Source organism: Aulonocara stuartgranti, assembly GCF_965226115.1.
Source record: "Aulonocara stuartgranti genome assembly, chromosome: 14".
Taxonomy (NCBI): domain Eukaryota; kingdom Metazoa; phylum Chordata; class Actinopteri; order Cichliformes; family Cichlidae; genus Aulonocara; species Aulonocara stuartgranti.
Genome location: NC_138950.1, coordinates 26,282,631 through 26,426,809, shown reverse-complemented (window position 1 = coordinate 26,426,809; position 144,179 = coordinate 26,282,631). Strand labels below are relative to the sequence as shown.

The 144,179-nt window shown below is 38.8% G+C and overlaps 3 protein-coding genes across 7 annotated transcripts in view; 2 read left to right on the top strand and 1 right to left on the bottom strand.

Annotated features, from left to right (window-relative positions):
• Positions 1 to 4,673, top strand: part of LOC309687890 (uncharacterized protein) — a 19,581-nt gene extending 14,908 nt beyond the window's left edge. For 2 of the 3 annotated variants that reach the window (XR_014270893.1, XM_082503178.1), the window contains exons 2-3: positions 2,723 to 2,855; positions 4,040 to 4,673. Coding sequence is in view for 1 of the 3 variants with exons in the window: in XM_082503178.1 (XP_082359304.1) it covers positions 2,723 to 2,855; positions 4,040 to 4,117 (211 nt within the window). In the remaining 2 variants the exon portion in view is untranslated. The remainder of the gene's footprint in view (positions 1 to 2,722; positions 2,856 to 4,039) is intronic. The other variant, XR_014270892.1, reaches the window with a different exon arrangement.
• Positions 4,674 to 44,841: 40,168 nt separating this feature from the next.
• On the top strand, positions 44,842 to 73,610 carry LOC309687632 (uncharacterized protein; the record flags this gene model as incomplete). Its single annotated transcript, XM_082502729.1, has 4 exons — positions 44,842 to 44,989; positions 52,557 to 52,617; positions 72,986 to 73,342; positions 73,520 to 73,610. Exons 2-4 carry the CDS (start codon positions 52,604 to 52,606, stop codon positions 73,608 to 73,610), a joined length of 462 nt encoding a protein of 153 aa, XP_082358855.1. The 5' UTR covers positions 44,842 to 44,989; positions 52,557 to 52,603.
• Positions 73,611 to 80,633: 7,023 nt separating this feature from the next.
• LOC309688276 (uncharacterized protein) lies at positions 80,634 to 127,514 on the bottom strand. 3 transcript variants are annotated; one of them, XM_082503875.1, is made up of 5 exons: positions 127,317 to 127,514; positions 88,769 to 88,847; positions 87,514 to 87,621; positions 81,221 to 81,301; positions 80,634 to 81,039 (listed from the first exon to the last, which is right to left on the bottom strand). In XM_082503875.1, the coding sequence occupies exons 1-5, from the start codon at positions 127,326 to 127,328 to the stop codon at positions 80,951 to 80,953; spliced, it is 369 nt and encodes a 122-aa protein (XP_082360001.1). In that variant the 5' UTR covers positions 127,329 to 127,514; the 3' UTR covers positions 80,634 to 80,950. The 3 variants fall into 3 exon arrangements, 2 of the variants coding, with proteins under 2 accessions (XP_082360001.1, XP_082360000.1); XM_082503874.1 differs by having other exon boundaries at positions 80,634 to 81,010; XR_014271031.1 differs by lacking the exons at positions 80,634 to 81,039; positions 81,221 to 81,301 and having other exon boundaries at positions 87,520 to 87,625.
• Between the last annotated feature and the right edge of the window lie 16,665 nt (positions 127,515 to 144,179).

Here is a 144,179-nt window from a genome sequence, read left to right as displayed (position 1 = left end):
TTTTTTTTAACTAGAGCACAATAAAATACAAAACATATATTAGAAAAGATGCAAGCATAAAGCAACAGAATTCAATAAACAGTATACAAGTAAGGTCTGGCCCGGATCTGGTATCAAGCCGGGACTGCTGGTTGACTTCTGGGTGGCTGCACACAACTTACACATGGCCCACATACCGCAAAGAATGATTGCCCTTTGGTGGCCCAGACCAGGTTTGCTAGAGGTAATCCACACATGGGCCAGCACAGGACCACCAGTGTGTCTGCAACTGGCCTTGTGCTGGCCCATGTGTGAGCTGATGTTATCAGGAAATGATCAGACAGGAGAGGGTTTTCAGGAAACACTGTTTCTATGCCATATGTTAAAACAAGATCTAGAGTGTGATTAAAGTGGTGGGTGGGTTCTTTTACATTTTGAGAGAAGCCAATTGAGTCTAATAACAGATTAAATGCCATGTTAAGGCTGTCAATTTTAGCATCTACATGGATGTTAAAATCACCCACGATAATTATTTTATCTGAGATGAGAACTAAATCAGATAAAAAGTCTGAGAAATCAGAGAGAAACTCTGTGTAAGGCCCAGGTGGACGATAGATGATAACAAGTAAGACTGGTTTCTGAGTTTTACAGCTGGGGTGGACAAGGTTAAGCATCAGGCTTTCAAATGAATTAAAACTCTGTCTTGGTCTTTCGTTAATTAATAGGCTGGTGTGAAAAATTGCTGCCACACCGCCCCCTCGGCCTGTGCTTCGAGGTTTCTGGTAGTTAGAATGACTCGGGGGTGTTGATTCATTTACACTAATATAATCATCCTGCTGCAACCAGGTTTCTGTAAGGCAGAGTAAATCGATTTGTTGATCAATTATTAAGTCATGTACTAACAAGACTTGGAGGAGAGAGACCTAATATTTAATAATCCACATTTCACTGTTTTACTCTTTGGTTCAGATGTGGATACTGTATTGTTCTTTTAGTGATAAACTACAAATTTACCCTAAATTACTAAAATATCGATATTTTAATGTGAGAATCGATTCTAGATCGATCAGGATCGATCCGCACATCACTAGTGCGAAGCAGAGTCTCCAATTCAGTAATCCTGGCCTCCAGAGCTGCAAATAAGCTACATTTGTTACAAGTATCATTACTGCTAAAGGAGGCCGAGGAGTAACTAAACATCTGACACAATGAGCAGGAAAGTGCAGGAGGGACAGTTGAGGTAGCCATGGTGCTAACAAGTCGGCTACGAGCTAAGCTAAGCTAGCGAAATAGTACAGACACAGTGAGTGAATACTTTGGCTATAAATTAGGTAGTGAGTACACAGAAAGTGTGCTTCGGATGAAGCACGTGAAGATTATATTATCAAAAAACAATGTATTTAAAAGTTTTTAATTAAATTGCTAAGCAGATAAGCTACTCTGTGTACCACTGTGTATGAGCAGGAACAGGAAGTGATACTCTAACGCAGAGCGACCGAACAACAAGTGACAGCGCCTGTAGTAACATGCAATATGTGCAATGCTGTATACATCAATTCAACCACTATGTAATTGATTTAAAACTGATTTAAAATGAAGTGTTTAAAATGTATCTAAAACAAACAAACTAAAACGTCTTCCTGTTTTGCGTTCCATCACTTGCAGGTTTTCTGTCTAAAAATTAATTTCCGCTGCAGGTCAAAGAAACACATCAAATCACTCCATAAAATTGGATTCTAAGTTAAATTTGTTCTGTAAAATTACTGTTTTCCATCTCAGCTTGGTGGGTTTACTTACATTCCAAAGCTCCACCCACACATATCATATAATATCTCTTGAATGGAATTATTATTTAAAATAACATGTAAGTTAGAATGGCTGATACCAGTACATGCCCATGCCCCCCAAAAAAATACCTGTTCACAGAAAATCAAAATGCAAAGAAGATATAGACTTAGTAGATAATATTGTCTCACAGATAGTATGCCTTTTGCTGCTGATTTAAGCACCAGGAAAACATTTGATTGTCTTCCAAGAAATATCATCTTGCCATGTGTGTGTGTCGGTTCTTTCAGTTCAGCAAGAAGTAATGACTAATAACATCATTTTGCAGCAATATGCATTCAAATGCAATTTGAAATATGAGAAAGAAAGAAATTATATTTAATGTATTAATCATAATGAAGAATGAACTAAATAAAGGCAGAGGAAGGCCTTGAATCACAATGCATGAGGACCTCATTTGTTTTATTTACCCAGCTGTAATTTTCATTGTTCTGTTTGTTTATGGACATTTCATTGATGGTTGTAATTAATTTTGAGGCCATGCATCAAATAAGGGCTTGCTGTCAATAACACCAAATCAATGTTCACTTGGGTATAAATTTGAAGAAGCGAGTTTATTGAAAAGCACTGACACATACAGATGTGTATACATACAGCAATATTCTACAAAGCTGTCAGTGAGCACTCCACTTTTATTTTGAAAAGCATAACTTTGACTTTAAGACACTGCGTTTGACATTAAGTTTCCATGTTTATTTCAGTTATTTTTTGAAGGCAGTCAGGCAGGATTAGTTTTGGAACCAGTTTATTTTATAAGCAAATTTGGGTTGAATCTGTGCCAATGTCAAATAGCTTATTCTGCTACTTACTCTTGTTTGGTGTTGTTTCTTTGATTGGAAGATGAAGTCTGAAGAAATAAGACATACTGGTAATTTAACAATTAATTTATTTAACAAAGGGCCTCGGTAGCATTTGGAAGAACCATACACAGCCACAACAGCCTGGCACCTCCTCCTCCTCATGCTGATAACCAGCTCGGTCACACGCTGCTGTGGGATGGCATCTCCTTCTTCAACCAGCATTTGTCACAAGTAAGCTAATGTGGTTGCTCGGGATTTAAATTGACAGCAATCTACAGGAGGAAAGGAAATTAGGATTCAAATGTAAATATGTATACATCAAGAAATTTATCCCATTTCTGCCACCAAACACTGTTTGATAAATTCCCCATCAGACAGCGGCTTGCTGTTTTTTGGAGTTTTGTGAGAAATCACAATACAACTGTGTTGCTTTTATTTTGATGGTAACAGCTGTTTGTTTCCTTTTGCATACCTGCATGTGTTCAAGCAAATGCAACTTCACTAAACATGTTTGAACTAATGTTCATGAAAGATGTAAGTTGGTTAACCCTAAAAGAATGCCAGCTCACAGTAATAAAAGAAAGAGTCATGCAAAGTGTGAGAGACATAGCTTTCTAAATATTTTTATTGACTTCAGGTGAAGCCATGGGATCAGTTTGAAGAGAGCTGATTGTTGTGTTTAAAGATTACAGTTTGAACTGAAAAATACACGAACTGATGTAACTGAAGTGCAGACTTTCAGCTTTAATTTATCATCATTTTAAATATAAAGGATGTTTTTAATACTTCATCATAATCTTTCACAAACATAACCCCATCAGAAAACATCAACATGGCAATGAATGTGAACACAAAGAAAAGTTCTAAATGCAGTTAAGACAAAATTTTTAAATCTATAACTTACAGAAGGTGCTGAATTTGAACTTACCATCTACAGTACCTGCGGCCTTTCTGTTCCCCCTGTGTCTGCATAGGTTTTGTCTGTTGACTTAGGGTGGCTGTAGCTCAGGTGGCAGAGCAGGTCAGCTACTAATCAGAAGGTTGGTGGTTCGATCCCAGGCTGCCTCCTGGCTGCATGTCAAATATCCTTGGGCAAGATACTAACCCCATGTTTGCCTACTGGTGGTGGTCAGAGGGCCCGGTGGCGCCAGTGTCCGGCAGCCTCGCCTCTGTCAGTGCGCCCCAGGGCAGCTGTGGCTACAATGTAGCTTGCCATTGCCTGTGTGTGAATGGGTGAATGACTGAATGTAGTGTAAAGCGCTTTGGGGTCCTTAAGGACTAGAAAAGCGCCATACAAATGCAGGCCATTTAGGCTTCCTCCATCAGCTCAGAGACATAAAGTTGGTGAAATTAGGTTCATTGGTGATTTGTAAATTGGCCGAAGGTTTGAATGCTTGTCTGTCTCTCTGTGTTAGGTTGCCAGTCTGCTCCAGGGCTCCAGCAACACCCCCAGTACCCAGAATTGGATAAGCAGAAGAGATAACGATAGATAGGTATCGATATACAGTTTTAATATAGTTTTTTAACTATTATTTATTAATGGTATATTTTTAAACTATATTATTAAATGCTTTATATTTAAAAGAAAAGAATTATAGAACATTTTTATCATGTAAAAAAATAAAAATGTTATATTATTAGGAAATACTTTCCAGCAAACAATGCAACAGAATAAAGGTATAGCAGTGATTGTGTTTATTACAGCTGCCAGTCATCACTACAATTACTAGCAATAGGGAACTGCCTGCACACACCATGACACACACACACACACACACACTGTGACACGCTCATAATCAGTCATGTGTAATTATGGTTTAGAAGGAAATATCGAGCAGTCGGTAACGTGTCTGCATTCTGAGAGTCACAGTATGACAGAATAATAACCATCATTAAGGTATAAAGACAGAGGCTTGTACTTCTAACAAATCTCACTTCCTCTGCCCATCATTAACTAACTGTTTGGGTGTGTATGTAAATGTGCATATTTGTATGTGCATTCCATGTTTTATTGCATATAAATTTCAGTGTAAGCCTGCAAATAGCAAGTAACACATTTTAAACCACTATTTCCAATAGACAGACTTAAAAACATAGGGATATAATTTCGCTTTCATTTAAAGGCTTTGCTGAAGTGTTTTCATGAAGTACAATATTAAGCTATGTTCATGTTGAGTTTCCTGGTAATACATATATGAGATGCCAAACATAGCATCGAACTATAAGTGGTTTGCTTGAGTCTACCTAGGATTCATAAGATGTGACCAGACTTCTTAACACAAGGCAATAATTTAGATAGACTCAATGGATATAGAGGCATTAGATAGTGGAGCTATTGTAATGGTCATTTCATGTAGGTGTGTTTAAGGTGTCAAGTGTGCCAGTCTCTGATGGCATAGGTACACATGTACATATAGTCTGGGAGAACTTTCAGAAATTCAACATCAACACACTAAACAGATGAAATCTTAGCATGCATATATACTCAGAAAACATTGAGATCTGTGTAAAATGTAAACAAAAAACAGTGTAATTGTTACCAATCTCATAAATACATGTTTTATTCACAATACAACATGGAAATCATATCCAATGTTTAAGCTGAGAAAATGTACAATTTTTTTTTTTTTTTTTCTTTTTTTTCTAAATGACATCAGAAACAGCAGTATGCGACATTACGTGATGGCAGAGCTTCAGTTCATCCTTTGTCATTTTTTTTTTTTCCATGTAATGATCTCCCTAGCAGATCATTACATGGAGAAACCTTTGGAATGCAAACATGCTGATCCACACAGGTATGCACACATGGGTATTCACAGACGCGGACTAAAGCTTTCTTGGCTGCTGCCTCAAAGCACACTGTGCGCTGTCTATCTTGCGTGCTGCACAATATCGTTTATTACTTAGTAAATACTGATATCTATGACTAGCTAGTTTATTGTGATGGTGCTTTGTTTTCTCTATTATTATGTTGCTCTTTGTTGTTTGCTGTCTCCTCTGTTTGTTTTTGTTTGTTTGTTTGTTTGTTTTTTTTCTCCATACAGGTGACCCAGGAGTTTTTTTTTTTTGTCTCTCTTCCCCCCCCTTCTCACCGTCTCTTCTCCCCTTTGGTTTTCTTTCTTTCTCTCCCCCTCTCTCTCTCATTCATTCCCCCTGTCCTATTTATTAAAAAAAAAAAAAAGAAAAAAAAAAAAAAAAAAGAAAATGTACAATTTTAATGTTTTTGATGGTGATCATCTCTGCTGCTGTATTTCTGTACTATTTCTTACAAATGTAATTTTTCTTTTGATAAAAGTTGTTCTTGGGCTAGTCTGCCTCTTCTTCACAGCATGGTGCTCTCTGGCTGCTCCAATCTATCTCCAACTTAGTGAAGAAAAAAAAAGATTGTGAGGTCAGGGAGGTTGGTTGCATCTTGTTAAACATATCAACCAACACCAATCACACCACTTTCTTTCAAGTCAATTTGTTAAACCCCTTTTAATTCATAATTTAACCTCTATGACATTTAACAAGAACGGGTGAGTTGAGTGCGGCTTAATGCCAGTTTGTTGGCCTTTTGGCTAACAACAAGCTTGCCAACTACTTGTGATCAATCAGGTAATTCCTCACATATTGATAGATACAGTCAGAAAATCTCTGAACTTTATGTCAGATTAGCTGAAATGAGGGGTCAATAATGTATATAACAATAAAGTATTAAATAAACAATTTTGCTGAAGAAAATGACAAGATAATTACTTTATTGTTGTGACGAATTGACAGTCTGGAATAGTTTACAAGAGAGATGTAGCCATAAGCAGACTGGAGAGCACACAACTTATGCTAGTCCAATGAATAAAAGCGGAGATGTGCACACACTGGACCAGAAAAGCATATCAATAACTTATTTGAAAACAAGAACATTGAAATCACAACAATGCAGCAGCCTGTTACACCTAATGCAAAAAGTCAGGAAGACAAAGCTCGTAAAAATAGTGGGGTTTGTGAAGGTAAAGCACAAGACTCAACTACTCAGACAGTCAAAGAACCTGAAGTTTTTTCTAAATAAACATCTAAACAATGTAAACAAAGATAACTCAAAGACTTGGATAAATACAAATAAGGAACCGTAACATCTTGTGTTGACATCATGGAAATGTAAATGTGAAATCTGTCCACTTAAAGGAACATATAATTTAGGATTATTGTAATCAGTTTGAAAATTGTATCTCATGTATCAAGGAAATTCATGTTGCCAGAGTCAAAAATCTATTGAATTGACATGTATTACAAGGTTGTTTGAAATAAAAGAGCTACAGTATGAAGTTAATGGGAAAGTAATGTTCCAAAAAGCCTGGGGCAATGCAAACATCATACAGGATGTATCTGCCAAAGAGCTAAAACTGTGGAGAAATTGTGACAAGGAATTATGAGTATGTAACTGAATAAACTAAGTCTTTTTTTAAAATTGCGCTTATATATTTGTACTTAACTGATTATTTTTTAAATTATTTTTTTATGTGGTGAAATCTAGTTAAAAATGGTATTTGTAATAAGCATTTAAGTTTTTGGCTACACCATTTTAGTCCTGAATTTGTGTTCTTCCCATTTAATAAAATCATTTTTGTCAATATTGTGATAACATTGTGTTGGCTGATGTTATTAAAAAACTGCAAACAATGACCAAAATTTAAAAACAGCAAAAAAAAAAAAAAATCTTATCACTGTCATTTTCTAATTACTAAAATAATTGTGTTCTTTTTTCCCCCACACTGAAATATGATTAAAAATAAATGCATAAGATTCGGTATGTAATGATGCACACAATCAGACACTTTTCTGTGTATGCCACTTATTTGGTTATCTCTGCACATTTGTATGGAGATGTGTATGCAGTGGATAGGTTCTAGGTTCTAGGTTCTAGGTTCTTTTGTGAGTGTGAGTTTCCCTTTGTTGGACATGAAGGGTAATTGCAGCTTTTGTTGACTGTTGGAGGCAGGTGGTGAGCCATCTGGTGATGGCAGGTAAGAGAGAGGGATGGGGGGGCTCTGGGGATACAGGAGTGCTGAATGGTGGAAGAAGGGAGATATGCACCCCTCTATCAATCACACATGGATGCACAGCAGGTACAGGGGCAATGGGAGGGACAGGAGGATGGGGTAAGGACAGAGTAGAGAATGGGGGATATAAATAAAAGAGGTGTTTTGTTACTTTGAGCATTGTTTGATCAGTATATGTAGGCATGCTTGTGTGACAAAAAGAAAAAATATGTAACAAAAATGTAAAAGAAGCGACAACATGAAAAAAAAAACCCCAACAACAAAAGAAAAGAGAAGCGCACACACTATACTGGTAAAATCAAAGGAAACATACTGTAACTACACTTCTGTCACTAATATTTTGTAGAGTTGTAGCAGATATTTGTGAAAGCATTCAATTTTGTTAGCTAGAAACTTATGCCAATAAAATTAAATTATACTGCATGCTGTCAAGGTTACATTCTCTGTCCTGAGTAGGTGCAAAGGGCTTAACCCTTGCTGTGACACCTACATAACATCCCTCATTAAAAGGAAGTCTAATATTCACAACATAAAATGAGGGTTTTCGACCATGACTGATGGAAACTGTCTGTCACCGTGGCAACCAGGAATACAAACTTTAAAAGATGTGTTAAAACTTTATTTCAACCAAAACCATGACATTTTTGTAAACCTAACCCAGTTTTTAATGCCTAAACTCTATCCAGTAGCAACACAGTTTTAATCAACAACTGTAGCATTTTATTTTTCTTAATTAGAAAAAGAAAATTAAAGTGAATGAATTGTGTTATATGATAAGTTGTTTAAAGAAGTGGACCAATTTCATCGCCAATACATTTTAGAAGAAGCTATTAACACCTAATTGCACCTAATTTAAGGTTTTTTAAAAGCTACAGACCTTTTTTTTAAATTGACACCTTGCAATGCAACTGAACATATATGGGTAAATACTGTTCACAATCAGGAAACTGCTTCCAACTGTGAGGATGTGAGAGCAAGTAAAACTAGTGTTTAAATAGAATATAATTAGCCATTGATCTCAGACTACTATGAAATATGCATACAAGACACTGAGCACATGAAAGCTTAAGTTTGCAGATAGTAACAGTTATTTTGATTTTTTTTAAAGAATTTGTTCTGTAGTTATTTGTACAATTAGATCCAAAAATGAGGAAAAGCTCAATTGATATTTTGAATTTTTTGTGAAAATTGGTATATATTTTATGTACATATGGATTTGTGTCTTTTGGAGTTGTCAGAACACTAGAATTTCCAACTCGATTCCAAACTTAAGGCCGTTTTTGATGCCACAAGGAAGATTTTGACCTCATTTTGAAACAACAGAAATAATGCGGAATCTCGTAAAGGTTAACGTTTTAATTTTCAACTAAATGCATTTTGAATTAGATTTAACAAAATAAGTATGATATAAGATTAAATTTAGAGATTTTATTATTTTAGTAAATTATTTAGATTTTTTATTTTTTTTTTTGCAAATCATGAAGGTAAAATATATTTTAGAACCTACCATTAAATCAAGGGTACAAAAAACAACACAATATCTAACATCAAATTATTGTAGAAGAAGACCACCACGACGTACTTACTAGAGATGGACCGATCCGATATTACGTATCGGTATCGGTCCGATACTGACCTAAATGACTGGATCGGATATCGGAGAAAAATAAAAAAATGTAATCCGATCCATTAAATATCACGAAAGCACCTCACAAAACTTGCAACACGCTGTAACTCACCTCAGAACGTTAGCATGTCAGAGCAGTATGCATCACGTGATAGAGCGGCTGTGGCATGCGGGACCTGTGGTCTGGATAGCATTTGGAGCTTCGCTAGCAACCTGGCATTTCATCTCCGACAAAGTTATCCCCGAGAGAAGTAAAGCAAGTGTGTAAGTCCATCTCTGAATGTTTGTAAAGCATTCCTGCGTTAAGCTTAACGAGCGACTGCCTCTCGCTCTCCAGCTGCTACTTCAATCGTGAAACTGCTTAAATGATCAGCTGATCGGCTTTTCTGTCGCGAGTCCGTCTTTGTTTTTGGCCCACTTTGCACCAGAAAGAGGAAACCAGCGGCTGAACAACAGCAGCACGTTTAAGCTTGATAAGCTGTTGTTAGAATTTATTTAATATTACTTTCTACACCAGGATCTTTTTCTACGTAGCTGACGCTGGTAACTGTGCAGGGGCGGATCTAGCAAAGTTTAGCCAGGGGGGCCGATAGGGCATTAACTGGGAAAAGGGGGCACAAAGACATACTTTTCTTTCTTATTCTCATTTAAAATGTCTAGCTTTTAATAAATAATTATCTGACACACAAAGTTTTAATTTGATGTAAAATGAATAGAAGTCAATTACTGTATATAGTGACTATTAAGTCTAATATATATACCCTAGTAAGCTATAGTACTTTTTACTTTGGGAAGGTACCATCTGTGCAGTCTGCAATTTTGTTGAAGAAAGATGTTGAATCTATTTAATATTTCTTGAAAAATAATTGATTTCTGTGCATTTTTTTTCACACTGCATCAAATTAAGGTTGATTACGTCGATTAAGCATCATGAGGTGGCGCGTGAGGGGTGGTTCCCTATTTTTTATTTATTTATTTTTGTTGTTGCTGGGAGTTGGAACCCTATTAGTTAGGTTGCTTAATATTTAAGCTAAGTACTCTTTAAAATACCAGAATAGGGAGGATGGTGTAGGTCTAAGTTTATTAGATTGATCAGTATTGCTGAACTATGAAATATTTTTTTTGTATACAGGTATAACAGAATAGCTTTAGTGTAGTTGTTGTTTTAAACTTGAGTATGAACTTGCAGACTTGCAAAATGCAGCAAGATATTTTAAAAAACAGTTTTGTTGATTAAAAAACACTATATCGGATTCATATCGGTATCGGCAGATATCCAAATTTATGATATCGGTATCGGTATCGGACATAAAAAAGTGGTATCGTGCCATCTCTAGTACTTACAAATGAACTTTGGATAAGGCATGGTATTAGTTGTGCTAAACTAAAGAGGATATTTTTAAAAAGTGGTAATTATGAAAGATTGAACAGGTAATTGCCTTCATTTTAAAGTTGATCACGCACATAGGTACAGCAAAATAAGAAACACGTTTTAATAAACTATTGTAAAGGAAGAAAAGTTCATGTTTTTCACCTCAAATCTGAAACATCTCTGATGTAGCTGCTCTGTTCTAGCTTTCACTTTTTAGAATAGAATAGCTCTTTATTGTTATTGTTAGAAAAACAATGAAAGGCAGTTTGGCATCTCTCCATGTGTGTGAAGTACACGATGGCATAGGTATTTACACAATAACACAGACAAATTTACATTTACACAAGAAAGATATGTACAAGTTATACACACACCTGCATACATACAGACACAGTGGGGCAAAAAAGTATTTAGTCAGCCACCGATTGTGCAAGTTCCCCCACTTAAAATGATGACAGAGGTCAGTAATTTGCACCAGAGGTACACTTCAACTGTGAGAGACAGAATGTGAAAAAAAAATCCATGAATCCACATGGTAGGATTTGTAAAGAATTTATTCGTAAATTAGGGTGGAAAATAAGTATTTGGTCAATAAGAAAAATACAACTCAATACTTTGTAACATAACCTTTGTTGGCAATAACAGAGGTCAAACGTTTACTATAGGTCTTTACCAGGTTTGCACACACAGTAGCTGGTATTTTGGCCCATTCCTCCATGCAGATCTTCTCGAGAGCAGTGATGTCTTGGGGCTGTCACCGAGCAACACGGACTTTCAACTCCCGCCACAGATTTTCTATGGGGTTGAGGTCTGGAGACTGGCTAGGCCACTCCAGGACTTTCAAATGCTTCTTATGGAGCCACTCCTTTGTTGCCCGGGCGGTGTGTTTTGGATCATTGTCATGTTGGAAGACCCAGCCTCGTTTCATCTTCAAAGTTCTCACTGATGGAAGGAGGTTTTGGCTCAAAATCTCACGATACATGGCCCCATTCATTCTGTCCTTAACACGGATCAGTCGTCCTGTCCCCTTGGCAGAAAAACAGCCCCATAGCATGATGTTTCCACCCCCATGCTTCATAGTAGGTATGGTGTTCTTGGGATGCAACTCAGTATTCTTCTTCCAAACACGACGAGTTGAGTTTATACCAAAAAGTTCTACTTTGGTTTCATCTGACCACATGACATTCTCCCAATCCTCTGCTGTATCATCCATGTGCTCTCTGGCAAACTTCAGACGGGCCTGGACATGCACTGGCTTCAGCAGCGGAACACGTCTGGCACTGCGGGATTTGATTCCCTGCCGTTGTAGTGTGTTACTGATGGTGACCTTTGTTACTTTGGTCCCAGCTCTCTGCAGGTCATTCACCAGGTCCCCCCGTGTGGTTCTGGGATCTTTGCTCACCGTTCTCATGATCATTTTGACCCCACGGGATGAGATCTTGCGTGGAGCCCCAGATCGAGGGAGATTATCAGTGGTCTTGTATGTCTTCCATTTTCTGATGATTGCTCCCACAGTTGTTTTTTCACACCAAGCTGCTTGCCTATTGTAGATTCACTCTTCCCAGTCTGGTGCAGGTCTACAATACTTTTCCTGGTGTCCTTCGAAAGCTCTTTGGTCTTGGCCATGGCGGAGTTTGGAGTCTGATTGTTTGAGGCTGTGGACAGGTGTCTTTTATACAGATGATGAGTTCAAACAGGTGCCATTCATACAGGTAACGAGTGGGGGACAGAAAAGCTTCTTACAGAAGACGTTACAGGTCTGTGAGAGCCAGAGATTTTCCTTGTTTGAGGTGACCAAATACTTATTTTCCACCCTGATTTACAAATAAATTCTTTACAAATCCTACCATGTGGATTCATGGATTTTTTTTTCCACATTCTGTCTCTCACAGTTAAAGTGTACCTCTGGTGCAAATTACTGAGCTCTGTCATCATTTTAAGTGGGGGAACTTGCACAATCGGTGGCTGACTAAATACTTTTTTGCCCCACTGTAAACCAATGTATACATACACGCACATACATACATATATGCATGTCCACATACACGCTTACATATATATATACACACACATACATGCCATCTGACGAGCAGGTGCATTGTGAGGTTTTTATTTGCTCAGATTAGTTCTCCACACTCTGGACTCCCTGTGCAGTTCAGCTATGGTTTCTCCGCTCCTTTGCAAAGCCAGGAACCCACCCATAATCCACTCGAAAATGTGCCCGACATCCACTCTGCCACAGGTCAATCTTCCATGCATGACCCATTCAACCTGCATTCATTTTTCATCTTTCATCTAACTGCAGTATACCAGCCACTACATTAATGATAACAGCTGGCTAATGTGGCTATCGGGTAACTGATAAAAGTTATATCCCTAATGTTAACATGTGGACCAGACAGATTAACATTTCTGATAACTATTTAATACTTCGGTTTTGGAACAGGAGCTTTACTAACCTCTTGAAATTCCTCCTAAAATGTTCAGTGTTATGAATCTTAACTACTTGAGCTGTTGGTGAGAAGAGGTGCTGTGTGAACTTATGTGTGAACTGGAGGAGGCAAAGATGACACTGTTTGGTATGAATACTGCTGCAAATGAAAATCTTAAATTGATATCAAATTGATCATTTTTTTGACAACCCCTATGTGCATCCATGTATAAGAATCTTATTTTATAGGTATCTCAACACTGTGCTTTTGTAAAGCAGGGTCGTCTTAAATGGATTTAAAGTGTGTACATTGTAAGAGCCTTCAAAATCCCACATAAAATGAATGTCATTTTCCAAATTGAGTGAGGTGTCACCAGTGAGGCATGTGTTGACACCAGAGATTATTTCTGGCTTTATGCAAATGCAGCCTTGAGATGTTTGGGTATTAGTGGTATTTTACTCCTCCTGAACTTTGCATAGCATGTCTTTGATTGGCAGGACATTTATGAATAAATATGCATACAAATTGTGTCTTTGAACTGATAGACAGGTGATGTAGAGGGAGGGGACAGGTGGATAAATTGAATGTGGGGAAGGAAATAAAGAAATGAAGAATGCTATTAATGCAACTGCCATTGAAGTTTGCAGTACAACACTTACAAGTTGTGGATATATTGTTGCACTGTCAATTTAACATTGGTTGATATTAACAAGCAGTATTTTCATAGTTTATATAACATATATTTTCAGGCTTTAATTGCCTGAAATCGCCACACATGCATCAAGTATATCCAAGTCTTTGAAAAGTTAAGTTAATAAATTCTGTAGCTTTGATCTGTCATGTGGTATCTGTATAACAGACAGCTCCCATATGTATAGCCTGAAAGTTATATACTTGTAGCTTCAATACAGCGGTCCCATGGTACAGATGAGAAAGACAAGACAAGCCCTATGGAAAAAGCTTTGACACAATCATCATTAAGCAGCTGGTCTGCTGCATGAATGCCTCTACATACATATCTGCCTTCCCCTTTTGTCTTCCACTTGGTTTCAGTCATGGAGCTTAGCTGTCTATACAGTATGTATAAGACATTTATAAGAAAACAATGCGTAAGTAAAAACTTGGATTCAGTATTTTTATTTTTGCAGGTTTTAAATGTGCTGTATGTCGGGGGCGGGCTGGGAGAGGGGGGGTAAACCTTTAATGAGTTCATTTCAATATTTCGTCAATGGAGGAGATGTCTTTATTCAAAGAAATATCCTCTGAACCAACAGTGAATGAGGGTCTGGTGTGACATTAATGGTTTCCAGGGTTTTTATTAGTTGTTAGCATTATTTTTTTTAAATCGTTTTTATCATCAACTCGGTTTCCCTGGATCTTTTCCTGTCTGTTATGAATAAATCTTCTTTTTTTGGTACCATTACTGGCTTTATTTTGTTGTATTTATCCATGATACTTTAAAGGCCGGTCCGTGAAAATATTGTCGGACAAAAAACAGTGGCGCAAAAAAGGTTGGGGACCTCTGGCTCCCCAGCTGGGTCTAGACTGGGTCTAGAGAGTATTTTAAATTCAGGGAATTTAAAATAGAAAGTAGCTCGTCCACAGAAGGACTGGTAGCTCCCCTTACGATAAGGGTTCAGATCGCGCGAACAGGTGTGGGATTAGAGCTCTGGGTAGCTCCCCAACTGGGTCTAGACTGGGTCTAGAGAGTATTTTAAATTCAGGGAATTTAAAATAGAAATTAGCTCGTCCACAGAAGGACTGGTAGCTCCCCTTACGATAAGGGTTTAGATCGCGCGAACAGGTGTGAAATGTGTGTGTTTAGTTAGTTTGTTTGTTTGCTTGTTTTAATCAATTTTAAATCATGCTTTTTATTTGTTTTTGTTTCTAATGTCTCTGTAAAGCACTTTGAATCACCTTGTTGTTAAATTGTGCTATACAAATAAATTTGCCTTGCCTTGCCTCTAGACTCAGGCTCCCAGCATTTATGTGGTTAAAATGAAATATGTTTGTACTGACCAGAGATAACCAACTGTTTACAACTATACGGTCTGTGAATGGAAATTATGTAATGACTACCAAGTAGGATGTACTTTCTGCTGCAGCTTGGGAGACTGAAAGTTTACTTTAGAGTTTTGATTTAATTCTTAAACAACATAGAGTTTTAAACCTGTGAAAATGAAATTAAATGTGAAAATTGGTTTGTAACATGTACTTACTTGCAAGGTACACACACTAACATATAACCACATTCAATCCAAAAGAATAGAAATAGAATGAATTGGGGTTGATGGTGGCAGCCTGTGTATATGTAGCTGTCACACAGTGTTAGTGTTAGCACTGGGGTCAAGCGTAGCCAGAATGAGCTCTGACTTCCTCTGAGTTAACACCAGCTCATTAGTCAAGTAGAGCAGGGCAGTCACACCTCAACACACACACTAATTCCCTCTGTCTCTTTCTCTTCCCTCGTCCCCTGTCTGTTTTCTTTAGTCTACTTGTTGGTCTGTCTCTCTCTTACTCTCTCTCTCCCTTGCTGTCACTCTCTGTCTCTCTCTTACCAAGTGGAAGTAATGCACTAAGTACTTAGAATTACTTAAATGAGATGGAAACTGAAAGGACCAGAATTATATGAGTACTCATACAGCACTTAATGTCCATTTAACCCATTCCATGTCTTTCAGAAAAAGCCTTGAGCTATGCAACGGCGCAAATGTGTATTATTTGTATACCATCATTTAGCACTTTTTTTTCCCAGCATGATGCATTTATCCTTGGTTGCTATGGACAATTAATTACTGCAAACGACTTGTAATCATCACAGGTCATAAACTAATGTTTGGCTGTTCCAATTTCTTTAAATATGGGTAAGAAATCCAATTTCTTAAAGGAAATTATAGCCTTGTTATTAAGTTTAAAAACACGGACCCTTTGTGATTATCAGAGCTCTATCATTATGCTTCCATAATGTACCTTCATCAACATGAAGGAGAATGTGTAGTTTTTTTCTTTGCTTGAATATCACATAATTTCTTGCCTTCATTGCTTCATGTCTCACATTCATATTCACTTATACTTATCCTACCCTGTCTTCTTTCTCTCCTATATCTATTTGCTCTCTCTCAGCTGTGTCTTTCTGTCTTTCTCTCCTACATTTTTCTCTCCAACTTTCTATCCATCCTCTCACCCAGTGACTTTGCTCATGCTAATCCCAACAGGTAGTTAATTATAGACTGCAGTCTAATGGCATGGAGTAATTATAGAACCCCAATGAGAATTCACTGGTCACCCTTACCTTCTCTCTCTACCTCTATAAAATATCTCTATTCTTGTTTTCCCCTTATTGCCATGGAAATCTTGTAAAACCTGATTTACTCAAGCAGGAAAAAACATTTAGGAGACTCATCTCTTGCAGCAGCTCGAATTAAAGGGGAACAAACATGTACACAAGTGTTTACAAGATGTATTTTCTCATATTCGTCCTGCCTAACAGCAGTATGCAAAATTAGCATGTCACCTTTTCTGTCTAGAAATTCCTAATATAACTATTCCTAATATAACTGGTACATCCATGAGATGAGTTAGAAAAGACATAATTTTGGTACAGATTAAAAGAAACTGATCTTTCAAGTCACTGAGTCCTTACGACCTTTGAGGCTTTACCAAATGGAGATGTCTGCTTTAAGAAAGAAAGTAAAACTTTTCGGCAGTATTCTGTATTCCTCCATGATTTCCCCAATGATACATATTGTGTTCAGTGTCTACCCCATCAAGAGAAATGAGGTGTGAATCACTGTCCTTGGACTGTACTACCAGTGCCATGTCACAGATCATCCTTCAGGATGTACTGATGTGTTCAACAACAATTGAATTTCACCAGACTATACAATAAGTGGAAATTCTTTCAGCTAATAGTATTACAAAAAAGGTCACTAGGCCCTGAAGAAATGTTGATATATTATTTCTTTGGGGACAGTTAATACTGCTGTGAAATTCACTGAAGCAGCGAGAGCATGGTCCCGAACAAAGTGCTGGTTTAAATATAATTTAAATGTATAATGTAATAGAATATAATATAAATATTAATATAATTAAATATATATTGCAACATCCTAAAGATTTGGGATATAATCAAATATCAAGTTAGGAATAATGTGGACGTGACGATTACGATTATATAGTATCTTCTCTAGCCAGAGCTGGGTTCTGCAACTGAGAATTTATGGTTTGGATGTACTTCTGTCACTGCTAAAGCTAATGGCATATGGCACTATATTCATGTTTCCTGTGGCATCATAACCACAATAATGAAGGAAAATATAACACAAAAAAGTGTAACTTGGAAAGGTTCAGTGTCAACATCTTCTTTACAGTTGTGATAATTTGTCATTTTTATGAGATCACTTTTGATGCTTATTTTTTATTTGTAGGTAGACATAGTATGCGACCCCAGCTCAGCTGCTCCAGTCTTTTAGGAGACAGCAAATGACCAATCCAGGCATATTCTTGGTAAAAGTATGTTTAAGTTTGCCATAGACTTCTTTTAAGCATGTGAAAGCTTTGTCTTATTTTCAGAGGAAGAAAAATCATTTTCACGTAATTCACCTCTTATACTCATAAGAAGTTCAGAATGGTTTGTTTTTGAATAAATAGTTAGAACAATAATGTTGCATGAACCCAGTTCTGTAAAGGCTTTTATAACGTGACACCTGCAGACACATTTACAAAACGTTTGATTTTGCCCATACTGTATGTCTGGCTTTACACTATAAGCTGTTAGTTTGGATAATTATACGCCCAGGGGAACTTGGAGCCAATGCCAACAGGTGGATGATAGGTTTCAGGTTGATGAAATGTTAAGTGAGCATCAGCAATTCAACAGTGTTTTTTAATCATGAATGGCAGAGCGGAAGCAATAAATTCATGTCAAAGCCTTAAAATGGACTGTAGGATATATTAGTATTTCGAGTCAATATTATATTGTGTGAATACAGCATCCTACCTTAAATTGATAGCTACCTGATTTACATTAGAACGCAAAAACAATCAAAAATATAATTTATTCCAACAGCAAGGTATTATAAACAACATTGAGAATGCTATAAGCTATAAAGTTATCCTTTAATAAACAGCAGCACTGATTTTTGTCTCCAAGTGTACTGTAGACTGAGATATGAAAAGACTTCTGGCGCGTCTCCTTCTTTTCTCTATAGGAATGTTCAGTATAAAATGCTCAACTATGAAAACAGTTGGTATTTAGAAAGTGTTTATGTCTGTGTGAATGCATATAATAGATCAGTCAGCTGGAAAACAGTTTAAATAGTTCTGACATGACACACAATAAGACTCAATTTTGTGGTCAGTTTAACTAAAGAACGTAAAGAGTGCACATCTATGTGGGTGCTAAAAATGAAAAGGATAACATATACCAAAAAATTCAGAAGCAGAGTATTTCATTATGGTGTGTTAAAACTGCATAACGATCATCATAATATCTCTCATTTTTTATCTGGATCCTAACTGCAGAAGAAGTGTTCATCTGCAGATAAAAAACAATTCTCTTAAATGTCACCTTCTCAAAGAGTTCCCATCAATTAATCAATCCTAGGAGTTTTATTCCGCTGACCTTTACAGTTAAGGGCAATTTAAATTATTAAGGTGTAATACATGTGCCTGTACCTCATACAGCAGTGCTCTGATCCATCATTTATCTTTCTTTGACACTTCCCGTTGAAACAGATGTGAAATTTGGCTAACTACTTCAGCATGCTGTGCTCCGGAACATGACAGATATGTGTATCTAGGTACCTCCTGCAATTGCATCACTTTGTAAATCTTGGTTGAGTTGATTCCAAACAAATTCTGCTGGCTTGGGATGTGAAGAATAGCAACACCAAAACCAATTAAATCTGCTTCATGCCCCAGCTTGTCATGTGTCTGGAAATATTAATTCCTTAAGCATAGACTGCAAAGTAACTAGCCAAAAGCAACTTGCAATACCAGCAGCTTCACCTTCTTGCCCTCTAGCTACAGGATATCACACACATTACTGCAGCATTCTTCAGGTTGCCTCTTGGAACTGAAAATTTGTTTTCTTATTCAATTAAAATGCTGGAGTTCATTTCCTATACATATGGTCAGTAGGAACTGCTTTATAGCAAAATCCCTGACGGTCTTTCTCCAACTGTGTAGAAAATTTTGTGAAATTATGTATTTAAACCTGAAACTTTTTTTTTGTTTGCCTAAATAGCTTTGGTTACTAAAATAACGCCAATAGTGAAAAACACAAGTCTAGTTAATATAAGCAGAAAGTCAAATAAATATCCAGTATAAAAGAATGATATCAAAAAATAAAAATGAAATTTTTGCTCGAGCATACTTTAACTGCTGTTTTAAAGTGTTAATGCTCTTCCAATTATTTCTGTTCTGTAAGACAGCATGAAGCCCTTTAAATTAGGTAATAAAAGCCTACTGAGCCTGCTAGCTGGTGGAGAATGCAGCTTACTGGCTAGAGCAATATCAACTGACAACAGCCACTGAGTGCGCTCATAACATCTGAGACAGGTACATTATGCACTTCAGTCTCAGTTTGCTAAAGAAAATGGGAAGAAAGGAAAAGAGAATTAGAAAAATACCGTTTCAAACACACCTTTTCCTGATCACACACACACATTTTATTTAGATTCTATACAAAAATACGCACATACACTTTCTTAGTGCTGTTTATCTAAGTCCAGATTTGTGTGGTATCCCTCCATAACTTCTATTATAGTGGTGCCAGGTTTGGTTTGTAGCATCTGAGTGGCTTAGCTGTCTTAGCGGCAGAATTCCTGTTTTATATGGACTGACTTGTACACGGCGGGTGTATCAGCCGCTATCTAACAAGCTATCTGTTACACTAACTAAATAAGTTTGGTTTGGTTTAGTTTGGCAATACATTTACAGATCAATACTTAGATTGGAACATGGTTATAGTTTTAGCCAAAAGAAATATGTTTACTTTCAGGATTTAGTGATTTCTGAATTTATATAATACACAAAGGAAATTTATTGCATTATTCCGTAGGCTCTAATGACTGAAAGCTCACTCATTCCTTAACCTGCGACCACAATAGAAACGATTTGCTAGTTGCACACTGCTTTGAACCTGATCCAGGTTCCAGGTGCCTAGGTAATTATAATATATGTCACACCATTACTCTCATTAGTATTCATTTCAGTTTCTTGCTTGGTAGTAGAGAACAGGTTATCTTATGTCCCATCCAGTTCCAATCACCTGTGGGAACTTTGCCCATAGTTGCTTGAATGGAATATAATTTATTTTCTATGGTTGTTTCTTCGCTTCCACAGCTTTATGCCCCATAAGAAGTTATTTTTGAGTTTTAAATTATGTCATACATTAATATTCTGCTGACTGTCCACCACAAATGCTCCAAAACAACTAAGCAGGAGACCTAGACTTAAGATTGCCTTAAACACTGCTGTTTCCAAGATGAAGGAAAGACTTTAAGCTTAAAGTTTATTGCAGCATGAGGGACAACATGGTGGCTTTGTCAGTATACTTTTACATTATATTTTTGTATTTGGAGGACTGATTACCAGACAGAGTTAAATTTATAATCAACAAATGTATAAATATATAGAAAATTCCAACAAAATTGTCCAGAGTGTCACTTTTCCTCATCTGCTTATGTAAGCCCTCTTGTGAGATGTAGGTTACTCCATCTTATTTGTTGTGGCTAAAAATAATATTTTTTCCCACCCTTATCTGCTAAGACATAGCTGAGGCAACACCTCAGACGGATGTTCTACACTTTACACCATTTTCTGTCGTCAATCAAGGCAAGAGCTGAGATTTTTGACAGTAACTTATCTTAACATTTGGCCCTGTGTACTGCAATATTCAGGACAAGGTGGTCTTGTTGGGGGGGATAGCTCAGTAGGTAGAGTGGTGATTGGAAGGTCAGTGGTTCAAATCCACTGAACGCCTACCCTGTGATACCCCTGAGCAAGGTACTGTCCCAACACACTGCTGCACAGGTGCCCAATGGCTGCCCACTGAGTGAATGGGTTAAATGCAGAGAGGAATTTCCCCATGGGGATCAATAAAGTATACTTTCTTTCTTGTAGTAGCTGACCTGTATGGCTATTATGTCTTTTTTTTTTTGAGCTTGCATGTAGGATTGGTTGAAAATATGTTTGAAAAAGGTTCCGAATTGATAAATCACAGATGGGTCATTCATTTACTAGCTTACCTGTTTTACATGTTGACTCCGTTTCCCCACAACTGATCTCAAAGCAGTTAAAGCAGAGTCAGTGGCAGCTTCCCTAGCATGCTATCCTTCCATAAGTCTCTCCTCAGTGAGGTTTACCCACAATGCACATGCACAAATGACCAGAAAAAGCTTCTGGTCTCTTAGCTTGCCCAACTTAAGCCATTGTTAAAGGGACACAGACATACCATGAAAACGCTAACCCCATATTTAGTCCATTGGACTGCTTCCAGAGACAGCTAGCTAACTTCAGCCAAAATATGGCAGTAATTGCAGTAATTAAAAGGATGGATGTAAACCGGGGAAACACTTTATGGTAGAACGCCTCTGAGATAAAAGGAGAGCTTTCAATCTGTTTGGTAAATTTTAATTGATGTATGCTTTTATAATTCACTTGACAAGCATATCCTGATAGAACACCACTGTCAGAAAGGAGATTATGTGGGGGTATACTCATTTGTTAATGATTTGTGACTGAGAAATCATCAGCCAGTGAGCATGAGGTTTCACTGCCACACCCACCTCCGTTCATCACATCTGGCCAAAATAATAGAAACAAATATCCCACTTCTTTCTACTGCTTATTTCCTTCACTTTGAAATGGATCAGTCGTTACTCCTTAAAGTAGGGGTAAAAGGTAGACATGAATGGCATCAAAGTATAGTGAACTGAATTTTGGGGGGCTGTATTAAATTTGAACTACTGTTGTTCACTTTTAGCTATTGTGCATGTCTGTTTCCCAGCCCCTACCTCCCGCTCTCTAACCCTCCTCTAAGTTCAAATAGGCATGAATGGTAAAGTAATTTTACAGTTTACAGACTATGTGGCTAAAATTTACGTGATCGTTATGGTAATCATTACTTTGACCCTGTAATGAAAAAAAGGATTTCTCTAATTAGCTAACTAGTGTTTGCCAGAAAGAGATAGAGAGACGGGGACAGTGATATACAGACACGCAGACAGACAGACATGAATGGAGTTTCTGCAATAAATTCTTAAGTTAAATGTCACACCTGTCTGCCACAAAACACACCTGCTCTCATTGACACTGTCAATGTCAGCCTGCTCTGACAGGCTGACATTTACACACCTGATCAGACTATTACACACGCGTATTACCACATGAGAACACATGCACAGACATGCACAAACATACATGAAGCTTTGAAAGCAAGTCTACAAGATGAAACACCTACTGCAACTCCAAAATTCAAATACTGTGATAGAGTTTTTGTTTTTCATAATTTATCTCAAAAAGGCAAATGCTTATACATTTCACATTAATCACACATGAAGCCTTTTTGAAGACATTTTTATGAAATTAATCTCATGAAAAAGTCCGATTTCTAGTATCTCATTTTAGAATATTTCCCAAAAACAATGAAAACTGCAAAGACCCAGATCATTTTGATCTCTAAGGTCTCAGACACACAGGGCTACAGATCAGTTGGTAACCCATTCGCAACCTCTCATCTCGAGGGAAAAATGTGTATTCAGTTTCTTGGCAAATTGTTGCTGGCTGTCGAAATCAGTTGCAAAAAAGGGTGCTACATCAAAAACCTTGTCACTTGTGATTTCTTTGGTTGCTAGTAGATTATCACACTCACTTGTAGTTCGCATGGAAGACACCCACTTGTCTGGAAACATGTGCTAACTAACCACCATGTGGAAGTCAAACTTGGAAGAACTAGAAGCAAGAAATATTCAGATTCAAAGTAAAAATTGTCCCTGAATCCAGTGGATTAAAAAGGTGAGGGCAAATGGGCTCCATTTCTAGTGTGTGTGCATAGGTGTGTGTGTGCATAGATAGATAGAAGAATCTAATAACTAATTGTGCCACCCTTGGCAGCAAGAACTGCAATCAAGCATTTGCGAGAACTGGCAATGACTCTTTCACATCTCTGTGGAGGAATTTTGGCCCACTTTTATTTGCAGAATTGCTTTAATTCAGCCACATTGCAATGTTTTCGAGCATGAACACCCTATTTAACCCTCCGTACCCCACAGCTGCCTTGTATTTTCCCTTAACAGCCGTGGCCGGCAGGCATGTTTCTACTACTGTTTGTGTATGAAAATGTTCTTGTACACACTACATTTTAACTTTTTTAATAAAATCAATGCTTAGCAGTGAATCAGCAATAAAAAAGATAGATATGTGACAAATATGTTTTTCAATTTACGTGTTTATTCCACAATCACCTCAAATACTCTGACTGGCATTTATGCAGTGAGTGTAGGCTGTCGGATAAGTGTTTGCATAATAATATTGGTTTTGGAGTGTCCACAATTATTTATTCCAGATGAGGCCATAAAACTGTGTAAAAGAAGCCTGATTAAAGTCGATTGGTCAGTGACCCACACACCTGTCCAATGACAGTAATAGTGAGGGGAGCTATTTGAGTCATTTGCCAAAAAAGGCAAATGTGAGATGAGCCTTGTCAGTTTATATCAAAATTTGACTCAAAACAGAGATCAAGACTATCCAAATTGCAGTGAGTCTGTGTGAATTGTAACGTAAGTTTCGTGACAGCGTGGTCTTCTGCTGCTTGATTTATGCTTGTTTTATGACTCAATATGTCAACATTCTTTCATGCATATTGTGGAGCTATACTGTGGACCTTCTATATGTATGTATAGTTGTAGGTGTGTGTGTGCATGTGTGTATATACACAGTATGTACGCTGGCAATCAAAAGTTTGGACACACCTTCTCATTTAATGTTTTTTCTTTATTTTTACTACTGTGTACATTGTAGGTAGGTAGGTACATACTGAAGACATCAAATATCACCAGCCTCAGAAATCGCAAGTTTAAAGCACATCAGATTAGTATGGAAGCCCGTTTCCGCCACACACAAAAAGTATCCATAACTTGGCATTTCGACTTATTAACTCAAAATTTTGAGAAAAGTAACTCGAAATTTCAAGTTGGCTCTTCCAGTCAATAATCTGCATGGAATGGTCACTCAAAACTGGATCACAACAAATTGGCACTTTCGAGAGTACGTTTGCTGATAGTAAAGCCATGTGATTCAGCTAATAACACAAGAATTTCATCATTTGTGAAGCCGCACTGAAAATAATCAGCAATTTGTGCATTCATGACTGGTTATAATACTGGTAGCTTAGCTGTAGCATTTGTAGCTGAACGCATCAGCTTCCAGGTAACAAGGAAATGACGTCATTCACGTAGATTACTGTTTGGCAGTGCTAACTCAAAATTTCAAGTCATTAACTCACAATTTTTTAGAAAAGTAAGTCAACATTTCGAGCTGCTTTTCTCAAAATTTAGAGTTAATAAGTCAAAATTTTGAGTTATGGATACTTTTTTCTTTTTTTTAGTGGCGGAAACGGGCTTCCACAGTTTAGAGCCCAAATAAATGCCACACAGAGTTCCATTAGCAGACAAATCTCTACATCAGCTGTTCAGAGGAGACTGTGCAAATCAGGCCTTTATGGTCAAAAAGCTGCTTAGAAACCAAATTTGAGTTCTTTGTCTTTGTGCAACATAGAAGAGGTAAATGGATGGTCTCTAGAGCAGCAGTCCCCAACCTTTTTTGCGCCACGGACCGGTTTATGCCCGACAATATTTTCACGGACCGGCCTTTAAGGTGTCGCGGATAAATACAAGAGAGTTATCTGTACCAGATGGCCTGGCCTCTGCAGTCACCTGACCTGGCCTCCACAGTCACCTGACCTAAATCCAATCTAGATGGTCTGGGATGAGATGGACCGCAGAGTGAAGGCAAAATGGCCAGCAACTGCTCAAGATCTGTGCAAACTCCTTCAACACTTTTGGAAAACCATTTCAGCTGACTACCTCATGGAGCTCATTGGGAGAATGCCAAGAGTGTACAAAGCAGTAATCAAAGAAAAAGGGTGGCTGATTCAATTAATTTAAAATATAAAACACGCTGTTAGTTATTTCACACTTTTTTGTTTACTACATAATTCCATATGTGTTCATTTATAGTTTTGATGCCTTCTGTGAGAATCTACAATGTACACTGGTACAAAGATAAGTGGTGAACTGGCACAGGTTAAAAAAAGGTAAGGTTACCCAAAACTGAAAAATAATGTACTTTTCAGAAATATAGAATGAGGATTTTTTTCAGGGAACACACAAGGGGTTAACAATTTAAAGCTGTTCTGCAGCAATGAGGTTGATTGGGCCTTGAAAGCTGGTGCTACTAATTCCTACAGGTGTTCCAACTTTTTTGAATTACTTACAACCCCCTCGATCTGCATTAGTGATGTGTCGGTCGCAAACGAAACGGCTCTTAAAGCTGACTCTTTGAAGTGAACGACATGAGCCGGCTCCCTATTGGAAGCCGTGGGTTGTTTTCTTTTTTTCCTTTCTCTCACCCTCTCTCTCGCACTTTTTTCGCTTCACTCCGCAAACGAGCCTTGTACTTGTGCTGGGAAGAAGGGGGAGGGGCAGTAATTACACTCGCAGTAGCACAGGAACAGAGCCAGAGGGAAAGAGAAAGAGAGCCAGGGACAACAACGTCACATTAGAAAGGTATAGTAATCATCTACAACTATTTTCAGTTGCGGATGATAAAGTATTCCGAAAGTTAATTCATGCAGGCCCATGTGACAGAGAATGTGCATCTTCTTTTTGTTTTCATATTTTAATTTATATTTAATTGTTTTGTGTTTGCAGTGTTTTGTGCTGTTTCACTTTAAATTTGTTTAAAAGGAAAAAGCTGAAAATTTAAACAGTTAAAAGTTGAAATGTGAATACTTGGTTTTTGCATTATGTATTTATCACATTTTATGTGGAGTGAATAAATAAAAGTATATTTACGGTGGCCCCTAGAGAAAAAGCACGTACAAACCCCGAAGCGTGTACAAACTCCAAAACACGTACAAAACACAACAGAAGTGCTCCAGGATGCTAGGGGCAGTGTTGAGCTTTTGTTACCTAGTGGCTACACAAGCCAGGAAGTACAAACGACCGGATTTGGTGTGTGGTAGTAACAGGTAAATGAACATTTTTTTAAATTATTTGAATATATATGAGTGCTTGTGTATACATACACAAACAATACACATATGCTTTCAATTGTGTAATTTAAGTAATCTAGGTAGCTCTGTTTTGGAAGTTAAGTTAATGCTAGAAATGTGCTTTGGAGTTTGTACGTGATTTTGAGTTTGTACATGTTTTGTCTCTAGGGGCCACCGCATATATTTATATATAAATATAGCTCTGTGGTCGGCATGAAGCTGGACACTCTGGTGACAGTGGCAGAGAAAAGGACACTAAAAAAAACTGCTGGACATTATGAACAATGCTGGGCATCCTCTGCACACGGCCATTAACAACCAGAAGAGTCTGTTCAGTGACAGGTTGCTTCTCCCCAAGACAAGAACTAACAGACTTAAAAACTCCTTTGTCCCACATGCCATCAAACTGTTTAACTCCTCTCTGGAGGGGAGAGGGAGGGGAAACAGGTGGACAAAGGAGGGGGGAACAACTAAGCTGTAGTGCCTCTTCACCTCACTGTGCAATACCTTTTGTGCAATACTTTTGTTAATAGTCAACGGTGCAATAGACTCCATACTTGAAATTAGGGCTGCCACGATTAGTCGACTAGTCACGATTATGTCGACTATTAAAATCGTCGACGACTAATTTAATAGTCGACGCATCGTTTGAAGCTTTGTAAGATCACAAAGGATGCAGGAATGAGTAGTAGGATTTAAGAGTGTAATAACGGACTGAAACAGAAGATGGCAGCACTGCATGTACAAGGATGCCAGCTGCCGTTAAACCCCGAAGAAGAAGAAGCTGTGTCCCAGAATTCATAGCGCAGCCCAGCTGTCAACAATGGCGGCAGCTAGTTAGTTTTAACTTTACTCTTATTATTCTTTCTGGGTCACAAAATAAACGTTTAACATATTTTCAGGCGAGAATGTAGCTGTGTAAACCTCAAATATCTGCTCAGTTTATCAAGACACCACATATTTTCAAAAGCGCTCCGACGTTTTCGGAGACGTCTGTTACCCACTAGCTCGTTAGCTAGGCGGGGGCAAGGCTCACTAGAGCCGTGAGAACACCGGACTCCCGGCAAATCGTTTTCAAACCCACCGCCGTCTTTCGCTAGTCAGGTTAAACATATATATATAAGTCACTTAGATAACTTAAAAATGTTATTGTTTGGCTTTCTTTAGTATTTTATTTGTTCCTGAGTAAATCAGTTTGGCTGAGATTAAAGTTATAGTTTTTGCACAGCTAAAACTGTCAAGCAGACAGCTGATTATCAGAAGTGTGAGACGCTGGAGAATATACTCCGGTGTCCTGTTATATTTTAGAAAGCAAGGAGTTTATTAAACTTCACCGAAACAATCTGCAAATTTCATTAAAAATTAATAAACTACCATCTTGTCTTTATTTTTAGTTAGCACAAACACTTCAAGCTGTAAGCTAATGATAGTTATATAAGACCAGATGCTGCTGGTGCAATAAGCTATACGCTGTACGTCCAATGGATGATGATCTGATTAGTCGACTAATCGCAAAAATAATCGGTGACTAGTCGACTATCAAAATAATCGTTTGTGGCAGCCCTACTTAAAATGTGCAATTCACTTGTATTTTTATTTTTATTCCTATTTATTCTATTTATCCCCTTCGTATATTTTATTTATATATGTCTCTGTATTTATATATGTGTGTGTGTATATATATATATATAATATTCTGTAACTGTAACTTCTGTCGGTGCTGTGCTTTTGGAAACCGAATTTCCCGAGGGATTAATAAAGTTTTATCTTATCTTATCTTATCTTATCTTATAAACATAAATAAATAAAACCACGTTTTTTTTACCTTAGTAATTCCTTTTGTGCATAATTTTATATTGTTGTTAATAATAAATCAATTAAAGCAACAAAACAACCCGAAGAGCTGGTTGGGAGCCGAAAGAGCCGGCTCTTCTTAGTGAGCCGAGCCGAAAGAGCCGGTTCTCTAAAAAGAGCCGGAATTCCCATCACTAGTCTGCATAAAGCAGTGTTGGAACACACTGTGGTACCATACCCTCGTGAGCAACAGTTGAACAGTGTTGTGTTGCAGAAAGTAGTGTGTTGCTACAAAAATGGTGAGAAAAAGGCAATTAACAACGGAAGAGAGACATCATAACACAATGTGGGTCTTTTGTACACTGGAACTGCAAAGAAAGTCAAGGTGTCAGTGAGTACAGTTTCCTTCACCATCAAAAGGCACTATGAGTGAAAGCAAAGCAACCTAGCGCCACACATTTTTGGGAATTTCTGTTACAGATTTGGGAAGAATTTTCTGAAGAATATTGGATTTCTATTGTAGAAAGAATGCCATGGGTGTGTTCAGGCTGTTATATCTGCCAAAGATGGCCACTTTGATGTGTCAAAAATTTAGAATACATTTTGGTCTATAAATTGATTCCGTGATTTCTTTTTTAACTCCAATTGCTTATTTGTGCTATGTTCTCATTTCAGAGTGCAATGAGACATTAAATTGCATAATTTTAAATAAAAAACTGGAAAAATTGGGGTGTTATAAAAGTTTTGACCGGACACATATGCAAATTAAGACACTAAAATTTGAGTGACACCATCAGCAATTTCAAAAATAAATTATTTAAGCGAAAAATATGTTGTTCAGTGGCAATATACGATGGATAGACATTACCCACACGCAGTAGTGTTCATTAGAGGGTTGCAGTAGGGCAGATGCTGCAGCCTGTTGGCTGGATCCCATTGCTCTCAGGTGTATGTCTGGCTCAACAGCTGTGTCTCTGGCAGCATGGTGAACAGTGGGCACAGGCTGGAGTTGGCTTCACAGAGGTCTAAGCTGGCACTAAGCTGCTAAACCAATGCTGAGGGAAGTTCCCTCTTGGGATTGAAATTTTGTTTTACTATCAAATGAATTTGCTGTGGAGCTCTTGTCTTTTGTACTTCGGTTGGCTAATGCTTATTAAGCAGAAGTTCTGTGTTTTATACATACATTTGCATATATATAATATATTTTGTGTGTGTGTGTCTGTGACCTTATTCTTCTATATTGAAATTATTGTAAATATATAAGTATTATTATAAATTTCTGTTCATTAAAAAATCATATGAGATGTCATCTTTCATTTCATATGTTCTTACGTTCTCCCAATGAGAAAGACAAAGAAAACAAAAAATAAAATCTGCTTTCTTTGTCATACTGTGATAATCAAAGGTTAAATTATTTGGTCCAAATTATCTCTCAAAGAGTACCTTCATTTTCTTCATGGAATTATTCTTTATTGGTAAAACTAATTACATTTCATATTAAAATGCATGGCACATTTGCAGAATACCATAGGGTTCATCTTTATATAGTACATATACCGAATATGCTATAGATTCCATTTCACTGTAAAAACAAACAGAAAGGCATTTGTTATGCACGAAGAATGATGCAATTTCAGTAGCATATTGCTTTTCTTAATGACTGCTAGCCTTTCACTGTCTCCCAGCGACTCTCTGCAATAACAATGTACCCTCAACCGCCATGTTTTGCTATATACAGACTATGTGTGTATGTGTGACAACCACAGAAGAACAGGTTCATAAGTGTAAACCATATGAATATATAAACAGCACAGCTATCTGCCTTCTATTAGAGGACATCAAGGTTTAAAATCTTCCAACTACACAGGGTCTCAGGTCAACCTGGGACTGCATTACACAGTTTAAAGTTCAATTATGCACTCATCACCTTGGTATTTATCATATTCTTTCTTTAACAAAAATCTTGTTTTAAAATGCTAGCAATGAAAAAAAGTGTTTTGTTTATAGCAGGCACTCCACTAACATAAGTTGTTTTTTTTAATAAATTATATAAATTAAATCATAAATTATAAATAAGCTGAATTACATTGTAGAGGGCAATGTTGTCATTTCTGTTTTTGATTGTTTTTAGTAACAGTGCTGTCTTACTGCCTGTGTTACTAATATACAGTCTGTATACAGTATGTCCAAAACTTTTCTATTCTATTTCAGTCGATTCACTCTGTACAACACATATATTATGGGATATCACACCCCTGTGTGTCCTGGCTGAAGACACCTCTATTCACGCATATGGCCTGTGATGATATATGTGCAACCCAACTTGCCTATAAACCCCTGTTATCGCAGCCATCCCTCAGTTCTTAGGTTCTTAACTTTGCTAAGAACACCTCTGAGAGTTGGGCTAGCTAAATACTGCTTGTTAGCTTTGTTGTCAGCCAATTTGAAGTTAGCTTAACTGCTTTTCTTGGTGTTTGCCTGAAGTCTAGGTGTTTTATAAACAGCTCTGGCGCTCGACCCTGGAAAGTAGTGACTTTTGTGGAGAAAGTGATGGGACAGATGGCTGTGTTATGATGTGACCCTCTCCACTCTAAGCGTTGATTAATGTGAACACCATGGCTGACCTCCACTTTCTATAACATGGTTTAACTTGATCTGCCTCCTCAGATTGACTTAACAATCCCAGTCTGATGCTGGTATGACCACCTAGCTTCTTCCCTGTGCAATTGTTGAAGTTACTCCTCCTAACTCCATGTTTGCTCTTGAACATAGCTTTGGAGATAATATCAGCAAGGAAACACTAGCACCTGGTCATGTTGCCAGTAGTGAGGCCTATTAGGAAATTTCCTCTAGGGAGCCTCTTCCAGAGCACAGAAATCACACTTACTTTAACCGTAAACCCTGGTGCCACATGGTCACCGATCTTTTTGGCCTTCATTCCCAGACACTAGATTGGGCCTTTTCTTGCAAGGGCTACCATAGGGTACTTCCATCTTTATATAGTATATTGAATATGCTCTCTTCCAGTGTATTTTTTTCCCTCTCTTCTTCTCAAAGTACTCCTTCCAACTTCTCACACTCCTCGTCATTACCATCTCTATCCTTAAGCACCCTGACCTGCTGTACATCCTTTCCAGGTCAATCGTCCTGGGTACCCAATGGATTCAAGTCCATTTCTTCTTCCTTAGTATCCACCCTTACATACAACTATAAGCCTTTTCCTTTGCCACCTCTCTAGGCTGCACACTTAGTCAGAGAGATGAAAAATGTAGACAGGAGTACCAGGAGGCTAGCTCCACTTTTTCTTTACTAATTTTGAATACCTTCCTGTACTTCCTTACTCCACTACCAAGTCTCCTTGTCCTATTTCCTTTTTGATGTATGGGTATTTTCAGCTGATTCACTCAGATGTACAGTGGGGCAAAAAAGTATTTAGTCAGCCACCGATTGTGCAAGTTCGCCTACTTAAAATGATGACAGAGGTCAGTAATTTGCACCAGAGGTACACTTCAACTGTGAGAGACAGAATGTGAAAAAAAAATCCATGAATCCACATGGTAGGATTTGTAAAGAATTTATTCGTAAATCAGGGTGGAAAATAAGTATTTGGTCACCTCAAACAAGGAAAATCTCTGGCTCTCACAGACCTGTAACATCTTCTGTAAGAAGCTTTTCTGTCCCCCACTCGTTACCTGTATGAATGGCACCTGTTTGAACTCATCATCTGTATAAAAGACACCTGTCCACAGCCTCAAACAGTCAGACTCCAAACTCCGCCATGGCCAAGACCAAAGAGCTTTCGAAGGACACCAGGAAAAGTATTGTAGACCTGCACCAGACTGGGAAGAGTGAATCTACAATAGGCAAGCAGCTTGGTGTGAAAAAATCAACTGTGGGAGCAATCATCAGAAAATGGAAGACATACAAGACCACTGATAATCTCCCTCGATCTGGGGCTCCACGCAAGATCTCATCCCGTGGGGTCAAAATGATCATGAGAACGGTGAGCAAAGATCCCAGAACCACACGGGGGGACCTGGTGAATGACCTGCATAGAGCTGGGACCAAAGTAACAAAGGTCACCATCAGTAACACACTACAACGGCAGGGAATCAAATCCCGCAGTGCCAGACGTGTTCCGCTGCTGAAGCCAGTGCATGTCCAGGCCCGTCTGAAGTTTGCCAGAGATCACATGGATGATACAGCAGAGGATTGGGAGAATGTCATGTGGTCAGATGAAACCAAAGTAGAACTTTTTGGTATAAACTCAACTCGTCGTGTTTGGAGGAAGAAGAATACTGAGTTGCATCCCAAGAACATCATACCTACTGTGAAGCATGGGGCTGGAAACATCATGCTATGGGGCTGTTTTTCTGCCAAGGGGACAGGACGACTGATCCGTGTTAAGGACAGAATGAATGGGGCCATGTATCGTGAGATTTTGAGCCAAAACCTCCTTCCATCAGTGAGAACTTTGAAGATGAAACGAGGCTGGGTCTTCCAACATGACAATGATCCAAAACACACCGCCCGGGCAACAAAGGAGTGGCTCCGTAAGAAGCATTTGAAAGTCCTGGAGTGGCCTAGCCAGTCTCCAGACCTCAACCCCATAGAAAATCTGTGGCGGGAGTTGAAAGTCCGTGTTGCTCGGCGACAGCCCCAAAACATCACTGCTCTCGAGAAGATCTGCATGGAGGAATGGGCCAAAATACCAGCTACTATGTGTGAAAACCTGGTAAAGACCTATAGTAAACGTTTGACCTCTGTTATTGCCAACAAAGGTTATGTTACAAAGTATTGAGTTGTATTTTTGTTATTGACCAAATACTTATTTTCCACCCAGATTTACGAATAAATTCTTTACAAATCCTACCATGTGGATTCATGGATTTTTTTTTCACATTCTGTCTCTCACAGTTGAAGTGTACCTCTGGTGCAAATTACTGACCTCTGTCATCATTTTAGGTGGGGGAACTTGCACAATCGGTGGCTGACTAAATACTTTTTTGCCCCACTGTAATCTCAGATGAAGCTATCATAAACCAGCTCAACTGGTGATAATTAGTCCAGATAAGATTTTCTAGAGGATTGCAACGAGAATCTGTCCGCAAAGAGAGAATTTCGGGTGCTTATCATGTCTGACGGGAAAAAATTCTCAGAGGTCAATGAGGTCCACTGGTCTGTGTTACCATGGAGAAAGGAGCCATTAGAGGATAAGCAGGCAGGTCGATGAGGTGAGTAACCAAAGAGTATTTGACCAGCTCTAATAAAAGCAGGTGAAGAATTGAGGTACAGGAATCCACTTCTTGCAGCCAAGGGAAGAATCCACACTTGGAACACCAGTAGAGATGACATTACAGTTTTTCTCAGTCGCTTTGGTGCATTTCTCACAACAGAATTAAACATTGCACAACAGTTAGTTCAACCACCACAACATGTAGTCGTTTTGGCACAACCCTGTGGCGGTTTCACGTTCACTGCGTCCAAAGGCAAATGCCTTTGGACATGAAGCAGTTGAGTGAGTACAAATATCTAAAGAATGGTCACGTTTGACTTCCTATTCATCACTATCTCCTTTCTTTCATCATGAATGTCACAATTATTCATACTTGTACCGGCTGAATAGTCATTGTCCTTACAACTAATAGTCTTCATTGCATTGCTTGTGTCAGTGCACTCAAAATTGCTGAACAGCTTGTCAAACGATTCATACACCCATTTTGAAAACCCTATTTTGGAGGAGTTCCCATGAAAATCTCCATAAACTACATGTCTCAGGTGAACCTTATCTCACACTAATGAAAATTGGTGTGTGTCACTCCTACTTGCAACCAATGAAAAGCCTCTCCTACCCAGTCACAGGTGAACCGCGGCACAGCATCCCCCACTCCACAAGTACATATATACTGCAATGTAAACCAACAGACAGGATTGGCATGAGGTGCATACTGAATCTACAAAACAGCAGAACATGGAACGTCAGCCTCGTGGAAGAGGAGTGAGGATCGGTGGAGGACGAGGACAAAACCGGGTGAGAAGAGGCCAACCACATAGACACGTTCCTGACGAAATCAGGGCAACACTTGTGGATCATGTGATAAACCATGGCCTCACAATGGCCGAGGCTGGTCGAAGGGTGCAGCCAAATGTTGGGAGAACTACTGTAAGTTCTATCATCCAGACATTTCGTCGGGAAAACAGGTGAGCACACCGTAATCTAGTTACAGTATGCAGCACAAACTAATTTGCTCTGCACTTTCATAGTCATACAGGAGACTTGCATTAGGACATGACCTTACAGATCCTTACACATAGACGTACTGTAACTGAAGCGCAGACTTGGCCCAGGTGTGGCATAGTGTGCTGTGGTACAATACAGTAATGCTGTAAAGAAAGGAGTTTTGAATGATAGTCCTGTGACAATCACTGTAAGCATGTTTGCGCTTACATGTGTGTGTTTTCCCATCTGCATCTCAAAAAGGACTGCCAGACAACCTAGAGGAGGTGGAAGAGGTCGACTTATGACTCCGCAGCAAGAGGAAAGAATTTGTGCAATGGTGGCTGCAAACAACGCTTTGAGACTGAGAGAAATACAAGAAACTGTCGTAAACGATGACACCATCTTCGGAAATATTCAGTCAATATCAATTTCCACCATAGACAGAGTCCTCAGACGGAATGAAATGTCCATGAAGCAATTGTACAGAGTGCCATTTGAACGGAACAGTGATCGAGTGAAGGAGCTCCGTCACCAGTATGTACAGGTAACACATGTTCGCATATGTACCTCTGTTCACTGTAACAGTTTAGGCCATGTACTCAACCTACATTTATGCATGTTACTGTAATCCTATGTACAATTCCAACTGTACAATCTGTTCTGCCAAATGCACCATTACAGACCTGTCTGATTCTCATCCTTTGTAAAGCATATCCTGGAGTTGGAGGCCAGGGAACACCTGCACACGTTTGTATATCTTGACGAAGCGGGATTCAATCTCGCAAAAGGCAGACGGCGTGGACGGAATCACATTGGTGAAAGAGCCACCATTGATGTCCCAGGCCAACGAGGAGGGAATATTACAATGTGTGCCGCAATCTCAGAGAATGGTGTTCACACCCATATTCCTCGTATTGGTGCATACAATTCACAACACCTGTTGGCTTTTCTGGATGCTCTTCATAGGGACCTGATCCCACAAAATGGAAGGGATGATCCTGGTGACAATCGGACAATGTATGTAGTGGTTTGGGATAATGTAAGCTTCCATCACTCTGCTGTAGTCAGGCAGTGGTTTGCAGCACACGACAGGATGCTTATGGAGTTTCTTCCTCCTTACAGTCCATTCCTGAATCCAATTGAGGAGTTTTTCTCTTCCTGGAGGTGGAAGGTATATGACAGGCATCCACATACCCAAATGACCCTGCTAGCAGCTATGGATGCAGCTTGTGATGACATCACAGCAGAGTCCTGCAGAGGGTGGATTCGACACTCCAGAAGATACTTTCCCCGATGCATCGATAGAGCTGACATACGCTGTGATGTTGATGCAAATATGTGGGCAGACAGACGGGAGCGTCTAGATATCAATGATTGATATGCAGCAGTGTCTGTTTTTCAGTTTGTTTTTTTTGAGTCGTAACTACTGCAGTGAGGTTTACTGTCTAGGTGAGTTTGTTTGCTGTAAAATGTTTGATTTACTGTATTTCCCCAGTTTGCACAATGCTGTGAACAGTTTCAATTAAATATTATCAAGAGTGCATATGGAGTGTCTTGATTGTCCTTTACAATTTATGGTTTTCAACATGCCATGCATGCGGTCCGGACTTGACATGTCATTGGGAAGCACCTACAAAGACATCCGTCACAATGGGAACATGTTCAGACCATGTGATTTTGTGACCAAAGGTGCTGGTCTAATGACTTGTAATTGTGACAGCCCTGACACTTTGTTTGGTATCAGTACTTGCTTTTGATGAATGTATTGTCTGTTTTGCTCAAGGGATTTGTTGTTGATGCATTGACAACTTATTTTGGACACCTGACTTTTCTTTTTGATGGAGTGACTCACTTTTGCAAGTTATCCACCATGTTTTGCAGTTTGCACTAATTGTTTTGAGAAGTGCCTTAGTAGTGGTGGAGAGTTCAATTCTGTTGTGAGAAATGCACCAAAGCGACTGAGAAAAACTGTAATACACAAGGGAATCAAGGAGCACGAGCAACTAAACTGAGCCTGGTTACCACTCTATAGAGGCAGGTAATCTGGCAGAGCCTAGATGGCAGAGCTGCTCTATTTATATTGCTAATGATGAGATTGACAAGACACAGGTGATATGGCCTGGAATGAGGAAAGGCTTCAAGCCCCACCCAGAGGGGTGGAGAAGACCTACTTAACCCATCTTGGCTGAGGGGAAAACACACAGACAGTGGGAGACTATGATAGAAGCTAAACTTGCTTACATAGTTATGTTATTTAGAAGCAAAGACAATTATACACTATACAAGGCTAAGGTCACCACTCTCTGAATTATGAGAATGCTTCTAAAAGACTTGTAGCATGAACACTTTTTGATTACATTTTTAACATTTATATTGTGGATTTTGCTGTGATTATGCATTCCACTTGCTTTTACTCTCTCTCTCTCTGTGCCGAGTGTAAGTGACGGAAAACTTGGCTTTAGTTTATGCCAGTGTGTGCATATTTGGTGTATCTGTTTGTTGTGTTAGAGTGTGTTTTAGAAGTAAGAAAGAGTGGCTATCCCACACCCCACCTGCCTTTAGCTATGTTCTGGATCAAACATTCCATCTGCTCACTACCATCCTGCTGTGTCCTGCAGCAGGTACACTTATACACACTCTCTCTCTCACACAGACGCAGTTTCTACTCTTCCCCCTCCCACCCACCATGACATGCACACACTCTAAGTGATCCCCCCCCAAAAAACAATGTTTATACACACATACTCACACACTTGTGGTTGTCAGTCACAATCCCACTCCATGGAGAGTGACAGTTGCAGATTGCCAGCCAAAGCTAGCCAAAGAACCAAAGCCTAGGCATGGGAGGATATACGCATACATACTGTATATAAATGCACACAAACATTCGACCAGTACTGGTCCAGCTCTTGATGAGCAATGACTCAAATGCAACTAGCCTATCTCAAAGTTCTCGAGGTGAATATCACAATCTCCACACAAAGCAGAAATCTAAGCTCAACAAATCCACAGCATCAAGCTTGTTCCCCTATCTGTGCTCTGACAGAAAGATGGACAGTTCCACTATCCAAGTGGAAATGAGGATAAACAAATGATGCCATTCACTTAGTCTAATATTAGCTACTTTCAAGTACATGCCAGCGTCAACAGCCTGCATTATTCATATAATATAATGATGCCATAATATCAGGTGGATAATGTGTGAGACAAAACAGAATTATCTAGTCTGATCACCGAATGAATCCCACAACTAAAATGATGAATAAATGTCTCTGTAATGTGTGAATAATTGCCTATTAGAGTTAGGTAGAGAGTAAGCTAAAAGTAAGTGAACAGAGTGTGCCAATGTATCCCTATTATATATTCTGTATTTATATATGTGTATATATGTATATATGGTATATTTATGCTCATATCTTTACTCTCGTTCACCTTTATTGTATCTGTAACATGCAACTTCTGTCAGTTCTGTGCTACTGGAAACTGAATTTCCCGAAGGAATCCACCCGAGGGATTATTAAAGTTTCAATACGTTTACTATTCTTCTCTAAAAACAGAGCACATTTAAAGTTCTCAGAGTATATATTTCAGATTTAACCTTGGAACTGGACGTCTCCCATTTAGTGACCAAACACTATGAAATTGTTAATTGTCTCAATTTTGTCAAATTACCTTTTAAATATGCTGAAGTAATTTTGGCCCTTATTTTCTTGCAACAATTTTTTTTGCATACTATATCTATATAAACACGTGTAGCAGTGGGGTTTTTTTTTTAAATAGTGCTTATAGTCTTTAAAATGCATTTGCATAGTTGTCGTGTACAAACCCTTGTCCTAGTGCATTGCTCCCTATATAAGATAACATTTATGTTAACTGAAACATAACATTTTTATGGTTTTTGCTTATGAAAACTCGATGATAAGGCTGATTTAGTTGAGAAATTGACTGGAGGGATTAATGGGGACAATGTTCATGAGGAATGGTTAAATTACTGGATGGATGGATAGATAGGAAGGGTGGTTTGGATTAAGGATGGGGAAAAGGGAGAAACTGAGGGGCAAATTGAAAGAGAAGATTAGTCCCTGATGGGAACCACTGTGGATTTCCCATCTGCTGTGCATCTTTTAACCTTGCATGCCCCATCCTAAAATAGATTAGTTTGCAATGTTTAATGCATGTAGATGTGCAGTATGAAGACGGAAAAAGCAACAGAATGGGGGGGGGGGGGGACAGAGAGAAAGGCGATGCTTATTTTGTTCATTTGCATACATTTGCAAAAGAATGTATTTGCACAGAGAGATACGTACATATGCATTCAAATGCATCAATATTGGCATAGCAGTGATGTGTTAGTGAACCTGTGCATGCACAGTTTTGTTCTGGTTAGTCAGTTGTTGCCTGCACACTGCCCTTGCCTCATGGCGAGGTTAAGCGCAGAACATTAGAACCAGGCAGTCTCATTACATTATAAGATGAGTAATGCTTGGCAGTGGCTGCCGCAATTCAACTTTACTGTTAGTGCTGTGTGCCCTCATTATCTCTGCCGTCGTTACGGCTCTCATTGCCACTGAAAGCGTCATCATTTTCATAAGTGCAATCACATGTAGATGCTTTTCTCCCCATAGTATGAAATATAATCATTTCTACAAGTTACTTCTTGTAATTACTAGTCATAATTGTAGTCATCCTCTTTTATGCTAGTCATCTTTTTTCTCCCTGTCACCTTCATAACATTATGCACCCCCTCCTAAACCACTCCCTGTAACATTTAAGCTTTTGTAATACAAATCTCAGGCAGTGTTTGTAAGTTCAGTTTCATTCTGTTTCAGACATAGTAAACTAGACCTCTAATTAAAACTAAATGACTTTCACGGTTCATATCTTCAACTTTCAACTGAATGTAACTGTGATCTCTGCTTGACCTATGCCATCTATATTAGCTCAGTTAAATTAGAGTTAGCACATCGCAGCTAAATTCCTCTGCAAACCAATCAAGTTCAGATCACATCAATGTTTGTCAAGATTTAACTTTTAAAGTAAAATCTTACAACTTTAGGCTATTAGACATGTGTGTGAAAGTGTATCCTATTGTGTCTTGAATATTGGATTGATTGAGTGCCCAAGACATACAGTATTCCTTCTGAAAGGTGCCCTTATAAATAAAATCAGCAGTCAACCAATATACACAGTGAATACACCAATATTTTTGTAGCACAAAATGTGTGCTCCGGGTTCATATTTAATTACTTTCACACTGACTGTTTTCTCAAAAACTAACCTCTTTGCTGAAAAATTTCCTGTGGCCATGTCTACCATTTCCACTCTGCTTGTCTTGTAATTTACAAATGCTGCTTTGGTCGCTTGGAGAATTTAGCAACATGACGTGACAATTTTCCCAAAAACATGAAAAGCCACTAAGTTTCACAGAGAGTGTTATCCCCTATTAAAGATGTACAATTTTAGAGGGGAGCAGAAGGCTTTTGCATATCTGATCATCTCCCTGCAGAAAAATGGTAATGTTTTTATGAATGTGATGAATATTTTAACTTTTGAGGCAATTACATGACTCTAAATGAGAAGTGTACTTCAGCTAAAATAAAATATGCACGAGCAGTGAAAGACATGATGAGCAGTGCCAAAGAAGTGACATGACTGACGTAATTGCCTCTAATGTGCCCTTTGTTAATTGTCCTTACATTGTGTCTCACTGTTGCCTTGTCTGTACTTTATACAAGAACAAATTTTAACTTTTGGCAATTTCTTTTTTTTCAATGTTTCTTGCTCTGTTACCCCTGTTGGAGAATCAAACGTTAACAGGGAAAAAAGTCAAGTGCAAATCACAAAAGAAAAACCTACTCAGAATTAATTGCAATTTAGAATTCTTGCACATTCAAATAATGAACTCAAACTTATCACCTCCAATTATTCTCTTTCAGTAACTGGTACTGATTAGACATACACTGTAGAATGTATACGCAATGGACAGTAGTGAGGAAGAAGAAATATCACTGAAGATCAATGCCCTTTACGGTTCTCTCATTGGCAGATAGAGAAAGTGGCTAGCATAATTAAATCCTACAAGTGGCAAGAAATGCCAGGCTAGAAGGACAGCACAGAGACTCTGATTATGGAAGCACAAGAATAGGCCCTAAACACTAGATCCACAGAGGCAGGAGTCTACTACAGCTGACGGGACCCAAGTTGCAGGCTGTCCAAAGGTGCCCTGGGGACAGCCCAGCACATAGCAGTAGAATGTAAGTTACAAGCTGGGATAGCATACACTGAGAACCATAACAAAGTGGCTGGCATAGTGTATAGAAACATCTGTGCTGTTTATGGATTAGAAATTTCCCAGTCCAGATGGAATATACGCTATGGTTGAGAACATCAGACCTAAGATCCTGTGGGACTTCAAGTTCTACAATGACAAGCAGTTGTTGGCTATCCCACCAGACATAGCGGGGGCTGACAAGGATCAGAACAAGGCAATTGTGATAGATGCGGCAATTCCAGCTAACAGTAACATCACAAAAATGGAGCACAAGAAGACCTAACCGAGGGTGAAGAAACAATTTCGACGGATATGTTCTAGATTAAGTCCAGTATGGTTCCACTGGTAATAGAATATTAGAGGCTGTAACCTAGTGACTCCAGCAATAAATAGATAGATAGATAGATAGATAGATAGATAGATAGATAGATAGATAGATAGATAGATAGATAGATAGATAGATAGATGCCATCTTTTTTTCTTCAAGAAGTCTAGCACACACACAAACTCACTACAGAAGCAATATCATTTCACTCTTTCTGGGTCTGTGACCCATGGGGTTCTTTGCTAACCCACCTGTCACTCAAATCTGCAGCAAACAAAAAAAAAACCTCAACAAAGTATTGAATAAGCAGTTTTCTATTCTGCTGACCACAATGCCCCTGCACTAAGACCAATAAGATTGGGATAAGATACTGGATGGATGCTCACAAGTATGCCCCACCCTATGTATGCCTGTGGAAATGTGTGTGTGTGTGCAAAAGACACTTGGTCTTTCAGACAAAAAAAAAAGAGATGGAGCGTATTGTTTGCGAGGACACAGACACACATAGTAAAACATACGCCTCCTCACTGTATTGTGAAGTCATGATATTTGTTTTGTAGGTGGTTATAGTGGATTTATTTTCTTGAGTTTGCAGGGCTGAGGTATTATCATAATCTGGGTCAAAGCCTGTGAATGAGGATGTGGATGCATGTTTTACTGTTCTCCCCAAAGACTACAGCACAGCCCAGTTCATAAATAATTCACTTGACAACAAGTGTCTTTTCACAAAGCTGTAGTGAGAGAGGCATTTGCAGACAGATGACAAAAGCTCACAAAAAAAGGCTCTCTTCAAGGCAGATAAAAAGGGCAGAGGTCTTGCTAACAGTGGGTCCTAAAAATGACTACATAATTCCCATACAGAAGGAAACAAGAGTGTTTTAATTTCTAAATTACACTGTCAAATATAGGGCCATGAAGTTGACATTACAAGATAGTTCTTCACCTCATCATAAGTTTAAAAAAAGTGGCCAAAAAACACCAAAAGGTCATTCATAACCTAAAAAATTACATTATTTTTGTTATTTTTGTTATTTATAGCTCATAAGATGAAGTGGTGTTTTGGGCGTTTGGAGGAATGACATTAAAGGTATTTGAAATGTACTTGCAAAGCAATGGCATCAAACTCAGGCCAGTTTTGCACACTGTGTCTCAGTCTCTGTTCTGTCACAGAGATAAGAGATATGTTGTGTTGAGGCTGAAATAAATGAGGGACCTGATGAAGTATGTCATCTATACACAGAATCAATATTGTTTTTGGTGTCAATAAAACTATATCATTACATTACGTGGGTTTTATTTGAGTGTGGGGTCCAGCTGTTGTGTGTGTTGTGTTTATGATTATGTGAAGGTATAAAAAATAGTGCCTATTACAGAAAAAGCAAGCATTATTTTACTCTTTTTTTAACTGCACCAAGCTGCACGTCGTAGTTTTTTTTTATATATAACCATTAGATCTTTGCCCACATTAAAATAATAAATAAATAATAAATAAAGGAGAGATTTTTCCGAGCCTTCTCTTTACAGTGTAGAATTTTATTCTAGCTACAATACATTATTTTTAAATTTAAGCTGTGAAGAGAATGAAACTGTCTAGAACAAGATGTACAGTAGAAAAAAATAGATATTTCTTGTTATTTTGTAGATATAACAAGGCCTTCCTGCAAACATGTAGCACTGAATTTTCTTAGTCTCTGTAAGTGCATGCTTGTGTGCAGTGAAATTAAGGTAATAAACTCCACACTTCTAAATCATGTCTTGGAAACGACAGCAAGTCATCACAAATAAATGTCCTTAATGGAAGAGGAGGCAAGGTCATGACACCTGCAAATTCACATTTGATCAAAGCACACTGAATGTACACACACACACACACACACACACACACACACACACACACACACGCACACACACACACACACAACTGTCTAAAAGATTTATAGATCATTGAGGGCAGCCCACTGCATGCAGGTCCTTGATCTATCCATGTTTGTTTCTGGTTCATGATGGCCTGGACAATCTTGAAACTAATATGTTTTAGTTAGAATGTCTTGTATTTGCACCATGTCTTTTGGGGTTTTTTTTTTTTTTTCAGAGGAGTTGTGACCCACGTGACTCATGTAACAACATATAGGGTGTCTTGTTTTGATAAAGTGTCTCACATCCACATGATATTCAGTAGTTAAAAGAAAGTAAAAGTTAAAAGAAAAGTAGCCCACAAGTCAAAATGCAACTCAAATCACAGGTACATTAGGTGTAAGAGGAATGGATGTAAAATTATTTGTGTCAGTTAGAGTATGAATGGTGGGGCTGCATTAATGCCCAATGTAAGATAAATAAGGACTGTTTTTTTCAAAATATGCAAAATACCACTTAAATAGTAATAATGCATTTTTATGTGACGTTGTTTTGCCTGACAGGTTTATATACCCTGACCATGCGACCATATGATAGACTGGAAACCTATCCAATGTGTTCCCTCCCTTTTGCCCTATGACACCTGGGAGTCATATGGATGGATGAATGTTCCATAACAATCCATCTCCTTCTGCTTCAAGTCAAACAGGACATTCTTCAGGACTGCTTCAGTTAACAAAATGTATTGAAACCAGGCCTACAAAGAATAAGACCCGCTGAATTCTAGGATCTGAATGCATGAAAATGGTCAAACTAAATAAATTGGGGCGATATATGATGAGTAATGTGGTATTAGACTAATATCTTCTTTTGGGTGGAGTATTTCATGCTATTTAATCTGAAAAATTTAACAGAACTTCATAGGTTGTTCCGTTATATCTATTCTAGAATAGATATAACACAATTGTTAAGACAGAATCATGAAACTCTCTAAAATGATGACTGTCCAACAGGATCTAACAACACTCGAAAGAAGAAGCCCGAAACACAACAGTACATAGGCACACATTAAGAGATGGAAGTTTCCATCTGAAATGCACTTGCAGATTACAGAGTTAGTAGGGAAATGCCAGTCAATACTGCGTGCATGAGTGGAAAACACTTCAGGTAGGAATATAAATGTGTGTACATGTACATACGTTTGTCTTTGCTTGTGTTTGCATGCACCATAGTGTTTAGGTGAACCCCATCTCTCATGCCTGGAGGCCTCTGTCATTGTCACTTCGGTCCATTCCATATTTCTCCTGCCTATGCACCTGGGACGTTTTATTTTATTTGCCTGCCATAGACCAAGGTCTGGATGATTGATGGACCCACATCAGCCACTCTCTGCCCATTTATCAAGTAGCTGGTGTTCAGGGCAGGTAAAAACCTTTCTCTCTCCCCCTCTCTCTCTCTCTCTCACACACACACACACACACACACACACACACACACACACACACACACACACACACACACACGTGATACTTAATATTTACAAGTTCAGCCTAAACCAAATGAAGATTTAAATCGAATACTGAGGGTAACACTGAATGTATTTCTGGTTAAATCAGAATTAATCTTTTAACAGCTGAGCTAAAATACCATTTATTTGTTTGTGAGTATGCGTACTCATACACAACATTAACATTTCTTACGGTAGAATTCAGGTTCACTTGTGTATGAGCAGTCTGTCTGTCAGTGGCTGGCAGGGCTTGATTGGACAGGTAATCTGGCATCCCGGGCATTTTCCCGGTGGGCTGACTCACTTTTGGGCTGATGGGCCGGCCTGAAAGGCTGCTGTGCACTGACTGTACAAGCACTGACAGCAGCCCATTCGATAATTCTCATTACTGAGACTGGATTGTCCAATCAAATCTCTTAATGCGACCGGCCCCTCCCCTACCTTTGCTGTGTGCTCATGCAGCTCATAGAAAAAGCTTAATGTGGAAGAAGTGGAGAGAAGGTGGAGCTGAAAAGCCAAGAGAAAACTATGAACAGCTGTACCAGCAACAACTAGTAACCAGGCCTCACAGTCACAGGAGACAGCTGCTGCTAGCACCAGCTGTGGAGAAGTGAGTAAGAGACAGAGGACAATGAAATTAACCTGGTAAGAAAATAGATCAAGGAGTATAATTACAAGAGGAGAGATTCAAGTAAAACGAATGGCTACTTTGACAATGCGCTACTGCTAATAGCTAAAGTAAAATAGCTAAACCTTTTAACTGTCACATGCTGCAGTGTAACTAACCCAACAACAACTGTACTAACCTGATTAAAACCAGTTTCAATATCCAATACCAAGCAAAATGAAATATGTGTATGCATATGTATATATATATAATTTTTTTATTTTATTTTATTTTCCTTTTTGTCAAGGTAAATTATTATTATGCTGTGTGGGCCTAAATCTTGATTAGGGTTAGTCAAGTAGTAACCTGGTTATGGTTAACGTTAAAGTAATTAGCCAGCAATTGAATCTAAATTAGTGTAATGCTTCTTGGAGACACTGGAATACCTCCTGTGCATGTTCATGTAAACTGGACAGACTGAATTTTACTGTGCTAGTGCCAAAATATGCTGCTTAATTTGGAGTCTTGCAGAGCTGGAATAGATAATAGCATCACTATTCTAAATGCCAAGTGTTTATCAGCCATTTATGCCTAATAACCTTGAGTTCATCACTATTAAATCTAAACTGAAAATCAAAGTGAGAGTGATAGTCGAATGGAAAATTCTTCCAAAAATTCTTCCCGTCATTTATTTATTCACTGATAAATAATAAATGGCCATTATCATCTAAGGTAAATTTAAGGAATGGAAAACCACACAAAATTTTAAAGAAAGCTACAGTGTGATATTTGTGAAGGAGATGAGGAGATGACAGTGTAGAATAAGGATACTGCTTCTCACCATCATGCCTCATCAACACTTTAGTATAGTGCTGTTAATGGAATTTGGTTTGTCCTGCAGGTTAAATGATATGATGCTTGTCATGTTCCATGAGTGTGTTTTGACATAAGAGGTGCAGATAAGGTGCCATGAAACAAATAGGAGTCAACGAAAACAGGGAAACAGACAGTGTTCGAGCAGCCACTTAGTGTGAAGAGTCATTAATAGGCAATGACAAGTCTGTGTGGAGTGGATCTCTCTGCCAGTGTCACTGGCCTGAAGGAACATCAAGCTGAGCATTTCAAATTACTTTTTACAGTGAGACAGGGAGACAGGAAGATTCTGCTTGGTGTTATTATGGTTTTGTCAATGTCAGAGTTCTCATAAGATGAAGTCTTTTACTTCAATAGAACTGCGTTTCACTATATAAGTTACACCGGAAGGAAAATTGCATAAAAGTATGTTCGGGTTTGGAAATCTGATTTTTGAAGATCGGTGACTTCAGTAGTCATTTTTGCATATTGCCATCTGTTCTAAGAGATTGCAAGGAAGTTTGGTCATAAAATCATAATGTCAATGATTTTGTCAGTGTATTTTCTGAAATTTTATGATTCACTCTTTTTCATGTAGTCCCTCTTTTATGGTATCCTCTGCTCCACTACTAAGATGTCCTGCTCTGCAGAACTGGTCTAGTTAACTTTTATGTTTATGTAATTTCATACAAAATTCAATAAAAAATGGTTTAAAGAAGCAGAATTACAAAAAATAGTAAGTAAAAGTATATTTTAAGAATCTTAAATTGGCAAAATTTGGAAGGTAAGCTTCAATAAACTTAAGACATTTGACATTTGTGAACCACAGATGTTTAAGTGGCGTAAGCATCATTGTTTATATTCTGCATACTATGGTTATAAGTTTCGGCTATTTATATATTTGTTATTAGTTTGGGTTTTTTAAAATAAATTAAACCCCACTAAACAAAGTTACAGTGGTAACTCGGGCAACATTTGCACCCACAAATTATGAAAGGGCCTTCAATGAGCTTACCATGAGAATGCATGGTAGTGGGAGTGGGAGTTAGTCAAAATGTCAGTTTAATCCGAGTACCCAGGAGACATTGGTATATTTTGTTCACCTGGATGTACCCTTGAAAACCCAGCTGGCTACAAAGGATTCACAGGCAATCAATAGGCAGGTGGGCAGAGATTACTCTGGATAATGATGGCAATAAAAGGATTGAGGAAATAAAGACACGACAGAGAAAGCGAGGGAGTAAGAGAAATGGGATAAGACAGAAGGGGCAGGATGGGGGCACAAGATGCTTATACATTAACAGTCTGAAGCCAAAGTCACCTTCATTACAATATTGCATTCATAATATCGTTCTTGTATAAGTAAATTCTACCTTGCTCTATCTAGGGAGATCATGAGGACATTTTTGCCAAAACACCCTGAGTAGAGTTTTTTGCTAAAGAGTGAATGCACTATTAAAATCCGTGTCGATGTTAGAGATTTGTGACCTTTGCAAGCTCACAAGTGTGTCTATCCTTGTTAGAGGTCAACTGTGCTAGGAGCGGATAAGTTTCACAGTGGATTTTGGGGGATTTTCTGATGCCAGATACTTCTTAAACCTATTGCTTTACTACACATGATATTTGGACATGTATATGTAGGTGCTAATGTTATGCAACAAGTGTGTGCAGATGGTATATCAGTAACATGCACTTTACCCCAAGTGTGCACAACACAGTAATTACATCACAATAATTACATCACCTGTTATTGCTAGTAATTAGTTGGCAGTATTTTTCTATCAGCAAAATGGAAAAATCTAAAACATACAAAATCTACAGGATTTTGGTCATTTTACCTAGTTCTTATCAGTTCATAAGATTAGGTAAATGTGAGATGAACAACAACACATGTCATATTACAAAAGCCTCACATTTGACTCTAGAGAGGTAGGTAGTACCTAGGGCATCCAGTACAGGGAAGATCAGTAACTCTTGAATGTTTTCAACTTGTGAATGATTTTTCTCAGAACGACAGACTTCATGTTATTTGACAATTGCCTTTGTGAAATGCCCCAGACTGGCAGTCAGCAATACCACTTTTTTAAGATCATTGCTGATGTCTTTTCTCCTTGATATTGCATTAACACCTATCTGAATGCTCCAGAGCACCAAATTCACCAAACATTTGCTTTTATAGTGGTGGTCACACTTGGTGATTATCAATTAAACAATTGCATTTGATTAGCAACACCTTGCTACACCTAATTTTTAAGAGCTACTATTGATCATATTATATTATTTTTATTATATTATGATATATAAAATTTTGGACTGGAAAAAGGGTGTACTTTCTTTTTACCATGATTATATAGTGCCCACACGGTGGGATAATTTGCGCTTTAATTTCTCCATGTCATCCCTTACACCTTTGTAGAGGTCTTGTGTGGTTAAGGAACAGTATAAGCTTCAACTCCGACATAACAAGCAAACGCTTGCTAACTTCTAAATGCTGGCTATATAAATAAAATTGACTTTAACTGAACTGAATTGCCTACTGTCTTGTGACTGCATCATGTGGTTGGGGATAAAAAATATGGTTTGTATACTGTATGGGACTAATTGCCATCTAGGTTTACAAGATGTTGAGGATGTTGAAGATGATAGGATTTAGATGGGAGCGACCAGGAGGGACAGGATTCAAATTTGAGCAGTTTGGAGAGAATGTTAGAGAGGCACATCCAAGTTAGTTTCAGTGTTTGCAGAGGAAGGACAGTGGATATAATGGGTGATCAATGATGAATATGGAGCTGCTAGGTAAGAGGAAAAGAGGAAGGCCACAGCAAAGGTTTGTGGATGCAGTGCGTAAGGACATGCAGAGAGTTGGTTTGACTAGAAGACTAGTCAGCTCATGCAGAGGGCAACAAGTCAAGCATGAAATGTGTGTGAAATAAAACAAAGTTTAAGCTGTAGTTCCTTGATGACTAGCAAATTGCTTAGACTTGGTCACTCTGATATTGCTGATATTGTCGAAGACAACTTTGAAGGTAATAGCGATTTATATGTAACTTATAAAAGCCGAGTTTTGTGTTTTACTTGGTAGAAGGAAGGCTGAAAAGCTTGTTAGAGGGCTAACTATGCTAATAAAACAAGTGCTGTAAGCAACACAACCATGTCATGAAGTACAGTGGAAAGAAATGAAGTGATAACAAATGTACCATTAAATATATTCTCGGGGGTGTCTTCCCCATCTCTCCTTCCTGTATTTTGCTTCTCTTTTTTTTTTTACTTTTTACCTCTCAGTGGCTCTGCAGTGGGACCAATCAGTGTACATTTGCTGACGTGCAAGACTCTGTATATTAGAGTTTGTATAGTTGACACTCCAACACAGAGTTGTTTCAGGTATCAGAGGCGGGAGTGTTCTGAGCCAAATCCTTTGAAGTAACTCATCTCAGTGTCAGAGGACACCATTAGATGTGTGTGTAAGATGTGTGTGTGTGTGTGTGTGTGTGTGGGGGGGGGGGGGGGGGGGGGGGGGGGTTGTATACTGCACATACATCACTAGTATACACATTTTTTGTCAGTGTGTTTACCTACATGTTTATGGGTCCTTGCTTAAATATGTAGAATGCATGCAAGAGGTGTTTCTTAAATGTCTGAAACACTGCAAACACAACGTACTTTGACAGTCCGCGTGATGTCAGTATATGTGTCTATGCACCCGCTCTATGGGCAGTTTTCCTGACCAAAGTAGCTTTTGAAGTTTCAGTAATTAATTAACGACTTTGTAACGCCTCTGTCAGTGCGCCCCAGGGTGGCTGTGGCTACAATGTAGCTTGCCATCACCAGTGTGTGAATGTGTGTGTGAATGGGTGGATGACTGGATATGTAAAGCGCTTTGAGGTCCTTAGGGACTAGTAAAGCGCTATATAAATACAGGCCATTTACCATTTACCATTTACTTCTCTGATCTCATACTAATTCTATCAGTAAAGGCCATTCTTTCATCCTTCTAAAAAAAATGAACAAAAAAACATCATTGATATTATTTGCATTGCAACATTACAAAGAAACATACTAATAAAGATGTTAAAGATGACCCATTCATGCTGGAAGAGTACTCTGCCATAGACTGCTTAAGAGTAAAACATTTGTCACTAAGTCCTGGACTACTTGCCATAGTTGATGGAACCATGAATAGTGCAGAAGGAGAATGTCCTGCCATCAGTGCATCCCCTGAAGCTCAAGCACACTTGGGTTATGCAGCAGGAAAATAATCTGAGAGCAAGTCCACCTCTGGATGGCTCAAAAAGTTGAAATAAAAATTAAATGTTAATGAGGTTTTGGAGTAGCCTAGGCAAAGTCTATCCATCCATTCGCTTCCACTTATCCTTCTCAGGGTCGCAGGGGGCACTGGAGTCTATCCCAACTGTTATAAGGCGAGAGGCGGGGTACACCCTAGAGGTCGCCAGTCTGTCGCAGGGCTAACACACAGAGACAGAAAACCATTCACGCTCACATTCACACCTATGGGCAATTTGGATTAATCAATTAACCCATCCCCACAAACTGCATGTCTTTGGACTGTGGGAGGAAGCCAGAGTACCTGGTGGGAACCCACGCAAACACAGGGAGAACATACAAACTCCACACAGAAAGACCCCGGCCTGATGGTGGAATTGAACCTATCCGAACCAAAATGCCAGGTTGGTTTGGATAGGTTTCCCCCCTTAATAAATGGAATCATAGTTTAAAAAATTTATTTGTATTTACTATGGTTCTCTTTGTCTAATAATTTTTGCTAATAACATCCTATATTGAGAGACTGAGTTACAGTAGGGTTTTGTGTAACATTATATAATGGTAGAGGCATTAAGTCAGACAACAGCAACTGTTTTCCATTTGTGCCCATATTGGATTCTTCATCCACCTGGGTCCAGAAGACAGGGTAACCCCATTATTTTAACCTTTATAGCTAATCTTAGCCAAACCACAGAGGGACACACATTTCCAAATGATTTAGATCTAATATACACAGATTATGAACTGTCATCTTCCTGGTGTTAAATATCTAGTTGAGTGCCAGTCAAAAGTTTGGAAACACCTTCTCATTTAATGGTTTTTTTTTTATGACTATTTACATTGTTGATTCTCACTGAAGGCATCAAAACTATGAATGAACACATATGGAGTTATGTAGTAAACAAAAAAGTGTGAAATAACTCAAAATGTGTTTTATATTTTACATTATTCCAAATAGCCACGCCTTGCTTTGATTACTGCTTTTGCACACTCTTGGAGGCCAGGCCATCTGGCACAGCACTCCCTCACTCTCCTTCTTGGTCAAATAGCCCTTACAGAGCCTGAAGGTGTGCTTGGGGCCATTGTCATGTTGAAAAATAAATGATAGTACAACTAAAAACAAACCGGATGGGATGGCATGTCACTCTAGGATGCTTTTGTAGCAATGCTGTTTCAGTGTGCCTTCAATTTTGAGTAAATCCCCAACAGTGTCACCAGCAAAGCACCATCACACCACCTCCATACTTCATGATAGAAACCATGCATGTAGAGACCATTCATTCTCTGCGTTTTCTCCGTTGCAGAAAAACATGGCGAGTGAAACCAAAGATGGACAAATCAGACCAATGCACAGATTTCCACTCATCTAATGTCCATTCCTTGTGTTTCTTGGCCCTAACAAATCTCTTCTGCTCATTGCTTTTCCTTAGTAGTCGTTTCTTAGCAGCATTAAGGTCCGATTCACACAGTCTGCTCTGAACAGTTCATGTAGAGATGTGTCTGCTACTGGAACTCTGTGTGGCTCTAATCTGAGGTGCCGTTAACTTGGAATGTCTGAGGCTGGTGACTTAGATGAATTTATCCTCAGTAGCAGAGGTGACTCTTGGTCCTCCTTTCCTGGGACGGTCCTCATGTGAGCCAGTTTCGTTGTAGCACTTGATCATTTTTGTGACTTTACTTGGGGACACATTCAAAGTTTTAGCAATTTTCCGGACTCACTGACCTTCCATTCTTAAAGTAATGATGAACTGATGTATTTCTTTACTTAGTTGATTGGTTCCTGCCGTAATATGAATTCTAACAGGTGTCAAATAGGGCTTGTTATTGTTATATAATATTAGATTGTTTTAAGTTTGCAATTACCCCACCTTGATTTTTCATAAATAATCATTCTGCTTTAGATTTTAATAGTTAACAATTTGAAACAAAACTATTTTGCTCTAAACTTACATTTAGCAGTAGAGTGCGGTGGATGAAGTAGAAATGCTTTCAGGGCTGTGTTGAAATCACAAACAGTAAGCAGAAATGTAAATGTCAAGCATTATCATGGCAATTGTGTAATTTTCCATTCACAAACTTTTAGTTATTTAAATACTAATTTTGGAACCTATTTGGTAGCTAAATGTAGATGTTATAAATGGCTGATGTCTCACATAATCGTTGGATTTCCTTCTGCTTTAACTTGCAACGTTTTGGTTGTTTATAATCGAACTACTTATTTTCACCTTTCTTATTGTCATGACCACAAAAATTGGTTGGAGTCAAACGCAAGACTCCGAAGAAAAGGTTAACAAGTTAATTTACAACAGTAAAGTTCACAGGTGTTGCTAAGGCAAAAGGTTTGTGGTTAGTGGAGTCCAGGTTCCAAATAGCCAGGGAGCTCCACAACTTCTTTTTTCATTGAATCTCAAGGGTTTATGCACAGTGGAAACCAGCTTTACTAACTGTTTTCTGTTCTACTGTCCAATGAAGACTGAAGCCATTCTACAATTCTACAACAAGTACTGGCAGGAGAAGAGATGATCGCAAACAGGTGAGTTTGTTATCTCCAAGTGCCCTGAGTCAAACGGCAGGAGCCCAGGACAAGTCCCACCCCTCAAATACACAAAATACATTAACACGGACAGAGGAGAGCGAGGGAAAGAGCAATGAGAGAGAGCGAGTGGTGGTCCAGCACAGGAGAACTCAGGGACCATGACAGTTATGGTCTTTTGCTCTGAGTATACATTTGATAGATTTTTTTTCTTCTTCTCAGATCAAAATATGTTTCTTTTTCTTAACTTCACCACTATGTTGTAGTTTAATATTTTGTTATTTTATTTTGATTTATTGGACATTACATTTTTTTATTGAAATGTCCAAAAAGCTAAGATGCAAAAGGCAGTTTTCTATGCAAGATGTGAGTGAAGTTTCAGAAGAATTACACACATAGTAGTTTTTAAATGTGAGTGATAGAGATTTTCTGCTTTTGTGACTGCACTTAATTTCAGTTCTGAGTTCAAACACACTATTATGCAGCAGGCCCCACATCATAAAGATAGTTAAGAAACAAGAGGGGCTGAGAGATATGTATCCAGAAGTCAAATGGGTTTTTTAAATGTAGGGAAGCAAGAAATTGGGCATTTCATCAAGTAGTACAGAGATCTAGAAAAAATAGAGACATAAAAAAAGAATAATTGTATAAATGTGAGGAACGTGTACTTTACAAGATACAGAAACTTTGGGGCAGATAAACAAACATGTGTAAAAGCACATTTGCAACATGAGCTGAATTGTGAACCTAGAGTGGTCATGTGCAGTCTACTGATCACTCTGAAAGCATCGTAAGGCTGAATTACATTTGAATAGAACCTATAGCCACTATAATTACTAACCAAATCCCATGGGGAAATTGGTTGAAGAGCACAGGAGAAGGGCAGGAGAAGAGATACTGTATTTGTGAGAGGGGACAATAGATGATAGAGGTTCTTAATAGCTTATATGCTATATAAGTAAAAGCTTAAGACTGAAATTAATAGTGATATGGTGATATGGTCGGGGTGACTTTAAAAGATTGACTACATAATTGACACTTTAACTGGTTAATTACTGCACTGAAAAAGATGATACATTTATATTATGTTTTATCAGTTTTAAAACTCACTTGATACTTTAATCAATATATATACTGGATTGTGAAAAATGGTAAACTTAAAAAGTGAACTGCAATTGTCTTTTTGACCAAGTTGGCACACACATATTTTTGCATGTTTTTGTTTTTTAGCAATTATAACCATGTATAATAATAATAATAATGAAATAATCTTGCTATGTTATGACATTGTTCTTATTAAGTTTTGAAATTTGATCTGTGTTTAATGTCCTCTTTATGTTAAACTAGAGATTGTTATTTGTCACGTTTGCAGTTACACCTTGTTTTTTATTATTTCCTATCCTTTCTAATCCTTGAAAATATTGTCTTCGTCAAAGTTTCGATCGTCAAAATCCTTTCCATACAAATTAAGCCAAACTTTATCATCTTTCACAAAGGGAACTGATCCTAATCCTAATTTAAGGACATCATATTATTGTGACATATCTATTCTGTCACTTTTTGAATCAACTTACTTTTTACTTTTTTATTCTTCATGTTTGCAAACTAATTTTAAAAAAAAATCACATTCAGATTTCAAAAATATAAGGTCTTGGGCCTTGTTTGCCTCACATATCCAACATCCTATATCACATTGCTCTGCTCTGACTGATCATGGTCTCAAACAAAGTGACAAACAAGACTGCTAGACCAGATCTGTGGCTTGTAAACTGTCAGTTCTCAGAGCGGTGTATCCTGGACAACTGTTTAACTCAGCTTGCACTATAGTATTACTATTTCATAAATACATAAATAATTCATTGTGACTTTGTGTTCATTTCAGGTTAGAAATATTTGATTAGCTTTCGTCTTGCCTTTTATCCACCACACTTGATATTTTTGAATCCAAGTCTTTTGTTGCACTGTTACATAAATAATTTACTTGTTAATATTACTTGTTTTTATTATTAAAGGATTCATTCTTTAATTATTTCCTTATATTATATCCTTTTTTAATGCACCCTTGTTTCAGTTGTATCTAAATCAACCTGAAATTAAACTGCCAAATAAGTAGGTCTTGGATCCAGAGAACTCTGTCCAACTCAAGCTTTCTGAATTGTGCTTGAATTTTTAAACCTTGAGCAAAGAAAACTGCTAATAAAAACTAGAAAGCTGCCTAAAAGAGCAATGGTGGACTGGCATTCAACCCAGACAATGTGTGAAAGGAAATAAAAAACAAAGGGAATCACAGACAAAAAAGATGTTCTGAAAAAAAAAAGTTGGTATGAAAGCCTGAGAGAGTCACAGGGAAGACGAAAGAAATGTCTTATCCTATTACACATCCTTCAGTAGTAAGTTCCTGAGGTTTGGCCTGTGAATTATGAATAGAAATGCATTAAATATGGATGGATCACTCCTTACTTCTCAGCAGGAATGTCTCTTGCTCGTATGTGTCCATACACAAACAAATTACTACATACATGCAAACACAGAAAATCAAGCACAAAAACATGCCAAGTCACTATAATAGATACAGTCTCAATCTGTATCTTTTATCCCAGTCACTTGAAAAATGGCAAAAAAAAAAAAAAAAATCATGTTTTGCATGGTTGGATCTTAACAATTCAATTCAATTCAATTTTATTTATATAGCGCCAAATTACAACAAATGTCGCCTCAAGGCGCTTCATAGATACAGAGAAAAACCCAACAATCATATGATTGAAGGTTCCAACATGCAACAAGAAGAAATGGGAGTGAGACAAAACACTTTTTGAGCATGCAAAACAATGCTTAAACTGAAACAGGCTGATCAGAAGTTTAGGACCACACCTCCCAAAAAAACCTGTACCTGTTCAATCTTTTTGGGTCTTCCACTTGAGTTTTTTGTTCCATAAACCTCAGGAAATTCAAAATGAATGTCTTACTGCATCCCACCTCAGCAGCGATGGCAGACCCTGCTTATACAGTTCAACAACTCAACCACGTTGAAAAAGGGAATTGTTTTATGCTTTTGCCATCAGAACGTCATGACAGTGAGACTACCTGACAGAAAATGACAATGAATCCACATTTTTGCACAGATTTGGCCTTTTAAAGGCATGTGGTCTTAAACTTTTAATCAGCTGTAAAAAAGCCAGTTTCAGTTTAAACATTGTTTGTAATAAATTGCATGCTCAAAAAATTGTTTTGACTGTATGTTTATGTATGCCACTCTGAACAACACAACACGCAGTTTTTTTGGAAAAAAGCCCTTCACAAGACACATTAATATAACACAAAAATACAGCCAAGAGGGGTTTTCTTTAAGGTAAAAGGGAAATATTCAAATAGTCAAAACTCTAGAAACATTTAGTGGGTACAGTATAACTGTATTGTTAGGCCAATGTGTTTTGAATAAAACAAAACAAAATGCGTAGGGAATATTTGTACCACACATCACATGATGAATTAAATATTAAAAAACACTCAAAGTTGAAATTGCTCAAGTGTTCCCTTAATTCAAACACTGTATATGCAAGAATAGAGAAAGCAAGAGAGACTTGAGACTAACCACCATACTGAAAAGCGCTGCTGATGTACCATATTGCTTCATGCAAACAAAGATTAACAATCCAAATGTACACTGAGGCATATGTTATCGGAAATCTAAAGCAGAAAGCAATAACTGGAATAAGCCAGCCGTGAATGGTTTGTATTCATTGTAACAACTGCAAATGTTTCTGACTGGTATATAACTTATCCTATCCAAAATCAGAAGCACAAACTGTCACATGAAACTGAACACTTAACAAGAAAAAATTGCTTTGGTTTTCTAGGTATATGAGCAGTGATTATGGAATATTAAAAAAATGTTGAATAGATAATACAAAAAAATCTTCTTATTTAATTTTCTTCTTATTTAAATGTTATATTTAGATATTATAGCTGCCATCTTACCTCAGTTCTCAGTGATTCCTGAGATTATGGACAAAACAGGTTTTAATTTTCTAAAATATATTTTTTTATTTTTCAAAAACATATTTACATATAAAAAGTTTTGGCTGTCTCACCATGTTTTGGTACAATCTCCCACGTGTAACATTTTTTAATAATTTATGTTTTTGCTGGAGAAGTGCAAGGTTTTTGTCAACACCATCAGACAAAAGAAATACAAAAATATCTATTTTAAATGAAGTTGTTTCACCTATTTTGACTATTAGCAGCTTCCCTGTTCTACTGTTTATGCACATATGTTTTCAAACTAATTATACCACGTTTAAAAGTAAGATTGTTTTGGCTTTTTATTATTAGAGTTACAGTCATACATATTTAATCTCTATAAGAAACAATCATATTTAGCAGCATGCAAATGAAACATTTATTGAGAAAATTACGTATTTTTATTGGAAGATCATATATGGTTCTTCAAATGAAAACAATTAACAAAAAAATCCATATTATGGAGTTGACAAATCTCACAGTGGTGACACACTAGTAGAAGACAAGATATTATTTCTTTCAAAATGACCATTAAACCTTAACAACCTTAACAACTTATGTTTTTGCACATGTCAAGTTCTACATCTTAATAGTTCACCAGCAAGTAGCTGCCTACTACTTCTTGATTCCTAAAGTACTCTGTGGTTGTGTGTTTAGACCCTGCTGGACTTTCTCTCCTTTTGTCTCTGTGCTTCTTTCCAAAACCTTCTCTTCTGCCTTTTTTCTCTTCAGTGATCTCTTCAGATCACTGATGTTCTTTATTTTTCCCTCTTTCACTCTATTTATAGATCTTTCCCTTTCCTTTATGAGAAACTCTTTTTTCAACTCAGGCTGGCTGTTAATTTTTTCTCTCCTTCCCTGTTCCTTCTCTTTCCTTCCTCTGACAGGTTCCCCTTTGCCATTCTAGCCTGAAATGTACCATTTTGTAATTACTATAATCTTTCTGAACCATATGCATTTATACAGATTAAGGATGAATATTCACAACACAGTTATGTATTAAGCAATAGAGATGCTATCTGGTCTTTAAGTCTGACATCATTAGCCGTTTCCAGGTCCAAACTCCCATCCCAAAGTCAAAGGAACTCTGCAGCATCAATGAGAGTTACAAACTGTCTAAATTCTTTCATCTTTAATAAAATGATCAGTGTGGCTCAGTTAGAAGTTAGCTAGCTGGTTTAACCTACATTCCAACATAAATGAAGACAGAAAACTAAACAGCAGTGACTTTTGTCGGGTTACTGAAGTTGGACTAGCTGGTATATAATGATGTGTGTAGAATTATGATATTATTTTATGCCATGTTATACCCCTAATTAAAGATTGTGAATTATTATGTAGTTTTAGTTTGCATTATTCTCCTGAATTAGAAGAAGCTGATAACTATTGCATTAGTTAAACTGATTTGCATTACATTAAATTGCTGACTTGTTGTGAATGAATGATATTGTTTTATGATGCATTATACTGCTGAGTTATAAGAAATACTGTTCGCAGAAGGTTATTGTCTAATTTGTCTGAGTAGAAGAGAACAGAGTGTGCTGGAGTTTTCTGCCCCATTTCAGCAGGAGCAGATAAACAGGGAGCCAAGGTCGTAGCTTAGGCGCTGTGTGAGAGAGAGCATGTGAATGTTTAGGCTTTTTATGATAAGGTGGAGGCACCAGAGGTTATAAAAGTTTGAGCAATGCTCCACCATTTTGAGATTTTGAGGCTGTCTGCATCAGTGTCCATCTCCCACGTGTGTGATCATTAAATCATCGTTTGACTCAACCCGGCCGGACCAGTGTTGTTATTGTGGTTTTTTCTCTTGTCTCCATCCCCAATATTTTGAACCATAACATGTGCTAGGCGATCGCTAGCGACACAGCTATGTTAGCATAACATAAACACAGTAAAGCTGGAGGATGAGGATGAACTTTTTTCAACTCGATAAAAGTTAATGCAAGGGTTTCTGATGGTTAGGCCAACAGTGATCACTCACTGTTTTTAGGGGCTTGTTCAGATTAAATAGAACAAGATAAAAAGCATTAAAACATTTTAACAGCACAACAGGCTTAATAAGCACAGAGTAGTTTGGGCCCGGAAGCAGGATTCATACATCATCACTGCTGGCTCTCGGGGCAGAGATAGCTCAGTAGATGCCACATGATCGGAAGGTTGGGCGTTCAAATCCAACAAACAGCGGCTATCCTGGATTTGTAGCGGCCCACTGCATCACTGAGTGAATGGGTTAAATGCAGAGGACTAAGCAGAACACCATTAGAAAACAGGTCAACACCGTCAGACAAAAATCCTGATGGTGTTGACATCTGATGGTGTTGACAAAATACCCTACTTTCTTTCATAACACATCTTTTTCTGACAGAAGCCATTTTGTTTTTCATCAGTTGCTTATGGCCTCTACAGTCTACTTAAATGAAGCTCTTTTTACAAAAAGAATAAAATTAAATCTTGTATTTCATCGACTTTGGTGATGAAGCACTGTGGTTGTGAACACAGAGTTTTATCAGAAAGGTATGTCATAAATGAAATAAAAAAAAAAAAAAAATTATCACAGCAGTGACCTCATGGCCTGTGTATCAAACAGGAAGTGGTAAAGGGGTCCTCAGAGTGTAAGCTACCCACAATAATTCCTGATTTTTTTGTACTTTTAAAAAAATCTGATGGTGTTGACAAAAAATCTGGACACGATTTTGATGACTTAAAAATATGTAAAAATAAAATTTCAATTGCATATTTTGATATTATATAAGTTATTGACTTAAATACTTAGTGACGAGAACCATGATGTTTAATTTTACATTAGTTTAAATCTTTTTTTTCTGTATTTTAATATTATCACACCTGTTTCTGGACAATGGATTTTTAAGGTACTGGTAATGTATTGTACCATTTAAAATAAATATATATGTATAAAAAATGCAAAATCATACTTTTGTTGTATAAACATTGCCTTGGTTTGTCTTTTAGTCACTTGGGTTAACACTTGTATTCATATGTTTAACCCCAAAATTGGGTTTTATCTGGTGGACATGTTTTGTCCCTTTTGTCAAGAATCACTGCTCTACTATGTGTACAAAAATAAAAAACATTTTAATTTTTTTTTTCAGTTGGAGTATCTATTCCACTCTTTCTTGATGATTTTGCTAGATCTTGGGGATGTTAACATGATTCACACATATTCCAAACATCATTCACAGTATTATTCTGTCAGTACTACAGCTGTATGGCCTTTATCTGTAGCACCTTAAATCATTTTTTTTCAATACTCCTGGATGCTCTGCAATGGTATCTGCAAGCACTGCAAAGATCACTGAACAGTGGAATCTCTATGGATTACCTGTTGGTTTCGCATAAAATCTTCTTACACTTGGCTTGTTCTGTTCATATCGTGCACAGATGTACAGGTACTGTAACTTTCAGCTTTAAAGAAGTACACATACACATGCACACAAACTTATTTTTTCTTTATCAAATACAAAGAAAACAGAAAGGCAGAATACATGTACCTAAATGTATGTACTTAACCTATGTTTGCAATGATTTCTGGCTCTATTGTTGCAAGGTATTGTCCATTAGCTGCAAGCATTTGCATGTTATCAGAATTCTGTGCACCATCGCTGTCTTGGTTACACTCAGGATATGATATTTTGGTCTATATCAGAAACACAGTGGGATGTGGAAGATCATCTGGAAACCTGATGCTCATGCCACTGAATAAATAAATGAGGAAACAGAGTTCATTAATCTGCCCTGATTCTCACAATAATTAAATGGGAATTGGTGTGCATAGTTACCATTTCCATGGGATGAGATACAACCTACACTATATTGCAAAACGTTTTCGCTCACCCATTCAAATCATTGAATTCAGGTGTTCACTTCAATGGCCACAGGTGTATAAAATCAAACACCTAAGCATACAGACTACTTCTACAAAGATTTGTTAAAGAACGGGTCACTCTCACATGAAATCACACAACGGGGTCTGTGGATGCTGAGGAGCAAAGTACACAGAGGTTGCCAACTTTCGCTACAGACCTCCAAACTTCATGTGGCCTTTACATTTGCTCAGAAACAGTGCATCAAGACTTCCATGATATGTAACCCTTCGATTCTCCCACTGGTCCAAAAGTGCTTCAGCCACCCTTCACCCACAACCCCAGACAGTAGACGGCTACCCATTCCTTATTCTGCTGGAGGTTTCTTCCTGGTAAAAGGAAGTTTTTCCTTGCCGCTGTTGCCTCTGTGGTCTGCTTGAAAAAATTTTTTTGATTTTTTTGTATTCTTTTATTTTTCCATTTTTGATGTGTTAACAGTGGTGTTTATGGTTTTTCAAAATATCCAGGCATCATGTGTCTTGCAGATGTGAAACTGCAAAAACAGATTCTAAACAGATTTTATCAACTATTTCAAACTTCTCACCTTTCAGTGCTATTACTAAAAAAATGTATGTGTTGCCTAGATTACACATTAAGTATATGCTTTGACGTGGGTAAGCCTTTATATATAAGGTAACCGACTGGTTTTCAGGAACTTTGTGGTACCATAGCTGGAACAGCAGTGAGAGAAACAACTGCTCTTCTTTTAACATTAAAGGAATATTCTTAAGGTAAATTATTGCTAACAATTTTCCATAGGTTATGTATTAATTTTCTCAGCCCTGGCACTGAATGTGAAATATCCATCAAAGTTAACGAAGGAAGAGTTGCCATCTGTGCTTATTGTCTGCTGTCAAAGGCATGCACGCTTCAGCTACCAATGGCAAGCTGTTGCTCACACCTCATCTGTTTCTACCTTCTTTTCTTCTCTCTTAGTAACATGCTACCTGTCTCCTCTCTCTTTGTTGCTCTTCAGCCCCTTTTCTTTCTGCTTCTGCCAGGTAATCATTTCTCTCCTTTTGGAAAGAAATTATTACAAAATTATTGCTGGGCAGATGATTGAACGGCACAGCTGATATTTTTCTGCCACTGCTATACTGTAAAAGGAGAACAGCACAAAGGCCTTCAGTTTTGAAATGCTATATTTTGTGCGATGCTTGGGTAGGAATGTTTTGTAGACTCATTAAAGTTGATTTCAGTTCTTGCTGGGTGCACCTGGTTGTGGATTGGTGTAGTGTATGTGGAGTTATATACATTAACAGGGGGAGGTACAACCTTTGGTGGGTAATATTGTGTAGTGTAAAAAGAAAGCACTGAGATTAAATTGCATGTTTAAAAAGGTCTTTGAGCAACTGCAGTTTAACCTATTCTTCTTAGCACATACTCTCAAAGTTCATTAGATTGGAGAGATTGTTTTATTTATATTCATTCATTTATTTGTATTCAGTCTTGGTTTTTACCAGTTTTCTCTGCCACTGAGAAGCACCATCAGAACATAATGGTGCCACTACCATATTTCACTATAAGTAGAGATAATATTATCCATACCATCTTATTTTTGACTTGTTTTTGACAACAGTTTTTGACCCCATAGTTTACTTTAGCTTTTACACATAATTTAATAACATTTCCACTAGCAGGCTAGATTTAGGCACCATAGTTGCGTAACAAGCCAAAGATCCATCCAGTATAAAACATTCTGCCAAATCAAACATATAGAGTTGCCTGCTGTGGTGACCTCTTGCAAAAAAGGGAGCAGTCAAAAGTAGCTTCTTCATATATACCTATATGAGCAAAGACAGTTTTGAATGATCTCTATGCAGTCCTGTGAAAATCAAAATATACCCTTCGAAAGCTTGTGGAACAACTTTTGGGAGCAATAAAAGAGGTAATTTTTTTCTTCTGCATGACTTTACCAATCTCTCACATCTTTGTAGAATAATTGTAGCCACTCTTCTTTACAATATTGCTTCAGATTATTGAAGTTTGCAAGCAATTATTTGTACACAGCTCTCTTAATGTCCCTCCACAACATTTCTTTTAGGATGAGGTCCTGACTTTTACTCAGCTATTACGACACTTTTTTTTTTCATCCATTCTGTTGTAGATTTGCTGCTGTGCTTAGGACTATTTGGACTGTTATCCTGTTGGATGACCCAATTTCATCTTCAGCTGTTGGACAGATTTCTTCACATTTCATTCCAGAAGGATTTGGTATACAGAATAGTACATGGTTAACGAAATGACTACAAGGTGCCCAGGTCCTGTGGCTTCAAAAAAGCCCAACTCATCAGCCCTCCACCACTGTTCTTGGAGATGTTGATATACCACTGTTATAAGTTGCTGATATTCTGTATTTAGTTTTAAGTAAATGTGACCATCAAGGTCTGACATTTCCACTTTGGTTTGGTTGTTCCAGAATTAATTTGAATGGCTCAAATAGAAATCAAACCCATTTGAAGAAGCTTTCACCTGGGTTTTGAATTGTACTACCATTAACTTTAAAATTTAACCTGCAGAGGCCTGAGATATTGGTCTTTAATTCTTGTCATTTCTCAGAGAATACAGTGTATTGTTAATATACTGTTAACATCTCAACACTGTCACATAAATGTTCTTTGTCCCCTAACCAAAGTGGATTAGAAATGGCCATGAATAGAATTGTCCTTCTTTGCTTCATTTTATTTACACACTGGAGGCCAAGATGTTAAATTTATTTTTCAAGTTTAAAGGACAGAAAGTTCTGTGACCATTGTGATAAACAGACTTTTAAACTGTAGAGAAGTTCTTATTGTACTTTCAAGGTACTATGGGAGAGTTATTCTATTGCAGATTGTGTGGTTTGTATGTACAAGACAAATCCCAGCCAGTGATTGTTCCAACCCTGAAACAAAATCCAAGGTTATTTATTTTCCTTATGCTAGGTGAAATAAAAGCAAAGATATACTGCAAACAAAGCGCGATAAAAACACAAAAGAAAAACATTTATAGCTTTGAATGAAATGTCTGCATGATAATCACTTGTTTACTCAAAAAGTCTATACAGCACATCAAAGAGTTTTTCTGTCATCTTCTTTAAATATTTTCAGTAATGTACGCTAATTGTGAAATCCTACCACTCTAACGCTCTAACCTGTGCAGTGCTCTCTCAACTTCAGATATTCGTTAATTTCTAGTCAATTTAAATCATCCAGTCTGAGGCAAAGTCTAAGTCTCTGTCTACTCTGGAAAAAAGACAGACAGCTATTTTCTTAATTTTGATAAACATACATTTCTAACTTTTCTTAAAATGCACCTCACTTCACAAAAATGTAAACTTTTCTTAGCTGTGGGATGTTTTATTGTTCAATTCATCTCCTCTCCACAAAATATGGGAAACTATGTATATTAATTGCAGTTTGTAAATAAAGCTGTAATCTATCTCTTAAATGAGCAGCTGGAATGCGTCCAAGTGAATTTGCTTTTTGTCTCCTACTGCTAGCAGTAATACTCCACCGCTTGCCGCTACTACTTGATGGCAGCAGTGGCTGCTATGCTTACTGGCGTGAGAATGTTGTCTGATATTAAACCGGTCAGTGGCACAAAAAAGGGTTGGGGAACTGCTGGTCTACGGGACTAACAGGTAATCAGTAAGGTGGGGGTTCTGTGTATTACAATTCATGAGACTTATTTGACCAAATACCAGTGCATATTTTGAAGTATTCTTACTGTACCAAGAGTTTGTTTGTGTGCATACATATTTTATGTTTTGATGTTTGGTGTTTTCATCTGTCTGACAGGATTTCTATATATCTTTCTGTCATTTAGTATTCTAGCTTGAGTATGTCTTCTCCCTTCCTTTTGTTTCCTTCCCAGCACTGCCATATTTATTGTATCTGAGGAAGTTAGCAGCCAATTCTCCAGCTTTATAAATCTACTCCAAAGAAATCCTGACACCTTGCCATCATATATAGCATGCAGACCAGCTATAGCCCATAGTATAGTGTCCATAATATCTAGGAGCAGACCACAAAATACTGAGAGAAAGTAGGATGAAAATGAGGGATGCAGAATTGAGTTATGCCAATAAGAAAGAGGGAAGGAGAGAGATAGAAAAGGAAAGAGTGTGCTGTTTCACACTTCCATTTAGGGATACACATTTAGCCTTCACACGGTGCCCTGGAGGGATTTCAATGCCTGGCTTTTGTCTCCACTGCCTGTGTGTTTGCCAGCATCTTGGCTTTCTTCTTTGTCTTTTGTCTTTTTTTCCATTTCCAAACTAACCTTCACAGTTTCTCTTGTTTTTTTCTCCTTTAATTTCTGTAATCTTTGGACACACGATTTAAGGGCTATCTAGCTACAGTATTTTTTTCACAAGTAAATGCAACAGATTATTCTATTTCAAACTGCCCTTATACTTGGTTATAATGAATTAAATTCTATGTAAATAGCCAGCTTGAGTTTGCAGACTCAAGTATTTTTTGTGTCTGCAAAAAAATACTTGCTGTTATTTTTTTCCATCATACTGCATAATTTTTCTAAATTTGTCCTACTTTATCTTTGTAATGCATGTGCTGCTTTCTTTATGGTCCAATTTGGTGACCATCTGTCTTTTTGTGAGGAGGCTATATTGGCTGTTCACATTGATTATGATTGAATGATACCAGATCAGTTTTCAGTCATCTTATCTGTCATTGGAATCCAGAACATCATTGGAGGGAAAAATGCTCTTCTACTATTGCAATCTCTGATTTTACCAATACATCTGACAAAATATCACAGTCACCACATACAACTCCTCATCTGCTTGACTCTCCAGAGAAGTGTGTCATTTTCGCAACAACAGTGTTTTTGATTGCATGTTTTTCACCTTTCATTACTCAGTAAATGAGAGGGAGAGTTTTATTATTATTATTAGTATTATTATTATTATTATTATTACATAGTTACTAATTCTACCACTAGATATCCAATTGTGTACTCAGCCTACATTTAACCCTCCCCCATTATACATCAACTAAACAACCTATTTACCAATATTTTAAGGCCAATTAAACGTTCTTAAACATGAGAAGTGCCACTAGTGGACCCATCTTTAAAAATAAAGCCCCGATTAAAGTCATACAAGAAGGAAGGCTCTCTACAAATGCAGGGGTGTAAAACATAAGGGGAAAAGACCCGAGAAAAATATTAGCCAAATATGAGGATAACTGCACCACCTCCATGTGTGATTTTCTTTGCTTCTGGTCACTTAAGACTCGTGTTAGGCCTGGTGTTTCTGTAAACCACTGCTATAGTCCCTGCTACTGCAGCAAAGAGAGCTGAAAAAAAGAGAAAAAACAGAAAAGAGAAACAGAGGCTGTAGTATTGTAACAATTAAAGAAAGAGGTAGTACTACACAAGGAAAAGACAGTGAGAGACGGTTATATAGTAAATGAAGAGAGGAAGGGCATCCCCATTTAGTGACAAAGCAGAATGCTACAGATACAAACATAAGTACTGCTTCCATCCCCTGACTGTCAGCTTTTTTTACCACCTCAAACTCTTTTTACAGTCACTGTCATTGCTTTTGTTTCACCCTGCTTTCATGTCAGTTCTCTTCATTTCATTTCTGGTGGAAGTAAGCGCCTCTCCCTGTCTACCAACTACAAAAGCTGCTCGAAACAATCTCCTCATTCTTTCTACACTCTTGTGCCGTCTTTGGTTTTGTGTGTCTCTTTTAATGGGGTTAATCAGTAAAACTCAAAGTAATATCCCAGCTAGAAGTAATTAAGTTGTCAAAACAGGGTTCTTTAAACTTCTCTCCACGTCTGATGGTGGAACACTCATTGTCTACCTCCTGCTGGCCCATTAGCATATTTTTTATTATCCATCATTAACTCAGCGTTGACACATTGTTCTCAAAATCGTACGTGTGTCCTCAGGCCTGAAACCTGATGTCGTCAGTGAAAAACAATCAAAATCTCACAAACAGATGCATGTGTAACACTAGAGCACATAGCTAATGAACAGAAAGTCCAAAGATGAGAAGAGAAGGAAGGAACTAAAGAGACAGAGGGATGAGAAAAGGAGCTAGAGCTGGTATAGCACAGGAAAATTGAGCTGTATTAAACCGTAATCCGGTTAGCAACGGCTGGTTGTAATCTCGCTCATTAATAACATACTCCCGGTCTAATCTACAAACCATCAAAAGAGAGAAAAATGTCCATAGATGAGCGGCTTTTAGCAATTTTATGAGGACTCTTGATGCTTCATTTTTACAGATGTCAAACGTCAGATGAGTTGACAGTCTGGCAGGCAGAGAAGAAAAAATTCACATTGGAATTACAAATACCTCCAAATCCTGAATCTCAGTAATTAGTGGGGATAAACAACGTGATAAACAGCACCAAATAAATCACCAAAAAGGGAAGGACTGTGAATGAGCATACACTGTAAAAATGTTGGTCTAATAATGTCGTGTTATTTTGTTTGACCCAGAGGAAGGGGTAGCGGAATTAAATGTAAATTGTGTAGTTCAAAGGCATTCCGAGTTTTGAAATGTGAAAATTGACATTAAAATTAAATTAAGCTATAAAGTTAAACCAAACAGACACATTTGTTCTTTCCAACTTTCCAAATGTTTTAAAAAGTATTATAAAATTACTACACACACACACATGTATGTGTTTTTCAGTTAGTAATTTATAGCAATTTTAACAAGGGTAAAGTCTGGCAAAAAAAAAACAGTGACATTTTCTTTCCCTCTTACGCAAGCAGGTATGCAGACACATACAAACACAAATTGGACTTGTCTGTAACGAAAGCAGTAAAGATGCAAGCAGCATAAGACATTTGGTTGGCTGTAGGCATTAGGAAATCCAATATGGATGCATTAAATGAACGTGGCCAGAGACCGCACAAGCAAGCAGGCATCGGTTCAGAGAGGAGACAGAAAGCGAGGGACACAGACAGGAAGGCAGGCAGCTTGTTGATTACTCTGGTGTTTAACATTAGGAAATGCCAGAATGAAAATGGTGCTCATATTGCCCTGTCAATTGCCTTGTTAGCTGCAGCCAGAGAGAGTGAGAACAGGCAACGGGGTAGAAAAATCAGCTTTCTGAAGTGGTTGGTCTAAATTTCCATTTGTCTCAGCGGGGTTTGGGAGGCAGGGGGTTTAAATGTGGTTATAATATGAAAAACCGTTTGCATAGCCTTCACTTCACACAAACTCTGACACACATCCATCAGCATTTCACACTTTGCAACATACACGTAAGCCCACACATATAGACCTCTAGAAACACCACAAGCATATACACCACCCCCACTGGGTACGCTTTGACACTATTTGTATCCACACTCACACAGCTGCAGTCCTTCCATCTCTGTCCCACCAATCTCTGGACTCAATTCCCTGCAGTTCATTGTGATGTGACACCTGTTGGTGAGGAGAGGTGAATTGAGCATCAGAACATTCCACAATAAGAAGAGAGGAAAGAGATAACTGCCGATTGTGAGCAGAAGAGGAAACGTCTGAGCGTCTGCGGTCACGATGAGGTCAGTGAATAGTTGCCGAAGCAAATCTAGTAGACTCAATGTACCAGGGGAAGAATGGCAGAATCAGAATCAGAATACTTTATTGATCCCTGGGGGAAATAATTTTTTGTTACAGTGCTCCATTATAAACCAACATAAACCAACATTAACAAGACAGACAATACGCTAACTAAGAATAGTACAATATATATATACACATACATATATATATATATATATATATATATATATATATATACACACACACACACATATAAGTCACTCATTAATAAATAGCTGGAAAAGAAACGTGTGTAGTTGTAGCAGTAACCAGTGTGTTAAGTGGATGCGTTGTACAGGGAGATGGCCACAGGCAGGAAAGATTTCCTGTGTCGTTCAGTGGTGCTTTTCGGTAATCTCAGTCTCTCGCTGAACGTGCTCCTGTGACTGACCAGCATGTCATGGAGTGGGTGGGAGGTGTTATCCAACATTGTCTTTATCTTGGACAGCGTCCGCCTCTCCGACACCACCTTGAGGGAGTCCAGCTCCATCCCCACAACATTGCTGGCCTTACGGATTAGTTTATTGAGTCTGTTGGCATCTGCTACCCTCAGCCTGCTCCCCCAGCATGCAACAGCATATAGAATCGCACTGGCCACAACAGACTCGTAGAAAATCCTGAGCATTTTCTGGCAGATGTTGAAGGACCTCAGTCGCCTCAAAAAATAGAGACGACTCTGGCCCTTCCTGTAAAGTGCTGTGGTGTTTTTAGCCCAGTCCAGTTTATTGTCAAAGTCTGTGGTGTAGAGGGTGAAGAGGAAGGGGGAGAGGACAGTCCCCTGTGGTGCCCTTGTGTTGCTGATCACCTTGTCAGACACACACTGTGGGAGACGTACATATTGTGGTTTTCCTGTCAGGTAATCAACAATCCAGGACACCAGAGAAGCATCCACCTGCATTGCTGCTAACTTATCACCCAGGAGGGTCGGCCTGATGGTATTGAAAGCACTAGAAAAGTCAAAAAACATGACCCTCACAGTGCTCGCCGGCTGGTCCAGATGGGTGTAGACACGATTGAGCAGGTAGATGATGGCATCCTCAGTTCCGAGACGAGGCTGATAAGTGAACTGAAGGGGATTCAGATGTGGTCTTACTATGGGTCGCAGCTGGTCCAGGATGAGCCTTTCCAGGGTCTTCATGATGTGGGAGGTCAGTGCCACAGGCCTGTAATCGTGGGGGCCACTGGGACGTGGCGTCTTTGGTACAGGGACGAGGCATGATGTCTTCCACATCACTGGTACCCTCTGCAGACTCAGACTCAGCATAAACAGCTTATGAAAGACTCCACACAGCTGGGGGGCACAGGTCTTGAGGACGAGGGGACTCACTCCGTCTGGTCCAGCAAACTTGCCTGAGTGAAGTCTCCTCATTTGCATCTCAACCTGGTATTGAGTGAAGGTGATGGGTGGGGGAGGGGTGTCAGGAATCTCACAGGAGGCAACATGTGAAGAGAGAGGCTGGCACAGTGGTGTGGCTCTGGATTCCAGGCTGACTACAGGTGAGGTTGTGGGGGTGTGAGCAGACACTGTGGTGTCGAATCTATTGAAAAACAGATTCAACTCGTCGGCTCTATTCTCACCTCCCTCAGCTCCCCTGCTGTTGGTTGGCCTGAATCCAGTGATGGTCTTCATGCCCCTCCACACCTCTCTCATGCTGTTCTGCTGGAGTTTCCACTCCAGCTTCCTCCTGTAATTGTCCTTAGCCTCTCTGATCTTGTCCTTTAGTAACACCTGGACCTTCCTCACCTCCTCTTTATTGCCCCCTCTGAAAGCCCTCTTCTTGTTGTTGAGGAGGGCTTTGATGCCCTTAGTCATCCACGGCTTGTTATTTGGGTAGCAATGAACAGTCTGAGCTGGAACAATGGAGTCGGTGCAGAAAGTTATGTAATCTGTGATACACTCAGTAAGCCCATTGATGTCCTCGGCGTGAGGCTCACAGAGTGTTTCCCAGTTGGTCACCTTGAAACAGCCCTGCAGTTCCGCTAAGGCCTCCTCTGACCACCTCCTAACAGTCCTCGTGGTCACAGGTTCCCTCCTCACAATTGGCACATAGCGGGGGGTGAGGTGAATCAGGTTATGATCTGACCTACCAAGTGGGGGGAGGGAGGAGGAGCTGTATGCATCCTTGACATTAGCATACAGTAGGTCTAGAATTTTTTCTCCCCTGGTGGGACAGTCCACATATGAATGTTGTTAGTGTACTGTCCAGTGATACATGGTTGAAGTCACCCGAGATCACAATAAAGGCACTCGGGTGCTGAGTCTGTAACCGAGCTATGGCAGAGTGGATAGTGTCACATGCAGCTGTGGGGTTAGCAGAGGGAGGAACATAAACAACCACCAAGATGACGTGAGAGAATTCCCTGGGTATAATATGGCCTGAGTCCAACAGCACACAGTTCAATGTCCGGGCAACATATCCTTTCTTTGATTGTTAAGTTGGCAGGGTTACACCACCGGTTGTTAACTAAAACAGCAAGCCCACCTCCTTTCCGGTTACCGCTAGCGATGCTGTCCCTGTCCGCCCAAACAGTGTGGAAACCTTCCACGGAAGCATTCTCATCGGGAATGTCCTGGTGCATCCATGATTCGGTGAAACACATCAGGCTACACTCTCGGTATTCCCTCTGACTCCGTACCAGTGCTGAGAGCTCGTCGATTTTATTCGATAACGATCGCACATTTCCCATTACGATAGACGGCAGACACGGTTTATACCTCCTCCTCGCTTCGAGCCTCCGCTGTCTCCCCGTCTTCTTCTTTCTTCTCTTCTGTCCTTGACCTCTGCATCCCCGATGTGTTTTACTCCAAATTTCAGCTGGTACTTCTGCGGGCCTGGCCAGCGAGCCGGCCGGCATCAGGGCGATCAGCTGATCTCTGGAGTAAACAGTCCGTGAGTGTAGGAGATGTGCTGCGGTCCCGTTCCTTGATAAAAGTAACAGTTCCACGGCCACCAGAAGAACAAAAACTCTCTCAATCCACATGATTGAGTAAAAGATAATGAACGGATGAAAATACAAGTCAGAAAAAAAGAATACGTAAGAAAAAAGAGCTAAACTAAGAGAAAAAGCAGGAGCGACTGTAACAGGCTGCACGCTGGTTGGCGCATACGCACTGGATGTGTAAAAATGGCAGAGTGAGGTAAGAATATGTTTCTTTTATTTTAAAGCAGGCGTTGATATTTTAAATAAATCCTTGGCAAACTGGTAACATTGTTCTATGCATATACCCAATTAAATATAAAATGTGAAGATAATGTTTCAGAAGAAATGGATGTAAAGACTGCTATCCCTTAATAATAACTTATATAGTATTCTACATATTAATTTCAACTCTCTCAGAAGAGCAGGTTTTCTATTACCTGAATGCATTATGAACTTTATGTAGTGAGATACTTCATCAGTGGCCTCAGGGGACAAGTATTAACAAAAACCACAAGGACAACGGTCTATAATAATGATAACGTAGTAGGCGCAATCTACCCCAAGGACCATCTTTCCATGACAAACTTTAGCCACTAATTATACTCTGGAGATAAAATCATAGCCTGGAGCAACGTCTAAATATTTCCCTGGCATTGCTGCCTGTGACTGGGATGCTAATAGCCCCTTAAGTAATAATCATAGCAACACGATTAGACCTCCAAACATCAAGGGGGCAGTAATCTTGTTGGCTTAGCGCTAGAACTGCCAAAATGTCCAACCCCCTAGAACCACCAGAAGACGTGGCACCATCCTGTAACTGTAGCATCAGGGGGAATGATATTAATTCTTGTGAAGTGGTTGTTTTCTTGTGGGGTTTTTTCTAAATATGAGTACTAATGAATAAAATAACTATTTAACATTCAGTTTTAGTTTTATGAAGGATTTAGACTATTTCAACATAGATCTTAAAGGTAGGATATTTTTTAGAATCCACCAAAAAAACAACACAATTAATAACACATCTTAATTTAATACAGCATTTTGGTCGTCCAGTCCATACCTCCCCTAGTGTCAAAGTCTTGGAATTATCTTGCCTTTTAATGATCACACGAACAGTGTCTCATGTTCAGCCTACTTCCATCTACGTAATATTTTAAGACTATGTCCTTTTCTTACTCAACGCAGCATCCAAGTTCTGGTTCATGCCCTGGTCTTGACACTTCATGTTTAGATTACTGTAATGCCATTCTCTCTGGTTTCCCAAAAGATCTTCTTAATCGGCTCTGAATTTTACAGATCTCTGCAGCACGGATCATCACCCGCTCTAAGTCTACCGATCATATTACACCTCTTGTCATCCAGTATCACTGACTTTCCATTCTCCTGTGCATCCAGTACAAGCTTCTGCTTCTCACTATCTCTCAAGTCTCCTTCGTTCTCACACCCTTTCCTATGCTCTGCTTTCCACAAGGACAGCTACTCTCCTGACTGCTCCTCATTTCAGAGGGTGCCAGAGACTTCAACCGCTGTACACCTCATCTCTGAGACTTCTGACCACTTTAGCTGTGTTAACTAGACACCGTTTAAATCTCAGCTCAAAGCCGAGCTGTTCACATCAGCATATCAACCATAACCATCTTGTTTTGTACAGCATGTCTAGAGTTAAAATCTTTCTTACTATTATGTTGAATTCCTTGTTCATTTTGTGGGTTTTTTCCCCTTGAGTGTGTTCAAAGATTCCAATTTTTTATTTATTTTTTTTTAAATTATACTTATTTATTATCATTGCAGAGGTGAAACATGAAGGATAATGTTTTGTTTTGGCTGTGCTGAGGTGTAACAAAAAGAAAAGTGTGCTCACTACAACAGATCAGTAACCATGAGGATTTAAACGCAAACCCAGAAGCAAGCCAAAGTTTAAGGTAATTTATTTCACACAAAGAATTTGCTGAGTTACATACAAAACACTCTAGGCTTCTTTTTACAGGGAGCTGGTGAGTAACAATAATGGAAAATATGGTGGCGAGGGGGGAGGCAGGCGAGCTCTCTTTCCAAAGCATGAATCTGAGAGTGAAAACAAGCAGAGAGAATCCAATGCATCCAAATGGGAGTCCAGAGATGCACCACAAGGAAACAAGGAGTCGGAGACAGAGAGGCAAGATAATTATGACAGGAAACACACTAAGGTTAAGGCTGCCATTATCAGTTGCAAGAACTTGGCAAATGATCAGCAGGTGCGTGCAGGTGGAGCAAACAGCAGCTGGTTGGAAAGCCCACAGCAAGGCGGACCTCACCGGATAAGGGAGTTTTGTTCACCTAAGAGAAGGCAGGAGAAAGGGAGAGGGTAAGAGAAGAATGGAGTCTAAAGAAAGGAAGATGAAGGCAACCACTGCCAGGCCATGACATGAACATGTTATTTTCTAAATTTTGAAACCGATCACACAGTTGGCTACAACAACATAAGGAACACATTTTAAGAAAAGAAAAGTGAAAGTCATTAACCTCTGCCTTTTCATTACAGGACCTGCAGCCTGTCTTTTATCCAGTGTCCAGGGGCAGAGCAGATCATACTTTTAATACTTTTTTGTGCACCTACAGATCACTTTCTGTGAATCTGCTGCACTTGCCCCCTGGAAGTTCCATTCAGATCACTTACACGTGTGTGTCTATAAACCTGAGACTTGCACACAAAAAACAAACAAAAAATAACTTCTCTTTGAAACTGATAAAGTTTTATGTTGAACATAATCAGTGGTGATGAGAGCTGGGTTTCCAATTACAACCAAGTCATTGCCATCGTGTGCTGGAACGCAGCGCATTCAAAACGCGCATTTTGTTTTTTTGGCCACATCAACACAATTGTTCCTTTACCATCAGCCCTGCTTGGCAGATTTGGCTCTTACAACTTTGCCCTCTTCTCCAAATTGAAATTCAAGTTGAACGCTCGCTGTTCTGACACACTGGAAGTGATCCAGCACACAGTGCAGATGCTGAAGTGCTCGGGTCAGAACAGGACTTCCAGGGAGTATCATAAAAATGTCAGTGGTGCTACTGGAATGAGCTGCAATATATAGTTTGATGTTAGCGACAGTCATTCCTCAGATAGACTTATGGGTCTTTTAATTAGAGTAGAAGCTCTGTGTTTGCATTGGTTGTTTTAAGTGAAAAAAAAAAGTATTCCTATGTTTGTGTTTAGATGTGTTTTCTTCTCAGTTCTGTCTTGCAAACAGATGTTTATCTAAATGAGTTTTCATACAAAATAAAAAATAAAAAAAATCTGACAACTAACTTTTGCATACTCACTGTTTCCTTTCACATACAGAAACTTACACACACAGCCACAAACACAGTAAATGATACACAGAGTCAGTCACTTGGCACCCATTGCCAAAGTGGTAAACACAGTCCACTAATTATGGATGTGGTTTGCTGTGGATGTGACACCTGTGTCCCGCCTCTTGTGTCTCTTTGGATTGGACAGCTGTGCTAACACTGACTACTGTGCCAGAGTTCACACACACACACACACACACACACACACACACACACACACACACACACACACACACACACACAAATGCACTGGCCAAGAAAAAGCATGCATACATACAGATTGAAATAAACAGTTGAACGTGAACAGAGATACTTAGAAAAAAAAAAACCTGGAATATTCAGAATTTCATTTCCTTTATTATGTGCTGGAAAAAGACACAAGTTGAATGGAAGTATTCATGTTAGCTGAATAATAATTTAGACACACAAGCACACATGTGCACTTTTCTCCCTTACCAAGTTTATTGCAGATTAAACTTCTCCAGAACCTTTAGTTATCCATTATTTTGTTTGAAGGCCTTATTGGTTTTGAGCTACAAGTGGGATAACATGCATCTAATCAGCACCACAGTCAAAATAACTTGCTGATCTAGATAAATCCTCTGTGGATTAATTCGGGAGTTCAACAGAACAGTTATAGGTAATATTTCACTTTCTTTCTGTCACTGTACTTGGAACATATTCTAAAGATATTTATTTGTTTGCATAATGCTGAGTGTCTTTCCATTTAATGCTATATTTTACTGGGTATAGCTGTCTGTTTTTGTTGAAAATCATTTGCTTCCACAGAAAATGACAGATGTGAAAATAAAATGTCAAATAAAATGTAGCATAGAGTATATTGTCTCTTAAATTTGAAGTGTTTGACATATAGTTTCCTGTTGCTAGATCCCCACATGCCTATTTAGACAAGAAAAGAATTGCTTTTTGAATTGAATTTGCAAGAGCATTTTTTGTGCCAAGTTACGCTATAATTTCTTATACCAGATGTCTAACTATTCAACAGTACAGTGTTCCCATTGCCTAGGCATGTTGAATCACATTCAAGATGTCACAGGTTTTCATTTGACTGACTGGCATAGCTTTTTCTAACTGCGGGACTGGAGTTACGCTGAGTTATCTATAGCATTTTCAGGGCCACACAAGCATGGGGGGAAAGGAGAGATACGAAAGAAAAAGAAAGCCATGCACTTATTGAATCCCTGCATGCTCCAGTGGTGCTGTTTTCTGTAACTGAATCTGACCTTTGATGGAGGATATTCATTCATTTCATTGGACAAGAAAGAAAAAAGTGTCAGCGCTATATTTGTTAAATGTCAAAACTACCAATGTGTCCATTACTCACTATGTTTAATTTTCACTTGGGGCAATTACAAGTTTCAAATTATGCACATATTTTAGGCGCCTAAATGAGTATGAGCTGAAAATGTCATTATCTATTTATCAGAGCAACAGAGCAACTCCAGTCATCAAAAAGTGGGGTTATTACATTTTGGATTGATATCTGACATAATGAAATCTTTCCATGTGGTGCAAAGTGAGGTTAGACAAGATTAACTGAAGTAAAGTTTTCTCAAACTGCAGTACTTTTTTCTAGAATAATTTAATTATTATATATTTTTCTGTATCTCAAGTCTTTTTTCTGTATCTCAGAAAAACTGTTGGTCAGCTTTCCACACCCATGACCTGCATATATTCCTTTAAATGAAGAAACAAGAAGAGGCCCAAAGCAGTGAGACAGCAATTAAAGAGTTAAAGGTTACATCACCACCATCATACAGTACACTCAGCAAAACCACACAATGTGCTAAGTTGAACCCGTGTAACGCTCCCATTGAGCATCTTATTCACTTTACAGTGTTTCTGATGAGACCCTTACAAAGTCAGTCTTGAGAGTTAAAGTAAGTGAATGTAATGAAAGATGAATCACATATAAATCTTAAAGGCCTTGAAGCAATCTTCTATTTGATGGCTTTGGTAACTAAAACTTTATTTGCGATTTAGCATGATTTCTCCTTCAGAATAAGGTCAAAGTGGATTCAGAGACCACTGAGGAATATAAACATAAAGAGAAAGTAAATTTCCATTTGAAAAAGTAAACCTGAAGAGGGTGAGAAAACAAAGAAGCAGGCTCAAAATCTGAAAAACAGCACAGGCTAGAAAGTAGTTATTAAAGATAAAAACAAGATTTTTTTTTTAAGAGAGACTGAAGAAAAGGGAACAACTACCTTGAGAATCCAGCAAGTACTTTAACAGTTTGGTCAAAGAGAAGTTTGAATATATATTATAGTATAGTACAGGCGTACTAGACAAGTAAAAAAAAATCCCTGTTTGGCACAGTGTTTGGCAACATAAGTTAACTAAAAGAGCATGCACCTGCACCAGTTTGTGTCCTCACACTCACCTGAAGACATATTTAATCCCTCAAGAGATATAAATCTTTGGCAAAGTCGGGTAGCTATCCCCAAAGTTTTAAAACAGCAACAATGATAAATGATTTAGGAGGCAACACTTCTCTTTTAGGACTACAATAAAGTCCAAGTGTTATTTCCATCAAGCAGTCTGGCTGTAGATTGACAGTCTCCCAACTCCATTTAGCATTATAAAGTACATCACTCTAACGCACACTTTTCCTGACTCAGTCCTTCCATCTGTGTTTTTGTCTCCTCGTCAGGCCTCCTACAGCCTTTACGTCTGCCTTTGCATCTGAACACTTGTCATTTAAAAGATTTTACTAACAGATAAAATGGTAATAAACCAATTAGCAAGTTGTATAGATTTTGCAAGACGGTTGTCTAGAGATTGTGATATTCTGCTGTTGACATCAATAATATTGATTCAATGACACACTGTGCTTTGAGTATAAAAAATTACAGCAGGGCAATCAAAAGTAGACAGACAAAAAAAAGATTGAATGTTCTACTGAAAATGTTATTATCGGTGGTAATCATCAACTGCGCATTAACTGCTTGATGGGGTCAGACAAAAGCAATTGACTGTTCATTTTAAAAACCCTGTCATACAGTCTACATATAGCAGCAGGCCACGTAGGCATATTGAACTCTTCAAAACAATATCTTCATGCTCTACAGGGAGGATGCACATTATTAAGAATCTATTTTATGTACTGGTCTTCCTTATTGAAGCCAGGGACTAACATTTTTTGTTATTGGATTGTCACGGAGGTAGAATATCACATGCTGTTTTTCTACCATGAAGTGCAATGTTCATAAACAGACCATGACAAAGTTAAGCAGTTCCCTATTTCTGATCATTAATTATATTTGGATAAATTTTTTGATTCTATATGAAGGCAAAAAGCTGCTGTTTTCTTAATCTTAACCACTATGTTTTAGTGTTGTTCATACTTTTGATTCAGCTTCTGGGGGTGGCAAAATGACTCAGTGACAGCTTGACTTTCCACATATTTGACTATATAAAGGTCTGCTAGGTCATACTAATGTGAATTAACTATAAAGCTTTGCACCCTGCAGTTTCAGGTAAGCACAGGGACTTGTTCACCAAGCCACTGGGTTAGAACTGTGTGTAGGTTCTCCATGTGGGCTCTACTGTATGGCACAGATACTAGTCATAGATAACTAGTATCACGGTCACGATGGGTTTCTTTATAAACCCAGGCCTTATGCTTAAGGCCCTGTGTGCACTCACATAAAAGGGGGTGTTTGATGCGTGATTTGACCCGCCTACTCTAATCAGAGACATTATCAGAAAAACAGGTGATAAGAGATCTGTAAGGATGATAAAAATTAAATGGTAAATGCACTGCTGGTCCTGCAAATAAGACGAGAGTAATTCTACAGACGTTTGCGAATCTTGTGAATCCACGATCATCACATAGGCACACAGAGTGGAAAGAAGAATATTTTCCCAATTTATATTTATTTTACTGTTCAGTGCACTCTTGCTGCTGCTGTTTATTTCTGCTATGACAGCTGCACAGTAGAGCTCTTAGACTACAGATACATTTAAAACATGAAGTGTTATTCAGTGTCTTCTGGTTTATTGTAGGATGTTAATGTACACATATAACTGAAACCTTGTGCATTCTTAGCAAGTTTATGTCTCATCAATACTGGAATGAAGATTAAAATAATTTAGAACAATGGCATTGGTGTTCTGTTTCAATAAGATATACCCCAATAACCACCATCATGCTTATAATATTACCCATTTACAGTGCCTCTAAATCCCTTACACACACACTCCCTTTTGGTCTGTGGCTAGACTCCAAATTATTTCTCTGACAGTGACAGCAGGGACAATGGGAGCAGTATGTGGTTTTGTCTAATTTTGGGCCATCCTCCAAAGATGGAGAGCTATTAATTAAAGTGGATCACACTCCCTGGCTGCCTTGGTTTTTACTCATATCTGTACAAATAGCCTGATGCTCTCTTTACGCCTCTTAGCAAACCTGACAAGTTATTACTTTTTTATTTCACTTTGATATTTCAAACAAGGCTGTCATATGCTGGAAAATGGCATTCACTATTCTAGCAACTAAGAAGTAGCTTTCGTATAAATAAGTACTCATAGTGCTTTATTTAGTGCTACCGTGCCCTGAATAATTCTAATCTGATGCAATTAAGAAGAGAGAAAGAAGGGAAAAAACACTGCTAAAAAATATGCCTGTAAAACACCTCATACTTATTTATCATTTTATGCACAATCTAATTATATTTGGTATCGCAGTGCATTTCACCATCTCATTCCCTTTAGCTCCCCTTCTTGAATGAAGTGGATCTGATACTGCGCTCATCCTGCTGTAGGAGAAATCTTGATCAGACGCTAGGCTGTGATTGTCAGCCCAGATTATCTGGCGATGTGGACATTTTGTAAACTGAGCCATCCTGATTACATCACTGTTCAATTTCAGTTTAGATACCCCACTGTCACAATTCACCAATTTGCCCCATGGGGCTTTATAATCCAAATAGCATAGCAACATATGGATGATATTTATAGAATGACATTTACAATGGTTGTGTAGTTTATGATGATTTACACCAAGACAGTAAAGGGAGATTGGAGGGATGATGATTCTGCTACAGGCTGAAGGGTGATTCAGACTCTCAAATCGATGGTGAGTTTAGACATTTATTAACAAGCTGAACTCATGACGACTGATTCCCAGTAGAAATGACAAGGCAAGAATGGCAAATATGTGAAAGAATGTGAAACTCCTCATATGTCTTGAGCTAACATTTCCTTCATCTCTTTTTCATTCTTTGGACAAAGACCTTGAAGGGAGAGTTTACTCTAAAATCAGGGAAATAGTTTCCTACGTGGAACTGCTTATGGCAAAGAATAAGTGAATAATTTCTAGAAGGAGTTGCTAGAAGAATGTGCAGATATTTCTGCAAAACATATCCCCATAATACCTTATTTTATTGTAAAAATATTTCTTTAATATTCTTATATTTACATTTGTTTTACCCAACATTGTAAAAACATCACCATATTGGAGATCCCCCTATTAATGAAACTTCCAGATGCTTCCAGAAATTATTTTTCCCCACAAAAATGTCTTCTCTAATATAGAACCTATATCACTATATATACGCACACACAACTACCATGAAATAATATAGAATGATTTCAGTCAGTCATCATTGCATGCATTGTTACTTGAGTGTGTTTTGCTGATTTTCTTTTTTTTTTTTTTTGGTGTTTACATTTATTTTCACACGTTATTTGGGAGCCAAACTCTTTCTTGCCAAAGGGTTAACCAGCTGTAATAAGGGAGAAACATCTATTGTGGACATGGATCACAAACTTAGGTCTTCTAATTTGTATCCAAGATTACACCTGTGTTTACTTGCTTTGTCTTTATCAGAGAAAGAACAGCTGCTGTAAATGTTTGCCCACACCTCCTCTATTTCTCAGCAAACACAGGATAAGTAAACTGTTTGGCAGATGGCTACATCAAAATTCAGAGCAATGATGTTTCTCTTTTATCAATAGACTTTCACAGCAGCATTCCAAACTTTTTATGCTACGTTTTGTTTTAAAATGGCTGTAAATTTAAAATTGACTTTGAGTCTGACTGGCATATTTGCTTGCTATGCATGTCGCATGCTTAAATACATGAGTATGGCATTAAAGTTGAATATTGGAGCCTACTTACATACAAAAGAGATGTGAAGAGAAAAAAATTATTCCTCAGACATGAAATAGATAGATAGATCTTTTTTGATACATGTCTTCTTTGCAAACCAATTTCCTCAAAAGTCAAAGTGATACCAGAGAAAACAGAAAACATTTCCCCTTCAAGTGGTCTTGCATGGATTTATGAGAGGCACAGAGCAATTTACAGCACCACATGACAAAAGGAGAAATGTGTATATATAACCACACAGCTTTACCTGTTTGATGGAGGTGAATGTAAACAGCTTGGATTGTGCATATTCATTCAAGGGACACACACACACACAGAGCAAAGTATTTATCTGTCTGGCAGACCACTGAGTAGATATCAACTCCCCTTGTTTTATCATCTGTGGTACATCTTGTCTTGAGGCAGTCTCTCCCTCCCTCTCTCTCTCTTTAAAGTTCTGTCGTCATTCCAAGCCGGAATTGTCTGTGGCCGATGGAAGTGCCTCTATCTGATCCAGATCATCGGAATGAGTTTTCTCACTGCAAGTGTTCCTGAGACAATTCCCTGGCCAAAGAATGGAAATAAACCATTGGCTGAAACATCAGATAAGAGAAGAACAATCAGTCATTGTATGTGTGTACACATGCATTTGTGTGTATTTGCGTGCATGCATTTGTTTGCGCCTGCTTGTTCATGCAGCGTTACGTGCAAGTGTCAGTGTGTGTGTAGTTGTTTGTGTGTGATGGAAGACTACAGATCCTATCGGGCTAATACCTCTGTTGGGCCTTTGGCTAGGCATGCATGCTCCATGGTAATTCTGCCCTCCGTATGTTTGTCCTCCCAATAACTGAGGGACTGAAAAAATAACAGGGATAAGAGAAAGCACACACACACAAACACACACTTGGGGGAAGGGAAAGAATATTGACTGGGTGTTATTATTATCGGATGTTGTTGAGTGCAGGTGATCAAGCCCAGAGGTGTCAGTGGGAGTCCAAGCAGATTGTGTTGTGGTTATCTGTGTGTGCTTGTGTTTTATCAGTGCCATAGCAGTGAGGATGTGGATTACACAATCATTATATTCAACTTCTGCCCCTGGACACATGTTTCAAAAACATACACTCAAAGTGCAGATATTTAAACAGATTTCACAGTTGTAAAGTAACAGAATAATTTGATATTGCCATAAGTATTCACTCATCTATGGAAATGATTGAATACAAATATTCTGAAAGAAAACCAAGCACCTAGGCATGCAGACTGCTTCTACAAACTTGTGTGAAAGAATGCGTCGCTCGCAGGTGCTAAGTGAATTCTAGTGAATTCAGTGAATCCTCACTACTAAATATTTCACAGTCAATGTGTTTCAGAACAAAGGGGAAGTGACTGAGAATGACAGCACCTCAGCTATGAAATCTATATATCTATATATATAGATCTATCTCTATAGATATATATCCATATCTCTATAGATATATATCCATATCTCTATAGATATATATCCATATCTCTATAGATATATATCCATATCTCTATACAGATAGATAGATAGATAGATAGATAGATAGATAGATAGATAGATAGATAGATAGATAGATAGATAGATCTAGGTGTGTGTGTGTGTGTGTGTGTGTGTGTGTGTGTGTGTGTGTGTGTGTGTGTGTGTGTGTGTGTGTGTGTGTGCGCGTGTGTGTGTGTGTTTGTTTGTTAACAGAACAAAGGCATTGACAAACCAAAGTGATCCATAACAATTCTTTGCTGTCTGTGTGTAATGTAGGTAAAACTGACTGAACTGATCATTTCTCACAATAAAATAAAGGCTGTGTTCTCTGAACCAGAGGTACCTATTTCAGTCACCCCAGATTGTCACTACAACAGTGCTGTTGTGCTTTTATTAAATGGCAAAGTGGTGGGCATCTTTGTTGGCAAGAAAGATGTAAAAGCAACAGCATATCATTGCATTCTGTTTCCATTTACCCTTTTACTAGACCATCCGTTCTCAACTGGTTCTCCTATTTGGGGATATTTTTGCAAGTGTACCTGATTTTTGTATCTGTAGAATTACCACAAGAGGCTTTTGGATGTGCTGCCTCTTCTCCCATCCAGATTGTTCAGAGCTGAATGGATAATGTGTGACTGACATTGCAAATTATGAAATTTGAATTGGAACAGTCATTGCCACCAAGCTCTTATCATGCAGACACAAGAGCAGAGCTACTCCTGAAAAGTGACTCTTAAACAGAAGAGCTCTCAATCTACCCGAAAGCACGTGCAGACATAATATAGGTGCAATTTAGAGAAGCATATCATCGATGTAATTTACTAATCTTACAGCTCCCATTTAACCATTTTCTAAGTGAAAGGAGATCAAGCCCACACAATTGTCATGGAAAATATCAGGTCAAGCACTTTTGCTATATTTCAGTTACAAATTTAAACTTCCAAACACCTATTTTTCATCAATTTTCATGACTGTCTATCAAATAAGGGTTAAAGGGGGATGAGGGGCAGAAAAGAAATACATTAATTTTCATTTGTTCAGCCGTCTATCCAACTGCTGTTCAGAAATTTTGTACTTACTCTGTACATCTACATTTCACAAAAGTTTTTGGATAAAGACACTTTTTTGTTTTTGTAGTTTTGCCTCTATACACATCCACAAATGGATTTTAAATGAGACAATCGGGATGTTATTAAAGTGCGCAATTTAGTTTTAGTTCAAAGGGTTTAACAAACTTCTCCCATCAAGTGTTTAGGAAATACATAAAGCATGGACACATTTCCAACTTATAACAACAATACATCCCTTGATAATAGAATGCAGTCATGAAACACAATATTCCAAGTGTGCTTGAGAATACTGTCAAGGGTCAGTTGGACTTTTAATTGCAGAAGCTTGCAGTCAGTATTTGTGGTGATAGGCGCTGCATCTTAACATATCACATACAGGCATTCTGTATCAGGAGACAGATACAAGATTTGTTGGCTGAAGAAATGAACTATACTGGCAAAAGTATTGGGCCACAATTCTTAATCTTTGAATAGAGGCGTTTTTAATACAGTTGCCACAGGTGGATAAAAATCAAGCATCTGCCTTTAGAAACATCTGTGAAAGAGCCTAAAGAGCCGACTGAAGCATGGCGCTGTAATAGGATGGCACCATTGCAACAAGTCAGTTTATGATGGTTTTTTTCCCTCCTAGATATTTGACAATCAACTCTAAGTAGTATTATTGTTAAGTTGAAGCATTTACTAATCAACTCAGCCAAATAGACCTTGTAAAATTACAGAGCGGGTTGGCCAAGTGATGAGGCGCATAGTGTAAGAAAGTTGCTAATACTCTGCGAGACCTTCAGAAAGACTGGAGAACTACTACTCAAGACACCCTTTTAAAAAAATTACAATGAAATCTGGTTCCTGGGAAGCCAGATTTGAAGAAAACAAAAGGGATGGCTCAAGACTTTTGCAGAGTACTGTATCCCCCAGTTTCAGAAGCTCAAAAGTATCTGGACAAAGTTTTCTACTTGGATGAAAGTCCTTTAGCTGTACATTGACTTGCATTGGGTATGGAGGAGGAATGAGTTATGTTTTGCTGTTTGCACAATGTTCAAATTGCTACCCAAATTAGACAAAGGTTAGTTGGTGACAGTTAGGTGACAGTAACTTGACATATTGGTGGAAAGAGATACAGTTCCATCTATTTTATTGGCTGCTGAAATTGCATTCTTACATTTCCAGTGATGTTTGTGGCCACAAGTCAATGAAGAAGAAAGAAGAACAGTAGTACAAAGTAAACTACTGTGTAAACCAAGTTTTATTCAATTCATCTAACAATGATTTATTTATCAGTGCGGACATTTAAAAAAATGCTAAGTTTTATTGAGATGATCATTTTGTGTTTGGTGCTCAAGCAATTCATAGTTCCATCACTCAAAGTGTCAGGAAAGCAGAATTTGATTCACCAGAAGTCCCGTAATTAGAACTTGTGGCAATAGAGGCCAAACAAATAATAAATAGAGTAGCTCTCTAGATTTATGTATAATGTTTTCTGTCACAGATCAATGCTTTGATTCAAGTGTTCTTTTTAGGGGTCGCCTAAATCATCTGCCTCCATCTCACTCTATCCCCAGCATCCTCCTTTGTCACACCAACGCTTCGCATGTCGTCCTTTACTCCTCTGTGCGGTCTATCTCTTTTTCATCTATCACATTAAATTACCGTCAAATGAAGGCAAAGCTGTCATTTAAATCCGGTATTCATTAGAGCTGTTAAGGCATAATCCAGCGAGTCACCATTCCAATCCAAGAAGCCATGGATTACTGTGGCTAAAAATCAGACAGCTGCTATATCAGGCTACTAGACACAGAGTGTTTTGACAAAACAAAAAATAAAGAAATAAATTCCATTGCATAGTATGTCATTTTACAATGCATTTTTCTAGTCAGCTGTGGCCAGCTACAGATACAGATGTTGAGATTACCTGCCGTTTGACAAATACAGATGTGTGCGCACAGTAATTCAGACATCAAACTGACAGCTTGACGGTTGAGGTGCTCAACCAACTGTGCTGCTGTCATGGGTTCAGGCCTGGCTGCCTCTATGCAGCATATATGGCTGATGTTTTAAAAAAATGAGGGGGGGGGGGGAATCACAAAGCTGTTGCAATTGAAAAGATCTGATCTGTCTCCAGACATGTCTCCCAGAATTGCAGGTTCAATTATCAGAATGTAAGCAACTGTGAAAGACACCTCAAGATGTTCCATGTCAAGGATTTAATTGCTTATATGTTACACTCAATGATCTCTCTCTTTGTGTGTGTGTGTGTGTGTGTGTGTGTGTGTGTGTGTGTGTGTCAGTTTTTGTACATTTACAAATAAGACAGTTAAATATGCAAAAGACGTGACAGGATTTAATTGTTCACTGTGATGCTCTCATCTTCAAGCTGATTTGATTCCACTTCAGCAGTGAATGTGCTTTGATGGAAATTCTGTATGACAGACATGAAAATTAATTTTGTTTCTTTAAAGGTTGGAACAGGTTAGTTTAAGTTAATGTACCAAATGTTGCTGAGTCCATTTGAAGTAAACTGTTATTGTATGAAATAATTTTCTTGAGGTGAAAAATGCAATTGAATTGACAGTTGTCCTCTCAAGCAACAAAAAAGGTATTTCTGCCTTGATGATGTCTAGAATGATACGTACTGACAGATTTTATATAATAGGTGCATTCACACTTTAGTAGAATAGTTAAACTCAAGAAAGGTAAACAGCGAAAAGTTCTTTTTTCCTGTGTTGGGATAGTTCATTTTAGCTCAATGTTGGTTGCCTTGTGACTACAGCTGACTTTAGCATTTATAAAAAGCATGTAAACATGGAATTAATAGTTTACCATGAATACCTGATAATCAATAAGTTTATATTAACAAACATAATATAGATAAAAAAAAATTCACCTTTAGTCTGTAGATACTAAATAGTTGACACAGGCAAATGTCAGGTCATGCACCTCCTGTTTCTGGCCATCTCAGATATTACATCGTTATATTTTTGTGCCTACTGTATTGCTAATTTAACATTATTTATGCAATGCTACAACCTACATGTTTTGGAGAAGCTACTTTGGTCTCTCTCATATGTTGTAAGCCAGAAATCCATCAATAGGAAATGGGCTCAAACTCCTAATAAAGACATGCTGCACTGAAGCATTAATACAGTAGTTGAAGTCAAGCTAGCAGTCCTTTACACCAACACACTAAGTTTTTAATATTTATACAAACTATTTATATTTTGAATGTATTTATTGCTTATACAGTCCAAATTTGGAATAGGAAGAAGGTCATTGGTTTAAGTTAGTTGCCATTTTCTCTTTGTGTCTGCATGGGTTCTTTCCAGGTACTCGAGCTTCATCCCACAGTGGAAAGACATACAGCTAGTGAGGTTAGATTAACTGGTCATTCTACATTTCTCACAGGTGTGAATGTGAGTGTGAACTGTTGTTTCTCTGTGTCCTGTGACACAATTACGATCTGTTCGGGGTGTACCCCACCTTTTGCCCTGTGGCAGCTGGGAGAGGCTCCAGCTGTCATGGTGGGGAATGCTGGGGTATTTATGAAACGGACCCAGCTGATATTGCAGCTGATACAAAAAACAGATAAACAAGGCGAGGCAAACAAGGGTGAAACTAAATTGAAACCTAAACTCGAAAAACTATGACTAACTATGAAAACTAAGGCTTGGAAAACTATGGAACTGAACAGGAACATGCAACAACGTAACTATGAAATAAACCAAAAATGAACATGAACCTGAACAGTGGGAAGCAAAACCTCTGACTTGGCGTGACTTGAAATGAACACAAACAGACAACCCAACAAGAAAAAAGGAAAGAGACAGAGGACTTAAATACATAAGAGGGTAATGAGGGAAGTGGAAACACCTGGGGAGACGCAGCTGACACAAATGAACACGACGCTACAGGGAAAGCAAAACTGAATACATTAAACATGGAGACACGACTTTCAAAATAAAACAGGAAGCATGGAGAGACATAGACATGACACCTGAGCTTGACAACGTGGAGACAACACAGACATGAAACACGTGACATATTGGACAGGAAACATGACACAAACCAGGGGGCTTGAATGAAAATAATGGCTAAACTAAAACTCAATTAGACCCTAAATAAGAATAACACAAAAACTTACAATCACAAACTTAACATAAGAAACTCAAAAATACAAAATAACTCAAAACGCTGGGTCATAGACCCAGCCCCTGACACCAGCACCACATGCAGATGAATTAAAAAGAAAAACATATATATATATATATATATATATATATATATATATATATATATATATATATATATATATATATATATATATATATATATATATTGAATATATAATCTATTTAAAGTTTGAAAACATGCCAAAATTCTAGATCCACCAAGTAAACATAAAAGTGTCCCTGTTATGTAAGTCCGTCCCTCTCTCTTGGTCTTTTACCATTTCCTCTGCCCCCCCCCCCCCCCCACACACACACACACACACACATTCCTACCTTGAGGGTGTGTGATGCATGCAGTCAGGCCTGATAAATGGAAGTGTCTAGGAAGAGGAATGAGTTGGTGCCTTGACCTCCCTCCTGGCATGGGCATCCTTCTCCAGACTGCCTTATCACGAGACGAATGGTCACAATGGTACACACATCACTCCCTTAAAAAAGTGCATTTCTAAAGTAGCCCCTCCAAGTATTTAAGTCGTCAACCTAAAAAAAACGTCCAAGATCATACACGAAGGACGTGCAGCTTTCAATGAAAACAACTTTTTCTTTCTTAGCACAGCTGAAAGGTACATTATTAAGTATTCCACTGAATTGCACGTGACTACAAGAGAGTTTTCAGTTACTGCAGCTGAATTGGTTTATACAAATATGATTGACCATTTATGTGCAATAAGACAGTAAAATGTTCATGATCACTGTGGCAGAAACATACTATTTCAATCAAAAACCATTCAACTTTTGAATCTTAAACCAATTACGTGTTAACAACGTCCATATCTGCAGCTTTTGAATGTTATAGTTTCTCATTAATACCAAAAAAATATGTTATATCAAAGAACATTTTATATTCATTTAAAAACCAAGAGACACCAAAATATGCAAAAACAAAAAACAAAAACGTTGTAATTTCTAGAGTGACAGCCGGCTTATGTGTTAAACAGAGGGATGGCAGTGATAGCAGTAGGGTCACTTCTCACAATAATTCATCATTCCAATAGATAAATAAAAAGATGAGTTCACTGAGATGCTGTTCTCGGTTCTGCACGTTGTTAGAGCCACATTTATATGCTCTACACGTACTAAAGTGCGGTCATCTTAAATGAATCAAAATGCCTCGCAACACATTAAAATGACTAAACTGTATGACTTGTTTGTCTTTCATGTGTGTGTACTGAATATCTATCCCCCCCTACCCTCGATTTGAGGACTCGTCCATCTTTGTCAGAATGCTCAGTATGGCACATTAAAAATGTTCCCCCTGGCTAAAACTCAAATTTGGAAAGGTTTCTGTTCTTCTCTGGCCTCATCAGTAAATTGAAGGGGGCCATATGAGACACCATTACGTAAATACTTTGTGTGTCTGTGTGTGTGCGTGTGTGTGTGTGGCTTGTATGGAAGTCTGTAGAATGCTTTACAGACAGAAATGATAAGAGAATGCATTTTGGATTATTGGAAGGAAAACAACAATTATTTTTTCTAATAGTTTTAAGAAGCCTGTCTGATACAACACAAAATTAAATGTAAGTGTTACCTGATTTTTTTTCTTTGAAGATGGGTGTCATCAGCTGGACTGGATACTTTGCCGGAGACAGAAAAAGAAAGAGCAGGGGCTGAAGGGCAGAAAAGGTCCAGTTTAATCTTAGCATCTGATTATGACTGGATAAACATGTAATTAAGGAGAGCTACAATATTATATGTTGTTAGACCTCTGGACCAGTAACTTTTGAAGGAGTCAGATCCTTCTTGCAGTATCAAATCAAATTGCATATCATCTTGCCAAACTTCAAACCATGCGCTTGCATCAGAGCTAGAGTTCTACGAGACCATTCAGCATCCTATGAGAAACTCATATCTGACCACATGAAAATGATATAGGTAGCTACAGTGACTGTGTGCAAGCATGCTGTAAAAATGATAGCTTGACAGGCTGACAGAGGCACACAAATATGAGTTGGAAACTGTATCATTTTACATGACAAATGGCAAAAAGAATTAAAAACAAAAAATAAAGACATGCAGCTGTTGATCATGACTCATACTTACACAACATGAATTGATTTGAAAAATTGAAAAGAATAGTTTTTTCTTTTTATCTATATATTATTTGACAGGAGTATAAAGGGCAACCAAGGGGAACATTAAAAAGAGCGGAGATAAGTTTTGACATGTATTGCCGACATTAAAACAATGCTATGACTGGATTGCATCCACTGTATACACCTCCGAACATACTTTTGCAATTCACTTATCTCTCTTATCCACTCTCTTGGAAACTTTATCTTTTTCTGACTGTTTTTTTTTCTTGCGATAGCTCAAGGCATGAATTTTTAAGAGCCAAAAAGGCCTTACAGAAATATTCTGTAAAAATCCAATTTCTTTTTGTATTTAAACCAAGCAATGGAAAATGATTGTCAGTAAACAAACATGTTCGATAATTTAATAATTTAAACAAGTTCATTATAACTGTGCTAATACGAGATAGAATTCTTCTGAATGCAGTTTGAGAAAAAAATAGAGGGTTTATTTCTTTTTTAATTTCCTTCGTGCAAAAATAATCTATGAACCGCAGTGCTGCTATGCTGCTGAACTAATGTAGCATTTTAAATCATTTAACATGCCATAATTAAATCCTCCTTCCATTTCATGTTATTTGTCCAGCTGTACCATTAAACCTCAATATTTAATTTGAAATAATGAAAATTTTTCAATTTAAAAGTCAGTTTAAAAATTTAAATTAAAAAACAGTCTACTTTTCCCCTACGTTTTCCATTATCTCTTCTTCCATAGTGGATGGTTCTTGGCAGTGTTGGGATTGAAGTGTTGGTGAAGAATGTGTACGTGTGTACATGCATCCATATAAATAATAATAATACTTTAAAAAATGAGGGGACTAAAAAGAAATCAGAATAGAACAAAGTACTTTCCTGAAACCCTCCCAAATGAAAAACAATTAAGAAAAGAAAACAGTCTACTTTACAGGGTTAGAGGGTGGTTGGTAAGTGATTTTTTGTGTCTGGTGAAAGTTTGCAAGTAGCTGCAGCGAGCAACTTTTGGTCGTGAGGCAATTGCACAAATCTCCCGGTGGGTGGAAACCTTAGTCCAACTCAGACTGACAACATCCCTTCTCAAACAGATTGATAAGGTTCAAAATTAATCACCAGCTAATTTACAAATGGAGACAGGCTGCTAGCACATTGCAATCAGTCAGTCTGTGCCAATGAGAGTAACTTGCCTGCGCCATCAAATGAAGCACATATAACAGTTTGTAGAGACTATTTACTACAATTTCCACTAAATATGAGACTGAAAGGCATTTCTTATTCTAAGCCCATTATGTCTTTGATAGTTGTTGCTAGGAGTGTTTATTATTTGGAATGAGAGGGGGAAATGTTAACAGAACAAGTGCGTAATTGGCTCAGCTGGACAGCTCAAAGCTGTGAGTGCAGTGCCAAAACTTTGGCTCTGTCCTCTCACTCTTTACTTTCTGTGGTATTTTATTTAAACTGAGCAGAACTCAGCTGACGTATCACAGCAAAACGTGTAATAGACACCGTGTCCATTTCAGTGTTGCCAACTCCTCAGTAAGGAAAATCACTATTGGTTGTCCTAAAAGTCGTTAGAAGTCGCTAAATGATATCATCGCCTAATTTGCATAATTGGTCATACTTGTGTAATTGTAACCTACGTTGTAGGAGAGAGAAATAACATTGTGGAAGAGACATAAAGTGTAAAAAAACACCCTAAATGCATTTAGAATATGTTTAGAACTACAAATTCCTGGCTGCCCCTGATTGGATCCGGGGCAGGCGTGGGGGTTTGGGGTTCGGGGGTGCTTCGCCTCGTGCTGGGGCTCTGGCTGGGCCTTGGGGGCTTCGGTCCTCGTCGGTGTGTCGCCGAGGTTGTGGGCGGGTGGGTGCACGGGGCCTAACTGGGGGACTCTTGAACTGGCAGGGATGTTGTTCCATCCTTGCAGGAGTCCACTCTGCAGGTGGGGGAGAGACATAGGAGAGGTGGAGAATAAACTTAACTGGGTGTCTGTTGTTTTGTGTAGTCTGGGAGATGATTGAATGTTGGGGTGGGTACACTTTCCTCTGCGGTGGGGTCGGGTGGGTTGACCCGGGTCCTGTGGGGCCTGGCAGTGCTGTGCTGCCGTAGGCCCCAGTCTGGATGGGCCTGGGCTCCCTTGCCTTGGTGGGTACCAGAGGACGGGGGTGCCTACTGGGGTCAGCGGGGGAGCTGGCCCTAGGATCCTCAGCCCTTCCCATGAGGGTGGCATGGATGCCCCTTCAGTGGTCCTCCTTGGGCTCTCGCACTCTGGGGCCTCTGGATGTCTGGGGCCTGGATCTCCTCCATGCCTGCTTCATGCCCTGGGGGACAGGGCTATGGCTCTCTACATCCTCTTGCAGACCATTACATGTGGAAACCATTTGAATACAAGCGCGCTGATCCACACAGGTGTGCACACGGGTGTTCACTGTTCGTAGACTTAAATTACACCCTTCTTGGCTGCTACTTCAAAGCACATTGTGCGCTGTCTGTCCTGCGTGCTGCACAACAACACTGAATATTTAGTATTTACTGCTGTTTACACTTAGCTAGATTAATGCGATGGTGTTGTGTTTAGTATGTTGCTTTGGGGTTTTTTTTTTGCTTGTTTTCTATTCTTTCTCTCTCAACAGGTGATCCAGGAGATTTTTTTTTTCCCTTTCTCACTGTCCGTCTCCCCTTCTGTTTTTCTTTTCCTTCCTCTTTCTTTCTCCCTTTCCTATCCCTCACTCATGTCTGTCCCGTCTGTAACAACTGAAAATAAAATAAAATAAATAATAAAAACAAAGATCAAATGGACCAATACGGCAATGCCACGAGGATCCATTTGGCAAAATAAATCCATTGGGTATCCTTGTTGGTCTTCAGACAACAATTCTGACGGCTAAAGAACCAAATGGGACAGGCAAGAAAAAGAAAAGAAGAAGAACTACAAATTCCTTTAGCAATTATTGTTTTTTTTTAATGTCACAATTCCAACCCTCCTCCTTTATCTAGGCTTGGTACTGGCAAAAGTGACCCAAAACAGGCACTCTGGACGATCCGCTGCCTGTGAACACTTTGGCATGGACGAGGTGCCCACAGCAGCACCTGCTGCTTGTTGAGCATAAGAGCTTTATGTGCTTTCACGTCAAAAAGTGGTCATAAGTCTTCCTAATAACACCAGCAAAAGTCATCAGATTTGTCGCTTTTTAGGGAAAAAGTCGCTAAGGGGGTCTGAAAACTTGCTAACTATAGCGACAAAGTCGCTAAGTTGTCAACACTGGTCCATTTCACGCTTTGCCTCTCCAAAACGTGAAATGTGCACACATGGACAAGCTGCATTACCAGCAGATGGAGATAATGGATTTAAACCTACGAAGTAGTGTGCAAAAAATGTATTAAGTACATTCCAGGGTCCCTAATTGTCGGAAACGATTAAGCTAGGTGGCATGTAAATGTGTTAATAAGGTCTGTTTAAACGATTTTGGGCAGTGTTGGGAAGGTTACTTTTAAAATGTATTCCATTACAGAATACAGAATACATGCCCCAAAATGTATTCTGTAACGTGTTCCGTTACATTACTCAATGACAGTAACGTATTCTGAATACTTTGGATTACTTAATATATTATCATGCTTTTTACAACAACGTGAATGTACTATTGCTGTGTGATTTATTACTATTACTGAAGGTCCGCGACTCCGAACTGTAGTAAAGGGACCTCTGGCTAATACGGCGGGGTCCCTGTCGGCTCGTAGCCGAAAAATAGCTTTACTTTGTTGTGTGGGTCAATTTTTCTTGCGAGAGACAGAGAGAGGCGTTGAAAGGCTGCTCCAACGGAACTTACTGTTTTCGGAGGAAAACACGAGTCCTAATAGCTTACTTACAACTGGGCTCGTCAGGCACTCTTCTTGGCTGCAGTGGTTATTATTATATTTACATGCTTCCAGCTCTCGTTTCTGCTCGATGACAACTCGTACCTTTCCACTCGCCTTTTTCTCCCTCCTCGCTCACAGACACATAACGTGTATGGCAGTCCATTCTCCCTGCAACACGGACTATACTGCCCATGAGGTTACATTCTTTAGAGCTATGCTTGTAGCATTCTGCCTGTTAGCTTAGCACAACAACAACAACGAAAAAGGCGCTCTCTCACCCAGGAAACACACAGTCGCAGAGAGAGAGAGAGCGTCGCCCTGTAACCATGGCAACCGTAACGCTGCCGCCTGGAACAACAGAACGTAGCTGTCAAACAAAACCCAAACAGTCCTGACCCGCGACAATATGAAACAGGAAAGTACCACAGTGTAATCCATTTATTTCAACAAAGTAACTGTATTCTGAATACCACCTTTTTAAACGGTAACTGTAACGGAATACAGTTACTCATATTTTGTATTTTAAATACGTAACGGCGGTACATGTATTCCGTTACTCCCCAACACTGATTTTGGGTGATTAATTTCTCCTAAATTTACTACATGAGTGTACACAGAAAACATACTGATACCCTTATATCACATTGCTGCCCATGAGACAAACCAATTTCTGGTGAGGAGAGGTCAAATTTGTTGATTGATATATCAACAGGGGCCCGAGCTGTCAAACAGAAGTGTAAAATATTTTATTCTCAAAAAAAGAAAAAAAAAATCATGCTATTGAGGGTTTAAGGGCACATTAGAGAGAAGGACAAAGTGAATCCTGTCGTGAACTTCCTCAAGAGGTGCTATAAAAATAGCATTAATTTCGGAATGTTACAGCTTGTTAGGACTATTTAAATCAATATATGCAATATTCTCAGTCACACACTTTCCTCTTCAGACACTTGCAATCAAAAACAACAATACAAACATTGTAACGTGCCAAGAATAAATATCCAGTTCACTTAGTTCAATTTGACCTGCTGTGGCACGTCAGTATTTAATGTCAAAAGAATCTGGAAAGAGTTAAAAGTAGCCAGTTAGTTGTGAGTATGAAATATAGAGTAATGATTAAAGGGGACTCATGGATCAGAACATCAAAATGTTAAAGAGCATAACTGCTAGCGTAATACCATCTCTTTTGCTAAAATGTTGGAGAAATCTGAGGATAGCCAAGGCATCAGAACACGCTCAAAAGATGTCACAATCTGGCTGAGAGCAGACTGTGTGGAGTGAGGAGGTGGACCCAAGAGCAGACACACGAAGAGGCAAAACAAAACTTGAGCGTGACAAAAACGAGCCATTTATTAAGGCTGGCAAAATAAATGCAAACAAAAGGCAAGTGCAAAACTAAACAATAATCTAAACTGGGTGAACTAAGATTAAAACATGAAAAAAATTTGAACATGAAAAACATGAAAATATGACGTGAACATAGCAGACGACCAGATGAGGAATGAATGAAAACACACAGACTAAATACACACAGGAAAGTGGAAACACACAGGGAAACAGCTGACACAAATGAACATAATGATGTCACAAGGGAAGGGTAAAGCTAAATACACTGAAACACAAGACCTTTTCAAATTAAAGAGGTCAATTTCCAATTTAAAACAGGAAACATAATGAGACGCAGGCATGACAACACGAACTTGATAACATAAGACACGAAGACATGAAACACAAGAGGGGCGAGAGAGACTTAAACACAGGGGTTGAAGACACAAGGGGAATCTCATAAACACTAAACTATAACGGCAACCTAGGCAAAATAGAAATGAACTTAGACAACCTAGAGAACTTAAACATAAGCCATATACATCAAAATATATTAAAACTCAAAACGCTGGGTCAAAAGACCCAGGGTCGTGAAAAAAAACACCTCCCTGGTCGGTCCAACTTCCCAGTAATTCATCTCTGAGGCCATTTTATAAATCTATTCATAGAAAGTGTTTAAAGTTTGGTTAGTTTTCTGATCATTCATTCCATCTTTTAAAAATCAAAATATACACTTTTTTGTGCATTTCAGAACCAGGATATTCAACTAAAGTTATATATACAGAAAAAAATGTAAGCAGAATATCCACAGATTTTGTGCTTAATATTCAACTCGGAGCAATGCATGTTAGTAGAACTCCCTGATTAGTTTTGTGCCAATTAAATTATCAACTACTTTACAAATAACTACAGAATAACTACACATAGCATATTCCAAAGGTAGCAATACAGCACGTCGGCCCATTTAACAGTTATAGAAATACATGGAGAGCAGAATTGTTAGGCAAGTTGTATTTTTGAGGAATAATGTTATTATTGAACAACAACCATGTTCTCAATGAACCCAAAAAACTCATTAATATCAAAGCTGAATGTTTTTGGAAGTAGTTTTTAGTTTGTTTTTAGTTTTAGCTATTTTAGGGGGATATCTGTGTGTGCAGGTGACTATTACTGTGCATAATTATTAGGCAACTTAACAAAAAACAAATATATACCCATTTCAATTATTTATTTTCACCAGTGACACCAATATAACATCTCCACATTCACAAATATACATTTCTGACATTCAAAAACAAAACAAAAACAAATCAGCGACCAATATAGCCACCTTTCTTTGCAAGGACACTCAAAAGCCTGCCATCCATGGATTCTGTCAGTGTTTTGATCTGTTCACCATCAACATTGCGTGCAGCAGCAACCACAGCCTCCCAGACACTGTTCAGAGAGGTGTACTGTTTTCCTTCCTTGTAAATCTCACATTTGATGATGGACCACAGGTTCTCAATGGGGTTCAGATCAGGTGAACAAGGAGGCCATGTCATTAGTTTTTCTTCTTTTTTACCCTTTCTTGCCAGCCACGCTGTGGAGTACTTGGACGCGTGTGATGGAGCATTGTCCTGCATGAAAATCATGTTTTTCTTGAAGGATGCAGACTTCTTCCTGTACCACTGCTTGAAGAAGGTGTCTTCCAGAAACTGGCAGTAGGACTGGGAGTTGAGCTTGACTCCATCCTCAACCCGAAAAGGCCCCACAAGCGCATCTTTGATGATACCAGCCCAAACCAGTACTCCACCTCCACCTTGCTGGCGTCTGAGTCGGACTGGAGCTCTCTGCCCTTTACCAATCCAGCCACGGGCCCATCCATCTGGCCCATCAAGACTCACTCTCATTTCATCAGTCCATAAAACCTTAGAAAAATCAGTCTTGAGATATTTCTTGGCCCAGTCTTGACGTTTCAGCTTATGTGTCTTGTTCAGTGGTGGTCGTGTTTCAGCCTTTCTTACCTTGGCCATGTCTCTGAGTTTTGCACACCTTGTGCTTTTGGGCACTCCAGTGATGTTGCAGCTCTGAAATATGGCCAAACTGGTGGCAAGTGGCATCTTGGCAGCTGCACGCTTGACTTTTCTCAGTTCATGGGCAGTTATTTTGCGCCTTGGTTTTTCCACACGCTTCTTGCGACCCTGTTGACTATTTTGAATGAAACGCTTCATTGTCCGATGATCACGCTTCAGAAGCTTTGCAATTTTGAGACTGCTGCATCCCTCTGCAAGATATCTCACTATTTTTGACTTTTCTGAGCCTGTCAAGTCCTTCTTTTGACCCATTTTGCCAAAGGAAAGGAAGTTGCCTAATAATTATGCACACCTGATATAGGGTGTTGATGTCATTAGACCACACCCCTTCTCATTACAGAGATGCACATCACCTAATATGCTTAATTGGTAGTAGGCTTTTGAGCTTATACAGCTTGGAGTAAGACAACATGCATGAAGAGGATGATGTGGACAAAATACTCATTTGCCTAATAATTCTGCACTCCCTGTATTCATTTTCAGCTTAGCTGTTAACTAGAAAATGTCACAGTTTTCTCTCAATTATTGGTCAAGGAATAGGTTTGGTTTTGCAGTACAATGCAACATACCAAGGCCATTTAAAAATATATATTCATTTAGCTTTGCCCATCTCCAGCTTCTTCAACAAAAATAGATGAAAAGCAGCAGGTGGTGACCAGGAAAAATGGACGGAAACAAATTTTGCCTTGTCACAACAAGCCTCAGTCACACAGCGTTGACAAAGATCCAATGACAAATCCATACTCATGACATTTTCTTAACACAAAGAGTCTGCCAGAAACGCTCTGCATTCACAGACAGAAACACACATGTACAAATTCCAGACGAAATTCTAAATAGATCCAAAAACTAAATAAAATCCCCACTTATTACTCTGTCTAAAAGCTGAGAGGCTACATAGTGACTGGTATACACACATAGAAGCACAGACATACTCTTATAACTCCACACACACTCATGATTGCACACACAACACACACACACACACACACACACACACACACACACACACACACACACACACACACACACACACAAAGTGGATGACAGATTGGCCTGGAGCCGTCATGGGAGAATGGGTTGTCATTTGAAGAGGTGAACGAGAGGACTAGAAGACAGGGATGGTGGGATAAAGAAAGAAATAGCTAAGAAATATAATAGTAATCAAATAGGAAACAACATAGGATTATCCTAAACAATGTCAAAAGTAGAATATTGAAATATAAATAATGTAAATAATAATTGCACACAGCTGGATAGTGTAGTGTTACCACTACTCCCCTGTGGAACTTGTTGGGGTTCAACTTCCTGGAACAAGAAGGCATAAGTGGACAAGGGATGAGAAGGTCAGGCTGATGGAATGCAACCAGGCAAGTAATCCTAGCAGAAAGGGTTAAGGGGTTACAACATCTAGACTAACAGCAAAACAACTAGTAGCTCAGTGTTTCAACATCGAGAAGAAGCAACTGCTATCACAACTATAGATTGATGAGATACAATACAAATGCTATGACAAGGGGAAACCAGGATGTCAGGTCAGGGTTGAGATATCACCCCCACCCTCTGAGATCGGGTACCAAGAACCAATAACAACTGGTGCTGAGTGAGACAGTTGTTGACCTAAGAGATAGAATCATGGCTAAGCGAAATGGAAACCTGGACCCTACATGGCTGAAAACCAAGGCAATTTGAAGTACCCTCGGAAGGTGAATGCAGCATTATGGACAATTTCCACTGCGACTTTGACCTAAAAAACAACCAGCTGATCTACACCATGCCATCAGTCATCACTGAGATACTTGGATACAAAAGGAGCAGTTCCCTGGATGGATAAGGAGAATAGAGGCCAAGATCAAGGCAACATGGAGGGAAGTTAGTTAACTTTTAGAGCTACAGAAAAGTATGATGAAGAAAGGGTTGCCAAAAAGTACAACAAGTCATCCATACCTGACACATTAAAAAATGCTAAGCAAAGACTCAGAGCCTTGGCCAGCCGCTTGAAGAGGTATACCATAGAGATAGAAGCCACTGAATACTGTATTGTCAGTGGCCCCACCTAGAATGCAACCTAGAACAACAATGCACATTGGCTAAAGAACCTAAGTGCACTCCACCCAGAAGGGACCTGTCCCATCTAACTACCAGCCAATAACTGGCTCAGCACAACATGGAAGCTTCTATCAGGCATCATAGTGGTTTAGATAAGCAGGCACATTGCTCAGTAAATGAGCGGGGAACAGAATATTTATTTTTTTGTTCACATTAAGTCACATATGGCAAACAGAGTGAACTTCAGGCCTTCATTACAAGTAATAAAAATATTCATCTTCATAATTATAAAATCAAAAGTGCAAACAAAGTTTTGAATGTCCCGTTTCTCTTCATATTTTCTTCTTTCCTTTCCTAATCCAGTTAACACAACTGTTAACTGGATTAGGAATACTTTAGCTAATTTTCAATCAGCTAAAGAGGAATTTGAGGCCAACCATTCAAGAAACAAATCACATCATGTGCAACTGGAAGCTTAATTCCAAGTAACATTAGAGTGAAACTTTTATACAACATAAAACAAAAATGGTCCTCTTTAAAACAAGTGCCCACTAACCCATTAACATATTTTTTTACATTCTTTTGTAACATTACATTTCTTTTTCCTCAGTGAGAGAAATGCCCATGTGATCTGGGTTTGAACGTGGTTAGTGCCATTTTCATGCACATATGAAGGTGTGCGTTGGTGAGCCTGGAACGGTGCTTGTTTTTTATATTGTTCATAACACAAAATGCTGCCTCACAGCACCCATTGTTTTACAGCTTACTGATAAAATGGTGTTCTGGGTTTATGTATTACGGGGAATTTCTTTGTGGCTCTGATTACTGGTCCGGACAGAACCAACACTTGGTCCGGATCCACAGAGGGGTAACAAAGATAGGAACGGTAGTCAGAACCGAGGGGACTGCACAACCAGAAGGCAATATTACAGACACTGAGAGGCTAGTGAAGAAGTCACTAGGAAAGCCGTAACCACCAAATACCTGCAGAAAGTAAGGCAAGTCCTGAGGACCCCAATGAATGGGAAGGAACAGCAAATATACTGTGCAGAACCCTCAAGCTTTTAGGTCCTCTGGCAGAGGACCTAGAAGCTGCAAGGACAGAAACCAAAATTGTATTCCAGTTCCTCACACACTAAGAAAATGTAATGTGTTACCAATGAATTTAAGCTGGAAATGTGCCCTAATGCATCATCTCAGCCATGGAGACAGTTTCAGGTAATTAAATAAGCTCGAAATGAACTGTGTGTTTAACACTTAATGTTGACTTAGGAAAAATAACACTGTGGGTCATCATGCCATCAATGCCAAAGTTAACAGAACTTTTATTAAGATGTGGCTCTAAATCTCCATTTAGGCTCTTCACATTGCATGAGGCTCTGTTTAACACATTATTTTTGCTTATTGCCGTTGGTCAAAGTTGTGCTGAAATTATTAATAAAGATAAAGCATAGTTTGGGGCTATGCAAGCTCTAATACAAAAAGGGGGGGGAAGCAATTTCTTTGAGAGAGCAGTGTGCATGCAGTCTTATTTGCAGTGTCAATAAGAGTTTTGTTACAAAAAAATAGTAATAATGGACCATTTCAAAGTATTTATTTCAGGTCATTGTGTCATGGGTAAGGTTAAAGTGAAAGTAATAAAGAAACCAAGCTTTATTTGAATCTAACTGAGAATAATGCATGCCTTTACAGCATCTCTCACAAGCATGAAGTGTGCAGTATCATGGAATGTGCATCTCTTGAACTTGAAAGCGGTTACACATTGACAATTTTCACTGTCTTCTGTGGTAGTAAAAGTAACAATTATCAGAGATTGAATTGGTGTCATACCTCTAAGAGAGCGTTAAGTTGCTTTTCATCAGTGTGACTGATATGACATTTAGCCATGAAAGTGGATGCCAATTTTAAAGATTACAAATGGGAAACTTCAAACTGACATTAAGAGGCTCTGATGTGACACCAGCTATGGGAATTTATTTGTTTCATATCTGTTGGCTTGCTTGTGTGTATACAGCTGTTTCTCTCTTTTTTTTTTTTTTACATGTGCAGGTAGTGTGCACAGCATCTAATCTATTGCGTGTCTAGAGCTTAAATCTAGAATGACCTTTCATTTGTAAAAGCTGGGGCTCTTGTGGATTTTTTTTTACTTCAAATGATGGGTTGCACACAAAGCCTTGAGCAACTTGAGTCCCCAGTTAACTCCATTTACCCACACAGTGAGTAAATACTCTGAGATTTTATGCAGTTTTACTCACTTCTTGTATGTGTATCAATGAGTTTCTAAGGCATCTTGGAGAGTCAAAATGACAAATCTTGTTTTTCTATGCAAATGCTGTGCAAAAACCTACAACAAATACAGAAAGACAAAATATACAAATCCACAAAGACAAAGATAAAATAAATTGCAGTGTTAGATTAAAAGGGAAAGGGAGGACATCAAAGAGAAGATAAAAGAGATGGACCTATCTGACTGAGTGTATCTAATCCCTCTGTTTTGGTTATGTAGAATCATTGCTCATAGGTCAAATAAAATATCTTCTTTTCTGACTTGTTTTGTGCTCCTGTATACACCTTTAAACATCAACCCTATTTGAACCTAAATGGAGAGGGAAAATAGCACATAAAAGATGAAAAAGTCAACAGTTATATAATCTATGGATCATTTATAGCTTGGTAGTCATGGGTTAAAGTCAGTGGGAACAATTGGGAATAACGTTTTTGGTGCAGGTGTTAATAAGCTATAGTTGCTTACGTCAGTATATAGCTAGCACTACAGTAGAGCAGCGAGTATAAAGGGAGTAACATTGTAACATGTCATTCAGGTCATTTCAAATGCAACATTTCTAACAGATCACCAAATATTAGTCAACACACAAACTGCTTCGGTGCAATTTGTCACACAATGTGCCTGCTAGCTAAAAGCACAGTGGCTGTTATTTCCCAGGAATAGAAAAGACTAAGATAACTTCAAAGATGTAAGAAAGACAAACCAGAAGAAAAAAGATTATTTTTAAAACTTTAAGTATGTAAAGTTTAAATATGTTAAATGTATTCATTTTAGAGTTTTTTGAACAGGTATTGAAGATATGTGATGTAGTGCTAAAGTATATTTTTCTGTGTACAGTACTTATTTTTGTACTGGAGAAAGTGTGCATTAAAATACCAGGCAGTTTGTTTACAGTACTGTGGTAAAGTTGGACAGGTGTCGAGCAGGCTGCGGTGTTCCACAGCATTCCATCATTTCGCTAGTTTTATATTGCTTTATATTGCTATAGCTGGAAATAAGCTATGATAGCTTATACGACATCTTATTTCTTATTGAATTCAGTTGTGGAAATCCACAAAAGCAACACAGGTCAACTGATCACAGCCTGCACACAGAAAATCCACTGAAGCACACCATAGAAATTATGTGACTTATTTCTACATGATTTTGTTATACTGGTATAATGGTTTTCTATTTAGGCAAAGAGTAACATTTGTGTTCTAAATGACATAATGTATGTTCAAGCTCTACATTCATTAGAGTTAAAATTTAAGTTGAAAGAAAGATATAAATATTCCCATAATATTCCATAACTTGCCACTCAGTTGACCCAAACAACTAAAAACAAATAAGCCTAAAATCTCTCTAGGGAAGAAGTATAAAAGTGTCAGTGTTCATTTCTAGCATAAATAATCAAAAGTGTGGGCACTGGTGGTCAAACCCAAGGGTCAGCCGAGGAATTATTTGATCAAGAAGACCTATTTCTACGGCTGACAAGCCTGAAGCTGCTCAACCAGCTGAAGCCTTGATGCAGCACATAGTTGTATTGATGCGGTATCACTGCAGAGATAATGCTGGGAACAAGTGTGCAGGGAGGTGAAGGGAAGAGCAAAAGATCCAGTGACTGTAAGGTTAAAAAATGTGACATGGCTGCTGAGAAGGAAAGATTGTCTGAGTAATAATTGGAGTGAGGGGAAAAAGGAAAGGCAGAGACTGACGATGGGCAGACAAGATCAAACTGGAATACAAAACATATAGGGCAAAAGACAGCAGTGTATCTAAATAAGTGTTCCTTCCGGCCAGTAGTTTGTTGAAATCATTGTTAACTCCTTAGCCTTGGCTGTCTTTGTGTCCCATTTTATCTTCTGCCACTCATCCCCTCTTCCTCTCCTTTCTTGTCAGGCTCACTTGTTTCCTTTTGCCCTCATTTTTCCCCAGCATGCCGTCCTCTCATCTTCTCTCATTTTTGAAGGTTTCAGGATGACATTGGTGCAGTTTATTCATTGGTGGCATCCTTCAGTGAACTCTATATATGACCTGACAGCCATTTGAATACACACGAGCCCATGTGATTCAGATGCACATTAACATACAAGGGCAGACAGACACACACACGCGCACACAGCCAGAAGGAATGAATAAAATGAATGGCAAGTGACATACAGGGTTAGGAGAGGGGCTGTCCCACATATCAGAAGACCTTATGAACAGGCCAGAGTAACCCCTCCTTTAGCATTGTTTCTCTTAATCTAGCAGTCATCACTGATATTGAGCTTCTCAACACATGTGTGGCTCATGATTAAAAGGTAGCATCTAACTGTGTTTAGATGCATATATTAGTTTATCATGCTGTGATGGCAATCAGACTAGTAAATGGAGACACAGATTAAAATCTAGACTGAGCAATCTCGGAGGACAGTCAAAATCCTCTCTCACGGAAAAATACACACATAGTGACTTTTGTCTTTACTATTCATCAGTGGTAAATCACAGTGCTGATTTTGTTTTGCTTTATTTATATGTGCATAATACTGCAAGGACAAATCAAACTAAAATCAAAGGTCACAATTATTGTCAGTGTAGATTTGATTTTAATGATACATCATAAATAATTTCACTTGTTTCTTGATATGACACGTTTTTATGCAATAGACAGGCTTCCTCTGGGAATCGGTGCTTGATTATGGGACAAACAGAAGACACAAGGGGTAAACTTGAGTTCAATTGACAGTAATCCACCTTCAAGGAAAGGCAGTGTTCATCAATCATTTGCAGACATTTGTAGCAAAAATATAAAGCTAATTAGGAAAAAGCATTTTGATTGGCAAAATGATTGATCTGACTTTACTGTTAATTTTTTGAAACACATAATAATAGAAGGAAGCAGAGAAGGCGATGCATTAAGAGACAGGAGACAGGCTTTGTAGCAAAAGGGAAATTAGTCAAGCCTGTATCTTAATGCTAAATCATTTATTGATTTTTTTTTTTCCAGGCTTACGTTAGGCCGTCTGGTTCCTGTCTAGTGCCTGTACTTGCATCTTTTCATCTCTTTCACTAGCAGCATGGTAATAATTTTGGTTGGCTTGTAAGAGTGCTTCATTACAATCATGCAGCAGTACTTAAGAACCGTAATTTGGACAAGCAGCCTTTGCATGACCTGAAATACCGAGGGAACAATTGCAACCCTGTAGAGAATAAAGTGGTTTCAACTCATTCGTATCATATGGTTTGTTGCCTGCAATACTTTCAATTATTTTGTCTGCTGAAAATGCAAAGATTATCAAATGGATAAAGTGTGCTGTGTGCTGTTCAGTTCCATCAATCAGTTATTGATATGAAAATGTCTGACAGCCTTTTGACAGTGACTCATAAACATGAATGCATTGTGGCATTGTGACTCTATTCCCTTGTGTGCTGTATTAATAACACACACACCGCACACACAAACACGAGCTGGCATTCTGACTCCGTCCCTGGGCACAGCACATAAATCTTTCCTAATAACAGTGGTGGCATTTCAGCAACAATAGGGATTACACACAACCTCTATCGAACGCCACACCAGCCAGAACACACACGGACCCTCCCATCACACATATACACATGCTCTCACTTTCTCTCTCACACACTTTAGAGACACAATAAGGTGCGAGTTCTTTAAGTTCCTCAAGAGAAAGAGAGAAGAGAAAAAAAGCTAAAAGGAAAACAGAGCAAGTGAGGCAAGGGAAAGAAAAAACACTTGCCCTGAATTTTTCTTGTTTCCACTTGTAAGAGTGTTTTGAAATGGTGCAGCTTCATATTAGAAAGAGATGACATGATCACAAGGATTTACATAAATCATAGCAAAAATATTCAGAGGATTTAAACCACTTTATTTAAAGGTTAAAGAATATATTGAGCAAATCCTTGTTGTTGCTTAAAATACTTCATGGCACATAAAAGAGACAGTCTGGCCCTAAACTATGAATGATGGCACCAGGATAAGAGGGATGCTTTTGCAGTTGTTGTTGTTGTTGTTGCTAGGGTTTTTTTAGACACTCTATCTATGCGCAATAATCTCTACAAAGTTCCAGACTTGTTTAAAACCTCCAGAATTGCATCACTACTTATTAAATGTATTGCCATGCCATGTTGGATCGAAGTTATTAGAACTTCCAACATGTTCCAAAGAGTAATGGGATTATTTCTCCTAAAATGCCTCAGCACAAATGCATAATTGACAAGGGGCCCTTCTCCAGAAAAAAAAAATAGATGAATAAAAGCAGTTAAAGTTTTAGGCTGTATTGCACATTTTCTGCTACAAAGTTGAAATTAGAGTTCCAACAAGAAACTCTAACCACACACAAAGGCATGTTTGTTGGCTTCTAACTGTTCCTTAAGGTCCTCAGACAGATGGGTGCTCTTGATTTAACAGCCCATGGGAAACTTTTACTCACAAACAGTTGTGCTTGTGGGTAACAGCACTCCAGTGAACACACAGGAGCAGACGGAAGTTCATCTTGAATATGAGCTGCCGGTAATTCAGCTGAAGTAGTACTTTAACATCAGATGATGTCCATAGATTGAGCAAGAAGCCAGTTTCAGTTCAGTTTAGAAAAGGCCATCTCTGTGTATAATGAAAAAATGTAAACCTACTTTTCTGTAACACGCCATCTATCGCCCCTCAAATCTGAACACTCTACAAGTCCCTCACATGACTAAAGGAAACAGAAAACACTGAACGCCCTGTGGTCATTTGTAAATATTACAAATGCTAAGAAATGACAGCACAAACATATAGATTCAATTGCTTTTATCAGTTATTTACTATTTTATTTGACGTTGTGCGCTTTGTTTTGATTTGTGCTTTGGTTGGCTGTTTGCTGTTCTGTGAAAGAAGCACACAGTGGTTTGGCATGTTTATGGGTTTAACCTTTTTCAGGTTCAATTTCTGCATAATTAGAATTTTTAAATGTTAACTTTTAGTTGCAGCATGTCTGTGAAGGTTCTCAGTCATCCAGGTCATCGTAGTCAAAGGAGCTTGCAAAGAAAAGCGTCTGGACTTCTTTAAGTTGCTTGAAGACGTTTCACCTCTCATCCGAGAAGCTTCTTCAGTTCTAAGGTCAAATGGTGGAGAGTCCCAGATAGGTCCCACTAGGTTTATATCTGGGACTCTCCACCATTTGACCTTAGAACTGAAGAAGCTTCTCGGATGAGAAGTGAAACGTCTTCAAGCAACTTAAAGAAGTCCAGACGCTTTTCTTTGCAAGCTCCTTTGACTTTTAGTTGCAGCTTTTTTGTCATCTTGATAAGTCCAGTGTGCTGCAGTGTCTCTAAAACAGATTTAAAAATTCGAGCCAGCACTATGTGTTTGATTAAGAAGGGCTTGAAGCATGCATTAAAATTAAGGTAAGATTTAAAAGAGAGAAAAGTTTTCAATTGAGAATAATAAATATAAATTTAAATAAGCATATGTAATCTGCTTATAGTTTTTTGAAGGGTTTTTAGGACAGGTTGTACCATGGGAGGGCTTAAGGACTATTCTGTGGCTGACTTTAAGGAGCTCATCCCACCTCTGGTCAACACGTTTTATTTTGTCTCTTGCATTTTTGCTGTCAATTAACTTCTGGCTGAATAAACACCTGCTTGGTCTACAGTATCATCCATCTCTCTCCTCAGCCTCCTGCTTTAATCCAGTTCCTACTGGTCATTCTAACACCTTGTTCTGCTTTGACAACCCACACTAAAACTAATGAAGAATGGTGAATGAGGTTTCTGAAGCGTCACAGTGAACAATGAAAACTTGTCAGGTAATTTGTGAGACTAGTCACACGATTCATCACTGTCAGCCTATCTCAATCTCCATCTGGTGTGGCTAGGATATAAATACAAACCACTCAGCTGAAGCAGGAATAGTAACTTCCCTTTTATCCAGTGTATTGATTTCTATGTTGCAGTGCAAACTGCTGATGGCACATTTTAGATTAGATAATTAAAACACAAAGCATGCTGTGGTGCTATTTAAAAAAAAAGCTCAAACCACTGACATTAATTAACGGTTTTGAATCTGACTCGGCATTATTTCAAGCACTTTAAGAATTCAGCGTTATATCAAATATCACGAGAAGTCACAAAGCCTGCACATAACTAAGTATGTGTGTCTGCACTGTCGGCAATTCTAATATCTTGACAGGAAAGAACCGTTGCTTCTTTCCTGGTTAAGAACTTTGGCCAGAAGTGAGATCAAACAGCAATTAAAGTGTAATGTGTTTATTAGCTTTTTATCTACTGTCCCTATTTGCAGTAACACTAATGATTTGTCTTTCAGACAGCAATTTAGATAACTGCATACTATGCTCTGGTGGATAGTTGGCACAGTAAAGTAATAATTATAGCGTCTACTAATTTCAGTGTCACTGCATTAAATTTATAGAAAACAAACAGGTGTCTAAATCAAAAACCACACATCCCACAGCCAAGCCAGATCGTTTTTTCAACAACTGTTCCTAATGTTTCCATCGCTGTGGGATGATTAGACGCTTCAACAATCAAACCTGTGAGAATGAGAGTTGCTGTGAAATGTATGAGCACTCATAAGAGATGTTGGTTATGCATAAAAGTGCCGCTGCTTTCCAGAAAAATTAAAGCAAATCCAGACTGTCTCTAAATTGTTATATTTTATTGATAAAGGCAGCAAGCACTTAGAAATGCTTTGATATGTAGCAACTGGTGACCTGACAATGCCAGATTTTCGGACTGGTTCTTGTGTAACTCTCACAAGACAACTGACACAATCCTACTTATCAACGTTTCAGTCTGTGTGCAGATCGGACAAGCAACACTGGGTGTCGGGGTGCACAAGTCAGTGAACTCCTAGTGTCACTCCCAAGCCTGGCTGTATTAGCAGGATTGTGTAAGGAAGTGAATCTGGAGTAAGATCTTTACCAAATAGAAAATGTGGATTATCAGGAATAGGAAAGTTACTCTCAGGTCCTTTGGGGGCTCGTCTTTTCTGTGGTTCTTTTGGTGTGTTCTTTTGGTTTGTTCTTTTTGTTTGTTCTTTGTTCGTGGCTGTTGTCGCGGGTCAGCTGTCTGTGTTCTTGGTTGACTCTACTTTTCTGGTTGGCAGTTTTTTCTTGTGTGGGTGGGTGTGTGTTAAAATGGAATTTAAGTTGGAGGATTTCACTTTAGGCCCAACTGAAGAAAAGTTGGACAGGTGTAAAAAGGCTGACCTCATTCTTATTGCCAATTTCTTTGATGTGACTGTGCCATTGAATGCAAAGAAAAAAGAGCTTAAAGAGCTCCTGTGTCTTAAACTGAATGAAAGGGGGTTGTTTGGTGAGCCGGGTCCTGCAGAAGGCGTCGAGCTGGGGGCTGTTGCTGGTATTCCTGCCCCACTGAAAAATCTCCCTTCTCAACCTAGCCTTTCTGCGGAAGAGCTGCAGTTAACGCTGCGCATAAAGGAAGTGGAGTTAAAAAAGCAGCAGGTGGAGGTGGAAGCTATGCACTTAAGGGTGAGGGCTCTGGGGATAGAGAGGGGAGCCTCTGTATCTGCCAGTCCTCCTACACCTCGGTCAGCTCCGCAGTCACCATCCCCGCAGTCACCGTCCCCTAAGCCGGAAGACAGCTTTGATGTAAGTAGACACATCAAATTAGTGCCAGCATTTAGAGAAACTGAGGTAGACTCTTATTTCACAGTGTTTGAGCACATTGCAGGTGCACTACACTGGCCAAAGAATGTATGGTCTCTTTTACTTCAATGCAAATTGGTGGGGAAAGTTCAAGAGGTATGCACCGCTCTTTCACTGGAGGACAGTTTGGACTATGACATTGTGAAAGCTGCTGTCCTGCGTGCATACGAGCTTGTGCCAGAGGCTTACAGGCAAAGATTTAGGAATGGAAAAAAATCTGCCAACCAGACTTATGTGGAGTTTGCCAGAGAAAAGAAAACTCTATTTGATAAGTGGTGTCATGCTACAAAAGTAAAAACATTAGATGACTTGCGTGAGTTGGTGATGTTAGAAGAGTTTAAAAGTCAACTCCCAGACAAAGTGGTAACCTACTTAAATGAACAGAAGGTTACGACTCTCGCCGCTGCTGCTGTACAGGCTGATGAGTTTGTGTTGACACACAAAGCGGTGTTTTCATTCCCTGTTCACAGCCCACAGACCTCCGTTAGCCCACATATCTGGTCTCCAAAGAGCACCCGCCGTACCACCACCTCATTCATTGACAATAGAGAGTGTTATTTTTGCCATAAGCAGGGACACCTCATTGCTGCTTGTCCCGTTCTGAAAAGAAAAGAACAGATCAGGAAGGGTACATCTCCTTCCCCAATAAACCTCCTACAGACCAAACCTCATGCATTAGAAGATGTGACTGTAATTCAGAAGGATAAAGTAGATGAAGAGTTCAAGCCTTTTGTGTCAAACGGTTTTGTTTCATTGATGGGAGAAGAAAAGAGGGTTCCTGTTAGTATTTTGCGGGACACTGGTGCAAAACAGTCGCTCATTCGTGAGGGGGTCTTACCGTTCTCAGCTCAATCCTATTGTGGTGCTGATGTGTTAGCCTGGGGAGTTAGGATGTGTGTAATACGTGTGCCTTTACACTTTGTGCAGCTTTCGTCTCAGTTTGTGTCGGGTGAGGTTAAACTTGGGGTGCGACCCCAGTTACCGGTTGCAGGCATTGACATCATCCTGGGAAACGATCTAGCCGGCTGCAACGTTTTCCCGTTGCCTGAGGTAGTTGAAGCACCACTTACAGACAATGGGGGTTTTGATCTCGCCACCCCAAACGCTGCTCCGTTGTTTCCTGTGTGTGCTGTGACACGTGCGCAGGCACGCAAACATGGAGACTTGGTGGATCTTAGCGACTCCTTCTTAAGTGATTCAGATCCAACAAGCTTGCGACCCGACTGTGAAAGTGCCCCCGTTTCTGTAGAGCTTCAGGCTGATGAGGAAGCTATGACACTGTCAGTAGATAAAGAAACGCTCATAGAAGCCCAGAAAAATGATGAGAGCTTGTCATCTTGTTGGGCTTATGTGACAGAGCCTAAGAGTGGGAAATCTGCGTCTTACCTCATTGAGGATGGGGTGCTGATGCGCTACTGGACTCCCAGTTCTGGCTGCACACATGAGGGAGTGCAGCAGATCGTTGTTCCGCAGTCATTCCGTCCCCAGGTCCTAAGCTTAGCACATGACCACATCATGTCCGGTCACTTGGGAATCACAAAAACATACAACCGTGTCCTCCGTTACTTCTTCTGGCCTGGTCTCAAATCTGATGTTGTAAGATTCTGCCGCTCGTGCCACACATGTCAGCTTGCCGGTAAACCAAATCAGGTGATTCCAGCTGCGCCGTTAAAACCCATCCCAGTCGTTGGGGAACCTTTTGAACATGTTATCGTTGATTGCGTTGGTCCTCTTCCAAAAACAAAGTCCGGAAACCAATACCTACTCACCATGATGTGTACTGCCACCCGTTATCCTGAGGCCATCCCGTTGCGCTCGTTAAAAACCCGTGGGATTGTGAAAGCACTAGTTAAGTTCTTCTCTACCTTTGGACTGCCTAAACGTATCCAAACGGATCAGGGCACAAACTTTATGTCTAAAATCTTTGCCCAGGTCATGACAGAGCTCGGTGTCACCCATCACACTTCCAGCGCGTATCACCCGGAGAGTCAGGGTGCATTAGAAAGGTTCCACCAAACTCTGAAAAACATGCTTCGCAAATTTTGCACTGAGTCTGGCCGTGAGTGGGATGAGGGGTTGCCACTGCTATTGTTCGCCGTCAGGGAGACATGCCAGGAGTCTTTGGGGTTCAGTCCAGCTGATTTAGTTTTTGGCCACACGGTGCGCGGTCCGCTACGTCTTTTGAAAGAGAGATTTCTCTCAGATAGACATCGTCCGAAAGAAAACATTCTGGACTATGTTAGTTTGTTTAAAGAGAGGCTGCATAATGCCTGTGACTTTGCTCGTGGCGCGCTAGCATGAAAACCCACTTTGATAGAAAGTCTGTAGCACGGATGTTTCGGTCAGGTGATCGCGTGTTGGTTTTCTTGCCTGTCGTTGGTTCACCCCTGCAGGCAAAGTTTTCCGGTCCGTATGTCATTGAGCGCAAACTAAGTGAAACTGACTATGTTGTGTTAACCCCTGATCGTAAGAAGAAAAGTCGCGTCTGTCACATCAACATGTTGAAGGAATACATTGATCGCGAACGCTCTAGTCTGTCACCTGCTGTGTTACCTATTGTGTCGGTGTCCGTCTCTCAACCCTTATATAGTCCCTGCGATGATGGGTTGGAGGATAGGCACAGCTCTGTCTCTGGTGTGTGTCTTAGGAACTCTGAAATCTTGGCTGACTTGGATGCCTATTTAGCACATCTGTCTGATCCCGAAAAATCCGATGTCCGTGAGCTCATTAAAAATTACTCAACTCTTTTCGGTGATATCCCCACTCAAACGCATGTGCTAAGTCACGATATTGATGTGGGTGATCACAAGCCCATCAAGCAACATGCCTACAGAGTAAATCCCACTAAGCGCGCCATAATGCAGCAGGAAGTCCAGTATCTTCTCGACCATGGTTTTGCTCTTCCCAGTAATAGCTCTTGGAGCTCACCATCACTTCTCGTCCCAAAACCCGATCAAACCTCCCGTTTCTGTAATGACTTCCGAAAAGTAAATGCTGTTACAAAACCAGACTCTTTCCCACTCCCACGCATGGATGACTTGGTCGACCGTGTTGGATCAGCAACCTTCGTGACCAAGCTTGACCTCCTAAAGGGATACTGGCAGGTTCCGTTAACGGACCGTGCATCCGAAATCAGTGCCTTTGTTACGCCTGACCATTTTTTGCAGTATACCGTCATGCCGTTCGGGCTACGGAATGCCCCAGCCACCTTCCAGCGGCTGAGGAACACTGTGCTACATGGAGTCAGAAATTGTGAAGTGTATCTGGATGATATAGTTGCCTATTCATCCACTTGGACTGAACACCTCAAAACCCTTAGCGAAATATTTGACCGTCTGCGTGATGCCTCTCTGACACTAAACCTGGCTAAATGTGAGTTTGGAAAGGCTGTTGTAACCTACCTGGGGAAACAAGTCGGACAGGGTCAGGTCCTCCCTGTTGCTGTGAAAGTGCAGGCAATATTAGATTTCCCAGCTCCGCAGACCCGTCGGGAGCTGCGGCGTTTTCTAGGCATGGCAGGTTATTATCGTGGATTCTGCAAGAACTTCTCTGAGGTAGTAGCCCCGTTAACCAGTCTTGCCAGTCCAAAATCACCATTTATATGGTCTGAGACATGTCAGTTTGCTTTCGAAGCTGTCAAAGCTCTCCTTTGTAGTGCTCCTGTGCTGGCCGCCCCTGATTTCGCACGTCCATTCAAGCTTGAGGTGGACGCCAGTGCCTTGGGGGCTGGGGCAGTGCTTTTGCAGGAGGATGAAAATGGCATTGACCATCCAGTCTGTTTCTTTTCCAAAAAAATCCTAAAACACCAATTGCATTACAGCAAGATCGAAAAGGAAGCCTTAGCCTTATTGCTGGCCTTGCAGCACTTTGAAGTGTACCTTGGATCCAGTCCTGTTCCAACCGTCGTGTTCTCTGACCACAACCCTCTCCAGTTCCTAACTCGGATGCAGAACAGCAACCAGCGCCTTATGCGCTGGTCCTTACTCCTCCAGGACTTCAACATTGAAGTCCGATACAAAAAGGGCTTAGAGAATGTCATGGCTGATGCCCTCTCTAGGTCTTGAATCAAACATTTTTGTGTGGGGTTAAATGTTTGATTTTTTTTGGGTGGGGGGAAATGTTATGATCCAGTGATGTGTTTGTTTTGTGTTACTCCTCCCACCAGAGGATGGCTGTGGGTATCTTTCCCCTTTTCTCTCCTAGGAGGTGGACACCTGGGCGTGGCTGCTAGGTATCTGGGTGGAATCTCTGCCTATCCTCGGATTGGATAATTGATGGATCACCTCCAGTACTTAACTACCGGATGACAGCCACCTGGCCCCTCTCCCCGAACCTCCACCACTTAACCAAGAACCTGTGTGTTGATTTACTGCAGTGTAGAGTTTTCGTGTGTATGTCTGGCGTTATTATGTCCATTTTGTAAATAGCTGTAAATAGATTTGTCAAGTAGCGATCGTACGCTTTGTTCACTTTGTATATATCCTTCACTGCAGCAGCGTAGTAGGCGTGAGAAGCCATTTTTGTTGAATAAGTTTTCTCCTGTTTTTTCATTAGAAAGCTAGGTAAGTGAATTGTCTTTTGTTTGGTTTTTTTTTTCATTTTTGTGTAGGGAAGCGTAGGGACCACGAGGGAGTTTTGTTTGTTATTTTTGGCATTGCTCACTGCCGAAGTAAATAAATGGCTGCTTAGCACTTTAAAAGGTATCATTGTTGGTGTTCTTGCTTGGGTGGGGTGTGAATGGGCAAACTTCTTGTTGCGTTTAATTACTTGCCTAGACTAAAAACGTAACACTATTCACCACAGCTGGTAGCTTCACAAGAATTTTACACAAAATTCCCTTACTGACACAAACCCAAAAGAATGTGTCTCTCTTCCAGCAACATATTACTTGATATACAAAGCTGAAAACTACTTTACTATAGAGCCAACAAATGGATCTCCAGATCAGTAGATGCCCAGGTTAACAACAACCACCTCCAGTGTTGTTGGCCTACAGAGCACTGTGCTACATTTGGCCAAAGACAAAGGAAGCTCAGAAGAGCAAGGTATGTTTCGAGGCAACAAGAGAGAGGAAAGGGTAGGAGTGTGGAGGTGAGAGTAGGAGCTTTAAATGTAGGGATTACTATGGTAAGCGGAGTGAGTTCAGTAATACAGTATGATTGAGAACAATAGGTAGCTATATTGGGCCTCATTTACAAATATGTTCATGCAAATGTTCTTTTCCTGCACAAAAATGTGTTTCGGACTCATTATCAATCCAAGGGCACATACTCATTGACTAAATATGGATACTATGTACAGACAGCTGATCTGTTTATACAGTGGCTTGCAAAAGTATTTGGCCCCCTTGAACTTTCCCACATTTTGTCACATTACAGCCACAAACATGAATCTGTTTTATTGGATTTCCACGTAAAAGACCAATACAAAGTGGTGTACACGTGAGAAGTGGAACGAAAATCACACATGATTCCAAACATTTTTTACAAATAACTGAAAAGTGGGGTGTGCGTAATTATTCAGCCCCTTGAGTCAATACTTTGTAGAACCACCTTTTGCTGCAATTACAGCTGCCAGTCTTTTAGGGTATGTCTCTACCAGCTTTGCACATCTAGAGACTGAAATCCTTGCCCATTCTTCTTTGTAAAATAGTTCCAGCTCAGTCAGATTAGATGGACAGCGTTTGTGAACAGCAGTTTTCAGATCTTGCCACAGGTTCTCGATTGGATTTAGATCTGGACTTTGACTGGGCCATTGTTTGTTGTTTTAAACCATTCCATTGTTGCCCTGGCTTTATGTTTAGGGTCGTTGTCCTGCTGGAAGGTGAACCTCCGCCCCAGTCTCAAGTCTTTTGCAGACTCCAAGAGGTTTTCTTCCAAGATTGCCCTGTATTTGGCTCCATCCATCTTCCCATAAACTCTGACCAGCTTCCCTGTCCCTGCTGAAGAGAAGCACCCCCAGAGCATGATGCTGCCACCACCATATTTGACAGTAGGGAGGGTGTGTTCACAGTGATGTGCAGTGTTAGTTTTCCGCCACACATAGCGTTTTGCATTTTTGCGTTCGGCCTGTGAGTTTAGGTGGACGGCCTTGTCTTGGTAGGTTTACAGTTGTTCCATACTCCTTCCATTTCTGAATGATCACTTGAACAGTGCTCTGTGGGATGTTCAAGGCTTGGGAAATCTTTTTGTAGCCTAAGCCTGCTTTAAATTTCTCAATAACTTTATCCCTGACCTGTCTGCTGTGTTCTTTGGACTTCATGGTGTTGTTGCTCCCAATATTCTCTTAGACAACCTCTGAGGCCGTCACAGAGCTGCTGTATTTGTACTGACATTAGATTACACACAGATGCACTCTATTTAGTCATTAGCACTCATCAGGCAATGTCTATGGGCAACTGACTGTACTCAGACCAAAGGGGGCTGAATAATTACGCACACCCCACTTTGCAGTTATTTATTTGTAAAAAATGTTTGGAATCATGTATGATTTTTGTTCCACTTCTCACGTGTACACCACTTTGTATCGGTCTTTCATGTGGAATTCCAATAAAATTGATTGTTTGTGGCTATAATGTGACAAAATGTGGGAAAGTTCAAGGGGGCCAAATACTTTTGCAAGCCACTGGATATACTGTTAGAAAATGTGTGCAGGAGACTAGGTGAAAGGGAAGCAAGGTCAGGAGCATTGGAGGTGGATTCAAATTGTTCTACTGTGATGTAGACAGCAAGAGAAATCAAGTAGGAATCTTGTAGGAAGACTATGTGAATGGTGTTCAAGAGGTGAAGAAGTGTCAGACAGGATCATGAGTTTGAAGTTGGAAACTGAAGGTGTGATGTTGAGTATTGTCAGCATGTATCCTACACAAGCTGGATGTCAAAAGAAAAGCAGGAGCAAGTTGGATGAAGTGATAAAGAGTGCCGCCAGGGGAGAGAGCGTGGTGTTTAGAGCAGACTTCCATGCACATGTTGGGTAGTTATGGTGTTAGGGAGATAAAAGCAGAAGGACAAATGGTAGTAAATTTTTGCAAAAAAGATGGAAACGGCTGCAGTGAGCACATACTCCAAGAAGAGGGAAGAACATCGGGGTGATGTATAAGTGAGAGATAACAGAGATAGTGAAGGTGGATGAGTTTAAATATCTAAGGTCAGCCATCTAAAACAATCGACCGTGCACAAGAGAAGGTTGGTGTTGGTGAAGAAGAGTGACAGAGGTGATTTCTGACAGAAGGTTAGCAATGAATCAAAACAAAGATTTGCAAGATGAAACTGAGACTTGCTATGATGTATGGTCTGTAGATGGTGGCAGTGACAAAAAGACAGTTGGCAGAGCTGAAGTTGAAGATGTTAAGATGTTCACTGGGAGTGACCAGGATGGACAAGATTAGAATATTAAAGGGACAGCTCAGGTTGAGTTGTTTGGAGATAAAGTTAGACAGGTAAGCCTGAGAGGGTTTGGACATGTGCAGAAGAGGGACAGTGGATACATTGGACTAAGGATGTTGAACATGGAGCTGCCAGGCAGGAGAAGAAGATAGAAGAAGGTATATATATATATATATATATATATATATCCAAAATTGAAGTGGAGCCAGATGATCTGATATAATTCTCAAGGGTTCAAATTTTTCCTTTAATTTGTCCCATGCCTGTGTTTCTTTAATGTACACTAAAAGTTAACCAAATAATAATCATGAGTTTTCAAAGAAATTTCGAATTAAATGAGTAAAGTGAAGGGAGACCAGATGCATAAATATAATCAGGACTGAAAATAGTTTGTGCTCAGCAAGCAAGCAACTGTTAACATATATCAGAGTTCAGTTCAGTGCACATTAGTAGAGAAATTATAAAAGAGAGACATTACTTTCCACAATATTCACAAACCAAATTCCCAAATATAAATCTTTGGGAGGAGTTTATAAGGAGAAAGATGCTGATTGTCCCTCCCCTGCCCACAAGGAGCCAATTGAGAACCGAATCCATAAATATACAGTACGAGCCAACATTGCTGTTGCCTTGACGCATGTAGACATCATTGTTTTCAGTGCACGGTGAGAGGAATATCTACTTGTTGTCATAATAAACATGTAAGTAAGTGTACCTATGCTGCTGTGTGTGGAGTAAAGTGGAAGAAAGACAGGAAGCAGATATGTGCAAGCAACATTAGAAAAAAAATGCACAGCAGTCTGGCTCATCCCAGCGGGCCACAGAAATACGCAAGAAGCAAAATAGATTTGTTTGTTTTCAAATGGCCACAGTCAAAGCAGGCACAAGGGAGGTGCAGGGCGCAGCTCTGCTGGGACACAGAAACAGATTATTGTTTACAACACGGATGCTACTGTTGTTGTATTTGTTTTCCTTTAATTCACTTGTTCTTACTTAGAAAATACCATTTGCTCTGAAGCATCTGGGAAAATTACCTTGGGAAAACATTTTTTTCTGCTTTTCCCTCCGATGAAGCTATGGTGAAGATGTGACAAGATATGGCATACCTCTCTGCAATATAACTTGTTACACTGCCTCATTCTCTCTTTTTACTTTGTCTGTCTCTCTGTCTGGCTGTTTCTTTCCTCCCTTGCTCTCTGCTATCTTTTAACCACCTTCTCCTAACAATACCCTCATGTCAGAACAGATATGCAGGCCCTGGTGTGTGCAATCAAAGGGTGAAAAGAGTTTGTGTCTCTGTGTAGGGATGTGACAGAAAGTGTGCAAGTGAGGGTGTGAGAGAGAGAAAACATCCAAAAAGGGCACAGAATTTATTCTTCCAAGCAATCTTTTATTTATCTTCCATTATTTTCCTCCTTGGGTCTGCTTCTTGTTGCTTACTTCTCCTTTTACCTTTGAGTGTCTCCTCTGCTTCCTGCTCTAATCACCATTACAGCTGTGTGCAAATATATGTTTTATTAAGAAACCAGCAATTAACAAAGTTCCTTCTTCAAAGTCACTGGCACAGATAATTCACCTCATATTAAATCCACAGAGATAGCAATACTGTTAATTTAGGCCAACTGTGATATAAACTTAAGCTGGATGGTGGTCTAATAAACTTGTTAAGCACTGTATATGCAGAAATGTATGCACGCGTACTGCATGCAGTATATATTCTGTACAGATGTTCATATGCACACACAACAGCAACTCTGCTGTTGGAAACACAAACTGACAAAATCAAAATGAATTACAGTTACACATCTGCAGACCTTTTCTGTGCTACACACAAAAAAAACCCATTATTCATAAAACTGAAAGGAGAGGTTGAACCATTGCAACATATATGACTAAAAACAGAATGTAACATGAGCTTCTTATATATTTCATGAGATTTCAGTACCTCCACAGTCCCAACAAGATAAATCATTCTGTATTCCAAAGTGTTTTTACCTTGTAAGAAGAAAGGGTAAAATGTGAAATAGGTATGTGATCACCAATTATTGAAAATTGCATTGCAGAATTTAAATATGAAAAAGAGAAAAGAAAATATTGGTGTCTAAAAGGTGTTAAAATAAATAAGGGTTTCTTAATTAGAAAAAGAAATATGTTTTTAAAAAAGAAAAAGAAAAAAGTTAGAGTAAATAACTATATACGCACACACAGATAGATAGATAGATAGATAGATAGATAGATAGATAGATAGATAGATAGATAGATAGATAGATAGATAGATAGATAGATAGATAGATAGATAGATCGATGTATGTATCAGAAAGTACAAACAAAGGTTTTGTAAAGGACTATTTGAACAAACATAGAGTATACATATACATGAATTTGTTAAATATACACGGTCCACAAATTTTTAGATGAATAGCGCTTTGTGTTTTATATACATTGTTTTATATCTAAAAAATCCTCTTTCATAATCTGAAGTTTGACTGTATTGTTCATTGTATAATGTAAAGCAAATATTGTAATAACAACAGAAGACACAGCTGAAAGCACTACATTTACAGTATCTCAAATACAGGATTCAGTCTGTTTAACATATAAATGTACAGACCCATGCATACGGTTAAACTTTCAATTTCACCATAATCTCAATGACAACAGTGAGAGATTGAGAACAGAAAACAACTCCCTGATCGAAGAGAAGTTAGCGACCGGTGTTTAGAAGCCAACAAACCAAAGACTATTACTCAGCTATGCATTCAGCCTTTAGTATCCATCTTTTAACAAGCATTGACTTCCAAATGGGACACGCATTGACTTCAGAGAGGACAAATTCTGAGACGTGTGGCCTCAGAGGGGGACAAGTTTCGACTTCAAAGGACACATGCTTTGAAACACATTAGATTCAAATGGGGTACATTCAAAACAGCATTAGCTTCAAATGAGTCATCCTTCATAGTTTATTGACTTCAAACGGAGAGGAGGTGAACAGCAACATACCCAGGAAGGAATGTAGTTCCTCCAAAAAGAGTTAAACCCACTTCCATTAAAGTAAATAACACAAAAGAAGTTAGAATTTAACCAAAATATTTGTTGTATATATATATATATATATATATATATATATATATATATATATATATATATATATATATAGTGGGGACAGAGCATCTACCAAGGAGATGCTCTGTCCCCACTGCTGTTCTGCATAGGCCTGAACCCCCTCAGTGAGATCATTAACAAGACTGGCTACGGATACCGACTACGGAACGGAGCAGTTGTCAGCCACCTCCTGTACATGGATGACATCAAGCTGTATGCCAAGAGTGAACGAGACATCGATTCACTGATCCACACTACCAGGCTATACAGCAATGACATTGGAATGTCGTTCGGACTGGAGAAGTGTAGTCGGATGGTAACAAAGAGAGGGAAGGTAGTCAGAACTGAGGGGATTGAACTACCAGAAGGCAACATTGCAGACATAGAGGACAGTTACAAGTACCTGGGGATCCTGCAGGCGAATGGGAACCATGAAGAGGCCGCTAGAAAAGCTGCAACCACCAAGTACCTGCAGAGGGTCAGGCAAGTCCTGAGGAGTCAGCTGAATGGTAAGAACAAGATCCGGGCCATCAACACGTACGCCCTGCCCGTGATCAGGTACCCTGCTGGGGTAATAGGCTGGCCAAAGGAGGAGATAGAAGCCACTGACATAAAGACAAGAAAGCTCCTTACCATGCATGGAGGGTTTCACCCCAAGTCCAGCACCCTGAGGCTGTACGCTAAGCGGAAGGAAGGGGGCCGGGGACTGGTGAGTGTCAGCACCACAGTCCAGGATGAGACAACGAACATCCAAGAATACATTGGGAAGATGGCCCCAACTGACGGAGTGCTCAGTGAATACCTCAGGCAGCAGAAACCCAAGAAAGAGGAGGGAGACGAGGAACCATCATGGAAGGACAGGCCCCTGCACGGTATGTACCACCGGCAGATAGAGGAGGTGGCTGATATCCAGAAATCCTACCAGTGGCTGGACAAAGCTGGACTGAAAGACAGCACAGAGGCACTAATCATGGCAGCACAAGAACAAGCTCTGAGTACAAGATCCATAGAGGCTGGGGTCTATCACACCAGGCAAGACCCCAGGTGCAGGCTGTGTAAAGATGCCCCATGAGACAATCCAGCACATAACAGTATGGTGCAAGATGCTAGCAGGCAAGGCATACATGGAACGCCATAACCAAGTGGCCGGCTTAGTGTACAGGAACATCTGTGCCGAGTATAACCTGGAAGTCCCGAGGTCAAAATGGGAGATGCCCCCAAGGGTGGTGGAGAATGACCGAGCTAAGATCCTGTGGGACTTCCAGATACAGACGGACAAAATGGTGGTGGCTAACCAACCGGACATAGTGGTGGTAGACAAACAGAAGAAGACGGCCGTAGTGATCGATGTAGCGGTTCCGAATGACAGCAATATCAGGAAGAAGGAACACGAGAAGCTGGAGAAATACCAAGGGCTCAGAGAAGAGCTCGAGAGGATGTGGAGGGTGAAGGTAACGGTGGTCCCCGTGGTAATCGGAGCACTAGGTGCGGTGACTCCCAAGCTAGGCGAGTGGCTCCAGCAGATCCCGGGAACAACATCGGAGATCTCTGTCCAGAAGAGCGCAGTCCTGGGAACAGCTAAGATACTGCGCAGGACCCTCAAGCTCCCAGGCCTCTGGCAAAGGACCCGAGCTTGAAGGATAAACCGCCCTCAGGGGCGTGCTGGGTGTTTTTATTTATATATATATATGTGTGTGTGTGTGTATGTGTGTGTGTGTGTGTGTTTGTTTTGTTTTGGTCTTTTTCCATCAAAGACCATATTAATAAGCCCATTAAATATTTAGATTAAATTTTGCCAAGAGTTTAGGTAACAACAATAATTAAATCAAACAATAAATAATAGCATCATAAATAATTATAATAAAATAACCTTCTGAGAAAAGTTTTGAAGATAAGTGTGCTTAACAAGTAGTGTTAAATTATATGGACTGAAACTCAGATAGCAACTGATTATTATTTTAATTTATGATATTAATTCATTGATAGGAGGTTGTAGGTGCAGTAGGAGGTTGGTGAATAGTTTTAAAACTGTATTACTTTTTACATTTTTATCCTTTTTGTAGGCTGAGCTCTGTCAAGGAAAAGTCAAGGAAAGCAGCCAATGAAAAATCATATCAGTGGAAATGGTCTTCAGCCAATGTCTGTGTCTAACGTATTGTCAATCTAACTGAAACACACAGGCGCATGGACAGACACTCAAGGAGAGAAAAAAGAGGCACACACGTACATGCTTTGGAGCGCTGTGCACACTGTGATGAGACTAATGACCATTTTGACGGACAACACAGCATAGTGATAAGGGGGCAGATTTCCATTTCTGTGGCTGTGTGTAATAACGTAATTTCAACTTTACAACTAATTACTAATAAAATCCCGTGGATCACAAATAATATATGATAAATTTTTATATTCTATATTTGACGATAAAAATGGGTCAGTGCTTTTTTAATGTTCTTTCCTGCCTTCAAGCTCAAAACATTTCTCTACCTCTTCCCTCCCTTTTCTTTCTCCTTCCTCTTTCATCTTTTACTTCCTCTTTCTCACTCATGTTTACACCTCCTGCCTGTAGTAAATCTTTATCCTGGCTGCGAGGCTCTTTAGAGAAGCAGATAGTCAGTGACACTCGCAGTCAGGTGGTCGGCCTGACACAGGCTGCTATTGTAAAGGAAACTAGAAAACAGTGGCATGCACACACTGCCACAAAATTTCTTTCTGATAACTGACTGCGTGCACTTGTTGTCAACCTGTTGGCACAAAAGGAAAAGAAGAAAACATTATCAAAGTCTTTAGGATTCACGCTGTGGGCATCAAGAATTTCATGGGAAATCTATCTAATGGTTGTTGAGACATTTCACTGGAAAACAAAATCAAACTCGGGATGCCACAAGAGGAAGAGATTGTAATTAGGTCATCAAAAGTCATTGGAATTCATCCTCTAGGTAAAGACTGTCCTCCCCAACAAAACAACCCCTTTGGTTGTTTGTGGAAGCTGCAGTTACGGTGTATAATTATGTTTTAAAGCGTCCTCTTGAGGTCGGGTGAATAAATGCATGTAAAATGTGCACAGGTGTTGTTATTTCCATGGGGAAGACGTTGGCACCCAGAAAACCGTGAACATTTAGGTTTAGACTGTGCTTTAGTTTGGATGTGCTCTTTTCCTAACCAAAGTCAAGTGGTTTTGTACCAAACAGCGAGTGAAACTCAATCTCATAAAATAGTCCCAAATAAGGATCAAACTGCAGTCTTCTTTTTTTTAATTAGTCCTTTATTTATCCAGGTAAAATATCTCATTGAGATTAAAAATCTCATTTCCAAGAGAGACCTGGTATCATGGCAACAAAAGTCACATACCACATAGGTATATAACATTTAAAACAAATACAATATCCCATACCAACATGTGTAAAATATACAATAACAGATCAAATTAAGAGTACATTAAAAACAATCACATTAAGTAAAAGAGAAGGTCGAGACGTGTGGCCTCAATTTCTGGTCGAAATTGGGGTATGTTAGTCGGTTCCAATCTGTCCGAAGGCCTTGTGTTCTCTGGGTTGTCTTTCTACCTAGCTACTCTAAATTTGATATGACAGATGCAGGGTCACTGCCTTCATTTATAATATAGGCAATGAAAAAGAGAACAAAAATCATGCCCCAATTACTGTCACTTCATGGGTGAGCTAGCTGTGTGCTAACCCTAGGCAGGCCTTAGGTAGCCCTAAATGCAATGTTGATTCACTGACTTTGAGCCTATATGGGGACAGGAAGAAGCCTGTTTGTGTGTGTTTTCCTTATTCAGTGAGTAGGCTGATGCCATGCCAGAGGGACAAAACATTACCAGTGGGAATGTAGAAGGACACATTCAGAAAGAAGCAGTATACTGAGCAGAGATCAACTGCTTTGCACATGATGGTGTCCATGCTATATCATTTAGCTGTGTAAAGCTGCATTACTTGTGTCTTATTGTGGATTTGTCTCTATTTACCTTGGTAACTAAAACTATTAGACTATCTTCTTGGTCTTGAGCTGTACACACACCTTGTCATAATCGCAAACACACAGACAGATACAAAGGTATGTTGAAAAATGTACAGATGGCAGGTCTGTGAAATAGAAAAAATCAGCAGGAGAGATAAATGAAACTCAGATACATTCTAAATAGGATTCTTAAGGTTATCAGCTTGCTGGGTAACTCATCTGCAAAATGTTGTAAGCCCTTGAATTCTAATGCCCATCACTCTACCACAGAAATCCAGCATTTTAATCCCAGATCGGCTAAGTCCAGCCATCTGGAACAAATAGAATGTGATGGCTGACAAGAGGATGGGGAAAATGCCGAAAATCCATAGGAATTCTATATGCTTGGAGTGAAACCTGATAGCAACTGCCGATTAGCACTGCGCACGTAAAACACAGCAGATGCTGTGACAACATGAGTGGCCCTTGGATTAAAGTACATTTACAGCATAAGGAGTTACTCTTATTTTAGCTGGCAAACTTAGAGTAAAAAGATAGAGGGTATTGAGGGAGCTGGTGAAGTCCCATATGCATAATTCGCCTGCTTTAACCTCACCTGTTCTCTGAGGCTGAAATTTATCTAGCAGCTCCTGTGAGGAGGGGGGGGGGATAATATTAGGAATGCTTGAGCTGAGGGTTTTATCTTAAGGTCAGGTTTTACATATCATATCCACACACACAGAAATTCCGCAAACACAGTTGTTGAGAGTTAAACACATAAATAGCGTACGTGTAAAAGTTGAGGGGGAAATTTTAAAGGGGTATTCATGTTCACACGCATATATGTGTTTGTATGGATGAGGCTTTGGAGCTAATCACGCACGCATACTCACATACACAGCACCTATCTGCCACCCACAGTAACTGACCTGGGTTAAATATGTAATGACTGCTTGTCCCACACTCAGGATTAATGGGCTGTGGAAAGTAGATAAAGGCACATCATTACCTCACACACACAGAGACACACACACACATCCTCAAGAAACTTCATTTAAAGTTGGAATGTTGTGATTTATCTTTGAGCTACACTACAGTGTCCATTAAGATATTTTACATCTCTGAGGGGATATTTTGTTTTTAGCAGATTATTGTACTGTGCTTTTGGTGGTTTGCCAGCAAAGTAAACAGTGTGTAAAAGATTGGAAAATCCAATAATGCGGTATAATACAAAAATAATTACAGAAAAACTGAAAGGTTATTCCGACTGTGGTCCCAGGGGAAAAGATAACAGCATACTTTAAAATCAATTAATTTCTGTCAGCAATACTAAAAAAATGAAAATTCTTCCTTTCTACACAATGAGCTGATGTAAAACCTAGATGAAAATCGGATGCATTTATTTTTTATTTATTGATATTACACAGCATGTTATCTGACAGTTTTCAAAAGAAATCTTGCCATGTAGATTCAATTATAAAATGATATTCAAAATGCCACCCTCATTTCATACCATCTGCCCAATTCACTGTCTTAACTTCAGTTCACGGCTTTCACCACTTGTCAACAGCAATTCCTCCATTATTGTGCAGTAAATGTGATTTTTACAACTACAACAAAAAGTTTGCTCTAGAGGGGGATAATGTTTAAAATATTATTATTATCATTATTATTAGTATTATTATTACTACTACAAATTGATAAGAAAAAAACTACTAATTAATAAAAAGAAGGTATGATGTAAAATATCTAACAGAGATTGGTATTGACCTCTCATGAATAGTCTATTCTAAATAAAGGCCTTGCCACAGCACAATGATTATATAAAAATGCTAAAAAAATGTTCAAATCAACTTACAGTTACTTTATGTGTACATTTTTACCTGGGTCTTTAGAATATACAGATGCTGTTAATAATAATCAATGATAAGCCTACATCCATGCCCTGTTTAGTATCTTTCATCATTTGCCGGCTCACATCAGAGTTTGTAAAATGCATTTTATTCCTGAGTATGATAGTTCTATGGTTCCTGCCAGAAGGAAAAATGCACAGTTAACTACTCCTCTTATCTTAAATCTTTGATCTTCAGCCCACATTCATCACATTTCCATGCACACATGCACAAACACACACACACAGTCAGTAGGCTATGCACACACAGGTTTATTCTGTGCTGATTCATTTGTCCCTGTAGACGTGGTGTGTGCATAATCTCTTTTAATAATACATAACAGAAAGAAAGCTACTTCTTCCATTATTAACATTTGGGTGCTAGGGGATACCCATGGTTTATTGTACATCATAAGCTGATATGCGGCATGGTCTCCCATACGCACACAACTGCAGACTCTTGTGGAAATTCATTCTCAGATATGCGCATTGATATGCATATATATTCACAAACACTGATATGATTGCTGATATGAACAAAGAACACTGTCGTGACCGGGAGGTATTTGATTGCAGATGAGCATGTGTAATTAATTCAGGAGATGATGATGATGATGGCTGTCTCCTTGTACAACATCTTCTGATCATAAAGAGCGTGAGAAAAAGTGAGCGGAGGTGACAGTCTAAGAAATTTTAGAGGAGGACCTCGGAATATGGCCTTTCAACTGATTATACATCCCTGTGCTTTTTAAGCAGCCCATATTTATTTGATTAATTAACACAATTAGAGATGCATTATACAATGGATAATCTATATTGACTCTTAAATGTTTCTGTAGAATAAATCAGCCATAGCCTAAGCATATACTATTCACAACAGATTTTTCTATGCGGAATAAAGAAAAAGGAGGAAAGAGCAAAAGTTCTGCAAATGCTTTTCTGCATGATGAGCCAAAAAGTGAAGGCTAACGTGACAAATAAATACAACCTCTTGCCTGAGATATTCAAGAAGAACGTTATATATATCTATCTATCTATCTATCTATCTATCTATCTCTATATATATATATATATATATATATATATATATATATATATATATATATATATATATATATATATATTAGGGGTGCAACGATACACAAAATTCACGGTTCGGTTCGGTTCGATACTTTGGTGTCACGGTTCGATATTTTTTCGATACAAAAAAATGTTCATGCATTTTTAATTTGTCATTTATTAAAATTATAAATATATATTTTAACTCAAAAGTACAGTTTTTAAATTTAACCCTAACTCTTGTGCGTGTTTTTTATTTTGACAGCGAATGCGCACCTGCGGACCACTTATGTGCAGCCCTGGTTATTTAGCTCATCATATTGCAGCCACAGAAATTATTTTGTCCATGAAACCATAAAGCTGCACTTTCTTTTTGCCTTATAGTCTGATTTGTCATAACTTCTCCGTTTTGTGGTAAGCTTTTCTTTGGCTGTCACTTCTTCACCCTGACCTGTCTTATTTGGCTCAGCAGAACTGAAATGCTTTTACACGCGCACTCACATAATTTCAGCGATTCTCTGCGCGATCAACCTCTCACATGTTTAAGCTTGCTGCGGGAGATTTCACTTGTCATGTTTGCATAGTAAGCTAACGATTAATAAGACGATGTCAGAGGAATTGGTGCACAAATTATCATCACTCACAGATCAGTGCTGTCGCTCTCTATACACAGTTCGCACGATTGCAAAGTGAAAGCAAAAAAACAAGCGCAAATTCAAACGCGACTTCAATATGTCACATATTGACAGTGGCTCACCGATGCCAATGACATAATTACCCAGCTACATTTCTGAAAGAATGCAAAAGCATTGACATATATTTTTCCTACAATAGCCCGACGGGCAGGGAAGAGATAGAATTTTGGTAGCCCGACTGAAAAAAATCGCTAGCTCCGGGACGTCGGGCTAGCGATATTGCGAGCCCTGTATCTGATTGAGGAATCACTCATCTTTGGAAAAGAGAGTTTATTACAGAGAAATGGCTCTTTCCAAAATAAAAGCTATACTATCCGCTTCTTCTGGGCTATATTCTCAGCAGCATAAGGAGAATCATGTGCTAACAGCTGTCTAAATGACTCGGCTAAAGTTAGTAGCATGCTTGCTTTTTTTTGTCTGCTTCCACTTGTCTTTGCACTAGGATGATGTCGGCGTAAATGTGCAGTCATATTCGTTGTGTTCCCACTAGTGCTTTCAGGTTAATCTCGTTGAAATGACCTTAACGCCACAACACGGCAAATCTCCGTTAACGAGCTACCGCCGATCGCTCCGTGCATGGGGCTAGACGGCCAACACGTTAACGAGCTAACTGCGCTAACACACTAGTTCTCACCAATGTAATTGAGCATTGCATGGCACATCCAACATACTGTTTTACTTTAGTCCATGACTCGCTTACCTTCAGGGTCATACGTCACATGAAAACCAAAATAATTCCAAACGCCAGAACTGAATGAGAGTGGTGGAGGTCCATGTTAAAAGGAGAGCTTAACTTCTGTCTCGCTAGCTTGCCCTGCGCTCTTCCTTCTGACTATGCTGTCTGTGTTGAGCGCTCAGTGGATCTGCGCTGGACAGTGCAGCCTAGGCGGAGTAGTCGAACACAGACAGCATCGTCAGAAGGAAAATTGATAAAATAAATTACAAATGTTGTATTGTTCGATACATATGCGTACCGAACCGAAAGCACTGTATCGAACGGTTCAATATCGATACGAATATCGTTGCACCCCTAATATATATATATATATATATATATATATATATATATAAATCAAGGTTTCAGTGCATATAATCTAGTTTTTGAGTGGTGGGTGGAGGAATTTTGCTTCCTCTTTTGCAAATGAAACATAAGAATTACATTCCAATATAATGCAATAATGTTATGGCATGCATTTTGTTGTATCTAACATTTTTATGAATTCACTGGATGCTATTATAGAAAAAATATCTAGAGAGAAGAAAATTGTAACAAATATTGATAATTTATTGGTTTTCTACACCAGCAGAAAGACTCCTTTATATGCCAGTAGTGTGTTATTCTTTAACTTTCAAAAAAGAACAACATATAAATTGTTAAATTTCTGAAGGTGATGATGGCCCTTACATAATTGTGAGATACATTTTTTAAACATAAATGAACTCAAATGTAGCAAATTTAAGCCATAGTCAATGGTTTGAGTTAAACCTACACAGAGGGAAAGTAAACATCATCACCAACTTCCTGCTACAACAAGGCGCTTGGGAAATCTGCATGGTAGCACTGACAATGTGTTATTATTACTATTTTATTTATTATTACTGTTTGTGTATAACATGCAACTTATCTGCTGGTGTTTATCACAGCTCATTACCACGACAACGAAAAAGTCAAATCCTCTTATGCCAATGAGCTGCGTTTAGATTTACCCAAAAAAATACACATGCTGATAGGTTACACTGAGTGTTTAGATTCATCCCAATACTCTAGGGAGATTCTTACTCATTATGCTGTGGATATGTTGGCTGGTGAGTTGCTTAAACTGAGGCCAGTGCTGTGAAGCCACCAGAGAATTTATTCTTGGCTCCTTCATTACTTCTTATTTACCCAACTCAGGCAGGGACTGACTAAATCTGATAGCAGTCTGGCGACCTAGTCATTTTGGAGCTGCAAAATCAAACACATCAACATGTTTTATGCATAAACACATAAACAGAGCCACACAGGCAGCAGCCAGCACCCACACCCACACAATCCCATACACAGTCATCTGAATGATGAAAACACAGACTCAGGAGAGTAAAGGTGGACATCGCCCATGAGCCTGTCTTATGGCTAGACACGCACAGATATTGAAAAGTACACACATACACGCAGTTTTGGCTCAGATAAGCAAGAAGATGGCACCTCTCATTGAATTGATATCAATATTTGGCCAGAGAGATATTTACACTCCCCTTTAATCAGGGGGAACAGATGGCCCCAAGGTCTGTGAACTGTGTCCATCCCTTTAACCAAGCACCAAGTCCTGGCTGTGTTTACATGCAGTGAAAGAAGAGAAGGCAACAGACCGGGAAAGGGGAGATGAGTAAAGGCGAGAAAAACAATAGTGGTACCCCATTGTTTCAAGATAGACACGCTAACAATCTTAACAAGCTAATTAAGGGAACTAAGTGTAGATATGTTTCACTCAAAAATGTAATGCAAAATAACAGGCAAACTCATTAAAGTTCATCACAGTTTACAAGTGACATTTTTACAGATGACAACAAAAAAAAAATTTATGAAGGCAGTTAAAGGAATAGTGAGGTAGTAAAACAGCAGCAAAGGTCCCAGACACTATTGTATTCAGATAAATTGACTTGGTTATCGCTCTAGCTACTGCTACAGCACCTCTGGTAAAGTGTGGAGTTTTGATTTTTAGTGAATGTAGTGCTGTCATGCTTACAGGCTTAAAAGTTGTTCTAACATAAAATAAAATAAAATAAAATATATATATATATATATATATATATATATATATATGTGAAGGATTTCTATCTCTGCGCCCTGCTATTTCTTAAACGTCAGACATTGCAGACTATTTGAATATAAAAGAAACGATAACACAAAAATGAAATAATCAGATACAAAATGGCTCAGCAATCGTTCCAGTGTTCTCAGAAGAGAGAAATATCTTTTATCATTTCAAGAAAAAACAGTTAAAACCATCATGACCAGTTTTTCTGAATCAGTTTATCAGCACATAGATTTGCATATAAAATTTCTTGGTAAAACATGAAAGATAGGAACATTACTTATCACAGACATTTGGCTTACACCTACACTTCCATGGTGGAAGCTTAAGCAAAATCCTGAGTTCATCATTACTATATTTGCCACCTGAAACTTTCTCATTTTTGACATACTGTAAGTGCACCACAGTATATAACAAGCTCTAAAAAAAAGAAGATATTTTAATGTCATTAGTACACAAGTAGAATTTATGGACGGAGATCATTCCTGATGATGAGACCCAAATGCCTAACTTTGGTCACCATATTTAAAACGTTTTGTCCCAAACTGAATGAGGTAAGAGGCTGAAGATGTGGGCCAGATCGCTCTCTCGGGCTGACTCTGCTGGGTACAATGACGTTCTGTCAATGTTTGCTGTGCGGCAGGCAGGATGCAGGACCCAAACGCACGACTCATACACGGGAAATTTGATTGCAAGCAGCAGCTTTATTGCTCGAAATCACTACTACAAATACAAAATAAATCTTAAAACTAGAAACAAGAAAACCCAAACTAAAACACACCAGAAAATAAACCAGGAAAAGAGACCTAGGAATTATGGAGGGAAGAAACACGACATAGTGAGGGTACGACGCCACAGTGACACTGAGACATGACTGACTCGGGAACAGAGAGAGCATAGAGACAAGGGTGACTAGACATGAGTCGAGGGACCAGGACGGGCACCGAGAAAACATGGGAGCAGAGGCTAAACACAGGCTAAGAAAAATACAAAGAAAAGAAGAACTAAGATCACTAAGCACAAACGAAAGATAAGCAAAACCAGGAATATAAATAATCAAAGAATATTAAACCAAGATTTAAAACACAAATACTGGGTTGCAGACCCAGTACCGTGACACACCTGACTAATACTGTGATGGTCTCCCTTTTGCTGCCAAAACAGTCGTTACCCAGAAAGTTCGACACACCTGAAGGCATCCTCGGCACCAAGAAGTTGGCAACAACCCCCCTTAAGTCATCTAAGTTTCGAGTTGAGGTCACCATGGATCTGACTCGTTTGTTACATGCAGACTGCAGGACACAAGGTTTCCCAACAGCATATTGCCTAAACTACAACACTGACTCCACTGGCATGGGCTCTATAGTGTGTCCAGGTGCCAGGTGTTCCCCAGGTAAGTGACACACACACCTGGCCATCATGTGATGTAAAAAAAAAAAAAGGGATTCGTCAGACCAGGTCATTGTCTCCATTGCTCCTATGTCCAGTTCTGATGCGTCCATTGTTGGTGCTTTCAGTGGTGGACAAGGGTCAACATGGGCCCCCTCTGTATGGTTTGTGGCTGTGCAACAAACTGCTAGATCTGAGGGTGTTTCTATCAGAACCAGCATTAGCTTTGTTGACTAAGTGAGAAACTAATCTACTGGATGGGTTCAAACCAGCCAGTCGTCTAGCTCTCACAATCTGGCTCTTGTAGGACTTGCACAAATTCTCACGCTTGCCCATATTTTCTACTTCTAACACATCAACTTTGAGGACAAAATGTTTACTTGCTCCCGACTAAATCCCACTAACAGGTACCATGATGAAGAGATGGTCATAATGTTATGCTTGATCGTTGTAAAGTCTTGTCTCCTGTTCTTGGAAACCTCTTTCAGAGCACTGATGCACAAATCATTGTTGTGCTTACTTTTAAAATCTAATTGCCGTGGTTGTTATATATTATCAAAGCCAAACCCAAATAATTTGTTCTAATATTATTGACAGTATGTAAGCCAAAGCAACTGGCCTGTAAAAACACTTAGTTTTCAATGCTGAATATTTTACCAGTTTTGCCTTTGACTGGAGGCACCAACAGAGCATTTAACACAGTTCAATAGGATGCCATCTTTAATAATCCAGGAAAGCACAATGCAAGTGATACTGAGATTCTTCTCCAGGCAAATGGCAGACGTTTAACTGTTATTCCATAATGGCCACGTGTTTGGTTACTGCCAAGTTCTCAGCAGTGCAGCTCACTTCCTCCAGCCTAATAACAACACAGATATTGTTTGAAACCTGAACAACATTGAACTTATCGCTTAACACAGTTGAAAAGACCCCTGTAATGCTTTCTTCACCTTTAAACAATATTTTCAGCCTCAGTGACCCCATCGATACTGGATGGCAAAGGCATTGTTACGATTTGCTTCTTTCCAAAATTCATTAAAAAATGTCTGCAGCAGCTATTTGGCCATGGACTTAGCCCTCATGGTCTGCCCATTTCTTTTAATAAACCACACAGATTATTTAAATCTTGCATTTGCACATTTCTCTTGTTCTAATTCTGGTTCATGTCTAGCTTTACTGGATAAAACCCAGTTTTTAGAGGTTTTTTGGCTTGAATCAGAATCAGAATCAGAATACTTTATTGATCCCTGGGGGAAATTATTTTTTGTTACAGTGCTCCATTTTAAACCAACATTAAGACAAGACAGACAATACGCTAACTAAGAATAGTACAATATATACATATATATACATACATACATACATAAGTCACTTATAAATAAATATTTGGAAAAGAAACATGTGTAGTTGTAGCAGCAAACAGTGTGTTAAGTGGATGCGTTGTACAGGGAGATGGCCACAGGCAGGAATGATTTCCTGTGTCGTTCAGTGGTGCTTTTCGGTAATCTCAGTCTCTCACTGAACGAGCTCCTGTGACTGACCAACATGTCATGGAGTGGGTGGGAGGTGTTATCCAACATTGTCTTTATCTTGGACAGCATCCGCCTCTCCGACACCACCTTGAGGGAGTCCAGCTCCATCCCCACAACATTGCTGGCCTTACGGATCAGTTTATTAAGTCTGTTGGCATCTGCGACCCTCAGCCTGCTCCCCCAGCATGCAACAGCATAGAGGATCGCACTGGCCACAACAGACTCATAGAAAATCCTCAGCATTTTCTGGCAGATGTTGAAGGACCTCAGTCGCCTCAAAAAATAGAGACGACTCTGGCCCTTCCTGTAAAGTGCTGTGGTGTTTTTAGCCCAGTCCAGTTTATTGTCAATGTGTACTCCAAGGTATTTATAGTCCTCCACAATGTCAACACTGACCCCCTGGATTGAAACAGGGGTCAAGTGTTTCCTGGTCTTCCTGAAGTCCACGATCAGTTCCTTGGTCTTTGCCACGTTGAGCTGCAGATGATTCTGCTCACACCACGTGACAAAGGAGTCGACCACAGCCCGGTACTCTGTCTCATCATCCCTGCTGATGCATCCAACCACCGCAGAGTCATCAGAAAACTTCTGAAGATGGCAGGTCTCTGTGCAGTGGCTGAAGTCTGTGGTGTAGAGGGTGAAGAGGAAGGGGGAGAGGACAGTCCCCTGTGGTGCCCCTGTGTTGCTAATCACCTTGTCAGACACACACTGTGGGAGACGTACATATTGTGGTCTTCCTGTCAGGTAATCAACAATCCAGGACACCAGAGAAGCATATAGAGTTTGTATATAGAGTTCAAAAGCATATTTATTCCACTCTGGATTGGGATTAACTGTTTTACGGAAGAGTGCTTCATTGGCATTATTTAAACATTTTAAAATATAGATCATTATTATGGCTGGTTCTTACCATTAAAGTTTTCACACATAATATCTAATATCTATCTAATATCTAATGGTATATTGCTATTACTTAAGCTCTTATCAATCAGTAAATTGTAAAGCCATAGATCATTTTCTTGTAGAGTTTGTTCTGAACACTTCCTGTTCATTACATGAAATGTAAATGTATTCACGCATCAAGGATTTAATCTCTGGATGCCTTCATATTCTCTGTCTTTTTCTCTTTGCATGTACATATGTGCATGTGTGTGCCATCTGCCCTAAGGAGTTACACTCAAAGAAGGAATTTCATGTTTCCATCCTTTCTCAAAGCACCCGCTCACACTTGGTTGACAGTTGCTTTGAGGTATTTGCCGCTTCACACAAGCTCACAAGCCAGACCAGACCGATTTCCAGACCTCACACACATGAACACACGAATACACAAATGCACACAAATAGATGCCAACACACACTAATCCTAGCTGGGATGTTGAAATTGCAGTAATACAATTCTATAGAATTGCTCAAGATGGCAAAATTGCATAAATGCAACTTGGGAGAAAACCTTTTCACCGTTCCGGGGATTAAATCTTCCCTCTAAGCCCAGATCAAATATCTGATTGTTCAGCCTGCTGCTGCTTCAAGGTGAAGCCCAATACACATACACACATAAATGCATACACACATTTTGATGATATAGATTAATCCATTAGATTTTTTTTGGCCTCATATTCCATATTCTCAACTTCCATTGCAATATATTTCTCTCACTGCAACAAGAAAGCTTTAATTGCACCTGCAATTAAACGTAAGCCAATATCTCTGAACAAAATCCTCTTTAGTTGGTATAATACAGGTATCTTAATGCCTGTATAGAGGAGGAGGAGGTGGAGAAAAGTAGGATTTAATGAGGCAGAGATGATTAGAGTTATTTCTCATGAAAAAACCTCATAGATTTAACACTTGTCTCTTTGTCCGTCTCTCCAAGTCTCCCTTTTCATGGCTTCTTTTGTCTGTATTTCTATTGCTGATTTTTTTCTCCCCATATAATTGTATCTTTGCTTTCTGCATTGTCTAACTGCTACACAAATCCTTATATTTGGTATATAATAATGAACATTTATTGGAACAACAGACACTACCATTCTTGGGCAGGAGACAAAACGTGTAGTCTTCCTGTTCCATATTTTATTACCCTGAGAAGTTAATGCACTAACATACATGTGCCCTCCATAATAATGTTAAGTGTTCAGTTAATTCTACAAGACTAAGAAGAAGAAGAGTTCTGGCTAAGAAGGCTAGACAGCAATTTCCAATTCTGTAACTCTCATTATTCAGGCTTAATAGAAATATATATATATTTTTCCCATTTTCATATCAGCACCAAGCTAAATTACACCACAGATTAAACCCAGAACAGAGTATGAGGTCATAAGAAATAGGTCAGCTCTGTTTACCCTATTAAACCAATAGGCAATTGCATCATTGATTTTAGATTTTTAACTTCTGCTGGGGGGGATGTGACTGTCACAGGGCAATAAACTACTGTACTCAAAAAGGGACTAAATTAAATATTAGACAAAAATAACGCAAGTAAACACACACAAAAAAAACAGTTTCTAAGTGAAGGTGTTTTTCTTATTAAGGGGGAAAAATCCAACCCTACATGTCCCTGTGTGAAAAAGCAATTGCCCTCTGGACCAACTGACTGGTTGGACCACCCTTAGCAGCAACAACTGCAATCAAGTATTTGCAATAACTGGCAATGATAAAAAATAAAAATAAAAATAAAAAAAATTAAAAAACAGCAGTACTGGAAGAGATTCAAGGTCCAGTAAAGCAGAAATTGGTGAAATGTAAATTAGTTACATGTAGTTACAATATGGGTGTCTAAAGGAGTCTATGCATTCAAAATCAATACAACTAAGTCTTACTAACAGCACGTATCCTCTAAGGTACACTTGTACTTGCACATATTTTTTCAAGTCATTAGCAGTTAGGTTTTTCAGAAATCTAAGAGAAGTTGCCTCTTTCTCTTTTTTTCTACAGGACTGAATTTGTCTCAGTCTTAATGTAAATCCACATCAATTTAGGTGAAGTCAAGTCTTTTTTTTTATCTCTTTCTAGACTAGTAATTCTCTTTTTCTCTGAAGATAGTTCTTCGAGTCCCTAGTTATATGTTTTGGGTCGGTGACTTTTTTGGGGAATGACTGGACATCATCTGCTTGTCAAACGATGCCATGTTGATAAGCTCCTATAGTGTGCATTAATCCTGTTGTATTTTTAAAGTGTCGCATTGCTGTGTATCTTGTTTTATTTCATATAAACAATCCCCTAAAATCCCCTAAAACTGATCATTATTGTATTCTCTATCTTTTTATTACCACTATTCCTCTGCAGCACACCTTTAAGCTTAGTTCTTAAATTCTTACAGTGTAGCTACAGCCCATGGGTTCATGGTTTGCCAGAAACCAAATATTTGAAAGGTTTAGAAAAGAGTCACTCCAAGGCTAACTAAGATCTCAATGGTAACATGAAGCTTGGGATCTGGAATTTCTTAAATTGAGTCATCCAAACCACAAAGCAGCATATTAATGACTAACCTTGTGTTTTGGATGAATCATCTCAGATTTCTCTTGATTGATGTTAAGTCCGTTGTCAGTGTCCTTTCCCTGCCATATGACTACATTTGTTTCTGCCCAGTCTCGTGTTGACTTTTATTAAGAGGAAAAAAGTTTATCCTTAACCTCCATCTTCGCTCTGCTAAAGTCTTTATATTAACCTAACCATAGCTCTGTAGGTAGCCATGGGGTTCCACACCATTATATGCCTACTGATCGTCTTTACCATGTTTCATTATTGTCCACAGACCACTTATTGTTGTTAAGTCCTTCAGCTAATACATTACCTTCCTTAAAGGGCAACCTGGATTTTATTCTGTTTTTTTTTTTTATTCATATATAATATATATATAATATTTCTTGGAAATAAATGTTTGAAAAGCTGATGGATGATTTATGTTTAAGAGAAGAAGGCTAAAATTCAGATGACAAATTGAATTGCGGCTCTCTTAAAAACACAATACACATCACACTGTGTTAAGTAACTGAGAAGACTCTATGCTCTCTGTCTCTGTCCAGTAGTAGATGGTAGTGAGTTTGAGTCCTGTTTTCTTTTTTTTTCAAGTATCTGTAAGTAATTGTGAGTAATAATTCATCACAATGAATTACTGTGTGTCCCAGTAGCACAAACTTGGGCCTTACAGAGCATTAAGTCTACAGCTTTTCATGACAGGAAGAAGAAGTTTTTTTTTTTCATGCCCGGGTGAATTTTGTGCATGTGAGGTGATGGGACACTGCTGCATCTGCCACAAACAAAACATGCGTGGTGCTCATTTTAGAAAGAAGGATTATGTTAGAGATATGATTGAGTTCTGGATGGGATCTCGGAGCAAGGACTGTGCAGCATTGATAGCTGGTGCTGTTTCTTCTCCTTCACTCATAATTGTAAAGCTGTGTGTCGTATGCATACTGATTTTTCAATCATCTTCAAGGTCAAAGCTACTGTTTGCCTCTATATTTCTACTATGTAACATTGACCTTGCACAGTTTCACTTTCTTTATGTAACCAGGTTCTAGGTTTTTGAGCAGGGGCTTTAACTTTGTCAGAAATACAGCTTTTATCTTGTTTAGATTAGATTAAAAAGAAAAACTTAATTGAGGAAAATTCACTTAGGATCTAACTAACTAAGATCTAAATAACTCCAGATTTTGAATTTTCAGTCCAAAGCAGCTGGTCCCATTTTCCACAACACGATTTGTGTGTGTTTCTTGGTTTTGCTGCCGTTGGTTATTAGGCTGCACAAAAGTCCTTTGTTAACCTCACTTCTCCAGACTTTATATAGTCCTAAACTGGGTTTCCACAATTTACCCAACTCCAAGGACCGCTATCTAGCAAGTGGCCTGTTATCTTGCTGCTTCTTCAACAACAGAGCATATTTCACGATTTGCAAACAACAGTGCAATCCAAAATATTTTTGCTTACTGACAGAAAAGGTATGCAAATAACACACATATAGCAACAAATTTAAATACATCTACACAGCCATGATGCACAGTACGAATGTGGGTGTAACAACATGGAGAGTGGCAGGAAACTAAGTTCCCTACTGAGAGAAATAATGAACAGGTGTCCAATGTACAAGCTTCAATTAGTGTGTGTGCATGCGTGTTGGCATGTCTGCTTGTGTCTCTTCATATGGATGCTTTTTTAGTGTCCCAGCATTTGCTAACAAATTCTCCTCTCAAGTCTGAGGGAGTGCAGGCCTGTTGTATTGTTCTTGACAATGAGGCAGGGTGACCTAAACTTCCCATTCACATTCCAAACATGATTAGTATGCAGTCAAAACAAAGGCAAATAGACTATAAAGACTGTCACAGAGTCAGAATTAACAACCAGTATGACAGAGCAGTCACCTAACAGTGGAAAGATTGACAGCCTTTGATTGCATTATTATGCATCAATCACATATTCATCTCCATACACAACTTATTCCAATGAAAAAGAGAGATATACATTCATACAAACACAAATGCTACACAACCTGGCACATGCACATACAATAAAAAGGACACTAAGCATCCACGTAACGTCAAATGCAAACACAATTATGCAGACTCAGTTGCTTTCATACTTCTGTGTCTCTGCCTTCTGCCTCTTGTACCTCCACCTATATTCTGTGATCAGCTAAGTTCTGATGCCAGAGTACTAGTAGTGGATTGGCAAAGTTCCCCAGTGCATCAGGCTAGAATTTAGCCAAATACTGACACCTGACAAATTGTTGTTGGCACTGGTACCAAGAGACTAAAAGAGAAAACTAATAGTGTCTGTAAATCAGTTTTTTGTGGGCCATTTTTGTGTATACACTTCAGTTTCTGTTAAATCTGCCAATATATGGTCTTTGAGTTTATATCTAAAGGTAAAAAACATGGAGGTGTATTTATGTAAGCCGTATAGGATGCAGGCATCATTATTACTGCTTCAGTCTGTATCTCTATAGCAATACATTTTTAATACCTATCCAGCTCTCAACAGGGATAAGATATGTAGGAAAGAGGATTATGAAATGGTGGTAAATTATAAATCAGGGATGTTCAAAGTCATCACATTACATTTTGTAATTACCTCTTTAATTATTTATTAAATCCAAGATTGTCCACACACACATGGACGAAACTGAACATGGGGGCGTTTTTGAAGTACTTAGCAAAGGGACAAATTGAGGTGACACGTTTTAAAAACACACTCAAACAGGCACATGGAGGCTCCTCTGGTCAAATTGAGATGTTGAACTATCTTGACAGAGAAAATAAATTGAAGAAGACTCAGAAATTATTTTGGAAAAAGTTTGTTGCAGGTCTCCATTTAATTACTCTCCCTTGGGATAATCTTGATAACCCATAACAAAATTAAATTACTTTTTCCAATTGACTTTGCCAGTTTGGATCTGGGGACTGATGTCCAGCAGTGAAAATGCTATTCAGTACCAGCTTAGGGGACTTCCTTGGTCTTGCTAAACTCCTGCAGTCGGCAGGTCTTCTTATATTAAAGGAAAGTTAATGTATGACTCTTTGCAACTGTATGAACAGCTGTTCAGAGAGATTGCTTTTTTTGGCCTATATTGGACCTCGTGAAAAAATTCACTGAATTCCGATATAAAATGTATTATGATCCAAGTTACCGTGTACTCTGTGTCTGCTTCCCATTAAACCCACAAGTTTTATTCTTTTAACCACCAGGATCCGACATTTTACACATTTCACTGGTTTACTCCTCTCATTAAGTTTTATAGCAATCATTTCAGTTAATAAGCTGTAAATCATGAAGCAATTTTCTGCTCCAATAGAAGAAAAAACAGAAAAAGGAGTGTGTTCCTCTCGTATCACAATGACGTTATGGGTGATGTCAAATTATCCGCATTATGTAGGTGTGTTGGAACAGACTTGATGGACTTTCATGAACTTTTGATTAAGAGCTTGAAAGTTCAGGTTACTGTATCTCCTTTTCTGAGCTATAGAGCATATCACTAATTCAGATTTTCCAGATACATATAAGGCATGGAATAAATTAAGACATGGGTCGTTAAAGAGGTGGATGTACTGTAGTTGGAAAGAGTCAAAGGTTTAATGGGTAAAGCGCTTAAGAAATTATAAAGTAAACCCAGGCTGGCTTTAATACATCCCAAAATGGAAGGCATCAAAAATGATAAAAATGTCACTTAATCAAGGTTTTCAGATGTTGCTCACCTTTAAGTTTTTCTTAAATCTTACTCCATTTATGGGGAATTAAAGAGTAAAAGTAACTGAGTATGTTAAAAGAGAAAAAAAACTGTATGAAACCATTTGGATTTCTAAAGGAAGCTGCACAAATTCCAACAAATTGCCGGGCCCTAGGGAGTCACGGTTGGTTGAGACTGAAGAATACAAGTTGAAAAATGAATGAGAAATTTGGATGTGGAGTGAGAAAGAGGTGAGCTTACAAGCACACTCCAGCCTACTCCTCATCTCTGCTTGAGGCCAACAGCTTCAGGCAACATTAGCCGCTACAAGCAGAAAAGCCCCAAATCTCTGACTCAAGTAGGATTGTGGGTAATGTACGTGGGATGTTTAGACAAGAAAAAATAATTAATGGTATGAAAAGATTTTTTATTTTATTTTGTCAGTCAGTTTTGATTTTTTATGCACAGTGTCACTGCTTCTTACACTACATCTGGCACTGATATAGAGCAATGCAAAATATTTTGTAATACACTGAATGAAATAGTTACAAAAGCACAATACAAAAACAATTCTGATTTCCAGTCTACTTAGTAAAGGTCTATATCTCCTATTTATTGATAACAACAGCATCACTAGTAGATGTACATTTACGTTTAAATAAAAAACAGGCATTACTTCTGCACACACAAAATAGTACTTTTGTTATTGGAGGGCAAATAGAGAAAAAACCCTAATAAGGAAAAAATACTATATGTTTTGCTATTGCAGCTAAAGTAGAATTACTAAAACAAGTCCAGAAGGACTTGAACAGCACTTTTCTTTTTTGTTGTTTTTAATACCAATTCCTAATGCAGTGCAGTACATTATTAGTTGGGCTATCATATTATCATGTTATGGGCGATCTGGCAGCATCCAAAATCCCATTTAATTTAATGAATTATGAGACAGATAACAACGTAACCAGTAGCTTCAAAACATCGTTAAAAATACCCTCAAATCAGTTATTATTCAAAACAGTCTCTAACATATTTATTCATCTTCCTCTCTTGCCTCCTTTTTTACTGTCAATTTCTAGGAGTGAAATTATCTTTCCCATGTTGCTGTCTGTGTTTATTGTGCTATGGTGTGTTGATATCTGTGCATTCCCGTATTATCCTTCTGTGTTACACATTTCGATGTTTGTTTTTTTTCCTCGCTACCCTGACCTGTCTCCCCAATGTGATGTTTGTGTATTGTATGTACGGTCGGCAAGGTCTGTCATCTCGGTTGTGGGCAAAAGACCTGCAACTGACAAATAAAGGCTATCTCATCTCATCTCATCATCCATTAACACATTCAATAATATACTCTACAGAAATACTGTACTTTGAAATGGCATCAGGTAAGCAGAAGTGTAGCACATGTTGGCACATGAAACCTAAACAAGAGCGTGAAGAATCTGCAACCGATGTCTCGAAGCATTCACTTCCAGAGAATAGACCCAGTTATTACTATCTTACAGTCTGAGGCTCATTTTCACCTCATTTTGTTTCAGCTTGTCACTCCACATGAACAGTCAAAACATAGGGTTTTCGGAGCTCATAATTTGTGGCAGATAACAGCTAGTGGCAGGTGGCTATTAGTCCTAATAAATTATGAATCAGCTTTATCACACTTACTGTCTGTCTCCCGCAGGAAATATTTCATTCTTGGGTGGCTGCGCCTTTAGACTGTACACATTTGTGTATGTAAAAGGTAATTTTTTATTCACTGAGTGATGGTATAATTGTGCATGTTTTTCCTGTCTGTTTGAATTCCTTTAAATCTTAAAGTGTGTTTGAAAAGTTGTCATTGTGAATGTTGGTGTTACACGTGTCATGAATCTAAACTGAAGGTTGCAGCTTGACCCGGCTGAAATTGCACGTGTATATCTGCATGCCTTTGTTAGGCTGAGAACCTAGACGGCAATGGCTGTCTCCTTGAGGGAAATTCTGATTGTGTATGATAAAGACAAATGAGCTGACAGCAAAGAGCTTTTCTCAAACCACTAGACAATATACACGCCTCCATCTATTCTCTAATACAGACACACACATTATATATACACAAACACACACAAATGACACATTTACCTTGTGCTAACCAGAGTCCATGAGAGAAGAGCAAGGTGGGCTCATATAAAGGTCTAATTAGAAGACACAGTTAAAAGCACGGGGGGAAAGTACTAGCACTGAATGTTAAACTTGTTTTCCACTGAGACCTTACTCCGTTTACTTTGTTTTTTTCCCTCAATGCCATTTTCATTTTTAATCAAAGTCAAAACAATATTTGTGGCATTGTAAATGCAGTGAAATGGTCTGTACAGATGTTTGTGCCTGCTGCATTTAATCTCAGAGACCTGACTTTGATATGTTCCATCAAATTTCATTTCGATGATCTGATACTTGCTCACATTCAGAAAACCACAGATGAACAAACAGGACAAGAAATATAATAACCAAAATGGGCATCAGCATGTTGGCATACACAGTGGAATTGCTGTATTATTAGAACAAAGTCAAAAGCATTAGTCAGATTCAAACACTGGCATAGGTGCCTCTACCTTTTTCTCCTCGATTCTACAATTTAATTTTTGAATAGATGTATTCTTTTCACCATCAAAGGTATTCTGGGGGTCCACAGGCCCACAGCTGTATTTTCACAGCTACAGTAGTTGGATAGAGGCTATTATGAGCTGAGAAAGAGGCAAATGGGAATTATGGAGATACATAAGAGTTCCCTCATGTAGGATGGAGCACATATGATGGCAGCAACAAAAAAAAGGCAATAGTGAAAGAGAGACAATGGCATCCCAGTCTTCTAAATATGCAGTCAGATTTTCTCTGGTACTGACTACGCTCAGCAGCGCTCAAACCTATGTCCATCACTCCTCTGTCCATTTGCCCGTTTGCCATTCTGTTTATTTTCTGATACACTGTGGGGAAAAATGTAGGTATCGAGTGGCATCAGATGATAATTCTACAGTTCAATGGCAAATGCTATCTGTCGGCTAAATTGATATCATCACTGGGGGGAAATTGCTATGGGAAGGTAGATACAGCTGCACAAAAATCGCCTCACAGAAATACGCACACACACATGGATTGAAGTGATTGCTCACTCAGCTCAACCCTGACCTCCGCAGTAATATCTGGTCCTCCTGCCGCCCACTTTCTCACCATGGAGACGTCAATCACAGGGTTGCATGGCGAGAAGGTTAGAGATTGTCTGTCAGTTCCACAACTTTAACTGCCTACAGGCACCAAGCGTGTACAGACATGCAATGTCGCTCACACCACCCAGCATGCTCACGTTGGCTTTTCCAGGGCCCAAATGCAAAATGTGCAGATTCCCAACTAAGACAGTGTATACAGTGCATGATTTTAACTCGCTACACCACCGTAGTGGCTTTCACATTAAACATTTATTGTATGGTTGAGTGCAGATTTTCAGCTTTAATTCAAGGGCTTTAACAAAAACATTTTATTTTGCTGTTTAGGAGTTAAAGCAGCAGGTTCAAAATTAATAAAACGAATAATATAATTTTATTGTATGGTTAAGTATGGTTTTTAATACATGGATGAAAATCCTTTGCAGTCAACGATTGCCTGAATATCACATTTCTTTATCTTGAGAAATTCTTGGGTTGCTTTTGCTGTATCCTTTGGGTCATTAACCCAATTGTGCAGCATTTGCCTGAATCTGAAAAGAGAGTATAGCCCTGTGTACATCAGATTTCTATCTGGAGCCACGTCATGAGTAAACACTAATGATTCAGTTCCTCAGGCTATTCATGCCACAACATTGTCTCCATTTTTGACAGATAATGTTTTGTCTGTCATGAGCTGTTCCTTTCTATCTCCCTATTTTGTTTCCCTCACCAATCTGTTAATCTTGTTACAGTTACTCTTTTCATCTATCCAAAAATTTTATTTTAAACTGGACACACTCCTTAGATGTTTTCTGACTTTTGGTAATGATATGCCTTCCTTCTTGAGAGTTTTCTTGACTTGGCTTTGTGTTGCGGAGGGTTTTTATTAAATACTTCTCAGTTATCCGTGCTAATTGTCTTGTATGGTCTTTGGTGCATTTTGGTGCTGCTGAGCTGCACAATGCATTGTTTCTTCTGACTTAAAAGAACTATATGTATACTTAGAACTAAGGATAATTAGTCTACCCGAGTATGAGCATTCTCATATTGCACGCTCTTCTGGTATAAATACCAGTTTATGTGTATAATGAATTCAGGCTTTTTGAGTGCACACATTATTTTTCTGTCTGGTGCTTGGTGTCCATGGTATGATTTTTCTGTCAGAAACAATTACAGAACTTCATAAAAAACTACATTACATACAAATAGCACTGAAACTACAAAACACTAAACTAAAGCTAAACATTTTCAAACTAAAAAAAAAGCTAAATTGAAACACGAAACTCCACTCTGGAAACCAACTGAAACTAAACTAAATTAACAACGTGCAAAAAAAGTCCAAAATAAAAAAAAAAAAAATAATTACAAAATACAAAACTCTAAATACCCATACAAACAAATGGAGATATTTCCTAATGTACAGAAAACGTTTGGGGCATTAAAAACAATTTTTAACTTTGAGTAATAAAGATTTTTTGTTTTTGCTTATTAAAAAGACATTGCAGTAACAATAAA

Coding starts and splice junctions, on each gene's coding strand:
- LOC309688276 (XM_082503874.1), bottom strand. Junction 87,622..88,768: donor CTTCAAAGAAAAAAAATCAG/GTAACACTTACA, acceptor GTGATAAGGCAG/TCTGGAGAAGGATGCCCATG. Junction 81,302..87,513: donor ATGCATCACACACCCTCAAG/GTAGGAATGTGT, acceptor TTATTTTTTCAG/TCCCTCAGTTATTGGGAGGA.